General features: G+C 41.9%; 1 protein-coding gene and 6 pseudogenes across 1 annotated transcript; all 7 read right to left on the reverse strand.

Annotated features, from left to right (window-relative positions):
• Nucleotides 1-6,880: 6,880 nt before the first annotated feature.
• LOC148774941 (olfactory receptor 5W2-like) lies at nucleotides 6,881-7,797 on the reverse strand (annotated as a pseudogene).
• Nucleotides 7,798-16,622: 8,825 nt separating this feature from the next.
• LOC148774942 (olfactory receptor 5W2-like) lies at nucleotides 16,623-19,309 on the reverse strand (annotated as a pseudogene).
• Nucleotides 19,310-23,528: 4,219 nt separating this feature from the next.
• On the reverse strand, nucleotides 23,529-24,458 carry LOC148774943 (olfactory receptor 5I1-like; annotated as a pseudogene).
• Nucleotides 24,459-31,472: 7,014 nt separating this feature from the next.
• On the reverse strand, nucleotides 31,473-38,048 carry LOC148774944 (olfactory receptor 10AG1-like; annotated as a pseudogene).
• A 4,800-nt stretch (nucleotides 38,049-42,848) lies between these two features.
• Nucleotides 42,849-51,055, reverse strand: LOC148774945 (olfactory receptor 10AG1-like; annotated as a pseudogene).
• A 5,640-nt stretch (nucleotides 51,056-56,695) lies between these two features.
• LOC148774946 (olfactory receptor 10AG1-like) lies at nucleotides 56,696-71,492 on the reverse strand. The gene is made up of 3 exons (XM_088845557.1): nucleotides 71,476-71,492; nucleotides 60,910-61,720; nucleotides 56,696-56,887 (listed from the first exon to the last, which is right to left on the reverse strand). The coding sequence occupies exons 1-3, from the start codon at nucleotides 71,490-71,492 to the stop codon at nucleotides 56,696-56,698; spliced, it is 1,020 nt and encodes a 339-aa protein (XP_088701683.1).
• A 42,262-nt stretch (nucleotides 71,493-113,754) lies between these two features.
• On the reverse strand, nucleotides 113,755-113,956 carry LOC148774947 (small vasohibin-binding protein pseudogene; annotated as a pseudogene).
• Nucleotides 113,957-144,179: the final 30,223 nt, after the last annotated feature.

Below are 144,179 nucleotides of genomic sequence, written 5' to 3' on the forward strand. Positions count from 1 at the left end.
ATATAATTTAATAGTAATGGGTTGGAAGAAGCACAAGCTGGAATCAAGATTGCTGGGAGAAATATCAATAACCTCAGATATACAGATGACACCACCCTTATGGCAGAAAGTGAAGAGGAACACAAAAGCCTCTTGATGAAAGTGAAAGAGGAGAGTGAAAAGGTTGGCTTGAAGCTCAACATTCAGAAAACGAAGATCATGGCATCTGGTCCCATCACTTCATGGGAAATAGATGGGGAAACAGTGGAAAAAGTGTCAGATTTTATTTTGGGGGGCTCCAAAATCACTGGAGATGCTAACTGAAGCCAGGAAATTAAAAGCCGCTTACTCCTTGGAAGGAAAGTTATGACCAACCTAGACAGTATATTAAAAAGCAGAGTCATTACTTTGCCAAATAAGGTCCGTCTAGTCAAGGCTATGGTTTTTCCCGTGGTCATGTATGGATGTGAGAGTTGGACTGTGAAGAAGGCTGATCGCCGAAGAATTGATGCTTTTGAACTGTGGTGCTGGAGAAGACTCTTGAGAGTCTTTCGGACTGCAAGGAGATCCAACCAGTCCATTCTAAGGGAGATCAATCCTGGGTGTGCATTGGAAGGACTGATGCTAAAGCTGAAACTCCAATACTTTGGCCACCTCATGCAACAAGTTGACTCACTGGAAAAGAGTCTGATGGTAGGAGGGATTGGGGGTGGGAGGAGACGGGGATGAAAGAGAATGAGATGGCTGGATGGCATCACTGACGTGATGGACATGAGTTTGAGTGAACTCCGGGAGTTGGTGATGGACAAGGAGGCCTGGCGTGCTGTGTTTCATGTTGTCGCAACGAGTCGGACACGAGTGAGCGACTGAACTGAACTGAACTGAACTGAATAATGTTTTTCTGTGATATTTCTGCTCATAAGCAGCAATTCCAAAAGCATTTGCATGAATCAATGAAATACATTAGAGATAGACTTTTGAAGTTTTACATCTAAAACAAGAATTTTCTGTAGGTTTTTATTCACCATGCAATCTTTGCCTAGAATTTCGTAATGTCTAACAAAGGCCTACCTGAGTAACAGAGGCTTTTCTTAGACTTTACTTATATCTAGAATGTTTTCACATAAGGATATTTTATAGGGCAGTTTGAAAACCTAAAACATCAGTGGCTTTTAGCTTTATAATTTTAATAGATAATTAAGAATGTCTTTCAGTCTTGTAAGGCTTTTCAAATATATGACCACATCCACACTTTCTAAACAAAAAGATTTAGCTCAAGCCTTCAAGAAACAAAAACAAAAACAGATGAAATAGTCAAATATCAAGAGCTTATAGCTCTTTGTACCTGTATGTGTGTGTGCTTAGTCATGTCCTACAGTTTATGAACCCATGAACTGTAGTCTGCCAGAATACTCTCTGCATGGAATTTTCCAGGTAAGAATACTGGAGTAGGTTGCTATTTCCTCCTCCAGGGAATCTTCCAACCCAGGTATTGAACTTGTCATGTATGGATGTGAGAGTTGGACTATAAAGAAAGCTGAGCACCAAAGAATTGATGCTTTTGAGCTGTGATGTTGGAGAAGACTCTTGAGAGTCCCTTGCACTGCAAGGAGATCCAACCAGTCCATCCTAAAGGGTATCAATCATTGGGAGGATTGATGCTGAAGTGAAGGTCCAATAGTTTGGCCACCCTGCAAAGAACTGACTCATTGGAAAAGACTGTGATGCTGGGAAAGATTAAAGGCAGGGGGAGAAGGGGACTATAGAGGATGAGATGGTTGGATGACATCACTCGATGGACATGAGTTTGAGCAAGCATTGGGAGTTGGTGATGGACAAGGAAGCCTGGTGTGCTGCAGTCCATGGAGTCCTAAAGAGTCAGACAGGATTGAGCAACTGAACCGAACTGAATTTTGGAATAGCGTTTATGTAGCAAAAGATTGGTCTTCCCTGGTGACACAGATGGTAAAGAAATCTCTGCAATGTGGGAGAGCTGGGTCCGATCTCTGGGTCTAAAAATCCCCTGTAGAAGGGAATGGGGAGCTTGGGGGGCTACAGTTATGGGTCACAAAGATTCAGACATGACTGAGGAACTTTCAGTCACTCACAGCAAAAAATATATATAATCAGAAAGAAGTATTTCAAAACCATACATATGACAAAGAACTTGTATCCACAATATATTAATAGCTTTCATCATTGGGGGAAAAAAAAGACTTCAAAAAGAAGATACATAAGCAAGGAGTTAATGCATGAGAGTTTGCTCAGAACCATTAGTTATTAAGGCAATGAGGGTAAAGCCACAACACAATAACATAACACAAATGTCAAATGGACTGAAATTCATATACTGAGCATAACAAATCCCCTAATTCATCAGAAATCTCATTTGGGAATTAGCAGGGACAGGCTTTCTTATCTCTTTGGGTGTTTTTCTTTGTTCATTTGTTTGTTTTTTTACTTTTATCTTCTACAAATCCAGGAAATCATTTAGTTTAAATCCCTATAATTATTTCATATTTAATTTTGGAAATGTGATTAATTTTTCTGGGTTTTTTTGGGAAATGTGATTGTTAATGGCAACTTTTGATACCTTTCTATATGTCATTGTTATTCTTGGTTGTGAGGATCTCAACACTGAAATACCAATTGTATTCCCGTGGAGCTATCAGTGAGGCAAAGTTCAGTTCAGTTCATTTCAGTCTCTCAGTCATGTCCGACTCTTTGCAACCCCATGAATCACAGCACGCCAGGCCTCTCTGTCCATCACCAACTCCCGGAGTTCACTAAAACTCATGTCCATCGAGTCGGTGATGCCATCCAGCCATCTCATTCTCTGTCGTCCCCTTCTCCTCCTGCCCCCAATCCTTCCCAGCATCAGAGTCTTTTCCAGTGAGTCAACTCTTCGCATGAGGTGGCCAAAGTATTGGAGTTTCAGCTTTAGCATCAGTCCTTCCAAAGAACACCCAGGATTGATCTCCTTTAGAATAGACTGGTTGGATCTCCTTGCAGGCCAAGGGACTCTCAAGAGTCTTCTCCAGCAAAGTTCAACCAAAACTAATTGCTAATGTTTTCCCAGGAAAATCAAGAAATTGATTCATTTATGTTTCAGAAGAATTCTACTATCATCCACTCCTCTGTTACATATATAGTGTATGTGAACTGTTCTTGGTCACCTAATTATGGTGGTGAGTCACTCAGTTGTGTCTGACTCTTTGCTACCCTGTAGACTCTATTTGACAGGCTCATCTGTCCATGGGATTCTCCAGGCAAGAATAATGGAGTGGGTTGTCATTCACTTCTCCAGGGGATCTTCCTGACTCAGGGATCAAACCTGGGTCTCCTGTATTACAGGAAAATTCTTTACTGTCTGAGCCACCAAGGAAGCTCTAACTATTTTTCCCTCAGGAATCCCTGTCTTCTGGGATGCAACTATTTGCTGCAACAACTATTTTGTTCAGCCAGAACCCAGCTTAGCTTGGCGGCTCCTCAAACACATGTAGATTAACATCCTTTCAATATTCCCCCACCTAAAAATTTAACTGAGTGTGAGTAACTACATTGTTTTTACAAGCTGGGTAACCTAAGGGGGAAAAAAATCTTCCAATGGGATTTGTGTTTCATTAAAAATGGAGATCTTAAATAACTGTAAAACATCTCTTAAAGAGAAAGTGTATTCCGCACATTAAGCAAGTGAGAGAAAGGATATACATTTAGAGTTTTCTTGGTGCTTCGCAGACACTAAAACAATTTTAGGCAGACACATACTACCCAGACACTCTTCTTCAAAATACTGTTGTCTGTTCTTCAAGCCTATTATGACATGGATTTCATTGTGTGGTATGGTACTGAAGCATTTTATAGCCCCAGGTGCTGTGAAAATGAAGGGAGAGCCAGTGGGTGGATAAAGACAGTGTTGTTCTACAAGCAAGGAGGCACTTTTAGTTAAATAGATTAATAATGTACTGAGATACTCTAGAACGTATGCACTATATCCATTACATAAACATAGAATAAATCCTTTACAAGAAACTTTTAGAATTAAAAATAAAAATTAATAGTTTCTACAATCTCATAGTGAAGGTATTGTGTTTATGGAATGCCATTTTAGATTATAATATACACATAGAAAATTTTAATCTAAATCAGTGCTATTTTTGGAATTCCATTTAATGGGCTTAAAATTCCCTTCTCTTTATATCATTTCCACTAGATCTGATAAAATGAGCCAATATTTACAATGCAATCTTTAGTTGCTGAAATAAATATATATCATAAGCATGAAGAATGATTAATTAATGTGTTCATTAACTCTTAATTAATGGCAATCCATCAACTCCCTATTTTGTTTGATTTTAATATATTCCAGTCAATGTTTTATGCCATGTTTCTCCCCATAAGCAACAATTCAAAAGACATTTGGCTGAACTGATAAAATATACCAGGAGTAGAAAATGTCAACCTTTTATATTATACAGTTATTCTAAGGTGTTTCCACCATGAGAACTCTTTTAAACATGCTATAGTGTTTCACAAATACCACTCTGAATAACAAAGGAATTTTGTAGGCTTTATATTTCCATTCTGAAATATTTTCACATATGGATATTTTACAATGACATCTAAAAAATTTAAGACTATCAGAGGTCTTTTAACCTTACACCTTTAATGGATAACTAAGTGTTCTTCAGTACTTTATGGTATTTCAAATATATGTTTGTATCCTCACTTTCTGTGCTTTAGTCTTCAGGAAACCAGATTCAAGGTATATGAAGCAACAAATATCAAGAATTTATAATTTCTTATATCTAGTGCAATTAATAAATATGTATGTCTTCATAAAAGTCTGTTAACTTTTTGTCCACAACCATTTCTGCACCTTCCCCAAACTGTTGTTATATGCATACAATAGTTATAGTATATTGTGAAATATAGGGCTTCCCTGGGGGCTCAGCTGGTAAAGAATCCACCTGCATATTGTGATATATATCTTTATTTTTTAAGACACTTAGCAAGCTCTCAGTTAATTTTGTGTTTCTGAGATATAAGTAATAGCCAAAAAAGGTTGTCTAGTGTTTTTAGGTTAATATATATTTGCTTATTTTATGCTTCAGGCAACTTTCAGTGCTTTGGTTAACAAGGATGGAATGCTTTGTTCTTTACCAAAGAATGAGCACAAACAGTGTGATATAAAACAATGCTTTAGGTAAGTGGGTGTTTGTGAACCACAAAGAGACAAAAAAGGGGCACTTACGGCTGAAAGTGAGAGAGAAGGAAGGAAAGTCAACTTGGACGAAGTGCAGAAGAATTGATAGTTGATAACAAAAACACAATATTGCATCTTAACAAGTCTCTTTCTATACCTTCCATAGGGCTTTATAATCTAATCTTTAGACTTCTTTCCTTCTCATTTTTAAATGTAGCTACCTCAAATATAATTGATAGATACCACATATAGTTACAAGGTATACAATGTGATGAAGTGGTATATGTATACTTTGTGAAATGATTATCACAATACGGTTAATTAATACATGCATAACCTCACATAGTTACCATTTTGAGTGTGTATATGGTGAGGACAGTTAAAATCTACTCTTTTAGCAAATTTCAGGTTTATAATCCAGTATTGTTAACTGGAGTCATCATGTAGATTAAATCCCCTAAACTTGTTCAATAAATAATAGAAAATTTGTGCACTGTGACCAACATCACCCTTTTCTCCTATCTTTCAGTCCTTAGCAACAACCAATCTACTCTCCACTTCTGTGAAATTTATTTATTTACTTTGGCTGCACCACAATGCTTACAAGGATCTTAGTTCGCTGACCAGGGATCAAACCCAGGCCTGGGCATTGAAAGCACCAAGTCCTATTCACTGGACTGCCAGGGAGATGCTCTGTTTTACCTTTTAGACTCTTATCTATATGTAAGATCATGCAGTACTTATCTTCCTCTCTATGGATTATTTCACTTAGTATGTTGCCTTCACGGTTCTTCTATGTTATAGCAAATATGACTTTTTCTAATAAACATGGGCTTGTATATTTCACAACCTGAATAACTGCCAAATCCTCTATGTACTATCCTTTCACTTCTCAAATTGAGTCTTATTTAGATTTGACTGAATATCTCTATTCAAAGATTATTTTATTTTGGACTATATTTAGATATTTTTGCTTTGGAATTATAGCTCTGTATGTATTATTTCATGATGAATTTGAGGTTATAATGAGATACTTGACCACTTAGTTAATATGTTATTTGTTTTAGCTTATTTTTAGTAGTATTTAAACTGCAGAATGCACTATAGTATATAAAGAATCTACATGCTCAAAGATCACTGAGTAAATGCACAATAAGTCTCAGCATAATTGAAACAATGTTTGAATAAAAACTAAACAAAAATTAGCATAATTGAAAAATCAGAAATGTTTTTCTTTTAAACTAAATGCCATGTACAAATTCTGGAAAGATAATTAAACATGACATGTGAGAGGAACAGTAATAGATTTAAGATTGAGATTAAGTGTAATACTACTTTAAGAAATTGAAAAATTATGTTTGTCATGTATTCTACCATATAATTTTAATAAACCATCTGTCACTTTATCTGTGTGGATGCATGTTTATTCACATACACCTAACATAAATATTTTGGAGAAGGCAATGGCACCCCACTCCAGTACTCTTGCCTGGAAACTCCCATGGATGGGGGAGCCCGGTAGCCTGCAGTCCATGGGGTCGCTAAAGAGTCAAGACACGACTGAGTGACTTCACTTTGACTTTTCACCTTCCTGCATTGGAGAAGGAAATGGCAATCCACTTCAGTGTTCTTGCCTGGAGAATCCCAGGGACGGGGGAGCGCCTGGTGGGCTGCTGTCTATGGGGTCGCACAGAGTCAGACACGACTGAAGCGACTTAGCAGCAGCAGCAGCAGCAGCAACATGGGAATCACAAGGGTGTAAAACAGCGAGGTTATTTTGTCTTGATCTGGAGAACAGGAAGAACTTGGTCTGAAATACATGAAGAGCATAGTTCCCTGGAAAACTGACACAGCAGTTAGGTGGCAGGTGCAGGTAGAGAAAGCTTTGAACCTCCCCTCAGCTGAGTGTATCTTCAAGACTGATCGGATAATATAACAATAAGAGACAAGGACTCCTGAAATAGTATTCAGTTCAATGAAGCCAAAATTCATGAATATCACTAACTCATTCACCTGTGTGTCTGAGCAAGATAGCAATAGGAGAGGAGGAACATCACAAAAAAAGTGGTTAATCTCATTTGACCCACAGAAGCATAAGTGGAATGCCAATGTTGTGTGTATCAGAGCATCTGCCATTCCCACCAGGTAAACCCTGGCCACAAGCAGGGGGAACACCCTGCTGGACATGCTGACCGCATAGAGCAAGGGGCTGCTGACAGCCTTGTACCGATCATAGTCCATCAAGGCCAGCAGGAGACACTCACAGTCTATGAATGTATACAGCACCAAGACTTGCAGAGCACAGCCACAGAAAGAGACTGACTTGTTCTTGGCAAATGGCCCACCAGCATCTTAGGGCCGATGGCTGTGGAATAGCAGAGGTCACGAAAGGAGAGGCGGCTGAGGAAAAGGTACATGGGTGTGTGCAGCTGGGGGTCCATCCTAAACAGGGTTATCATTCCAAGGTTTGCCAGAAGATTGATGAGATAAACAAGGAGAACCATGGTAAATAGGGTCACTTTTTTCACGATGTAATTAGTAATTCCCAAGAAAATGAATTCAGTCCCAGAGGAGCAATTCTCTCCTTCCATTCTTTTTAGATCTTGTATAAACTCTTGAGAAATTGATCAAAAAAATAAATGGCACATTCATGTGTAACGCTTCTGCTGCTGCTGCTAAGTCACTTCAGTCATGTCTGACTCTGTGCAACCCCATAGATGGCAGCCCACTAGGCTCCCCCGTCCCTGGGATTCTCCAGGCAAGAACACTGGAGTGGGTTGCCATTTCCTTCTCCAATGCATGAAAGTGAAAAGTGAAAGTGAAGTCGCTCAGTCGTGTCCAACCCTCAGCGACCCCATGGACTGCAGCCCTCCAGGCTCCTCCGTCCAGGCCAGAGTACTGAAGTGGACTTCCATGCACTTCTATACATCTGTAAAAAATCATAAGGCAGAACATATTTTTTTCTTCTGCAATTGTGTTTTTATATTCAGAAAAAATGCAGTCATGCACACAAATTAAAGAGGCATAGCCCTCTATTCTTCAAGAATAAAATGAATTTGAGAAAAACACTTTTGAAAGCTTGATGTAAATCTAGATGCCATCCACAAGGTTTGTCATTTTCTACCAGCTCTTTCCTGAGTCTTACTTTTTTTTTTTAACCTCAGGGAGTAGATCTGTAGTAACATAACTTTTTTCACCTCTTGAAAACCATATGGAAGAGACTCCAATGATAGAGAGGCTAGTCTCTAACACTTAGGATTAAGTATTTTCGATGCTTGAAAACATTCACTTGGGTAAATTTCTATTTCTAGCCATTAGGTGAAGATTTTAGTGAGTAACCAAGCATAAAATGCTTCAATTACACAGTTTTTTTTCCCTGTTTTAATCAAAAAGTTAAGTCTTTTCTCTTACATTTCTTAAGATAGGATCTAGGAACTTACCTGAAATAAGCAGATTTTGGTTTGCTGAACAATAGGCAGATGGCTTTTCATTTAACCAGATTCATTGGGATTTAAATCCCTGTGCTACTGTCCTTTGGCTTTGATGTTATTCAAACATTTCCTTAACTACATTTCTGCTTCTGTATATCCCCACATGAGTTCAGGAACAAATTAGCAAAGGCTAAGTTTTTTTGCTTCACTATTTTCGGCAAAATGATTCATGGTAGAATGAAAACTGCAAATTTTCTTTGTGGTGTGCTTCACAGTTAGCCTGAAACTATCTCCTTCTCTAGTCAAAGAGGAAACCTAATCAAAAATAAAAAAGTTCTCCCTCCATCATTTCCAGCTCCTTTTGATTGGTCGTTTTGCTTCTGAAACACTATCCTTTACTGTCTCATTTTGGAGTATTATTATACTTTGCATTACCTTTTTTATTAAATTATAAGGCATATAAAATAAAGTTCACTTCTTTAATGTATACTGTTCTTTAGCTTTTAGTGTATTTTCAAGACTGTTCAGTTATCACCTACTTCAGAATATTTTCATCACTCCAATAAGAAACAACAAGCTTATTAGCTGTCATTCCACTTTCTTCCCTCCCTGGGCCCTGGAAACCACTCCTTTCTGATATGGCATGGTTTCCTATTCTTGGCCTTGCATATAAACAGAATCATGTAGTATGTGTTTTTATTCTGTCAGGTTTCTTGAGTATACTGTTTTCAATGTTCATCTATATTCTTGAACATATAAGTTTGTTTCATTAAGTGACACAATAGTAATTCATTTTCAGGCTATAACACATTTTATTGGTCCATTGTTCATTTAGATGATCGTTGGGTTATTTCTATTTAGCTATAAACATTCCTGCCAGTGCTATCTTTTAAGGCAGCCCTCATCACCAAATATCATCTTATTCCCATCCTTGAACCACATATCATCCAGGGATATTTCATTGATTTTTGTGACTCTCTCACATTCTCTAAATTGTGCACTTTTTTTTGAATTATGTTTATTTTGTTCATTTGAGAATGTCTCTACTACAATTAAGGCCTCAGAAATATGATCAATGCTTATTTTGCATTTCCTAAGCTCCCTGGTACAAGAAGATGAAAAGTAGGGCTTTCTAAACAATTATTATTAAGTATTTCTTGTTATCAGTGATATAAAATAAATAAAACATAACTGTTAGGGGAATTTTAATATAGATATGGCTCATATGTCCAAAGAAGACCTATTTAGAAAATTGCACAGGTATGATTACTTTTCTAAATCATCAGAGTTCCATTTTATTCCTAAACTACTGTGTTTCCTGGGAGCTCAGATGGAAAAGAATCTAAAATTTGGTCTCACAACTTGGTATCTCTGATGTGACTGGACTATTTCCCAGCATCCCAGAACTAGTTTTCCTTTCACAATGACCTGAATGACCAAAGGGTCAGTCACTCTCCTTCTATATGTGTGCTGCTTAAGAAGTGCTTCATAAAGGCACTTTGTTTGCATATATGAACAACAAAACTAAGAAGTGACTGCACACTTGCTCACAGATTTAATAACAATAACATAAAAAAACTATTAATAAGCAAATCAGTACTTAGAAATTCCACAGGACTGGAAAAGGTCAGTCTTCATTCCAATCCCAAAGAAACGCAATGCCAAAGAATGCTCAAACTACTGCACAGTTGCACTCATTTCACATGCTAGTACAGTCATGCTCACAATTCTCCAAGCAAGGCTTCAGCAATATGTGAACCGTGAACTTCCAGATGTTCAAGCAGGTTTTAGAAAAGGCAGAGGAACCAGAGATCAAATTGCCAACATCTGCTGGATCATGGAGAAAGCAAGAGACTTCCAGAAAAACATCTGTTTCTGCATCATTGACTATGTCAAAGCCTTTGACTGTGTGGATCACAATAAACTGTGGAAAATTCTGAAAGAGATGGGAATACCAGACCACCTGACCTGCCTCTTGAGAAACCCGTATGCAGATCAGCAGGAAGCAACCGTTAGAACTGGACATGGAAGAGCAGACTGGTTCCAAATAGGAAAAGGAGTATGTTAAGGCTGTATATTGTCACCCTGCTTATTTAGCTTATATGCAGAGTACATCATGAGGAACGCTGGGCTGGAAGAAACACAAGCTGGAATCAAAATTGCTGGGAAAAATATCAATCACTTCAGATATGCAGATGACACCACCCTTATGGCAGAAAGTGAAGAGGAACTAAAGAGACTCTTGATGAAAGAGAAAGAGGAGAGTGAAAAGGTTGGCTTGAAGTTCTGCATTCAGAAAACAAAGATCATGGCATCTGGTGCCATTACTTCATGGGAAATAGATGGGGAAACAATAGAAACAGTGACAGACTTTATTTTTTTGGGCTCCAAAATCACTGCGGATGATGACTGCAGGCAGTAAATTAAAAGACGCTTACTCCTTGGAAAGAAAATTATGACCAACCTAGATAGCATATTAAAAAGCAGAGACATTACTTTGCCAACAAAGGTCTGTCTAGTCAAGGCTATAGTTTTTCCAGTGGTTATGTATGTATGTTAGAGTTCGACTGTGAAGAAAGTTGATCGCCAAAGAATTGATGCTTTTGAACTGTGGTGCTGGAGAAGACTTTTGAGAGTCCCTTGGACTGCAAGGAAATCCAACCAGTCCATTCTAAAGGAGATCAGTCCTGGGGGTTCATTGGAAGGACTGATGCTAAAGCTGAAATTCCAATACTTTGGCCACCTCATGCGACTAGTTGACTCACTGGAAAAGTGTCTGATGCTGGGAGGGATTGGGGGTGGGAGGAGAAGGGGAGGACAGAAAATGAGATGCCTGGATGGCATCACCGACTCGATGGACATGAGTTTGTGTGAACTCCGGGAGCTGGTGATGGACAGGGAGGCCTGGCATGCTGTGATTCATGGTGTTGCAAAGAGTCGGATATGACTGAGCGACTGAACTGAACTGAACTTAGAAGTTAACAAAGTTCTACAATGAGCTCATTGATAGTTTGGGAAGAATAAAGCAAATTGTACACTTTTCACATATTTTCCTTAGATATACAGTACCTTTTTATCTTTCTTTTGAATTTTTGCCATACTTTACCTGCTCTAACGAACAAAAATGGTCAGAAATATTGTAAGTCACTTCTGAGTCTAGCCTTTAAGAAGACAATATCTAAAAGTCATGACCTACAGTAAAGAAAGTCTGACAAATCTTCTGAATAACAGATTTGACAAATTCTGAGATAACATGGACTGGGAAGAGGAGAATTTGTGTCTATCTTGCTAGTCATTTACATCCTGTGCAGTAATGAAAGACCTTGCAGTCTAACCATCTTTCCATGAATATTTCATGTATCCTCAGTTAACATGAGGAAAAAAAAAACAAGATAATGAGTCAGTGGTCATTCTTTTAAGTTATTTAGGTTTGAAATACAGTTTTATGTAGTAAGAGATAACAGGAACCGTGTGGGGAAATAAATCAGAGAAACAAATTTTAAGTGTGCTGTGCTTAGTCACTCAGTCATGTCTGACTCTCTGTGACCTCATGGACTGTAGCCCACCAGGCTCCTCTGTCCATGGAATTCTCCAGGTAAGAATATGGGAGTGGTTAGTCAATCCCTTCTCCAGGGGATCTTCTCACCCAGGAATTGAACCAGGGTCTCCTGCAGTGCAGGCAGATTCTTTACCATCTGAGCTACCAGGGAAATTGCATATATATATATAAAGATTGAAGAAAGTCTTTGAAAACCATCTATTTATCTGACAGAGAGAGAATGCCTTTTGCAGCATGGGTCCACAAATGGATCCAGAGATTTTCATATTGAGAGAAGTAAGTCAGACAGAGAAAGATACATATCATAAGATAGCACTTATATGTGAAATCTAGAATATGGTACAAGCAACATTTTTACAAAACAGAAACAGAGTCACAGATGTTTGTGTTCCTTTTCTGATTGCTTCTTTTATTTGTTTCTTGCTCTCCTCTACATTATTTTCTCTAAAACTACGAAATTCAGCAGGTTAAAGTTCATTTAATAGTCCATTTTTAATTTGGGGGAAAAGATACCTAGTGAAAAATTATGTTGCTTATTTAATTGTTATTCCCATTCTTGGTATAATAATCCCAAATGTTGTTTATTATTTTAGTCATTATGTCATGTCTGAGTCTTTCATGACCCCATGGACTGTAGCTCACCAGGCTCCTCTGTCCTTGGGATTTCTCAAGCTAGAATACTGAAGTGGATTGCCTTTTTCTTCTCCAGGGAATCTTCTCCCAGGGATCAAACCTGTGTCTCATGTATTAGCAGGCAGATTCATTACCACTGAGCCACCAGGGAAGTCAAATCACATCAATACTAAGGTATCAAGTACAGTACTCTATGGAGATATTTTGAAGGCAAAGATCAAGCCACATAACTGTTAATAATTTCTCACTAAAATCAAGAAACTGATGCATTTGTCTTACAAAAGAGTTTTATTATCATTATTTACTTCACTGTCACACATATGGTATATACAGAATTGTTTTAGTCATCTCATTCTACTATGCATTTTAGTTTTCCCCTCAACTACATTCTTATCTTCTGGGAAAAATCCCTTTTGTTGCATTTCATTCATCCAGAACCCAGCTTTAGCTTTTTAACAGTGCTGTTATCAAGACAATGTTGACTACAACTTTTCAATCTACTCTCACCCAACAAATTAAACCCGAGTTTGGGTAGATAAATTATTATTTTAAATTGGGTAACATAAAGTATCTCCCAATGGGATTTGTGTTTCATTAAAAATGGAGATCTTAAATAACTGAAAAACATGTCTTTAGAAGAAAATGTCTTCCTCATATATAAGCAAGTGGGAAAAAAATCTCTAGGATTTTCCTGGTACCCCTGGTAACATTAAGACAAGTTCTCTATTGGCAAATGTGTACTGAGGAGAAAATTACTTTTTTCAGAATGTAGTTTCTGTTCCTCAAACCTGGAGTACTATGACACAGTTCATTGGATGATGTAGTACTAAATACATTATGTTTCACTGCAGCTAAGAGAATGACTGGGAGAGCCAGTGTGTGAATAAAGACAGTGTTTTTCTGTAAGCAAGGCAGCATTTATAATAACATAAAAATGAATACTGCACTGAGATACTCAGTGGAATTATACATTACACTAAAATCACATATGTACACTGAGCATTCATTTTGTACAATAGGCCTTTCGATTAAAAAATACAAATAAGATTTCTTACCATTTCTCATTGCATCTACTTTGCTTAATGAAAATCAGTCTAATATACATATAGAAATTTTCACCTAAAAAAGTACACTGCAAGTACATTTTCAGAAATGAAACTATAATCAGTCCCCCCAAAAATTAATTTGTTGCTTCTTGGCAATTTTACCCACACCCATCACAAATTAATGTTCAATACAATATACCACTTAGCTTGTTTATTTTTGAGGTATATACCAGGGAAATCATATTGCCTTTACACTGCTATGTCTGGCTTCTTTCGCTCAGTATTATGTTTGTGAAATTTCTCCACATGTTGTTGTATGCAGAGGCAGTTCATTCATCTACATTGCAGTCTACTGTTTCAAGATACAAAACTACCATAAAGTTATTTACCTAATCCAGAGCAGGAGTCAGTACATTTTACCTAAGCTGAGACATACCATTTATAAGTGAATACAGATGGTTGCTTTCGGGATATAGCAAAAAAACTGTTTAGGTGTGGCTAAGATTTTATGGCCTACAAACCCTAAAATATACTTTAAAGAAAAGCTTGTCAAGTCCTATACTAATGTACTGGGGAAAAATTTAGTTATTTTCAGTGTTATAGTATTTCAAATACTACTATGGTGAATATTTCTGTACATGTCTTTTAGTGAAGATACTCATTCTTCCCTCCTGGGCATAATTCCAGGCATGGTATTTTTGGTCCTAGGACATTTGTACAGCCAGCATTAGAAGACTCAGCTATGGAGTTTTACCAAGTGCAGCAGCAATTTTCCATCTACTATCAATGTGTGAAGTCCATGGTGCTTCACAACTTCAGGAGTAGTTGATATTTCAATTGCTTATATTCTGCCATTCTGTAGATGATACAGTATAACTTTACTTTTTGTTTCAGTTTTATTTACCTGAGCACTAGTAAGTTTGAATATCTACTTTTATGAGGAATCTATGAGATTCTGAATTTGAATAACAGGCCACACAATTCTTTGTGTGAACATGAAGTGCTGAAGTGACTCATTTTTCTTCCATTTTTCAAGTCTGTTTCAATAATAGGGATGGCTTTACATAGAAATAGAGTCATGTTTTATAGAGGCAGATTGTATCATCTGGAAAGGACCTTACAGGTAATCTGGCTGAAGTCCCCATTTTACACAGGGGGATCCGAGGGATAGAAAGGAAGAGTGATGAGTTCCATTTAGAGTGGCATCGTGAATTGTAGCATGTATATTATCATAAGTGACCAGTCCAGGTTTGACGCATAAATTTTCCTCTGTTCATTTCTTTGCATTTGTGCTTTTTTAATAAAATTCTTTTTTAGAAATAAAAAAAAAAAAATAGAGTGGCATCGCTACCTGGTCCAGAGCATGTTTCTAACTAGGGAGAGAGATTTCCAGTGAGGTTAAACATCACTCCCTCCAGCTTAAACAGAAACCCTCTTATGTATTGGTTTATTGAATATTACTACTGCTCTCTTCCTATCAAATGTGGTTCTACAGCCTATGACCACTATGCATCTCCCTCTTCTCTGTGTTGTATAGGTAACCTAGTCTATCATCATGCCACATTTACCGTTAAGAATTTAAATTCAAGGATGAAGAAAGGGACTATAGAATGGAAACTTGACTATAATATTGTCACATTATCCACTGTCACTGATAATACTGCACTTGAACAAACATATTTTCCATCAAGATCGGTGATACATCAGAAGGAGAAAAGGAAAGATAGTGATGAAGACTGAAGTAGACTGGCTAGAATACATCAGAGCCTTTTAATATGTTGCTCCCTTTTTCTGTAAAATTTCATTATAGGAGAGTCTTTACACACCATGTCCAAACTTCTACTTGAGTTATGAATTCCTTAAAAAAATATTCCCATAATTTCTTCTTTAACCTCTGTAATTCCAGACATGAAAGCCAGATATTATGTAGATGTTGTTTGCTGCAATTCTATTTTTGGCTATCAATTGATGGGCTCAAATTTTCTTTCGTTTTCATATCACTTACATTAGATCCAATAAAATGGACCAATGTGCAAGTCATATCAGTCTTTAGATAATGTAACAAATATCTGTCATATGAATGAAGATGGATTAATTACATAATGTTACATCACAATCCATTGATGCCCTATTTTTTTTAGACTTTAATTTTCAGACAGTGCTTTGATCAAGCTGCTTTTTATAGGCAACAGTTCCAAAAGAGTTTGATAAAATGATAAAATATGCTAGGATTAGAAACCTATAAGTCTTTTATCTAAAATAAGAATTCTTTGCAGTATTTTTCCACCATGAGAATTTTTCCTAATATGCCATACATGTTTGTGAGCTCAGTCATGTTTGACTCTTTGCAACGCTATAGACTATAGCCTGCCAGACTCCTCTTTTCATGGGATTCTCCAAGAAAAAATATTGGAGAGGGTTATGATTTCTTCCTCCGGGGTGGAATTCCTGACCCAAGGATCAAACCCATGTCTCCTGCATCTCCTACATCGGCAGGCAGATTCTTTACAACTGAGACATCTGGGAAGCCCAATATGCCATAAAGTCTCACAAACAACATTTTGAATAACAGAGTAAGTTCTTCGACTTTACTTCCATTCTGAAATACATTCCCATAAGGATATTTTAGAATGGCAACTAGAAAATTTAAGACAATCATTGGCTTTTAGCTTTTAAAATTTTAAAGGATAATCAACAGTCTTTCCGTAGCTTATGGTCCTTCAAATATATGGCCATATCTTCACTTTCTCAACAAACTGATTCAGTGCTTAACCTTCAGGAAACAAGAACAAAGGTAAATGTCAATAACTTATAGCTGTTTATTTCTAATGTAATTATTATGCATGTCTTTATGGATCCATTATTATTGTCCACAACTAATTCACATACATTCCCCCTTGCAAATACTGTTGTATACATGTGTAAACAATATGTATATTCAATTATGCTTTAAATATATATGTGTATGCATGAACGTACATGTATTAACATAGGCTTCCTAGGTGGCACTAGTGGTAAAGAACCCACCTGCCAATGCAGGAAACATGAGACATGGAGTTTGATTACTGGATTGAGAAGATGCCATAGAGGAGGGCATGGCAACCCACTTCAGTATTCTTGCTTGGAGAATCCCATGGACAGAAGAGCCTGGATGTCTACAGTCCACTGTGTTGCAAAGAATCAGACATAAGTGAAACAGAAGTAACAACATACAAACATGCACGCAAATATTAACATACATATATATATATGATTTATGAGCATTCTTTACTAAAGGATTGAGAATCCCATCTCTGTTATCCAAACACTGATTATTGTCTGGTGACATAAAATTGTAAAATAAGCAAATATGTAATAAATCAAAACTAGCAAACAACATTTTAAGTGTTTGTTAGTGCTAATTATATCACAGTTACACAAAATTAACTGAGGGTTTAGTATATACCATATATATTTGTGTATATATATATGCACAACTATATGCATATGGGCTTCCCTGGTATCTCAGCTGGTAAAGAATCTGCCTGCAACGCGGGAGACCCTGGTTTGATTCCTGCGTCAGGAAGTTCCCCTGGAGTGGCGATAGGCTACCCCTCCCCCCCCCACCTGAGTATTCTTGTGCTTCCCTGGAGGCTCAGATGGTACAGAATCTGCCTGCAATGTGGGAAACCTGGGTTTGATCCTAGGTTGGGAAGATTCCCTAGAGGAGGGCATGGCAATCCACTCCAGTATTCTTGACTGGAGAATCCCCATGGGCAGAGGAGCCTGGTGGGCTACAGTCCATGGGGTAGCAAAGAATCAGGCACAACACAGCGCACATGTGTATACACATACATATATATGTGTGTGTGTATATATATATATCTTTTGCAATAGTTCTAGACATTTTGCTTTTGGATTTACAGCCCTCAATTTTTATTTCATGATGATTTTAAGTCTTATTATGAATTACTTGACTTTGTTTCCTTAATGTTTAATATTAACACTAACAACTTTTAGTACAGAATCTACAAGATGTACTATAACATATAAAGGAAATAAGTGTTGAAAATGCTCAGTAAATGCACAATAAGTCTTAGGGAAATTGAAATAACATTTGAATGAAAAAGTGAAACAAAAATTAACTTAATTAGTAAAGTCCAAAGTTTTTTAAAAACAGTGGCACATTTAAATTCTGGACACACACTAAGCAGACTTATGAGGGGAACTGTAATATATTTTAGGATTGAGGTTTAATCTAAATACTTCTTTATTTAGGAATCTGAGAAATTTATGTTTCTCATGTGTTATGTCATATACTTTTTAAATTAAACAAGTACTATATATGTGTGTGGGTGTGTGCACATGCATGTGATATAGATATTTAAAAATGCAAAAAGGACAAAAGGACATTTTGTCTTGATCTAGAGAGTAGGAAGAACTTGGCCTGAAATACATGAAGAGCTGAAATACATTCCAGAGTTCCCTGGAAGATTGCCACAGCAGTTAGGTGAACGGTGCAGGTGGAAAAAGCTTTGAATTTCCCCTCAGCAGAGTGGATCTTCAAGAATGAAAGGATGATATAACAATAAGAGACAAGGACTCCCGAAATGGTACTCAGTTCAGTGAAGCCAAAAACGGTGAATATCACTAATTCATTGATATCTGAACAAGATAGAAATAGGAGAGGAGGAACATCACACAAAAAATGGTTAATCACAATTGACCCACAGAAACATAAGCGGAATGATAATGTCGTGTGTATCAGAGCATCTGCCATTCCCACCAGCTAAACCCCAGCCTTGGAGCACACCCCGCTGGACATGCTGACAGCATACAGCGAGGGGCTGCTGATGGCCTTGTACCGGTCATAGGCCATCACGGCCAGCAGGAGACACTCAGAATCTGCTAAGGTACAGAATACTAAGAATTGCAGATCACAGCCATAGGAGGGAATTACTTTGTTCTTGGAAAATAGGCCCACGATCATCTTGGGGTAAATTGCAGTGGAATAGTAGAGGACACAGAAGGAGAGGTGACCGAGGCAAAAGTACACGGGTGTGTGCAGCTGAGGATCCATCTTAATCAGGAATGTCATCCCAAGATTTGCCAAGTGGCCACTGAGATAAACAATTAGAACCATGGTAAATATGATCACTTTGTCCTTGGTGTTATCAGTAATTCCCAAGAAAATGAATCCAGTCATGGAGGAGCAACTCCATCCATTTTTCTTTGTTCTTGTCTAAGCTTTCAGAAAATGATCAAGAAAAGGACAAAGGGATGTGTAACACTTCTGCACATCTGCAATATATCGTAAGATAGAACACAATTCTACCTGCAATTGTCTTCATATTCAGAAAATTATACATTCATGCACCCACTCTTGAAAAAGGCATAACTGTTATTGCTCAATAAAAACAAATACCTGGTGTAGAACGTTGAGAAACTGAACATCTAAATGTAATTTGTGAGGCATGTTATTTTCTACAATCTTGTCTCTGAACCTTCCTTTCTTTACTTCAGAGAATACATTTGATTAATTTACCTGTCTTCTCCTCTTCAAAGTAATATGGATGAGACTCTAATGTTAGAGATGCCTGGCTGTAAGCATCAGGACTAAGCGTTTTCTATGAATATTCATGTGGATACATGCGGGGAGCCAGACTGAACAAGGCCCCAAATATTGGCCCTGGGAATGCCTTGTAAGTGCTGTTCCCTGTCCCACCACCCCTTAAGAGAGTCATAAAACGTTTACCAGGCCTTATTTGTTATTCCTTGAGAAAAACAGAGCAAATAATCCTTTGCTAGGTTTCTTGTTTATTCCCCCAGATTTATGTAGGTTTGTTTTCCTTATCTCTTAAAATAGATGAAGAACGTACCCCCTAATCTTTATGGCTGCTGACTAGTTTTTCTTATCTCGTGAGCATTAGTCTAAATGCCAAGCTTGTCTTAGAAAGCAAACAAGCCTTTGTAATCTTCTATAGATGCAATAACTAACCTGGTAAATGACTTGGTATTTTTATGTACCCTGTTCCCTGTCTCACTTTGTATAAAAACCCTGGCGCTTTTCAAAAAGGCGCTGATTTGCCTCACGAGCATTCAGTCCTCTCGACCCCATTCTTTACTCCTTAATTATTTTCTCAGGCTTCTATGTCATTGCGGTCCGGACCTGTTCTCTTTGCCGGCTGGCACCGGCAGATACAAACCAAGATAACAATTTTAATATTTCTCAAAACCATGATTGTTTTAAGAGTATCTGTATCAGTTCCAGAAATAATGAGCATATCATGGATTGATCATAATAAAATAATTATGTTTCTGGTTTTGGTTTATGTTATGTTCAGTATTTGGTGAGACATTAAACAAGTATTAATGAACAGTTCTCTAGATGTGTTTTGTCATAATATTAATTACCTTTCTGTGGGAATTGTCTGGTGCCAAAGAAAGAATCTCTTTACTCATGGAAGGGAAACATTTCTATGAACTTATTTAACACATATATTTTTATCTCTTGAGCTACCCTTAGCTCAGCTGGTAAAGAATCAGCCTGCAATACAGGAGACCCTGGTTCGATTCCTATACCAGGAAGATCCGTGAAGAATGGGTAGGCTACCCACTCCAATATTCTTGCACTTCCCTGGTGGCTCATATGGTAAAGAATCTACCTGTAATGTGGGAGATCTGAGTTCAGTCCCTGAGTTGGGAAGACCCCATGGAGAAAAGAACAGCTACCCACTCCTGTGAAATATAAAAAAGACTTTTTCTTTATAAAATGGAAGTGAGATGAGTGATAATAAATGCTGTGGCCTTCCCTCGTAGCTCAGATGGTAAAGAATCTGCCTGCAATGAGGGAGACCTGGGTTTGATCCCTGGGTTGGGAATGATCTCTTGGAGAAGGAACTAGCTATCCACTCCAGTATTCTAGCCTGGAGAATTCCATGGACTGTATAGTTCATGGGATCACAAAGAGTCAGACATGACTGAGTGACTTTCACTTTCAATTGTTTCTGAAATATATAGACTTATCTCCATTATGTTTGCATGCATTTATAATGTGTGTCATGGGGCAGATTCATGTCAATGTATGGCAAAACCAATACAATAATGTGCCTCCAATTAAAAAAAAATATATATGTGTGTCACATGTTTCCATGTGTGTGTGTCTTGGATAATATGTGAAAATTGGAATATGAGTGATATGTATATTTTTTAGACCTAAAAAATATGGCATATTGTTTATATGAAGTTCAGTTTTTCATAGGTTGTTACTTGTAAGATGGAACCTCAACTACTTTTGAAATAAAGCAACCTTCAAACTAATGTTTATACTTGGTTGTTGTTGTTGTTTTGAGACCCCCCCTGGACTGTAGCCCACCAGGCTCCTCTCTCCATAGGATGCTGTATGGTACAATACTATCTGACCATGGTCAGTATGAAGAATAACAGAATACAGCCCAGTTATTTAACCTGTGCCATTCTGAGACAGTGGTTATAGAACAAATGAGAGCTTTAGCAGTGTGAATAGAATATAAGCGGAGGAGAAAATGTGTTGTTGATTATTAATTATTCCCGTTATAATTTTATGAAATCATTTTTAATGTTTTATATTTTTATGTAATGCTATGTATTATTATGTAATATAGATCAATGTTAGATTTATAGATGAAGTGAAGAAAATATTTGCAAAACATTTTTGCAACAAAGAATTTGTAGCTAAACTATACAAAAATGTTTATAAATAATAAAAACACAACCTAATTAAAAATAGGGACAGGATTTGAACAGATACCTCACCAACAGATATATAAATGGCAATTAAATAATGATATAATAAATAATAATGATGAAAATGATAATAAACAGAAAAAACATAAGTTATAGAAATATATTTTGCAATTATACATGTCCTTTTATGTCCAGACTTCAAGTGCATGTTCTCTGTAGTGCTTCCCAAAGTCACGTCAGTTGACTGGCCATTGAAGACACAGGTTATACGCTTAGTAGCTCATTGTGTTTCTGATACCAGAGAAGGATGCTCCATACTTTCAGTAGTACTTTCACACATAAAAATAAAAGATAGGGAGGAAAACAAATACTTTGGTTGCAATTAACCTTTAGTCTACAAGATGTCACTTGGAAAATGTTTTCAAATTAATTTGGATTAGCTTGGGTATAGAAGGTTCTTGACTTGCTATTGGACAGCACTTAAGAAAAGGTATTTGATTTGGTATTATTGCTTTCCTAGCTCCCCTGTCTCATACTATCTGGTTGTACTTTATGTATTTTAATTTATTAAAGAAATAGATGTATTTAAGATCTATCAAGTGTTTAAAATGATTCAGGCATGATTCTCAGTATTTAGTCAAACATGTAGCAGTCATTGATGTAGGTATTATACTCTCCTCATTATACTCTCCTCTCAGACAATTGAGACGAAAAAATAACTTGATCAAACTGCAGTTGGCTAGTTGGGTATAAGAGATAGCACAGAAACCAAAGGAATCTGGCTTCCTCCCTAATCCAGTAATTTCATAAATGCAATCTTGTTAATGAGATATTCTACACATGAGAACACACACAGACACAATCTCTGAAGTTCTTACTATATCTTTTAAGACAACTTAATACAATCTGTTCTAGAATTAACTCCCAGCTCCTAATGATTGGAAGTGACAGACTTTATTTTCTTGGGCTCCAAAATGACTGCAGAAGGTGACTGCAGCCATGAAATTAAAAGACGCTTCCTCCATGGAAGAAAAGGTATGACAAACCTAGACAGCATATTAAAAAGCAGAGACATTACTTTAGCAACAAAGGTCTATCGAGTCAAAGCTATAGTTTTTCCAGTAGTCATGTGTGGATATGAAATATAAACCATAAATAAAGCTGAGTGCCAAAGAATTGATGCTTTTGAACTGTCATGTTGGAGAAGACTCTTGAGAATCCCTTGGCGTGTAAGAAGATCAAACCAGTAAATAATAAAAGAATATTCATTGGAAAGACTGATGCTGAAGCTGAAGCTCCAATACTTTGGTCACCTGATACGAAGAACTGACTCATTGGAAGAGACCCCATAGCTGGGAAAGATTGAAGGCAGGAGAAAGAGACGACAGAGGATGAGATGGTTGAATGGCACCATCAACTCGATGGACATGAGTTTGAACAAGCTCCAGGAGTTGGTGATGGACAGGGAAGCCTGGCATGCTGTAGTCCATGGGGTTGCAAAGAGTCAGGCACAACTGAGTGACTAAACTGAACTGAATAGTTGGAAAGTTTTCCAACTATTAGTTTGCAGCAATTTTGAAACTTTTAAATGTTTCTTTTATCTGGGGGCTATGAAATGTGTTTGGCTCTGTGAAAACAAGTGTTTGATAAAATGCTTGTGTGAAAAATGTGTATGCGCTGGCAAGGTTGTTGCAGGTTCTTAGCTACAGTTTGTCCCAGGCATTGCAGGGGTAAAGAATTCGTCTGTCAATGCAGGATGAGCAAGAGATACAGGTTCCATCTCTCGGTGGGGAAGATTCACTGGAGGAGGAAATGGCAACCCACTCCAGTATTCTTGTCTGGATAATTCCAAGGACAAAAGCACCTGGTGGGCTATAATCCATGGGGTCGCAAAGAGTTGGACACGACTGAGCATACACACAGCTGGACGTTGTAATCAGGGATTTAGATGAATCCTGTAACCTTATATCTCAGGAGGAATTTATCTTTGGTTTTAAGAGTTTTTTAGCAGCGTCTTTTACATCTTTGTTTCTCAAACTATAAATCAAGGGACTCAGCACTGGGATGATGATGGTGTAGAACACTCAGATGATTTTATCAGTGTTGGGAGAATACAGGTAGCTGGGTCGTGAGTAAATGAAGAGCAGATTTTTCTGGTAGATGGCCACGGATGTCAGGAGAGAAGCAGATGTAGAGAAGGTCTTCTTCCTCCCACTGGAAGAATGGATCTTTAAGACTGAGAGGAGAATGTAAAAGTAGGAGATGATGATGATGATGATGAACCTGATCATTTCCACTGAGCTGCCATATGTGGAGAGAAGCCACTCATTAAGTGACGTGTCTTTGCACGATAACTTAAGCAGGGGAGGGAGGTCACAGAAAAAATGATTAATGACATTTTTATCACAGTATTTCAGAATAAACACAAAGGATGTGTGCACCAGGGAACTCATATTTCCTCCAAAGTATGACAAGACGATCAACCATATACAGATGCCCCGAGACATTACACCCATGTACAGTAAAGGGTTACAGATGGCAACATAGTGGTCATATGCCATGGCAGCCAAGATCTGTGAAAGTATAGAAGAAATAAAACTGCAAGGCTCAGCCGTGATAGGAAATTGACTTGTTTTGAGAGAGGAAGTTGACAAGCATTTTGGGAACGATGACTGAATAGCAAAGGTCTACAAAGGATAGGTTACTAAGGAAAAAATACATGGGTGTTTGAAGGTGCGGATCAACCTTGATTAGCATCATCAATCCAATGTTCCCCATTAAAATCATAGAGTACAAAGTCAGAAACAGGAGAACAGGACAATCTGCAGTTCAGGGCAAGCTGGAAACCCTAACAGAATAAACTCAGTCACCAAGGAATAGCTTCCATCTAAGAAGTCCATACTCTGTGCTGTTTTCTTCTTAGGAGAATTCTAACATCCTAAGATGCTATGTTGATACAGCAAAAAATTAGATATAATTATAAGGTTATTTTATTATTTCAACAAACAAACAAGCTATCAAGTCAAGAGTCCCAGACCAAATCTTCCAAATATAAATTCTGAGAAACATATTTCAAAATTTAGTAGCTTTATCTCATGGTTGATAGTTTTATTTTATTTGTTTGATTAATAGCTAGTTCTTCCACTGGACAGATATGTGCAGATAACATCTCATATTTCTTACTTTTTAAATTTTCAAGTACAGTACTATAGCTAATACAGAGGATAAATGAATAATGAAGCAATAAATGAAATGATGATAAGAGGAAAAATATATCTGTTATTAAAAGTGTGATAACTTGAGTATATCTTGCAATTATAACTCTAGAACAATGTACTCCTTCTGTCCAGTATTTAATAGATAGTAGTGTGTTGTACTCTTGACTGTGATCAGTGATGCAATGAAATGTACTTCAGCTATATAAAAATTAAAAACAAAAATGATACTAGTGAAATGAAAGCAAATGTTAATAAACATCAGCTGAGAGCATGTTTTAGACAGGGACAAGTTTAAGTCAAGTCCTTAAATCCTGTCAAGATACTAAATCAAGGAGATTAAAGTCAGTTCAGTTCAGTTCAGTCGCTCAGTCGTGTCCGACTCTCCGCGACCCCATGAATCACAGCACGCCAGGCCTCCCTGTCCATCACCAACTCCCGGAGTACACTCAAACTCATGTCCACAGAGTCGGTGATGCCATCCAGCCATCTCATTCTCCGTCGTCCCCTTCTCCTCCCACCCCCAACCTTTCCCAGCATCAGAGTCTTTTCCAATGAGTCAACTCGTCGCATGAGGTGGCCAAAGTATTGCAGTTTCAGCTTTAGCATCAGTCCCTCCAATGAACATCCAGGACTGATCTCCTTTAGAATGGACTGGTTGGATCTCCTTGCAGTATAAGGGACTCTCAAGAGTCTTCTCCAACACCACAGTTCAAAAGCATCGATTCTTCGGCGATCAGCTTTCTTCACAGTCCAACTCTCACATCCATACATGACCACGGGAAAAACCATTGCCTTGACTAGACGGACCTTGGTCGGCAAAGTAATGTCTCTGCTTTTTAATATACTATCAAGGTTGGTCATAACTTTCCTTCCAAGGAGCAAGCGTCTTTTAATTTCATGGCTGCAATCAGCATCTGCAGTGATTTTGGAGCCCAAAAAAACAAAGTCTGACACTGTTTCCACTGTTTTTCCATCTATTTCCCATGAAGTGATGGGACCAGATGCCGTGATCTTTGTTTTCTGAATGTTGAGCTTCAAGCCAACCTTTTCACTCTCCTCTTTCACTTTCCTCAAGAGGCTTTTGAGTTCCTCTTCACTTTCTGCCATAAGGGTAGTGTCATCTGCATATCTGAGGTTATTGATATTTCTCCCAGCAATCTTGATTCCAGCTTGTGCTTCTTCCAGCCCAGCGTTCCTCATGATGTACTCTGCATATAAGTTAAATAAGCAAGGTGACAATATACAACCTTGACGTACACCTTTTCCTATTTGGAACCAGTCTGTTGTTCCATGACCGGTTCTAACTGTTGCTTCCTGACCTGCATACAGGTTTCTCAAGAGGCAGGTCAGGTGGTCTGGGATTCCCATCTCTTTCAGAATGTTCCACAGTTTATTGTGATCGACACAGTCAAAGGCTTTGGCATAGTCAATGAAGCAGAAATAGATGTTTTTCTGGAACTCTCTTGCTTTCTCCATGATCCAGCGGATGTTGGCAATTTGATCTCTGGTGCCTCTGCCTTTTCTAAAACCTGCTTGAACATCTGGGAGTTCACGGTTTACATACTGCTGAAGCCTGGCTTGGAGAATTTTGAGCATGACTTTACTAGCGTGTGAGATGAGTGCAATTGTGCGGTAGTTTGAGCATTCTTTGGCATTGCCTTTCTTTGGGATTGGAATGAAGACTGACCTCTTCCAGTCCTGTGGCCACTGCTGAGTTTTCCAAATCTGCTGGCATATTGAGTGCAGCACTTTCACAGCATCATCTTTCAAGACTTGAAATAGCTCAACTGGAATTCCATCACCTCCACTAGCTTTGTTCGTAGTGATGCTTTCTAAGGCCCACTTGACTTCACATTCCAAGATGTCTGGCTCTAGGTCAGTGATCACATTATCGTGACTATCTTGGTCGTGAAGATCTTTTTTGTACAGTTCTTCTGTGTATTCCTGCCACCTCTTCTTATTCTTGGCTTCTTTAAGCACAGCATAAATATTAGATGACTGAGTAAAGTGGGCAAAAAATGAGTATTAACTTCTCATCTTTAAAAATCACTCTATATAGCCTCCTCACTAATTATATATGTGAGCAAACACAAATAGCTGCGTTTACTTTTTATCCTAGTATAATTTAGGCTGTTGAGGCTAATAATTTTGTCAATTTTTGTTTCTGTAATTTCAGAAATTTTCTGGAAGCAAGGAGAATTTGAACATGATTTTGAAATATAATTCTTCTTATTGTAACCTTGAAGGATTACTTCAGTTCAGTTCAGTTCAGTTCAGTCGCTCAGTCGTGTATGACTTTTTGCGACCCCATGAATCACAGCAGGCTAGGCCTCCCTGTCCATAACCAACTACCAGAGTTCACTCAAACACATGTCCATCGAGTTGATGATGCCATCCAGCCATCTCATTCTCTGTCATCCTCGTCTCCTCCCGTCCCTAATCCCTCCCAGCATCAGAGTCTTTTCCAGTAAGTCAATTCATCGCATGAGGTGGCCAAAGTATTGGAGTTTCAGCTTTAGCATCAGTCCTTCCAATGAACACCCAGGACTGATCTCCTTTAGAATGGACTGGTTGGATCTCCTTGCAGTCCAAGGGACTCTCAAGACCCTTCTCCAACACCACAGTTCAAAAGCATCAATTCTTCGGCGATCAGCTTTCTTCACAGTCCAACTCTCACATCCATACATGACCACTGGAAAAACCATAGCCTTGAATAGACGGACCTTTGTTGGCAAAGTAATGTCTCTGCTTTTTAATATACTATCTAGGCTGGTCATAACTTTCCTTCCAAGGAGTAAGTGTCTTTTAATTTCATGGCTGCAGTCAGCATCCTCAGTGATTTTGGATCCCAAAAAAATAAAGTCTGTCACTGTTTCCACTGTTTCCCCATCTATTTCCCATGAAGTGATGGGACCAGATGCCATGATTTTTGTTTTCCGAATGTTGAGCTTCAAACCAACCTTTTCATTCTCCTCTTTCAGTTTCATCAAGAGGCTTTTGTGTTCCTCTTCACTTTCTGCCATAAGGGTGGTGTCATCTGTATATCTGAGGTGATTGATATTTCTCCCAGCAATCTTGATTCCAGTTTGTGCTTCTTCCAGCCCAGCATTCCTCATGATGTACTCTCATATAAGTTAAATAAACAGGTTGACAGTATACAACCTTAACGTTCTCCTTTTCCTATTTGGAACCAGTCTGTTTTTCCATGTCCAGTTCTAACTGTTGCTTCCTGACCTGCATACAGGTTTCTCAAGAGGCAGGTCAGGTGGTCTGGTATTCACATCTCTTTCAGAATTTTCCACAGTTCGGTGTGATCCACACAGTTAAAGGCTTTATCATAGTCAATGAAGCAGAAATAGATGTTTTTCTGGAACTGTCTTGCTTTCTCCATGATCCAGTGGATGTTGGCAATTTGATCTCTGGTGCCTCTGCCTTTTCTAAAACCTGCTTGAACATCTGGGAGTTCACGGTTCACATATTGCTGAAGCCTGGCTTGGAGAATTTTGAGCATGACTTTACTAGCGTGTGAGATGAGTGCAATTGTGTGGTAGTTTGAGCATTCTTTGGCATTGCCTTTCTTTGGGATTGGAATGAAGACTGACCTTTTCCAGTTACAGTACATGTTGCCAAAACCTAAAGAATCAGTTTTCTATTGAATGAAGTTTATCGCTCTTAATAGCATCAGAAAAATAATTGAAGCTTCATTGATTGATTTGAGAAATCCTGTAGAACATATTTGTAGTCTGTATGGCATGTAATAAACAAATTACTAAGCATGATAACAGGAAAGATTTCATGCCCATACAAGAGGGAAAGTGCCAAAAGCAAACACACATTGAACCAAAATTGGAGTTGGCCAGCAAGAATTTTAAAATAATTCTAAAAACATCCTAAAGAAAATTGTCCAAAAACAATGAAAATGACAAAAGTTGGGAGACATTCAGCAAATGATTGGAAACCTTAGAAAATAAGTTAGAATTGAAAAATGCATATAAATTAGCAACTTATTGAATGGATTTATTGATGCATTGAATTTTTAAAAGCAAAGAATTGGATGAAAAGTGACAAGGTCAAAAGGGTTTGAATTAAGGATCTTTGGTTTGGAACTTGCAACTAATATGGTAAAGGAGGTCATTAGGAAAATATATGCTCAGTTCAGTTCAGTTCAGTCAGTCAGTCGTGTCCGACTTTTTGTGACCCCATGAATCACAGCACACCAGGCCTCCCTGTCCATCACCAACACCCGGAGTTCACTCAAACTCATGTCCATCGAGTCGATGACACCATCCAGCCATCTCATCCTCTGCCGTCCCCTTCTCCTTCTGCCCCCAATGCCTGCCAGCATCAGAGTCTTTTCCAGTGAGTCAACTTGAAATATATGCGGCTGCTGCTAATTCACTTCAGTCGTGTCCGACTCTGTGCGACCCCATAGACGGAAGCCCACCAGGCTCCCCCGTCCCTGGGATTCTCCAGGCAAGAACACTGGAGTTGGTTGCCATTTCCTTCTCCAATGTGTGAAAGTGAAAAGTGGAAGTGAAGTCGCTCAGTCGTGTCCGACCCTTAGCGACCCCACGGACTACAGCCTACCAGGCTCCTCCATCCATTGGATTTTTAGGCAAGAGTACTGGAGTGGCTTGCCAGTGCCTTCTCTGGAAATATATGCTACTTTCACTCAAATATTTAAATGCTCTCCATGAACCAGCCTTAAGAAAACAGACTTTCCTAGCTAATACTCTTTCACATTGGCACTGCTTGAGAGGAATGAGCTTAAAAAAGTGTTTTCCATGTAGCATAGAACCTAAAATTCTTCCATCTTTCAGACAATAGATGGCACCAGAGACAACTATCTAAACTAGTTAGTATGCCTCTAAGTCAGTCCTGAAAAATAAACTCTCAGTGTTCATAGAGATTTTTGTGTAGTTGAGATTTCCAAGTATGTTAGTACTCTGTTTCTCACTGTGTATATACATTTTCTTTCAGAAATTTAAATTTTCTTTTAAGAAATTCTCCCACTACTTGGTAAATTGATAACACTCCTCTCTGTGCAGGAAACTGTGACTCTCAGGTTCTAGTAAGCCATCATCAAACAAAAAGTCCTGATTCTTCTCATCCTTGGTGTCAATACCCAAATAATCTTGTTGTTTAGTCTCTAAGTCATGTCTGACTCTTTGCAACCCCATGGACTCTAACCCACCAGGCTCCTCTTTCCATAGAATTCTCTAGGCAAGAATACTGGAATGGGTTGCCATTTCCTCCTCCAGGGGATCTTCCTGGCCCAGTGATCAAATCTGGGTCTCCTGTACTGTAGGTAAATTCTTTATCACTGAACCACTGGGGAAGCTCTTGTACTCCAATAGGTTGAATTAATTTTGCAGCAGGTCAGTAAAATACAATTGAATTAAAGTTGAACTCTTTCTAGAATCAGCATCAAACTATGGCTTATAGTCTCACATATAGGGCTTTTCATGGGAAACTGTGAGACAAGTGGATCTCAATACCCACCAGTCAGAAATTCAAATATTTATATAGAGGTCTTAACAAATTTCAAGCATGTACACTGTCCAGGTGGTCTCAACAGCAAGTTGCTCTCTCAAGACCTCTTGTGACTTTGACAATATCTCTCACTGTAGGAATGCTGGACAGAATGTACATTCTAAAGACAAAGGAGAGGTTGAGGAGCACCCAGGTCCAGTTTGCCAGTCAACCAGATGTCACCTTCCCCAGATGACCTCCTCCCATGGTCCTAAATGAATCTGTCAAATTAATCCCTTTATGTGCATGAGTCCTAAGTTGCTTCAGTCCTGTCTGACTCTTTGTGACCTTCTGGACTGCAGCTCACCAGATTCCTCTGTCTATGGGACTCTGTAGGAAAGAACATTGGAGTGGATTGCTATACTCTCTCCCAGGGGATCTTCCTGACCCAGGGACTGAACCGACATCTCTTGCAGCTCAGCAGGCAGACTCTTTACTGCCGAGTCACTAGAGAAGCCTGAATCCATTTATACACAATGTCATATCCATGTTTCCAGAAAGAGTTGAATGCAGTTAATATCTTGAAAAAATTGTATGAGATGGCCGAGCTACTGAGATACCCTATGAGTAGTCAAGTAGAGTATCTTGTGTCCCTTTAGAGGTGAAAGCAAACTTCCTCTGAGAGGCAGTCAAAATAGGCACTGAACAGAGTATATTAGCTAAATCTATGGCTGCAAAACATTTGATACTTGCTAATGGAATGAAGTTGGTAATTTCATTGTTATTGCCTATGGAGCCTTCATAACTGGGGCTATGGCATTAAGGTTGTGATCATATGGTGTCATTCATTATTTTCATTTTATGGACCGGCCTAACTGGGTTGTAAAATGGAGAAATGTTTGGAGGTAATCCCCGCCCCCCCCCCCTTCCTGAATCAACTTGATCTGGAGAAAGGGGATGGATGAAGGTGGAAGACAAAGCAGGGACACAAACCAAGGGCCCCAGGGCATCGTGCGGCTCCTCGCTGCCGGGTGGGTGGATGGGTGGGGGGGGGGGGGATGAGTCCTTTGTCCCTATTCCCTGCAGATTGTTCCCTGGGACTGGGAAGACGGCCTCTGGACCAGCCTATACTCTCTGAGCCCAGACTGCCTGAGCAGAGGCAAAGCAATGGTCCTTCTGCCTTCCTGGGGAGGCCAGGACTGCTAGGGCCCCCATCATCTCCGACTATAGGAGGATCCAGCTTATGGCCATTCTCTCCCAGATGATCCCCAGCTTGAAGCTGGGGCTGTGCAAGGCCAGCCCCCAGGAGGGGGTGTGCAGGGAGCCTGAGGGCGGACAGGTCTGCGCAGGCTCGCCGAGGCCTTGACACCACAAGTTGCCCGGAGAGTCTGCTCCCCAGGGTCGGGCTGCGGAGGCTGGTGCAGATACAGAAGGAAGGGGAAGGCGAGAAGAGGAAGGAGCTTTCTGGCCCCAATTACTTAAAAAAAAAAAAAAAAACAATTCCCCTTCTCTTTCAAATGGTTCTTGTATAATGAGTTTAAGTCTTAGAGGATCCCATTTTATTTTACACTGGGCCATTTCAACTGTTTTAACTGTGTGCTTTAAAAGCTGTCCGCAGTCAAACATCAAATATGGAGTCAGACTCCATGTTACAAGTCTCTTTTCATGAAACATAGCATACATGTGCAGCTGAGCAGTTCTATCAGCTTAATTCCTGCCAGTAAAATATTTGGATAATGGCTTTCTTTCATTTTGTAATCTGTTAATGAATATTGTTGTTGTTGTTTAGTCCCTAAGTCATGTCTGACTCTTTTGCAACCTCATTTGCAACCTCATGGACTATAGCCCACCAGGCTCCTCTGTCCATGGGATTTCCCAGGCAAGAATACTGGAGTGGATGGCCATTTCCTTCTCCAGGGGATCTTTCCCACCCAAGGATTGAACCCTTATATCCTGCTTGGCAGGTGGATTCTTTACCACTGAGCTTTCAAGGAAGCTTGTCAGTGAATATAAACATATATGAATACATATACACTGCATATATACTTTTTATATTTACATATAAATATATAAAAATCTTAAAACTCCGTAATAAAGAAATCAACAGCACAAGTAAAATGTTAGAAAACAATTTGAACAGATAATTCATCAAAGAAGATATAGAGATGACAAATTACACCATGAAAAACTCAGTGTGAAATTACTGAGTTTGATTAGGAAAATCAAAATTAAAAAATGAAGTATCACTAGACACATTATAGTTGAAAAAAATCTAATAAAAACAAAACAACAAAAAACAATGCACAAATAATATTTAATGCTGGTGATGATTTAGAACAAGTGAACTTCTGTGCATTTCTCGTAGGAATGGAAAATTGAGACAGCTTCTCTGAAGGCTGGTGGTTTATTATAAAGTTAATTGCACACTTACAAAATACATTTATCCAGAAGTCCCACTTTATAGAGAAATGGAAACTTGTATTTACACAAAAATCTATTACCAAACATTCAGGGCAGCTATAACAGTGAAGTTCTGGAAACGGCCACGTGTTCTTCACCCAAAGAATGAGTAAACAAACTCTGGTATATTACATCGTGTGAGACACTACAGAGAAATATAAATAAACAAACTATATTGATGCAGGCAGCAATATGCTAAATGCTCTATGCAAAGTGAAAACTCAGACTTAAAAGGCTTTATGATTCCATTTATATGACATTTTCAAAAAGGCATATGGAGAGAGGACTGGTCAGTTCAGTTCAGTTCAGTTCAGTCGTTCAGTCATGTCCGACTCTCTGTGACCCCATGCTGGTAGTAAATTGGTGGAGTATTAACTAGAGAAATAAAAAATGAGAATTTTGGAGATTTATCAAGCTGTTATGTATTTTGACCATGTTTTTGGTAACATAACTCTGGATTTGTCAGACTTCTCAAAAAGTTTACAACAGAAAAGTGCATTTTAATTTGCATGCAAATTTAAAATATTATAGAATATGTTTTTAAATGCTATCAATTAATGAAAACATCTCTGTGGTATTATACATGGCCATTCCCCTGAACCTTTTATCCTCATTTAACAATCAATTACCTTTGACAACTAGACTGCCATGGTCAGCCTATGGGTTGAGAAATAATCTCAGTTAGATGCTGGCAGGAGGTCTTTGTCGTTCCTGAGTCACTGTTTTGTCACAGACACTCTCATACACCTAATTGATACAGTTTGCAGACAGGGACACACAGAGGATGACAGTAAAATTTAATGTTAAAACAAAACATGTCTGTATGTCACTGTTGTTTGAATGATACATGCACAATATTGTTTAAATCGTTGTATATTTCAAATACCAGAAAGTGATTCTTTCCAGACTAGAGAACAACCCATTCTTCCTGAAAGGCTATTTATAAATATTTAACTATTTAATCTTAATGATAAAATTTTAGTCATAGGAACTTATTATCATATTTGGTTGAACATTCAAAGGAAAGATAGATTGAAACATAACCATAGGTCAGTAACAATATAGGTATTGTTAATTAGAAGCATAGCATATCAAGTAAAGGTGGCGAGAATACACAGAAGAACTAAACAAAGAGATTTTCATGACCCAGATAACCACGATGGTGTGATCACTCACCTAGAACCAGACATCCTGGAATGCGAAGTCAAATGGGCCTTAGGAAGCATCACTATGAACAAAGCTAGTGGAGGTGATGGAATTCCAATTGAGCTATTTCAAATGCTAAAAGATGATGCTGTGAAAGTGCTGCACTCAATACGCCAGCAAATTTGGAAAACTCATCAGTGGCCACAGGACTGAAAAAGGTCAGTTTTCATTCTGATCCCAAAGAAAGGCAATGCCAAAGATTGTTCAAATTACCGTACAATTGCACTCATCTAACATGCTAGCAAAGTAATCGTCAACATTCTCCAAGCCAGGCTTCAGGAGTACATGAGCCATAAGCTTCCAGATGTTCAAAACTGGATTTAGAAAAGGCAGAGGAACCAGAGATAAAATTGGTAAAAGTTGGATTATTGAAAAAGTAAGAGAGTTCCAGAAAAAATCAACTTCTGCTTTATTGACTACACCAAAGCCTTTGACTGTGTAGATCAAAACACACTGTGGAACATTCTTAAAGAGATGGGAATACCAGACAACCTGACCTGCCTCCCGAGAAATTTATCCAGGACAAAAAGCAACAGTTAGACCTGGGCATGGAACAACAGACTGGTTCCAAATTGGGAAAGGGGCATGTCAAGCCTATATATTGTTACCATGCTTATTTAATTTATATGCGGAGTACATCATGAGAAATGCTGGGCTGGATGAAGCACAAGCTGGAATCAAGATTGCTGAGAGAAATATCAATAACTTCAGATACTCAGGTGACACCACTCTTATGGCAGAAAGCAAAGAAAAACTGAAGGGCCTCTTGATGAAAATGAAAGAGGAGAGTGAAAAAGTTGGCTTAAAGCTTAAAATTCAGAAAACTAAGATCATGGCATCCAATCCCATCACTTCATGGCAAATAGATGGGGAAACAATAGAAACAGTGACAGACTTTATTTTGAGGGTCTCCAAAATCACTGCAGATGGTGACTGCAGCCATGAAATTAAAAGATGCTTGCTCCTTGGATGAAAAGCTATGACCAACATAGACACCATATTAAAAAGCAGAGACATTACTTTGCCAACAAAGTTCCTTCTAGTCAAGGCTATGGTTTTTCCAGTGGTCATGTATGGATGTGAGAGTTGGACTATAAAGAAAGCTGAACCTCAAAGAATTGATGCTTTTGACCTGTGGTATTGGAGAAGACTCTTGAGAGTCCCTTGGACTGCAAGGAGATCCAACCAGTGAATCCTAAAGGAAATCAGTCCTGAATATTCATTGGAAGAACTGATGCTGAAGGTGAAACTCCAATACTTTGGCCACCTGATGCTAAGAGCTGATTCATTTGAAAAGACCCTGATGCTGGGAAAGATTTAAGGCAGGAGGAGACGAGGATGATAGAGGATGAGATGGTTGGATGGCATCACTGACTTGATGGACCTGAGTTTGAATAAGCTCTGGAGGTTGGTGATGGACAGAGGAGTCTGGCGTGCTGCAGTCCATGGGGTCACAAAGAGTTGGACACAACTGAGCGACTGAACTGAATTGAACTGAATCATAAGCTGTGTAAATAGTTCTCCCAGCTTTGGTTTTATCATGATTTCAAATAATGATGATGCGGTCATATTCTTTGTAAGCCAAATTGTGAATAAAATCTGCAAAGCCTGCATGTTCAACAACGTTTTTTAATGTTAAAATCATATAGGAGTAGCAACAAACTGGATGACAAAATGAAACTTTTTTTTTTAAATAGTAGATATTTGTGCAAAAATGCTGTCAAATATCTAGCTATAGGATTTTTAATTATGAAATCCACACCTACAGAAGCATGCAATTTTTTTTCTTTACAATAAAACCTCTTTAACTGCTCTCACATTGATACCATGAGTATATTAAATTCTTGCAAAGTACTAATGAGATATGTCTGTAGTTACAGTTGATTCTATTCACAGAAGTTCATATAGCAGATGAAGTTGTGTTGAATACATACACAGCAGAGGAAAGCACTGTTTAAACACTGAAGTGCTCAGTCATAACACACACATTAAAATGCCGAAACCTGCACTTCTGAGAAACATTTCCTACCACAAAAGAGCTTCTGCAACAGCTGAAAAGCTACTAAAAAGGTACTATCTACCACCACCAAACACTGTGAAACATGAATGTGTATTTTCTTCTTTAAAATCATATTCAGGCCTGTGTGAAAAAACACGTTTATTCATTTCACACAGCAACACTTCTGGTGGGATGGTATGGCTAGCCACGTGCTTTTAAATAAGCTTCATACTCATTTTAATTTTGTTCTTTAGAAGAATGAAAGGAAAAAATAGTAGCTAAATGACTTGCTCTACATCTGGTAAAGAGAAGATTAAAAACCAGTGATCGAACTCCTGGGACAGCAGTGATGCACAATTTTGTAAAAATTTCTTTACTAAGTAATACATATATATGGAATCTAAAAAAAATGATACTGATGAACCTATTTGTAGGAAAGGAATGGACACACAGATGAAGGGAGTGGACTTACATGGGGGGAGAGAGAGTATGAGATGAATGGAGGAAGCAGCATCAGCATACATACACAATAAGGCGTGAGATGGCTGGCTGGTGGGAAGCTGCTGTGCAGCACAGGGAGCCCAGCCTCAGGTGATGACCCGGAGGGATGGGCAGGGCGGGGAGGGAGGAGACTGAAGGCTGGAGGAGAAGGGGATGACAGAGGAGATGGCTGGATGGCATCATGGACTCAATGGACATGAGTTTGAGCAAACTCCAGGAATTGGTGATGGACAGGGAGTCCTGGCGTGCTGAGGTCCATGGGGTTGCAAAGAGTCAGACATGACTGAGCAACTGAACTGAACTGAAAAATATAGTATAAAAAGAAGTGGTTAACTTCTAAACTGGGAAATGTAGACATCTTTAAAAATTTCTCTGATAACCCTGTGGCCAGCATTTAAAGCATTTTAAAATAAACTCATCACATTACTCTTTTTCAGTAATAATTTTCTCAATGCTGCAATCACATCCTTGATGGAACATTGGAGTCACCATGGTGTAGAACAGAGAGAGGAGTCTGTCAGTTCCTGCAGAATGTCTGGATTTGGGCCTTAAGTAGGTAATAGCAGCAGATCCAAAGAATAAAAGCACAACCAACAGGTGAGAAGAGCATGTGGAGAAGGCTTTGGCTCTTCCTCTGGCTGTTAGAAACCTCAGAATGGTGGAAATGATTTTGCTGCAAGAGGCAAGGATCAGCATAAAACGTACAGTAACAAACAACAGAGCTCCTGCATAGACTGAGAGCTCGTGTGCAAAAGTGTCCCCGCAGGCCAGCGTCAGAATGGGGGAAATGTCACAGAAGAAGAGGTGAATCTTCTTCGAATGACAGAGATGCAGAGAGAAGATCCGGCACATTTGCCCTGTCTACACTGGGATTCCACTGACCCGGGAGCCCACAGCCAGCTGGAGGCACACCTTTGGGGTCATGACCAGGGGATAGTGCAGAGGGTGACAGATGGCCACGCAGCGGTCACAAGCCATCACCGCCAGGAGGAGGCATTCAGTGTCTCTAAGGAGTAGAAAGAAATACATTTGGGCAGCACAGTCCAGCACAGAAATGCTTCTGCCCTTAGTCCAAAGATTCCAGAGTTCTAGGGAGAGTGACAAACACATAACAGATTTCCAAGCAGGAAAAGTTTGCCAAGAAAAAATACATGGGTTTGTGCAGTGCTAGGTCAAGCCTGCTGCTGCTGCTGCTAAGTCACTTCAGTCGTGTCCGACTCTGCGACCCCATAGATAGAAGCCCACCAGGCTCCTCCGTCCCTGGGATTCTTCAGGCAAGAACAGTGGAGTGGGTTGCCATTTCCTTCTCCAATGCATGAAAGTGAAAAGTGAAGTCGCTCAGTAGTGTCCGACTCTCGGCGACCCCATGGCCTGCAGCCTACCAGGCTCCTCCGTCCATGGGGTTTTCCAGGCAAGAGTACTGGAGTGGGTTGCCATTGCCTTCTCCATGGATCAAGCCTAGTTAGCCTAGTTGGTATTAATATGAGACTATTTCCAGTTAAGATAATGATGTAAATGATGGAGAACACCCCAAAGAATAACCCTTAAAGGTTTGGAAGGTCAGAAAACGTCAGGAGTACAAATTCCATCACTTTGGATATGTTGTCTCTTGCTTCCATATCTTAATATTTCATCTGTGGGAATGATCCAATCAGAGGTAGTGTTATTTCATTTTTATTAGCTCTTGTTTTCTTATTTATAAAACAGGATGTTACAACTTTCTATTTTTCAATTTCCTATAAAAACCAAACCTATAACACCAGGTGCTTTAAATGTGTGATAAAGTGTGTTTTTCATCATTATTAAATCTATCTGTAAATTAAAAAAATAACTTTAATATTTTTATTTCTGGTGTATACAATATTTATTTAGTTCTGAAGACACGTGATTGTAATTTTGCTATTCGTCTGAACACTCAAAAATACAAATTCTGAATTTAAGTTCCTTTGTGAAATAACTTGATATTTGCATTTGATGTGTTATTCTTTTCACCTCTCCATTCTGTTTTTCATTATCAATTCAAAATTAATTTTTTTGCTCTTTTAAATGTCTTCATTTCAGCTCAGTCGCTCAGTCGTGTCCGACTCTTTGCGACCCTACAAATCACATCACACCAGGCCTCCCTGTCCATCACCAACTCCCGGAGTTCACTCAAACTCATGTCCATCGAGTCGGTGATGCCATCCAGCCATCTCATTCTCTGTCGTCCCCGTCTCCTCCTGCCTCCAAACCCTCCCAGCAACAGAGTCTTTTCAAGTGAGTCAACTCGTCGCATGAGGTGGCCAAAGATTTGGAGTTTCGGCTTTAGCATCAGTCCTTCCAATGAACACCCAGGACTGATCTCCTTTAGAATGGACTGGTTGGATCTCCTTGCAGGCCAAGGGACTCTCCAGAGTCTTCTCCAGCACCACAGTTCAAAAGCATCAATTCTTCGGCGATCAGCTTTCTTCACAGTCCAACTCTCACATCCATACATAACCATGCAATATAAAATAGTCTTAGGGATACATATAGTTAATTTTTTAAAATGAGATATTTTTCTGTTGTATTTTCAATGTCTTTTTACCTTTGACATTCTGCATATTTAGCTGTTTTATTGTAAAACAAAATTCATCAGCTAACCACTCAATATTTTTGAATGGTATTTAATTTTTAAAAACTGTATATATCAATATAGTGTCTACAAATCCAGCATTCATAATTTTTATTCAGATTTTTCTGCGCAAAGAGTTCTAAGCTGGTCTTCCTGTCCAGGAACTCTCATAAGGGTAAGAGGCAGGTTCATCTAGCATTTATATTCATTAAAGCATTCAAACTAGAAAACTAGAATGTTCACCTGTTACACACTTATTGTAAGAAATACATCCACCACAATAGCTATCTCAGAGACTCCTAAATTGCAAAGGACTTCAATAATTGCAACAATTCTGCTGAATACCTTTAATTAATTGCTTTTTGGTGTTTTTTTTTTTTTTTGCCCCTATGTGAGTGTTAGTTCATGTGTGTGAAAGCTTTAGGTTGAGATTGTCCATCTTTAAGTCATCTTTTTTCTTTGCTATATCTAGATTTTAAGCATTTGATCATCAGTGTATCTTTGTATGAAATGTGTATTATGTTTCTTCCACAAAAAGTGATTTACTAACTTCTTGAATTAATGATTAAAATGAACCAAGTTGCTTACTTTGTCAAAATAGTCCTCAACGTGTAAGCAAGGGTACTTACCCAAAATTCAAACTGGCCACCCTTCCCTCCTGGTCTAGCTCAGCCATGCCTTCTCTGCATATATGTCTGTGTGTGAGTGTGTGTCTATTTAGAAATTGCACTCTTTTCACTTTTGTAAAATATCAAGTTATTTCATTATTTTCAGTATCTCACACATAGCTCTCATGGTATGTGTTAATTAATTTGGATGTCCACGGAAACAGTCACTGCAAAGCAGAGGCACACCTATATCCATATCTAAGTGTTTTAAGTCATAATGAATGATCAACATTTCAGCTACAGAAACGTAGACACACATGGGGCAGAAGCAACAGTCCATCAAAGATGTGGGCTTGCCGAGGAATTCTGTGACTTAGAAAAAGAAAGCTAATAACATTTCTCTATTTAATTCAGTGTAGAGTATATTACTGGAACACTGATTAATTTTTTTTTTAAATTAATTCCCAATCTTTTTAGGCTGACTCCCATCATGCACCTACGTTCAGAAAATCCCACCTGCTTGATTCTCTCTATTGTCTCTGGTCTTTATGTAAGGTCTTCTCTTCTTTGGTCCTGTCTCTCAATTCTTCCTACTATTCAAGTAGGGTAGTACATTTGAAAATAATACTGAATCTAAGGTGCCAAAAAAAAAAAAAGCCAGAAAAATCAAGAATAACAGAATTTGATATTGAGAATGGTGTTCCACATTTACTGAAATCCTTTTTAGCTTTGACTTTTTTTTTTTTTGTCAAATGGAACATTTTGTTAATAATCAATGGAATTATCAATGCAAAATCATTGATAATGTAAGACATATTGCAATTATTCAAGTCCCATCCAAATTATACTTAATCTGAACTCAACCTCATCAAATATGCTTTTCTCAAATCTCATAGCATAGCTGCTGGTTTCTGACTTCTGGAAACCTTTAGATGCTTTTATTTCTACAACTCAGGAAGAAAAATACTAAATGATCCAGCATACATAGCCACTTTTGTACTTGCTCAAATAATTTATGTTTCTTTTTCTGGCCTTTCCACTGAAATGTTTATCTTTGGTGTGAGATTTATTATTAATATATACACCATCTTCAAAATGTATTCAGTTCAGTTCAGTTCAGTCGCTCAGTCGTGTCTTACTCTTTGCGACCCCATGAATTGCAGCACGCCAGGCGTCCCTGTCCATCACCAACTCCCGGAGTTCACTCAAACTCATGTCCATTGAGTCGGAGATGCCATCCAGCCATCTCATCCTCTGTTATCCCCTTCTCCTCCTGCCCCCAATCCCTCCCAGCATTAGAGTATAGGCAAGTTTTAAAAAATCAAATTGGAGACAGGAAATAAAAATCTAGAATTTGTGACTATAATTCAGCATCCTGTATCATTAGGATAAGCATGTAAATATAAAAATGAAAGCATTTCAATGTCTCATTATTATTTTCCATTTCATTTACTATAAAATTTAAATTTAACAAATATAGAGTCTCTTTAATAATACGATGCAAACCCATTTTAGGAAAGTTCATTTATTATTTTTCTCTTTGCTGCTGCTGCTGCTAAGTCACTTCAGTCGTGTCCGACTCTGTGTGACCCCATAGACGGAAGCCCATCAGGCTCCCCCGTCCCTGGGGTTCTCCAGGCAAGAACACTGGAGTGGGTTGCCATTTCCTTCTCCAATGAATGAAAGTGAAAAGTGAAAGTGAAGTCGCTCAGTCGTGTCTGACTCTTAGCTACCCTGTGGACTGCAGCCCACTAGGCTCCTCCATCCGTGGGATTTTCCAGGCAAGAGTAATGGAGTGGGATGCCATTGCCTTCTCTGAAACTAAAACTGGAGAATGGAATAATTTTCAAAAGAATTGTAGCAGAAGTTCTCAGGGACGGCTACACCAAATCATCTCTTAATGTTGCTGAATTTGAGGATGGAATTGGGAAGATGGGCATTAATAATCCTAGTAAAATATGTTCACTTTCCTTGATTATATCAGTCAATGATTTAAAATTTTCAACACTAAAGGAGGGGATAAAGACATGGAAAGTGAGTCCAGACACACTAATGTAATGCAATTGTATGGACTGTGGGTAATTCTGAAAACAACTTCTAAAACTTTTCTTCACCTTTATATCCATATATATTTTCGTTTAAAAATTCAAATTGACATAGATTTAGCAGTTAGAATGCAGTTATGTAATGGATGAAATAATGCAAAGCAAATTATTTTGGATCAAATTTGCTAAGTAGAATATGCAAATATGTCCAAAGTAAACCAGTTAAGATGAGTAGGAAGGTACTGTTTTAACATGCACTTAGGAAGAGAACAAAGTCTATGAATGCTATTTTTTTGGTTTTATGATTGGAGTAATTTCATGTGAGTTTATAGTAGATAAGCAAATGTGCTCCCAATACTATTAGCTCTCTGAAAAATCTAGATATTTTTTGCTAGCAGTAGGATGTTGGCACTAGCAATATTCATTTACCCATTCACTCATTCAATCCCTCCTTCAAACATCCAGTTTTCAACTGCTAGTGGTCATTTTCTGTGCTATAGAATCAAAGAATGCCAACAAATACAAGTGTGGAGATACAGATAATTATTTAGATAAGTAAACATATATTTTCCAGCATATTTAAGCCAAAAAATGTAACTGATTCAATTCTGTTTTAATTTTTTTCAATATGTAAATTACTATGTAATTCATGAGGAAGGATTATTCTTATGCATGGAGGATTGATGACTCATTTGTCTGGTATATATCCAAGCCCAGTAAATTGTGGATTTGTCTTTTAAAGTATTCATAAGTACACCTGAGAAAAGAAGTGGTGAGTCCTTTGGACTGCAAGGAGATCCAACCAGTCCATTCTAAAGGAGATGAGTCTTGGGTGTTCATTGGAAGGACTAATGCTAAAGCTGAAACTCCAATACTTTGGCCACTTCATGCGAAGAGTTGACTCACTGGAAAAGAGTCTGATGCTGGGGGGGATTGGGGGCAGGAGGAGAAGGGGATTACAGAGAATAAGATGGCATCACAGACTCGATGGACGTGAATTTGAGTGAACTCCGGGAGTTGGTGATGGACAGGGAGGCCTGGCATGCTGTGATTCTTGGGGTCTCAAAGAGTCGGACACGACTAAGTGACTGAACTGAACTGAACTCCTTAAAAAGGGAAGATAGAAGCTGAAAATCTTTCTCTGTTAACTGTTTAGCAAGCAAAACATTTATAATTAAAATCACCAAATTATTTTTTGAGCAATAATTTTCTCAGAGCTGTAATCACATCCTTGCTCTGAAGGCTGTGTATCATGTGTTGAACATCGGAGTCACCATAGTGTAGAACAGAGAGAACAGTTCGTCAGTTCCTGCAGAATGACTGGATTTTGGTCTTGAGTAGGTAATGTCAGCAGATCCGAAGAATAAAAGCACAACCATCAGGTGAGAAGAGCATGTGGAGAAGGCTTTAGCCTGTCCTCTGGCTGTTGGTGACCTCAGAATAGTGGAAATGATTTGGCTATAGGAGGCAAGGATCAACATAAAAGGTACAGCAACAAACAACAGAGCTGCTGCATAGACTGAGAGCTCATGTGCAAAAGTGTCTTCGCAAGCCAGCTTTAGAATGGGCGGAATGTCACAGGAGAAGTGGTTAATCTCTTTCGAATGACAGAAACACAGAAAGAAGATCTGGCACATTTGCCCTATCTTCACTGGGATTCCACTGACCCAGGAGCCCACAGCCAGCCGGAGGCATACCTTTGGGGTGATGGCCAGGGGTAGTGCAGAGGGTCACAGATGGCCACACAGCGGTTGTAGGCCATCACCACCAGGAGGAAACGCTCAGTGGCTCCAAGGATAAGGAAGAAGCACATTTGGGCAGCACAGTCCAGCACAGAAATGCTTCTGTCCTGAGTCCAAAGGTTCACCAGAATCCTAGGAGAGTAATGGACACGTAACAGATTTCCAAGGAGGGTAAACTTGCCAGGAAAAATACATGGGTTTGTGCAGTGCAGGGTCAAGCCTAGTTAGTATTATTATAAGACTGTTTCCAATAAAGATTATTATGTAAATAATGGAGAACACCCCAAAGAATAGCCCTTGAAGGTTTGGAAGTTCAGAAAACCCCAGGAGTACAAATTGTATCACTGTGGACATGTTGTCTTCTGCTTCTTCTCTTCATATTTCATCTGTGGTAATGATCCAATCAAAGATACTGTTATTCTGTTATTTCACTTTCTTTGGCTTTTGTTTCCTTATCTATATAAAAGATGGTACAACATTCATTTTTTCCAATTCCATTAGAAAACAAGCCTATAATTTCTAAGTGTCTAACAGTTTGTGAATTACATTTTTCATCATTATTAAATTAATTTGTAAGAAAAGTTATCCATTTAAACTTTATTTTCTGCCATGAATTATCACTTTTTCTGAAGATATGTGATTATAATTTTGCTCTTCATCTGAAAGCTCAAAAATGCAAAAATTTGAGTTAAATTCATTTACATAGTTATTTTGCTCTTTCAGCCTGTGTTTTTCTCTTCACCTCTCAATTCTGTGTTTAATTATTATCAATTGAAAGTTAATTTGATTGCATGGTGAAATACATTGTAAGTGACCTAAAATAGTTTTAGGGATGAATATAGTTCATCTTTAAAGTGTTGGTTTTCCTGTGGTATTTCCAAAGTCTTGTTTGGCACTGGCATTCTACATATTTCATTTTTTTCTTATAAATAAAATTGATGAGCTGACTATATAATATTATGGGATATTGCTAGTTTTCAAACATGTGTATTTCAGTGTAAAGTCCATAAATCAGTAGTGATAAGTTCTATTCAGATTTCTCCATTGAGAAAAAAGGAATTTTAAGCTATTCTTTTGGCCCAGGAACACTCCAGACGTAAGAGGCAAATATATCCAGGTTTATGTCCATGAAAGCAGTGCTAGCTAGAATGTTCACCTGTCACTTACTGACTGCATGAGACACCTTGCACAACTCATCTGTGAGATCTTCCTAAATTACCCACATCCTCAGCAATTCTTGTTTTATTGATGATCCCATTCAACTTATTCATTCTTTCTTTTTTGCATGTGTTTTTGTTAGTCATGTATGTGACTGAGATAGGTTGAGATTTCCCATCTTTTTTGCATTTTTCTTTGTATTTTAACTATATTGCTAGCTTTTTTTGGTGTTTCTGTAGATCTTTTTTGGCAATGCATAATATAATTCTTCCACTAAATGTGATTCATTAACTTCTAGAATACATTAAAGATGAATCAATTTGATTGCTTCTTTGGAATTTCCCCCAAGGTATAAGAACCCAGATACTCAGTCAGTAGAGCATCAGACTTTTAATCTGAGGGTCCAGGGTTCAAGTCCCTGTTCAGGCGGAGGTTATTTTGGGCTTCCCCGATAGCTCAGCTGGTAAAGAATCTCTCTGCAATGCAGGAGACCCCGATTTGATCCTGGTTGGGAAGATGCCCTGGAGAAGGGAAAGGCTACCCACTCCAGTATTCTAGCCTGGAGAATTCCATGGACTGTATAGTCTGTGGGGTCACAAAGAGCCAGACACAACTAGAGACTTTCATTTCACTTCACTTCACTTACAAAGTATAAACATGGATTCCCACTGAAAAGGTAAATCTCTCCTTCCTCTCTTTCCTGTTAGAGATCAAGCATACTTTTCGTGGGGCGTGCATGTGTGTATATTTAGAAATTATACTCTTTTTACTCATTCTTGCAGAAGTAGTAAATTGCTTCATTGTTTTCAGCATGTTATACATGTATTTTTCATATTATGTGCTAACTTATTTAGCCATTCCCCGGTGGCTCAGATGTTAAAGAATCTGCCTACAGTGCAGGAGACCCCAGTTCGATCCCTGGGTTGGGAAGATCCTCTGGAGAAGGAAATGGCTACCCACTCCAGTATTCTGGCCTGGAGAATCCCACAGACAGAGGAGCCTGGTGGACTACAGTCCATGGGGTCACAAAGAGTCAGACACGACTGAGCGATTAACACTTTTGGTTAACTTATGAAAGCCAATAGAAAATAAGTCACTGAAAATAAGATGCACAACTAAATACATATTCTAAGGATATTAAGTGAGGACAAAAGTCAAGATTTCTGCTGCAAGGGGAACACATGTACACCCGGGGCAGATTCATGTCAATGTATGACAAAACCAACAAATATAATATTGTAAAGTAACTAGCCTCCAATTAAATAAATACATAAATAAATAAAAATGTAGACAGACATGGGGTAGAACCAATAGTCCATACAAAAGCAAGAATACTGGGGTGGGTTGCCATTCCCTTCTCAGGGGATTTTCCCTACCCAGATGTCAAACCCAGATCTTCTGCATGGCAGGCAGATTCTTAATCATCTGAGCCATCTGGGAAGCCATACACTATTTATATATGTACTATCTACAATATCTTAAACTACACATTACAGTACTAAAGATATTCAAACTTTTTCCATTATCATACAATTTTGTCAATAAAAATGTCATTGGCAGAAATGCAAAAATGCTATGCTGCTGCTGCTGCTGCTAAGTCGCTTCAGTCGTGTCCGACTCTGTGCGACCCCATAGACGGAAGCCCACCAGGCTCCCCCTTCCCTGGGATTCTCCAGGCAAGAACACTGGAGTGGGTTGCCATTTCCTTCTCCAACGCATGAAAGGAAAAAGTGAAATTGAAGTCGCTCAGTCGTGTCCGACTCTTTGCGACCCCATGGACTGCAGCCTACCAGGCTCCTCCATCCATGGGACTCTCCAGGCAAGAGTACTGGAGTGGGGTGCCATTGCCTTCTCCAAAAAAATGCTATAATGAGTCTTTTAAATTGTCAGAAGCTAGTGGCTGACAGATGCATCATATATGAGTCTATGAAATCATGCCTCCTTTTTTCAATACCTTGTCCCAACACCGTTACCAAATTTTATTCACATACTTAAATCAATGTAGAGTGTAGTATTTGGATACTGATTAAAATTGCTTGCTGAATGAATCATCAGTCTTTTAGCAAGCAGCATGCACCTACATTTGATTGGTGCATCCATTTCCTGCAGAAAGTGCCATTTGTTTTATTCTTTTTATTGTATCTGCTGTTTATGTATGTAAGGTTTTCTCTCATTTTTTAATCCCCTTTGTAAATTATTCCTTGATGTTCAGGTAGGATAGTGCATTTGAAAAGCATACTGAAACTGAGATGCCAAAGAAAAGCCAGAAAAAGTAAGAAAGCAAAACTTAATATCAAGAATGGAGTGTTCCACATTTATTAAAATATTTTTGTCTCAACTTTTTATCTGTCAAATGGAAACTTTTTATGAATAGTAAATAGAATTGTCAGTATAAAACCATTTCTAAAGTAAGAAATATTATAATTATTCAAATTCTATACAAACTGTACTTATATTCTAAACTCAATCTCACGTTCAAAGATTTCCTCAAATCTTGTGACATATTTTTTGGTTTCTCTGACTCCTGAAAACTGTCAATGCTTCTCTTTATACAATTCAAAGAGAAAATCACTATATAATTCATCAAAATAGAGCCACTTTCGTTTTTGTTAAAATAATTCATGTTTATTTTTCTGGTATTTCCACTGAAATGACAATTTTCTTTGATGTAGGGATTATGATAGCATGTAAATCAGGTATATCACAATTCATTTAATACTGTTTAGAGCAAGTTTATGAAACCAATTTGAAATAGGAAATGAAAACCTAAAATTGGTGAATGCAGTCTGAAGCTTGCTTCCTTTAGGATAAAAAAGAAAACAGGCCAATATTACTTTAATATTTTCTCATTCATTTGCATAGAATTTAATTTTAACAAACAAATGATTCCCTTGGTATTGGATGAGAACACATTTTAATAACTCCTTTTACTGTCGTACAACTTAGTTAAATAATTTAAAAAATTTTTGTGATATATCCTGATTTAATACTACATGCAAACTACTTAAACATATGCTTACTATGTAGTAATCACTTAATAAATCTTAATACTTAAGATGACTGATGATAATGATAATAAGGTTGCAATCTTTGATATTTTGGCCAAATATATTACAAGACATTTCCTGGTGGCTCAGTGGTAAAGAATCTGCCTGGAATGTAAGAGATGAGAGATGTGGGTTCAGTCCCTGGGGCAGAAAGATCTCCTACAGAAGGGCATGGCAATCCACTCCAGTACTCTTGCCTGGAGAATCCCAAGGACAGAGGAGACTGGTGGACCACAGTCCATAGGTTCCCAAAGAGTCAGACGACTGAAGCGACTGAGTGCACACATGCATATTACAAAGTACTCTGTGATTTCTCACTCGATAATATAATGATAAGAATCAGAAAAGTAAAAAGATCATTTGAATCAGGGTTTTCTAAATTAATTAGCAGTAAGAAGAAATAACTGAACTGAAGAAGAAAGGATCTATTTTTAATTCTTCTGAAATGAATGCATTTTTTGCTGATTCTAAATCTACATAGATATTTGTAAAGCTAAATTTGCTATTGGAAAAAATGATTCATGCTTACCTGTTTGAACTGAAGCTAAATGCAATGCTTACCTTTATAGATAGAGTTAAAAGAGAAAAAAGTGAGACTTTTTTGTTTTGGCAATTAGGCAATTTATATTTATTTGGAACAGAGGCTAACCACAGTCTATAATATATTCCTTGTCATAAAAATTAGTGCTCTTTAAATAGAAAATATTCTTTACCCTTCAGTTCAGTTCAGTTCAGACGTTCAGTCGTGTCCGACTCTGTGACCTGATGAATCACAGCACGCCAGGCCTCCCTGTCCACTACCAAATCCCAGAGTTCACTCAAACTCATGTCCATCGAGTCGGTGATGCCATCCAGCCATCTCATTCTCTATCGTCCCCTTCTCCTCCTGCCCCCAATTCCTCCCAGCATCAGACTCTTTTCCAGTGAGTCAACTCTTCATATGAGGTGGCCAAAGTATTTCAGTTTCAGCTTTAGCATCAGTCCTTCCAATGAACACCCAGGACGAATCTCCTTTAGAATGGACTGGTTGGATCTCCTTGCAGTCCAAGAGACTCTCAAGAGTCTTCTCCAACACCACATTTCAAAAGCATCAATTCTTCGGCGATCAGCTTTCTTCACAGTCTAACTCTCACATCCACACATGACCACGGGAAAAACCATAGCCTTGACTAGACGGACTTTGTTGGCAAGTAATTTCTCTGCTTTTTAATATGCTGTCTAAAGGAAATGGCAACCCACTCCAGTATTCTTGCCTGGAGAATACCAAGGACAGAGGAGCCTGTTGGGCTGCTGTCTATGGGGTCGCACAGAGTCGGACACGACTGATGCAACTTAGCAGCAGCAGCAGGTTGGTCATAACTTGGGATCAGCTTATTCCCCATGTCACTTCTTAATTAAACTAAACCTTTCTGTCTGACACTGGAGGAGTTTGGTACGACAACCAAAATCATATCTGTCCATATGATTCCTTAAAATTTTCGACCTCTTTTCCTGTATTTTGTGATTATTAAGAAATGGAAGTGTTGTAAAAATCAGAAAATTATTATTACATATTACTGACTCTATAAAATAAAAATAAAGATGTTCTAAAAAAGATTTAAGTGAATAATGTCTTGAAGAGAATTGTCTTTGTCATTAAAAATTCAAAAGTAAGAAATCTATAAGACTTGGGACAATTAGATCATGTTCAACAAGAATTTTCCATCTCCACATTCACACTAAGCAGGTAAATCTCACCGTCTCCTAGACTACAGAAAGGGGAGTAAGGGGAAGGGGACACACACTCATTCCTTTTCAGTGTACATGCTGAAAGCAGGAGCCCAGTGGGCTACAGTCCAGAGTGTCGCACAGACAACTAAGCATGTACACATATAAGCAGGAATAAATAGACTTGTATAAAGAATAATGAAAAGAGAGTTAGAGCAACAAATTTTAGAAATATTTTGTCCAGGATTTGAGAGATATCACTATTGAAGGTTTATATGTTATGTAACTTTTCAAGTATTTGGTGGTCTTCCTCTTATTGATCTACATTTTTACTTAATATAAATGCAACATATCACAATATATGAGATGGAGCCAAAGCAGTAGTTAAATACAATATTATAGTACTGAACACTTAGAATATTAAAATAGCATCTTAAGTCAATAAATTAAATTTTCACCACAATAAATTCTAAAAGTCATAGTAAAATAAATCCAAATCAAACAGAAGGAACAAAAAACAAAAATAATAGAAATCACTCAGTTCAGTGCATTTCAGTCGCTCAGTTTTGTCCAACTCTTTGCGCCTCCATGAATGACAGCACACCAGGCCTCCCTGTTTATCACCGACTCCTGGAGTTCACTCAAACTCATGTCCATCGAGTCGGTGATGCTATCCAGCCATCTCATTCTCTGTCGTCCTCTTCTCTTCCTGCCCCCAATCCCTCCCAGCATCAGAGTCTTTTCCAGTGAGTCAACTCGTCGCATGAGGTGGCCAAAGGATTGGAGTTTTAGCTTTAGCATCAATCCAATGAACACCCAGGAATGATCTCCCTTAGAATGGACAAGTTAGATATCCTTACAGTCAAGGGACTATCAAGAGTCCTCTCCAGCACCACAGTTTTAAAGCATCAATTCTTCGGCCATCAGCTTTCTTCACAGTCCAACTCTCACATCCAAACATGACCACTGGAAAAACCATAGCCTTGACTAGACAGACCTTGGTTGGCAAAGTAATGTCTCTGCTTTTTAATATGCTATCTAGGCTGGTCATAACTTTCCTTCCAAGGAATAAGCGTCTTTCAATTTCATGGCTGCAATCAGCATCCGCAGTGATTTTGGAGCCCCCCCCCCCCAAATAAAGTCTGACACTGTTTCCACTGTTTCCCCGTCTATTTCCTATGAAGTGATGGGACCAGATACCATGATCTTAGTTTTCTGGATGTTGAGCTTTAAGCCAACTTTTTCACTCTCCTCTTTCTCTTTCATCAAGAGGCTTTTTTAAGTTCCTCTTCACTTTCTGCCATAAGGGTGGTGTCATCTGCTTATCTGAGGTTATTGATATTTCTCCCTGCAATCTTGATTTCAGCTTGTGCTTCTTCCAGCCCAGTGTTCCTCATGATGTACTCTGCATATAATATAAATAGGCAGGGTGACAGTATTCATTGTTGACATACTCCTTTTCCAATTTGGAACCAGTCTGTTGATCCATGACCGGTTCTAAGTGTTCCTTCCTGACCTGCATAGAGATATCTCATGAGGCAGGTAAGGTGGTCTGGTATTCCCATCTGTTTCAGAATGTTCCACAGTTTATTGTGATCCACAGAGTCAAAGGATTTGGCATAGTCGATGAAGCAGAAATAGATGTTTTTCTGTAACTCTCTTGCTTTCTCCATGATCCAGCAGATATTGGCAATTTGATTTCTGGTTCCTCTTCCTTTCTAAAACCAGCTTGAACATCTGGAAGTTCATGGTTCATGTATTGCTAAAGCCTGTCTTGGAGAATTTTGAGCATGACTTTACTAGCGTGTGAGATGAGTGCAATTGTGCGGTAGTTTGAGCATTCTTTGGCATTGCCTTCCTTTGGGATGGGGATGAAGACTGACCTTTTCCAGTCCTGTGGCCACTGCTGAGTTTTCCAAATTTGCTTGCATATTGAGTGCAGCACTTTCACAGCATCATCTTTCAGGACTTGAAATAGTTCAACTGGAATTCCATCACCTCCACTAGCTTTGTTCGTCATGACGCTCTCTAAGGCCCACTTGACTTCACATTCCAAGATGTCTGGTTCCAGGTGAGTGATTACGCCATCGTGATTCTCTTCGTCATGAAGATCTTTTTTGTACAGTACTTCTGTGTATTCCTGCCACCTCTTCTTAATATCTTCTGCTTCTGTTAGGTCCATACCATTTCTGTCCTTTATCGAGCCCATCTTTGCATGAAATGTTCCCTTGATATCTCTAATTTTCTTGAAATGATCTCTTGTTTTTCCTATTCTGTTGTTTTCCTCTATTTCTTTGCATTGATCGCTGAGGAAGCCTTTCTTATCTCTCTTTGCTATTCTTTGGAACTCTGCATTCAGATGCTTATATCTTTCCTTTTCTCCTTTGCTTTTCACTTCTCTTCTCTTCACAGCTATTTGTAAGGCCTCCTCAGACAGCCATTTTGCTTTTTTGCATTTCTTTTCCATGGGGATGGTCTTGGTCCCTGTCTCCTGTACAATGTCACGAACCTCCGTCCAGAGTTCATCAGGCACTCTATCTATCAGATCTAGACCCTTAAATCTATTTCTTACTTCCACTGTATAATCATAAGGGATTTGATTTAGGCCATATCTGAATGATCTAGTGGTTTTCCCTACTTTCTTCAATTTATGTCTGAATTTGGCAATAAGGAGTTCATGATCTGAGCCACAGTCAGCTCCTGGCCTTGTTTTTGCTAACTGTAAAGAGCTTCTCCATCTTTGGCTGCAAAGAATACAATCAATCTGATTTCGGTGTTGACCATCTGGTGATGTCCATGTGTAGAGTCTTCCCTTGTGTTGTTGGAAGAGGGTGTTTGCTATGACCAGGGCGTTCTCTTGGCAAAACTCTATTAGCCTTTCCCCTTCATTCTGTGCTCCAAGACCAAGTTTGCCTGTTGCTCCAGGTGTTTCTTGGCTTCCCGCTTTTGCATTCCAGTCCCCTATAACGAAAAGGACATCTTTTTTGGGTGTTAGTTCTAAAAGGTCTTCTACGTCTTCATAGAACCATTCAACTCGGCTTCTTCAGCATTACTGGTTGGGGCACAGGCTTGGATTACTCTAATATTAAATTGTTTGCCTTGGAAACGAACAGAGATCATTCTGCCATTTTTTAGATTGCATCCAAATACTACATTTGGACTCTTTTTTTGACCATGATGGCTACTCCATTTCTTCTAAGGGATTCCTGCTCACAGGAGTAGATATAATGGTCATCTGAATTAAATTCACCCATTCCAGTCCATTTTAGTTCACTGATTCCTAGAATGTCTGCTTTCACTCTTGTCCTAATTCCCCTAGGATATTTATGTGCTTGTGTACTAAGTAGCTTTCAGTTGTGTGTGATTCTTTGTGACCCAGTGGACTGTAGGCCACCAGGTTCCTCTGTCCATGGGTTTCTCCAGGCAAAAATCCTGGAGTCAGTTACCTTGTTATTTAAAGCACTACAGAATAAAGTAATACATCACTGAAAAGAAAAGGTATGGCTAGGGACATTTTTGGTTGCTTTCCAAAATATTTGAATGGCTAGTGTAATGAGCTGGTTCAATTGTACATTGACACGTGAGAGAACTAATTTCCAAGGCCGAAAGAAATCTATTTCTACTTAAAGAGCACTATTTGCTTTGGAGAGAGCAAATGATTTAGAAAGACATGTGCAACACCTAACCTTCAAATTGTTTAAAGTTAAATATCAATAGAACAACATTTAAAATACTCCATATCAAAGAAAGAAATAACTTCATTCCAGTCCAGGAAGATAAGCGTGAACTCTTACATCAAAAGTGTTGTTTACATTTTAGATTGATTTTCTTAGCTAATCATGCCATAAATATCAAAGTTTATTAAGCCAGATTTTTACAGGCTCTTAAGATATTATATTAAATTTGATAAGTTAGACTATATTTCAGGCAATGTCTTCATTATTCTGTTAGAAAATTAGTGAGATAAATGACTAAAAGAATTTTGAAATGTATTGTTAGTTTTAATGTAAAAAGTTATTAGAATAGTTGAGGCAGTTTTGAAGAAAATTTTAAACGTAGGAAAACTTACTGAAGAAAGCAGTAATTGGCTTCTTTTTAAATGTTTTAAAAGTGTTTGCATACTACCATCAATGAAATGTAGTATTATTTCTGAAGAAACACTATTTTGAAAAGTATTAGTTGCTCAGTTGTGTCCAACTCTTTCTCCTCATGGACTGTAGCCCACCAGGCTCCTCTGTCCATGGAATTTTCCCACCAGAATATTGGAGTCTTCAGTAGCTATTCCCTTCTCAAGTGGTTCTACCTAACCCAATGGTCAAACCCAGGTCTCCTGCACTGCAGGCAGACTCTTTACCATCTGAGGCAACAGGAAAGTCCTCTTGAATGGAATCTAACATTTTAAGGCATTAAAAGAAAAATCATTGATGTTATACTTTTCTGATTAAACAAATACTACAAAATCAGACTACAGATATAACTGTCTTTGTCCTCATTCAGAGGGAGTTAGAGCCCTGAGGTCATTAGCTAATTAAAAGAGAAATTGGCCTGTGTCCCTAAGAAAAGAAGCCAACCTAAAGGAAAAACAAACAAACACAAAGCCTCAGTTAAAAGAATCAAGCCTGTTTACTGTTCCCTTGGAAGGACTTCTGCAAAAGAAAAGTTTGAGTAGAATTAATTTTAGAGTAATGACGTGAAACTGCCTTTCTCCATCTACAGTGAAGGGCTATAAGTATACAATCAAATCACAATACTACTTTCATGTCCAGTATTAGGTGTAGATTGAAAACACTGGTGCTGGTTTAGTCACTATCCTGTCTGACTCTTGCGATCCCCATGGACTGCAGCCCAACAGACTCCTCCATCCAAGAGATTTCCCCAGGGGATCTTCCTGACCCAGAGATTGGACCCATGTCTCCTCCATTACAGGTGGATTCTTTATTGCTGAGCCACCAGGGATTCACTAAGGTGAATATTTTGTTATGAAAATACTGAGAATAATTCATAGGTTGTGACATTTCCATATCTTTCTCCCCCTTCTTTCTTTTCCTCCCTCTCTCCTTCCCACCCTTCTTCCTTCTTTCTTTCCTCCTTCCCCATCTCTCCCCCTCTCTTTCTCTCATCCTCTTCTTTCTTTTCTCTATGTTGCTTGAATTTCATCCAGCTCATAATCATTTTATTGCTTAAGTATCATTTGAGAAAATAAAATGTGGAGAGGCTTATAATAGATGTGGTGGATAATAACACCATCTCTGTATTGCATGTGTGAATGCGTGCTCAATTGTGTCTGACTCTTTGCAATCTCCTAGACTTTAGCCCATCAGGCTCCTCTGTTCATGGAATTTTCCAGGCAAGAATGCTGGAGAGGGCTGCTATCTCCTCCTCCAGGCAATCTTCCAGACCCAGGGATCGAACCTGCAACTCTTGCATCTCCTGCACTGGCAGGTGGATTGTTTACCACTAGTGCCATGTGGGAAACATCTCTGTATTGCAGAACACTGTAATTTCAATTAAACTGTTTTGGAAAGTAAACATAAAATCATTTAACAAAAATAGAAACTGTTAATCAAAGTCTGAAATAAATAGTGGACTTGGAATTTGTAGTCACCAACTGTTCGGTTTGTACACTTTTTCTTCGTAACTCCGTTCTTAGTGTTTTAGGTTATTAAAACAGAAATAATGAGTCCAACACAACGTGTGATCAATATATACATCGTTTGCTGTCATAGATGAACACATAATATTTTTCAGTATTATAATAAAACCATGCATGAATGGTATCCCTGACACCACCTGGAAAACATTCCAAATTCATGGAGAAAATCCTCGGTATTTTTATATGAAGGAAAGATTTTATGCTACTATAATATTTAAGGAGGGAATTAGAAATTGGATAGAAATTGCTTAAGAACTTCTCTACATTTCAAAAGGTTTTATGATGCAATTTCTATTTAATATTCATAATACATGTGGAAATTTCAAAAATTACTTATCATTGCATCTTATTAAGAACTTGTCTCAAATCTTAGTTAAGCAAATTAGTACTCAGTTGTAGACTGCTAATTTCCAACTTGTTTTTCAATTGCTATTTTCACTTTTCTCTGATTTGATTTTCCCAAAATACTTAAGAAAAATATGGAAGAAGGTTATTTTTACAGTATTGGAGAAGAATTAAGACAAGACTTCAATGTGCAGAGAGAGAGGTGAACACAAAACACAATGATGAGAATAGTGCATCCCATTGGTAAATCATTAGTGGAGGATATAGTAATCTAATTAACATTGGATACTGTTATCCGTTCATAAATCAAATACTTATTGGGTTATTTATATATGTAAGTTCCCAGGAAGGAGAAGTATATATAAATGATACATTCTATGTTCCCCCGAAATTACCTGTTGCAGTAAAAGTAACTTGGATTTTGAGTTGTACATGCCTAAAATTGTCTTAATAATGCCTTCTGTTTGCTTTGATCTTAGACTATTTATATAGCATTTTTAAGTTGAAATTTATTGAAAGCATGGCTGTCAATTGCAGGAATTACCACTCAAATGCAAAATGAGTATTTGAGATGTGATTAATACCTCTTTGGCTGAGTTCTTTATGACTCTTTCAATTGAAATAAACTGACTATACCAACTATTACAACAGACAAAAAAATCACAAAGGTCATTCCCCAAATCACTTTTTCTGGCTTATTTTTAAATTATAGTTGCATGATGACTCAAAAATATTTGATAGCTGAAATCAAAATATAAATAAATGCAATTCAAAAGAAATAACATGAGAAAGGAGAATTGATGGAAAGGTCTTCTAAATAAAATTGTCAGATTTCTGGCTATAAATTCATCTCACAAAGCTGAATTACAGAATGCAGCATCGATTATTTCATTATCAGTAACGGGAAAATACAGCCATCTATCAGCAGACCTAATTCCTGATACTACTCTTTTCTGATGGATTGTTTTTTGTAAAAGAATGAATTTCTTTAAACTACGGCTTAATATCAAGTTTAGATGCTTTTTTAGAACTCAAATTAGTGAGTTTTGAAAGTGCAGTGTACACATTTTATCACTTGGCAAACTGCAACTCAGAGAGATAGAGGACTTTACATTGATTATATATATATATACTGCAGGTGCTTTCAGGAGACCAAACAGCAGAAGGCAATTTCTCTCTAGTCATGGCATTTGTTCTCCTGGGATTTTTGGATCTTCCGAACCTCCAGGGACGTCTATTTGGAATTTTCTTTCTCATCTACATATTCATCTTAGCAGAATAATCACGACGGTAGACGCTGTGCTCCAGACGCCCCTGTAGTTTTTCCTTGCAAATTTCTCGTCACTCGAAATCGGTTACGTATCTGTCACTCTCCCTAGGATTCTAGTGACCTTTGGACTCAGGACAGAAGTGTTTCTTCGCTGAGCTGTGCCATCTGACGCGCTTCTTCCTTGCTCCAGGAGCCCCGGGGATGCTCCTCCTGGGAGTGAGGTCTGTGCCCTGTGTGTCCATGTGCAGCCTCTGTGCCATCAGAGGCTCCTCTTCCTTGCTCCGGGAGCCCCGGGGGCGCTCCTCCTGGGGGCGAGGCCTGGGCCCTGAGCATCCACGTGCAGCCTCTGCACGCCCTTCCCTCACAACCCACAGGACCGGCCTGCAGTCGGCTGCTGGCGCCTGGGTGCGGGAATTCCAGTCCCGACAGCACAGACATGCCGGGTGTACTTACTGCTGTTCTGTGCTTCACACCAGATCGACCGCTTCTTCTGTGACATTCCCCATTGATCACCGTGGCCTGTGCGGACACGGCGCTTAATGAAATGTGTGTCTCTCGGTTGCTGTGCTGTTTGCCACGATTCCTTTCCTCCCGATACTGGGCTTTGATGTCAAAATCATTTCTGCCGTATGAAAGCTGCGCTCAGCCACAGGCTGGTCCAAAGCCTTCTCCACCTGCTTTTCCCATCTCACCGTTGTGCTTTTATTCTCTGGTTCCTTGACTATTACCTATTTATGCCCCAAATCAAATCATTCCGCAGGAACCGACAAAATGCTGTTTCCTACACTGCTGTGACGCCAGTGTTTAACACCTTGATATACAGTCTTAGGAATAAGGATGTGATTGCAGTTTTGAAAAAACTATTGCTTAAGAAAACACTGCAAAGATGTGAAAGGTCACTTTTCAATATTTGTCTCAGAGGGCTCACAGAAATATAGTTTAATTTCACTCTTCCCATGTTCACTGATAGTGTTCAGTTCAGTTCAGTTCAGTTCAGTCGCTCAGTCGTGTCCGACTCTCCGCGACCCCATGAATCACAGCATGCCAGGCCTCCCTGTCCATCACCAACTCCAGGAGTTCACTCACACTCATGTCCATCGAGTTGCTGATGCCATCCAGCCATCTCATTCTCTGTCGTCCCCTTCTCCTCCCGCCCCCAACCTTTCCTAGCATCAGAGTCTTTTCCAGTGAGTCAACGTGTCACATGAGGTGGCCAAAGTATTGGAGTTTCAGCTTTAGCATCAGTCCTTCCAATGAATACCCAGGACTGATCTCCTTTAGAATAGACTGGTTGGATCTCCTTGCAGTCCAAGGGACTCTCCGGAGTCTTCTCCCGCACCACAGTTCAAAAGCATCAATTCTTCGGCGATCAGCTTTCTTCACAGTCCAACTCTCACATCCATACATGACCACGAGAAAAACCATAGCCTTGACTAGACGGATCTTAGTGTTAAGTATTCCTAATTATTGTGTTGTCATTTACAATTATTACGTAGTTTGGATTTTCTGCCTGAAGTCATTTTGACTATATTTTAAATAAGAAAATTTATTAATTGTGTTTTATTCTTTAAGACAAATCCACTTTTTCATAGCCATTTTAAATTTACCCAACTATAACATTTCAGAAAACTAAGATCATGGCATCTGATCCGATCACTTCATGGGAAATAGATGGGGAAACAGTGGAAACAGTGTCAGACTTTATTTTTGGGGGCTCCAAAATCACTGTGGATGCTGATTGAAGCCATGGAATTAAAAGACGCTTACTCCTTGGAAGGAAAGTTATGACCAACCTAGACAGCATATTAAAAAGCAGAGACATTACTTTGCCAACCAAGATCCGTCTAGTCAAGGCAATGGTTTTTCCCGTGGTCATGTATGGATGTGAGAGTTGGACTGTGAAGAAAGCTGACTGCCGAAAAATTGATGCCTTTGAACTGTGGTGTTGGAGAAGACTCTTGAGAGTCCCTTGGACTGCAAGGAGATCCAACCAGTCCATTCTAAAGATCAATCCTGGGTGTTCATTGGAAGGACTGATGCTAAAGCTGAAACTCCAATACTTTGGCCACGTCATGCAACGAGTTAACGCACTGGAAAAGACTCTGATGCTGGGAGGGATTGGGGGCAGGATGAGAAGGGGACAAGAGAGAATGAGATGGCTGGATGGCATCATCGACTCGATGGAGGTGAGTTTGAGTGAACTCTGGGAGTTGGTGATGGACAGGGAGACCTGGCATGCTGTGATTAATGGGGTAGCAAAGAGTCGGACACAACTGAGCGACTGAACTGAACTCAACACTTTCAGATAAGTAAACCGCTAGAATTTTGCTTAAAATGTGTAGAAAAAATATCCTTTGCTTTGATAACTGGTAAATTATTTACAAATATGCTGGTACTGCCATTTGTATTTGTGACACATTCATTTTTCATGGGAGATATTTTATTAGATATGTGATGAGGAATGAACACAAGACTAAATTAAAAGTCATATATTTATGAACAGTAATTTTAAAATAGAATGAAAACCTTTTATTGCATTCACTTTCTCAGTATAAATTAAGAAAATTGTTCCATGTGTAATCAGAGGGAGCTGTATATCTGGATCTTTTCTTTCCACTTCTTCCAAGAGTGATAAAAATTGAATATCAAACAGTATGACAGCCTGTCAGAAAAATAATTGAAGCTTCATTGATTGATTTGAGAAATCCTGTAGAACATATTTGTAGTCTGTATGGCATGTAATAAACAAATTACTAAGCATGATAACAGGAAAGATTTCATGCCCATACATATGTGTTATGTCATTTTAAATCTCTTATTATAATATCAAACTGATGAAAGTGAAAGAGGAGAGTGAAAAGGTTGGCTTGAAGCTCAACATTCAGAAGACAAAGATCATGGCATCTGGTCCCATCACTTCATGGGAAATAGATGGAAAAACAGTGGAAACAGTGTCAGACTTTGTTTTTTTGGGCTCCAAAATCACTGCAGATGCTGATTGCAGCCATGAAATTAAAAGACGCTTGCTCCTTGGAAGGAAAGTTATGACCAACCTTGATAGTATATTAAAAAGCAGCACCACAGTTCAAAAGCATCGATTCTTCGGCGATCAGCTTTCTTCACAGTCCAAAGCTCACATCCATACATGACCACGGGAAAAACCATTGCCTTGACTAGATGGACCTTGGTCAGCAAACTGAATAAACATATATAAATTTTGTTACAATGTGTTGACTCGAAGTTTTCTTTAATATCATCTATACCTAGTCTTTAATTACTACATTTTTTGACATTTCAAAGTGACTTAGTACCATTATTTATTATTATTTAATTGGAAATTTTATTTAATATATTAAGAAATATATATAAGTGCCAAAAGCAAACACACATTGAACCAAAATTGTCTGTCACTGTTTCCACTGTTTCCCCATCTATTTCCCATGAAGTGATGGGACCAGATGCCATGATTTTTGTTTTCCGAATGTTGAGCTTCAAACCAACCTTTTCATTCTCCTCTTTCAGTTTCATCAAGAGGCTTTTGTGTTCCTCTTCACTTTCTGCCATAAGGGTGGTGTCATCTGTATATCTTGATTCCAGTTTGTGCTTCTTCCAGCCCAGCATTCCTCATGATGTACTCTCATATAAGTTAAATAAACAGGTTGACAGTATACAACCTTAACGTTCTCCTTTTCCTATTTGGAACCAGTCTGTTTTTCCATGTCCAGTTCTAACTGTTGCTTCCTGACCTGCATACAGGTTTCTCAAGAGGCAGGTCAGGTGGTCTGGTATTCACATCTTTAGGTTTTGGCAACATGTACTGTAACTGGAAAAGGTCAGTCTTCATTCCAATGCCAAAGAATGCTCAAACTACCACACAATTGCACTCATCTCACACGCTAGTAAAGTCATGCTCAAAATTCTCCAAGCCAGGCTTCAGCAATATGTGAACCGTGAACTCCCAGATGTTCAAGCAGGTTTTAGAAAAGGCAGAGGCACCAGAGATCAAATTGCCAACATCCTCTGGATGCATTTCTTTCAAAGAACTGGGAAGCTTATCTCTCTTTTCTACACAAAAGTTGGGAGACATTCAGCAAATGATTGGAAACCTTAGAAAACATCCACTGGATCATGGAGAAAGCAAGACAGTTCCAGAAAAACATCTATTTCTGCTTCATTGACTATGATAAAGCCTTTAACTGTGTGGATCACACCGAACTGTGGAAAATAATTATAGTAAGGTTTACTTCTTATTTTAAATTACTAATCTACACACTAAAACGTGTAAATTATAAATTTTAACATGGCAGCAAATGTTTTGGTCGTGTACAGTTTCTTCAAATGGATTTTGTTTGAGCTGTAAACAGGTGGTAGAGGCTGTGACGTAGAATAAGACCACCACTGTGAGGTTAGACGAGCAAGTGGAGAAGGCTTTAGCCCTCCCTCTGGAAGATGGCGATTTCAGAATGTTGGTGATGTTTTTGCCATAGGAGACCACAGTCAACAGAAATGGAACCATGATGAACACCACTGCAACTCCACAGATTGCTGTCTCGTTCGTAAATGCGTCCCCACAAGCAAGCTTGAATACTAGGGAGAGGTCACAGAAAAAATGATTAATTGTGGTAGACACACAAAAAAGCAGAGAGAAAACCTGCCATGTTTGCCCAGTTACAACAGGGACTCCACTGACCCAGGAGGCAATGACCAGCTGGACACAGACCTGGGAGCTCAAGATCAGACCATAGTGAAGAGGGTTACAAATGGCCATGTAGCGGTCATAGACCATCACGGCCAGGAGTAGACACACTAAACCTCGAAACAGAAGGATCAAACATGTTTGTGTAGCACAGGCAATGAAGGAAATGTTCCCTTTCTGTCTCAGGAGGTCCGTGAGCATTCTTGGGATAGTGACAGTCACATAACAGATTTCTACAATGGAAAAGTTGTTGCGGAAAAAGTACATGGGGGTCTGGAGAGTAGGATCAATTCTTTTTATCAGTACAATGACACTATTGCACATCATGATGGTCAGATACAGGACTAAAAATATCCCCAAAAGAATCCATTGGAAATTGGGAATATCAGAAAACCTCAAAAGGATGAATTCCATCATTGTGGTGATATTTGGTTTTTCTGTTCTTACATCTGTGGATATGGTAAATTCAAGACGGTTAATTCATTGATGCTTTTGAGCAATGTTTCCCTTCTGTTAACTGGATCAGATGCATGAACCTATTCACATAATCCTTGCGAGTACTGCTGCCTTTGCTTTGCTCAGTTTCTAAGACATGAGATTTGAAACCTCAGCGATGAACTGACGTGCAGTTAAAGTCAATTTGAGAAATAAAATCTCCATTGTCTCATACTTGGATGTAGTGATACCAGAGGGCTTCCCTGGTATTTCGGCAGTAAAAGAATCGGCCTGAAATGCAGGAGATATGGGAGATATAGGTTTTATCCATGGGTAAGGAAGATCCCTTGGAGGAGGGGATGGCAACCCACCCCAGTATTCTTGCCTAGAGTATTCCATGGACAAGAAGCATGATGGGCTATGGTCCATGGGATCACAAAGAGTCAGACATGACAGAAGTGGCTGAGCAGCAGCAGAACTGATACCAGAAACAATAAGATGTATGCATTTTTATTTAAAGCTGATTGTGCAGCAATAGTGTTAAATTATTTCACCCCTTTTAAAAGTGAAATTATATATGACACAGGCTTGCTATTGTTTTTCTTTGAGTTCATCAATTTCTTTTTCTGTACCTATTTACTTATTCCATTTCCTTTCAATTCAAAGCTTTTCACTTAAAACTTTTGCCTAATTTTTATTCATAACATTTTAAGCCCTCCCATTTCTACTTCAATGAGAACTGACTTTCCTTGTTACTGGGGGAGCAGATACGTGTAATCGTGTTGTTCTCGTCTGTGTACCTCACCCATCGGTTATGCTACACATGGAAAGCATGTTACATCATGGGGTCCAATAACGTTCCCTATTAATACCCACTGTACACTGCATTACAAATACCAATTAACCTTTAACTCAGTCCATAAATATGACCCATTCTTCATGATATTTGGGGTTCCCTGATAGCTCAGTTGGTAAAGAATCCACCTGCAATGCAGGAGATACCGTTTTGATTCCAAGGTCAGGAAGATCCACTGAAGAAGGGATAGGCTACCCACTCCAGTGTTCTCGGTCTTCCCTTGTGCCTCAGTTGGTAAAGAATCTTCATGCAAGGCGGGAGACTGGGTTCGATCCCTGGGTTGGGAAGATCCCCTGGAGAAGGGAAAGGTTGCTCACTCAAGTATTCTTGCCTGGAGAATTCTATGGACTGTCCATGTGGTCATAAGGAGTCAGACATGACTGAATGATTTTCAGTTTCATGATATTTTAATATAGTCTGTTCTTAACCTATGTGATTCTCTGATCCATTGTCACCTACTTCTCTTACAACCAAATAAAATACCTCCTAAAAATTCCTTTGTAATTTTATCTAATAAATGTAACTTTATTTAAACCCTATGATTATTTGTTTTAGGAATGCAAGTGGCAAAAGCATATGAGTGTGACTAACACACACACACACACACACAGAGGCCTGTTACCTTGCTTCACTTCAAATTCATGTAATCAGTTACCATCAGGCAGTCAACACTGTGTGACAATTTTCATAACACTTTATTAATGACTGTTTTCTGTGTTTTCATATTTCATTAAATCTACTATGTCTGTTCCCATCTTCCAGCTCCACAAACTATTGTTTTTGAATTAATACTTTGTTTAAAAAATTGAGTCAACAAATGTTCTCTCTTATTTCTCTCTTTCCACTACAATTAGTTTTCAAAATTATCTTAAGTGAAAGTTTTATTATAAATACTATTATTATTATTGCTATTTCACTTATTTCTAATTTTATCATTAAAAAAATAAAGAAATACATTGGTTAATTTAAGTTAACTAATTTTCAGATAAAGATCTCAGAATTTCAAATTTTTCTGTTTTATCGTTTTTATCTTAAACCTCAAACCAGAACTACGTTTAAATAAAACCATCTAACATCTTACCTTCATGAATTTACATGAAGTTATCTATGAGAATATAGATGTTTTGACCCTGTAAATTTTTACAGTTCTTTTGAATCAGGAAGTCACTGTCATTAGGGAGTCTTCTTCAAAGATCAGCTGCTCTTATGTAGGAAGTAGTCATGCTTACCCTGGGGGACATTTTCTCTTGAGTATCAGTTTAATTTCTAGAAGACTGCTTCTGTTCAGTGATCATCTGGGTTTATGTTTTAAAACTACTTTTTCTGTAGATGATTTGTCCTCTGAAGCTCTTTCTTGACACAAAGGTTCCCCTCTGTGGGGGTGGAAAAAATTTCCAGATGTTCAAACAGGTTTTTGAAAAGGCAGAGGCAACAGAGATCAAATTGCCAACATCCGCTGGATCATGGAGAAAGGAAGAGAGTTCCAGAAAAACATCTATTTCTGCTTCATTGACTATGTCAAAGCCTTTGACTGTGTGGATCACAATAAACTGTGGAACATTCTGAAAGAGATGGGAATCCCAGACCACCTGACCTGCCTCTTGAGAAACCTGTATGCAGGTCAGGAAGCAACATTTAGAACTGTATACGGAACAACAGACTGGTTCCAGATAGGAAAAGGAGTACATCAAGGTTGTATATTGTCACCCTGCTTATTTAACTTCTATACAGAGTACATCATGAGGAAAGCTGGGCTGGAAGAAGCACAGGCTGGAATCAAGATTGCCGGGAGAAATATCAATAACCTCAGATATGCAGATGACACCACCCTTATGGCAGAAAGTGAAGAGGAACTCAAAGGCATCTTGATGAAAGTGAAAGAGGAGAGTGAAAAGGTTGGCTTGAAGCTCAACTTTCAGAAAACGAAGATCATGGCATCTGGTCCCATCACTTCATGGGAAATAGATGGGGAAACAGTGTCAGACTTTTTTTGGGGGGGGCTCCAAAATCACTTCAGATGCTGATTGCAGCCATGAAATTAAAAGACGCTTGCTCCTTGGAAGAAAAGTTATGACCAGCCTAGATAGCATATTATAAACCAGAGACATTACTTTGCCTACAAAGGTCCGTCTAGTCAAGGCTATGGTTTTTCCCATGGTCATATACGGATGTGAGAGTTGGACTGTGAAGAAAGCTGATCGCCGAAGAATTGATGCTTTTGAACTGTGGTGCTGGAGAAGACTCTTGAGAGTCCCTTGGACTGCAAGGAAATCCAACCAGTCCATTCTAAAAGAGATCAATCCTGGGTGTTCATTGGAAGGACTGATGCTAAAACTGAAACTCCAATACTTTGGCCACCTCATGCGACGAGTTGACTCACTGGAAAAGAGTCTGATGTTAGGAGGGATTGGGGGTAGGAGGAGACGGGGACAGCAGAGAATGAGATGGCTGGATGGCATCACCGACTCGATGGACATGAGTTTGAGTGAACTCCGGGAGTTGGTGATGGACAGGGAGGCCTGGCGTGCTGTGGTTCATGGGGTCGCAAAGAGTTGGACACGACTGAGCGACTGAACTGAACTGAACTGAACCAATAATACTTTCTGGAAAAGAAATTAAAACTCAATTTATTGCATTTCAGACCATTAGTAATTGCTATAAGTTTGCCTTCCTTAATTTTATTCCCATAATTCATTCAGATCTTATCTTTCACATCTTTAGAAAAGTGTTTCACTTACTAATACACAAATGTGATATTGTTGTTCTTTCCAATACACTGCGGGGAGGATTAGATCCCTTTTCAGAAGTGGAACACTGTTCCTAGATTAACTTTTGTGGAAATTAAAGCATGTTGTATCTGCTGACAAAAATCTGGGTTGTTTTATTCATGTTATGATATCTAGTTGGTCATCTGCATAGGTATCTAACAGATTCAAAATGAAAGGCACCTTAAAAATAGCCTAGACCCTATTATGGAGAGTGAAGTAAATCAGAAAGAGAAAGAAAGATATCATATATTAACACACACATGCATAAATATAAATATATATACATATATATGTATATATATGTATGTATGTATATGTGTGTGTGTGCTTGAGAAAAATGATATTCAAAAACCTATTTGCAAGGCAGGAATATAGACGTAGACATAGAGAACAGACTTGTGAGGGAAGGAGAGGGTGGGAGAAACTGAAAGATTAACGTTGAGACATATACACCACCACATGTAAAGCAGATGACTAGTGGAAAGTTTCTAAATATATAAAACAGGGAGCTCAACCTGAAGCTCTGTGACAACCTGGGGGCGATGGAGTGGGTGTGGGAGGGAGGTTAAAGGCGGAGGGGATGTATGTACACCTATGACTAATTTACTTTGTTTTACGGCAGAACCAACACAACACTGTAAAGCAATTATTCTCCAATTAATGATTTTTTAAAAACCCATTTAAACCCAATTATTTAAGACAGAAAAAAAAAAAAAAACCTCCTTCAAAATTCTTTTTCTGTTTCAGCTACTTCCAGGCAGGTATGTAGCTAAAATTATCAGGAATGAGGTTACAAGGCCAATATCCACTTCTGCTAATAAGCACATTTTTTCTTTATGTTTAGAGATTCTTTGACAATTTGAAACACTATTCCTGTTTCTAAAATTGCATTTCTACTTTGTATTTTAAATTTCCTTCTCTTTATTACAGCAAGTTCCTCATAAGTTGGACTTATGTACTTTTTTAGGATTGATGTTTTATCCATGTCATTTAGTGTCATATTTATTTACAAATGCGAATTGCACTGATGATTTATTTCAACTAAGTTTTACTTACAGGATGGAAAAAACTGAATGTCCATCACCCATCACCCATGTGAGTAAACTGATGTAATCCTTAAATCTATAGTTAGGATACTGAATTGAATGTTTCCGTGTTCAGTTCAATATCATCATCACCTGAAAACAAATCTACACTCTGAGACAATACCTCAAATATATCAGTGTAACAAAATAAAGAAACAACTTGAAATCATATTACAGCACACATTTGCAGTCAGTGACGAAGAAGCTCTCGTTGTTTCCAGCTAGGAGTCCCACTATTCCTACTTCTTCTTTGTAGTTTCCTACCGGATCTTCAGCATGCAGAAACCTGAGACGCCAGACAGACAGAACATAAGGAAACAAATACACTATTCAGAGCCTCTGTACATAATAAACACATCATTTCTAACCATATGTCATTGTAGAAACTAATCACCTGGTCCAATGTAGTTCTGAGAAGGTTCAGTTCAGTTCAGTTCAGTCACTCAGTCGTGTCCGACTCTTTACGACCCCATGAATCACAGCAAGCCAGGCCTCCCTGTCCATCACCAACTCCCGGAGTTCACTCATACTCATGTCCACAGAGTCGGTGATGCCATCCAGCCATCTCATTCTATGTCTTCCCCGTCTCCTCCCAACCCCATTCCCTCCTAGCATCAGAGTCTTTTCCAGTGAGTCAACTCGTCGCATGAGGTGGCCAAAGTATTGGAGTTTCAGCTTTAGCATCAGTCCTTCCAATGAACACCCAGGATTGGTCTCCTTTAGAATGGACTGGTTGGACCTCCTTGCAGTCAGGGAATGATATTTATTGTATGTCAATAAAGCAGATGTATTTGAAGAGCATAAAGCCAAACTCTGCCACAGTCCTCACTTTGGGTCACTAAAAAAAGGGTGTTATAGTATGCTGCAACATGTATACCTTTAGACAGATGACTTAGAAAGACACATAACAGAATAAGTATTCATGGTACATATTTATGCATATTAATTTGTTTAATAGATATATTTGAGCCTAACAATACAATGTCATTATTATTTTCATTAGGCTTTGATGCTTAAATTGGCAATAGTGGTGAGGCATAATTTACTTAACATAAAGCACGACTTTATAATTCGGTGATTAGTTGAGATATACTTGACTTATAGCATTATATTAACTTTTGCTGAACAACATAAATATATTTTAAATGATCATCACAATGTCTAATGTTAATATCCATCACCATCCAAAGTTATGCATTTTTTTCTTGTGAATTTTTAAAAATTTCTCTAAACAACTTTCAAATATGCACAATTATTTAACTATAGTGGAAGAAAAGCTATAACAAACCTAGAGTGGTAATTAAAAAGCAATGACATCAGTTTGCTGACAAAGCTCCATATAGTTAAAGCTATGGTTTTTCCAGTAGTCATATATGGATATGATAGTTAGAATATAAAGATGGCTGAGTGTAGAAGAATTGCTGCTTTCAAACTGTGATGTTGGAGAAGACTTTTGAGGGTCCCTTTATCAGGAAGGAAATCAAACTGATTAATCCTAAAGGAAATCAACCCTGAATATTCACTGGGGGGGATTGGTGCTGAAGCTGAAGCTTCAATATTTTGGTCACGTCATGCAAAGAGCCAGTTCACTGACAAAGGAGAAGGGGATGATGGATGATGAGATGCCATCATTGACTCAATGGCCATGAGTTTGAACAAACTCCAGGAGATAGTGAAAGACAAGGAAGCCTGACATGCTTCTGTCCATGGGGTTGCAGAGTCAGACGAGACTTAGCCACTGAACATCAACACCATGCTCTACGTTGACTGGATTGCTATACATTTTAATAGCGGTTTTATAAATATGACTAAATTTAAATTTACTGCCTTGATGTTTATATTTTGTTTCTCTTATATATATATTTTCTCCTATACATATGTATTTTCAATGTTTTTTCTTATTATTTCTTGTTATTTTAATATACTTTTAGTATTTATGTATTACTTAGACACATTAAAAAGGAGAGACATTACTTTGCCAACAAAGGTCCGTCTAGCCAAAGCTATGGTTTTTCCTGTAGTCATGTATGGGTGTGAGAACTGGACTATAAAGAAAGCTGAGCACCGAAAAATTAATGCTTTTGAACTGTGGTGTTGTAAAAGACTCTTGAGAGTCCCTTGGACTGCAAGGAGATCCAACTAATCCATCCCAAGGAAGATCAGTCCTGAATATTCATTGGAAGGACTGATGCTGAAGTTGAAACTCTAATATTTTGGCCACCTGATACAAAGAACTGACTAATTTGAAAAGACCCTGATGCTGGGAAAGATTGAAGATGGGAGGAGAAGGGGACGACAGAGGACAAGCTGGTTGAATGGCATCACTGACTCAATGGACATTAGTTTCAGTAAACTCTGGGGGTTGGTGATGGACAGGGAGGCCTGGCGTGCTTCAGTCCATGGGGTCTCAAAGAGTCAGATACAACTGAGCGACTGAAGTGAACCATTTTTTTATCCAGTGTTCCTTATTAATTTTTAGCTGTAACTGTAGAGCTTGCAAAATAAATGTCTGCCTAATACAATCTATCATTAAATAAATTATATACTTTAATATGCAAAATGTTGAGATCCTGAAAAGAAAATACTCCTATTTGCACAATCTTATCTTTTGTTTTGTATTATTCCTTTACACTCACTCTTTTTAAATTAATTTTTATGAGAATACAGTTGATTTCCAGCTTTATATAGCTTCTGCTATACAGCAGAGTGAATCAATGATACATAAGCATACTTTGACTCTTTCTAAGATTCTATTCCTATATAGATTATTTCAGAGTATTGAGTAGGGTTCCTGTTCTATACAGTAGGTTCTTGTTAGTTAGTGAAGTCGCTCAGTTTTGTCCAACTCTTTGCAACCCCATGAACTGTAACCTGCCAGGATCCTCCATCCATGGGATTTTCCAGGCAAGAATACTGGAGTGGATTGCCATTTCCTTCTCCACACAGTAGGTTCTTACTAGCTATCTATTTAGACAGGTTAGATTGCATATTTCAACCCCAGTCTCTTATTTTACTCCTCCCCTTCCACCTTTCCATCTTGGTAACTTTAAGTTTGCTTACAACGTGTGTGATTCTATATCTGCTTTGTTCCAGTTCCAGTTCAGTCGCTGAGTCATGTCCAGCTCTTTGTGACCCCATGAACCACAGCATGCCAGGCCTCCTTGTCCATCACCAATTCGCAGAGTTCACCCAAACCCGTGTCCATTGAGTCGATGGTGTCATCCAACCACCTCATCATCTGTTGTCCCCTTCTCCTCCTGCCTTCAATCTTTCCCAGCATCAGGGCCTTTTCAAATGAATCAGCTCTTCACATCAGGTGGACAAAGTATTGGAGTTTCAGCTTTAGCATCAGTCCTTACAGTGAACACCCAGGACTGATCTCCTTTAGGATGGACTGGTTGGATCTTGTTGCAGACCAAGGGACTCTCAAGAGTCTTCTCCAACACCACAGTTCAAAAGCATCAATTCTTCAGCACTCAGCTTTCTTTATAGTCCAACTCTCACATCCATACATGACCACTGGAAAAACCATAGCCTTGATTAGACGGATATTTCTTGGCAAAATAATGTCTCTGCTTTTTAATATGCTGTCTAGGTTGGTCATACTTTTCTTCCAAGAGTAAGTCTCTTTTAATTTCATGGCTGCAGTCACCATCTTCAGTGATTTTGGAGCCCCCCCCCCCAAAAAAAAAAAGTCTGCCACTGTTTACCCATCTATTTGCCATGAAGTGATGGAACCAGAAGCCATGATCTTAGCTTTCTGAATGTTGAACTTTAAGCCAACATTTTCATTCTCTTCTTTCACTTCCATCAAGAGGCTCTTTAGTTCCTCTTCACTTTCTGCCATAAGGGTGGTGTCATCTGCATATCTGAGGTTAGTGATATTCTTCCCAGCAACCTTAATTCTAGTTTGTGCTTCTTCCAGCCCAGAGTTTCTCATGATGTACTCCGCATATAAGCTAAATAAGCAGGTTGACAATATACAGCCTTGATGTACTCATTTTCCTATTTGGAACCAGTCTGTTGTTCCATGTTCAATTCTAATTGTTGCTTCCTGATCTGTATAGAGATATCTCAAGAGGCAGGTCAGGTGGTCTGGTATACCCATCTCATTCAGAATATTTATTCCACAGTTTGTTGTGATCAACACAGTCAAAGGCTTTGGCATAGTTGATAAATCAAAAACAGATTTTTTTTCTGGAACTCTCTTGCTTTCTTGATGATCCAACGGATGCTGGCATTTTGATTTCTGTTTCCTCTGGCTTTTCTAAAACCAGTTTGAACATCTGGAAGTTCACGGTTCACGTACTATTGAAGCCTGGCTTGGAGAATTTTGATCATTATTTTACTATCGTATGAGATGTGTGAGATGAGTGCAATTGTGCGGTAGTTTGAACATTCTTTGGCATTGCCTTTCTTTGGGATTGGAATGAAAATGACCTTTCCAGTCCTGTGACCACTGAGGAGTTTTCCATATATTTTGGCATATTGAGTGAAGCACTTTCACAGCATCATCTTTTAGGATTTGGAACAGTTCAACTGGAATTCCATCACCTCCCCTATCTTTTTTCGTACTGATGCTTCCTAAGGCCTACTTGACGTCGAATTCCAGGATGTCTGGCTCTAGTTGAGTGATCACACCATCGTGATTATCTGGGTCATGAAGATCTTTTTTGTATAGTTCTGTATATTCTTGCCACTTCTTCTAAATATCTTCTGCTTCTGTTAGGTCCATAATATTTCTGTCCTTTATCGTGCCCATATTTCCATGAAATGTTCCCTTGGTATCTCTAATTTTCTTGAAGATGTCTCTAGTCTTTCCCATTCTACTCTTTTCTTCTATTTCTTCACACTGATCACTGAGGAAGGCTTTCATAAGTCTCCTTGCTATTCTTTGGAACTCTGCATTCAAATGGTTATATCTTTCCTTTTCTCCTTTGGCAACTTTTATTCACAGCTATTTTTAATAGCTCTCCGGACAGACATTTTCCTTTTTGCATTTCTTTTTCTTGGGGATACTCCTGATTCCTGTCTCCTGTACGATGTCATGAACCTTAGTCTGTAGTTCATGAGGCACTGTCTATCAGATCTAGTCGCTTAAATCTATTTCTCACTCCCACTGTATAATCGTAAAGGATTTCATTTAGGTCATATTTAGGTCATACCTGAATGGTCTAGTGGTTTTCCCTACTTTCTTCAATTTAAGTCTGAATTTAGCAATAAGGAGTTCATGATCTGAGCCACAGTAAGCTCCCAGTCTTGTTTATGGTGACTGTATAGAGCTTCTCCATCTTTGGATGCAAAGAATATAATCAATCTGATTTGGTATTGACTATCTGGTGATGTCCATGTGTAGAGTCTTCTCTTGTGTTGTTGGAAGAGGGTGTTTGCTATGACCAGTGCATTCTCTTGGCAAAACTCTATTAGCCTTTGTCCTGCTTCATTCCATACTCCAAGGTCAAATTTGCCTGTTACTCCAGGTGTTTCTTGACTTCCTACTTTTTCATTCCAGTCCCTTATAATGAAAAGGACATCTTTTTTTGGGGTGTTATTTCTAAAAGATCTTGTAGGTCTTCATAGAACCATTCACCTTCAGCTGCTTCAACATTACTGGTTGGGGCATAGACTTGGATTACCATGATATTGTATGGTTTTCCTTGGAAACGAACAGAGATCATGCTGTCATTTTTGAAATTGCATCCAAGTACTGAATTTTGGACTCCATTGTTGACTATGATGGCTACTCCATTTCTTCTAAAGGAATCTTGCCCATGGTAGTAGATATAATGGTCATCTCAGTTAAATTCACCCATTCCAGCCCATTTTAGTTTGCTGATTCTTAAAATGTCTACATTCACTCTTGTCATCTGCTGTTTAACCACTTTCAATTTGACTTGATTCAAGGACCTAACATTTCAGGTTCCTATGCAATATTGCTCTTTACAGCATTGGACTTTACTTCCATCACCAGTCACTTCCATAACTGGGTGTTGTTATTGCTTTGGCTCCATCTCTTCATTCTTTCTGGAGTTATATCTCCACTGATCTCTAGTAGCATATTGGGCATGTACTGACCTAAATCGACGTAAGTCGACCAAAATTGAACTAAGATTATTAAAATAGATACTCATGGCTCTTCATTACTTCCTCGAATTGAGCCACTTTACAGCCCCAGAAACCATTCAATGAAGGGGAGTTTTGGTCTTCTAAAGAAGGACTTGCAACTATAGCCAGAATTTTTATTTGTAATATTTACCCCACCCTCCCAAGAGGAACACAAAAATTTTATCAAGGTAAATACACTTGGGAAAAGGAAATAATCGTAATTTTCTAAAACTACTGGACACTTTATTTGGGGGGCTGCAAGAACTCCGGGAGTTGGTGATGGACAGGGAGGCCTGGCGTGCTGTGATTCACGGGGTCGCGAAGAGTCGGACATGACTGAGCGACTGAACTGAACTGAACTGAACTGAAAATCACTGCAGATGGAGACTGAAGCCTTGAAGTTAAATAATGCTTGTTCCTTGGAAGAAAAGCTATGACCAACCTAAACAGCATTCTAAAAAGCAAAGACATTACTTTGGCAACTAATGTCCATCTTGTCAAAGCTATGGTTTTTCCTTCAGTCAAGTATGGATATGAGAGTTGGACTATAAAGAAACTTGACTGAAAAATTGATGCTTTTGAACTGTGGTGTTGGAGAAGTCTCTGAGAGTCCCTTTGACTGCAAGCAAATCCCACCAGTCCATCCTAAAGGAAATCAGCCCTGACTATTCATTGGAAGCTGAAGCTGAAATTCCAGTACTTTGGTCATCTTGTGTGAAGAGCTGACTCATTGGAAAAGATCCTGATGGTGGGAAAGTTTGAAAGCAGGAGGAGAAGGGGACAACATAGGATGACTTGGTTGGATGGCATCACTGACTCCATGGGCATGAGTTTGAGTAAGCTCTGGGAATTGGTGATGGACAGGGGAGCCTGGTGTGCTTCAGTCCATGAAGTAGCAAAGAGTTGGACACAACTGATCCACTGAACTGAACTGAACAGTGGTTGTGAAATCACATTGATTCCAGGAGAACCAAATTTTCACTGTGGCCATCCAGTCAAAGTAAGACCTTATGGGGGTCAACTTATCAACATAAATTTAGCTCAGATTCACCTCATAGTGAGTCCAGGGAGTTCCTGAGCTCATTCTATAGCTATTTTCCAAGTTCCAGAATGTATAATTAGAATAGTTATTCTTAGCAGTTGGTAGCACCCCAACATAGGTTCCCTAAACTGTAGAGTGAGTGGTGTCATGGTGAGAAAGTCCAAATGGAAACAATTAAAACTGACCATTTCTGAGAAATTTTTACAGTAGTACTACATTCCTGGAGGTACAGAAATGGATGCTCTCAGAGTGCATACATGTGTGCTGAGTCGCTTCATTTGTATCCTACTCTTTGAGACCCTCCTGAACTCGACAGGAGGCCTGACAACCCTGTTACAACTCGAGAGAAAAGTGGAGTTCCATGCCTCAAAATGAGACGAGGCCTGACTCCCCTGTTGAAACTCGATAGGAACCCTGAGATGCCTGTCACAACTGGAGAGGAAGCCTGAGTTTCCCGCCTCAACCCGAGATGAGGCCCTACTCACCTGCAACAACTCGAGAGGAATCCCAAGGTACCCCTCGCATCTTGAAAGGAGGCCTGACTTCCCTGAGGCAACATGAGAGGTTCTCTGAGGTCCGTGTCACAACTGGAGAGGAACCCAAAGCTTCCTGAAGCAACTCAAGAAACACCACGAGATTCCCCCCTCAATGAGAGATGAGATCCGATTCCTCTGCAGTGATTCGAAAAAAATCCCGCGCTTCCCCTTACAACTTGAAATGAGACTTGACTTCCCTGAGGCAACACGAGAGGTTCCCTAGGAGCCCTGTCACAACTCAAGAGGAACCATAAGCTTCCCGCCTCAACTTGAGAAAAACCATGAGATTCCCCCCTCAATGCGAGATGAAGCCTTTTTCCCCAGCTGCACCTTGAGAGCAATCCCGAGTTCCCTCTTGAAACTCAAAATGAGTTTGACTCCCTTTATGCATCTCAAGAGGTTTCATGAGATAAATGTCGCAACTCGAGAGGAAACCCGAATTTCCCACCACAACTCGAGAAGAGACCCATGTTACCCAACTCATCTGGAGATGAGTGTCGATTCCCCTGCTTCAACTCGAGAGGAATAGCGACTTCTCCCTTGAACTTCAGGAGGCGGTCTGTCTCACCTATTGAAACTCGAGGGGAACCCCGTGGTTTGTGCTACAATTACAGAACACTGGATTCCCCCTGAAATCGAGATAAGGCCTGATTCCCCTGCACTGACTCGAATGGAACAATGAGTATCACCTTACAACATGAAAGAAGGTCTGACTTCCCTGTTGCACCTCTATATAAAAAGCCCAAATACCCCGCCTGAACTCGACAGGAGGCCTCAAACCCCTTTAAAAACTTGAGAGAAAAGCGAAGTTCCATACCTCAACACGAGACGAGGACTGACTCCCCTGTTTAAAATAGATAGGAACCTCGAGATCCCTGTTGCAACTGGAAAGGAAACATGAGTTTCCTGCCTCAACTCAACATGAGGCCCTGTTCCCCTGCAGCGCCTTGAGAGGAATCCTGAGGTGCCCATCACAACTGGAAAGGAGATTTGACTTCCCTGAGACACCATGAGAGGTTCCCTGAGGTGCTAATCACAACTTGAAATGAACCCCAATATTCCCCCCACAACACGAGATGAGGCCCGATTCCCCTGCAGTGACTCAAGAGCAATCCCGAACTCCCCCTCACAAATCAAATGGAGATCTGACTCCCCTGAGGCAACACAAGAGGTTCCCTGAGGTCTCCGTCACAACTCGAGAGGAACCCTGAACTTGCCCCGCAACTCGAGAGGAACCCCAAGTTCCCCGCCATGGCTTGAGTGGAACCCTGTGTTCCACACTGTAACTTGAAATTAACCCTGAGACCCCGCCACAACCCCAGAGGAGCTCTGAGTTACCTGCTGCAACTCGACAGAAACCCTGAGTCTCCCGCGGCTACTCGAAAGGAATCCTGCATTCCCAGCCGCAACTCAAGTGGACCCCAAGTCCACTATTTCAACTCAAGAGGAGCCCCGAGTTTCCTGCCACAACTGGAGAGGAAGCCCATATTCCCAGCCACAATTCGAGAGGAGGCCCAACTCCCCTACTGCAACTCGAGAGGAACACCGAGTTCCAGATCGCAACTGGAGATGAGTCCCAAGCCCGCTGATGTAACTTGAGAGGAGTCCCAGTGTCCCCAACGAAACTCAAGGGGAACTGTGAGAATCTGCCCTAATTCAAGAGGAGCCTTATTCCACATCATGTGGGGAGCCCCCAGCAACAAGTCAGAGACACTCCCCCGCCAGAGCTGGAGAGGACCCCCTCACCACAACTGTAAGCTCGCAAAAATGGGCGTCTCAAGCTGTAAGGAAATAACCCAGACACCAAGGGAAAGTAACAGTCTTTATTGGCAGTGCGCTCCCGGGCAGAACCCACTGACCACAAGAATGGCCACGAGGAGTTCTGCCCTGAACAAAGGCAGAGTGCGGTTCTTATGTCTTCGGGGCAGGAAGTGACATCATATAACCTGAACAGGCCTAAATAAGGCAAAGCTCAGGAATGTGAGATTGTGAATGGTCAGCTAGTCGAGGTGGCAAAACCAGGTTGGTCGCTCTGGAGGTCATGAAGGAGGGTAGATCTCGGCAGAGGGTTATTACGTCAGAGATTCCTCAGTGGTTTGGTGGGACTTTTTACTTCCGGCAGGAGATGAAAAAGGGAAGAAGGAGCCAAGATGGCCACCAGGAAGGGGAAGCCAAGAAGACCACCAGGGTCCGACCTTACAACAACTAGAGAGGAGGCCCCAGGACATCTCACCTAAAAAGGAACTGCTGTGCCACAAACAGAGATGACCCACTGAAGTAATTCAAGAGGATCTCTCACAATCACGGAGGAGGAATCACATGAAAGCCTAATGAAGAGAACCCAGTGTCAAAACTACAGAGGACTCCCCACCCACGGAGATAATCCACCACAACTCACTCAAGAGGAGCTATGAATCCCCTACCTCAACTCAAGTGGAGCCTTCCATGGCAACTCGAAACGAACTCTGAATTCCAAGCTGTAATCGAGAGGAACACTAAGTACCTGCTACAGATTGAGTGGAGCCCCGAGTCCATTGCTGCAAATCGAGAGGTGGCACCAAAAGAATTCGAGAGGAGCTCTGATTCCCCTGCCTCAACTCAAGAGGAGCTCTCATGGCAAATCAACATAAGACCTCAGCACAACTAGAGACGAGCATCATACCACCACAAGAGAGGAACCCATGCACACATTACTACAAGAGAGGATAACCCACAGCATAGTTATAGATGTGCAGCTCACCACAGTTAGAGAGGAGCCCACACACCACATCTGGAGAACAGCCCCACCACACAATGCAACTATTGCAGAAAACCTCTGTCCAATGCAACTAGAGGGGAGACCTCCACCACAACAGAGACTTGACCACCCACAAATAGAGAATTACCCAACTGTAACAAGAGACGAGCCTTCTGGATAAAACTAGATTGGAAACTCCACCACAACTAGAGAGCAGCTCCTTCAGTTCAGTTGCTCAGTTGTGTCCGACTCTTTGTGACCCCATGAATCAGAGCACGCGAGGCCTCCCTGTCCATCACCAACTCCCGGAGTTCACTCAAACTCACCTCTATCGAGTCAGTAATACCATCCAGCCATCTGTGTGTTAAATGCAGAGATAATGCTCCCACCTCACTCAACATGGGGGAGCTCAATGAATGGTTTTGCTGCCCACACTAAGGAACAGTTCAGATGCTCACCTAGGTGTGTGAATAAATAAAGTTCAGATGAATCCATGTTAAATGTTACAGTGTAGAGGTATTGCCTTTTATTATTTACTTTGTGGTTCCAGTAACTATTTGCTCCAGGAAAAACATAATTTTGAATAATGAACATTGGGTTTATGATTAGCCATAACTTTTCTGAAATTTACGGTTTCTCTGATGGCTCCATGTGGCTTCTGAAGTGAGTAAATAATGAGCACACCAAGAACAACTTTGACCCTTATTTTAGTAAACAGGAAAAGCTGGTGAAACAAAACAAAACTAAAACAGAACTTTGCATCTCCTGGAAGTTGACTTAAGGGCAGACATAAATGAGGATAGAATCTGAAAAGTCAGCTACATCTATGAAAAACAGGGAGATCTGGAGCCATGCCCTCTTTTCCCTGACACACTCCCTCTCTCCTGCTGAAAACTCAGGTTGACAAGGATTCATTCCAGTTGGGTGTGACTAGGAGGATGGGGATCCTTCTTCTTCCATCTCCAGGCAGGAGACTAGAAGGCATTTTCCTGCACCCCCAGCACCACGATGAAGGGCACAATTCAAGGGTAAGGTTAAAGGTTCCATCTTGTGTCTGTCTCCTTGGAAGCAGGAAATAAATATCTCCTGTGAAAGATACACTTTGGGAGCTGAGGCCAGAGGGTTGAGGGCTCTAGTCATACTGGCTCCTGCAGGTCAATTCGTTCTGGGAACCTTCTGTCATGACTGCTGAGATGTCATTAGCTTTGTGATAACTGAAGCCAACTCTTCTCTCTGCCTATTTCTGAGAAAAGCTGAGTCTGAGCCTCAAGATTCTCTACATTTCTTCACACATAGACTGACCCACACTCTCCCATCCTGCCAGATTCTTTGTACAAATCAGTTCACTCCAGTTCAGTCATTCAGTAGTGTCCGACTCTTTGAGACCCCATGAATCACAGCACACCAGGACTTCCTGTCCATCACCAACTCCCAGAGTTCACTCAAACTCATGTCCATCGAGTCAGTGATGCCATCCAGCCATCTCATCCTCTGTCATCCCCTTCTCCTCCTGCTCCCAATACCTCCCAGCATCAGACTCTTTTCCAGTAAGTCAACTCGTCGCATGAGGTGGCCAAAGTATTGGAGTTTCAGCTTTAGCATCAGTCCTTCCAATGAACACCCAGGACTGATCTCCTTTAGAATGGACTGGTTGGATCTCCTTGCAGTCCAAAGGACTCTCAAGAGTCTTCTCCAACACCACATTTCAAAAGCATCAATTCTTCGGCGATCAGCTTTCTTCACAGTCCAACTCTCACATCCATACACGACCACGGGAAAAACCATAGCCTTGACTAGAAGGACCTTGGTTGGCAAAGTAATGTCTCTGCTTTTTAATATGCTATCTAGGTTGGTCATAACTTTCCTTCCAAGGAGTAAACGTCTTTCAATTTCATGGCTTCAATCAGCATCCACAGTGATTTTTGAGCCCCCAAAAATAAAGTCTGACACTGTTTCCACTGTTTCCCCATCTATTTCCCATGGAGTGATGGGACCAGATGCCATGATCTTTGTTTTCTGAATGTTGAGCTTCAAGTCAACCTTTTCACTCTCCTCTTTCACTTTCATCAGGAGGCTTTTTAGTTCCTCTTCACTTTCTGCCTAAGGGTGGTGTCATCTGCATATCTGAGGTTACTGATATTTCTTTTTTGGGATCAGAGCTCACATTTAGTTTTTATATTTTTACATTATGATTTTTCTTTTTCTTTTTTTTCTCTTTGGTCTGTTTATTTTTTTTCCCAGAGAATGTGTTATTGTTGTTTTACTTTACATTATTGTATTGGTTTTGCCATACATTGACAGGAATCTGCCCCACGTGAAACTGCCCCGCGTGTACATATGTTCCCCATCTTGAACCACCCTCCCACCTCCCTCCCCATCCCATCCCTCTGGTTCATCCCAGTACACTAGCCCCGAGCATCTTGTATCATGCATCAAACTAGGACAGGCAATTCATTTCACATATGATAATATACAGGTTTCAATGCCATTCTCCCAAATAATCCCACCCTCGTCCTCTCCCACAGAGTCCAAAAGACTGTTCTATACATGTTCTTATGCTGTCTCGTGCCGGGAGCCAGCGAGGGAAATCCTACCCGTGGCAAAGGTCAACTGGGGAAGAGGCCTGACGGGCAAAGGCTAATCAGGACTCGAGGAGCCCCCTGGACTTACCTGAGCATCTACCCCAAAGAAAACCGGAATCTGACTGATTTACTATCTTACGCCTCTTACCAAGTCCTCTAATACTTACGGGGGTTTCCCCCCAACCACCTTTCTCTGAAAACATTAATTCAGAGCTGTAGTTTAAAAGTTCTCCTCGGCTTAATAGGAGTATTCCAATCCAAGCCCCTCTGATAACTTTCTAACTTGCATGACAAGTTTGTCCGGGCTCTTACAACTATGAGTGTGACTGTTTATAGCCTCCCAGCCATGCAAGGACAGAAAGCCTAATATTCTAAAATACAGGAATCTGTTGAAGAAGTTAAAATCATTAGAATAGTACTAGAAAAGATTTCATTGTTGAATCAATGCTTGCTGCAGTTTCCTCTATTGTATCCTTGGAAATATATTAATCACATATAGAGAATATAAGTAGTAGCCTTTGATTTAACCACATCAGATCTTAAGTTAATAAATTCCTTTCTTGTAGCTCACTACACCTGTACCTTATAGGAATGTAACCTTGTCATGTGTATAGCACCTGACTTTAGGAAAGTCACCTTAGAAGAAAAGTCTTTTACTTGCTAACTAACCTATTGTCAGGAGAGAGGGCCATAAAACTGTTAGCAGGCCCCCTGGCCAGAAGATGATGTAAATCACCTAAAACTTTTATCACACAAAAATAAGCCCTGATCCTGATAAGGGTCAAGACTGCTGACCCCACGTGATTTTGGTGTGAATCTATACCTCCCTTTCTCTGTTTCTTATGCGCATAACTTAGGGTATAAAAGCAGCACTGGAAAATAAAGTTTTGGGCCTTGCTCACTGAAGCTTGGTCTCCCCGTGTCGTTCTTTCTCTTTTTCCATCCTTTTCTCTATTCTCCTTTTTCTGGTTGAGATCCTTGGAGCACTGGGCCCTCTGAGTTTACTTATCTGCCTGGGCTTCTAAGACCCACTCGAGGGGGTGCCCTGGTGGGGTGCCTCAAGTGATTCGAGAGGGCGCCTGCGGCCTACGTAAACAGAGCAAGCCCCGTGCTGGGGTTTTATTGGTTTCCAGCGTAAACCAAGGAATCATCAGCCCCTGTCTGTCTCTCTCTTTCTCTCTCTCTCTCTGACGCCGACGCCGTTCATCCCGAGGATACCCTGGGTCATATCGGGGCTGGACCCCGATAGTCTCGTATACAGGGTTACCATTATCATCTTTCTAAATTCTGTACATGTGTGTTAATATACTGTATTGGTGTTTTTCTTTCTGGCTTACTTCACTCTGTATAATAGACTCCAGTTTCATCCACCTCATTAGAACTGATTCAAATGTATTCTTTTTAATTGCTGAGTAATACTCCATTATGTAAATATACCAGAGCTTTCTTATCCATTTGTCTATAGGTGGACATCTAGGTTGTTTCTATGTCCTGGCTATTATAAACAGTGCTGCGATGAACATTGGAGTACATGTGTCTCTTTCAGTTCTGGTTTCCTCGGTGTGTATGCCCAGGAGTGCAATTTCTGGGTCATATGGCAGTTCTATTTCCAGTTTTTTAAGGAATCTCCACAATGTTCTCCATAGTGGTTGTACTAGTTTGCATTCCCACCAACAGGGTAAAAGGGTTCCCTTTTCTCCACACCCTCTCTAGCATTTATTGCTTGTAGACTTTTGGATAGCAGCCATTCTGACTGGCGTGAAATGGTACCTCATTGTGGTTTTCATTTGCATTTCTCGGATTATGAGTGATGTTGAGCATCTTTTCATGTGTTTGTTAGCCATCTGTATGTCTTTGGAGAAATGTCTGTTGAGTTCTTTGGCCCATTTTTTGATTGGGTCGTTTATTTTTCTGGAATTGAGCTGCAGGAGTTGCTTGTATGTTTTTGAGATTAATTCTTTGTCAGTTGCTTCATTTGCTATTGTTTTCTCCCATTCTGAAGGCTGTCTTTTCACCTTGCTTATAGTTTCCTTTGCTGTGCAGAAGCTTTTGATTTTAATTAGGTCCCATTTGTTTATTTTTGCTTTTTTTCCAATATTCTGGGAGGTGGCTCATGGAGGATCCTGCTGTAATTTATGTCGGAGAGTGTTTTGCCTATGTTCTCCTCTAGGAGTTTTACAGTTTCTGGTCTTACATTTAGATCTTTAATCCATTTTGAGTTTATTTTTGTGTATGGTGTTAGGGAGTGTTCTAGTTTCATTCTCTTACAAGTGGTTGACCAGTTTTCCCAGCACCACTTGTTAAAAAGATTGTCTTTTTTCCATTGAATATTCTTGCCTCACTTGTCAAAGATAAGGTGTCCATAGGTGCATGGATTTATCTCTGGGCTTTCTATTTTGTTCCATTGATCTATATTTCTGTCTTTATGCCAGTACCATACTGTCTTGATGACTGTGGCTTTTAATAGAGCCTGACGTCCGGCAGGTTGATTCCCCCAGTTCCATTCTTCTTTCTCAAGATTGCTTTCGCTATTCGAGGTTTTTTCTGTTTCCATACAAATTGTGAAATCATTTGTTTTAGCTCTGTGAAAAACACCATTGGCATCTTCATAGGAATTACATGGAACTTATAAATTACTTTGGGTAATATGGTCATTTTCACAATATTTATTCTTCCAATCCATGAACACGGTATACTTCTCCATCTATAATTGTCCTCTCTGATTCCTTTCACTAGTGTTTTATAGTTTTCTATATATAGGTCTTTTGTTTATTTAAATAGATATATTCCTAAGTATTCTTTTCATTACAATGGTGAATGGAATTGTTTCCTTAATTTCTCTATTTTCTCATTATTAAACTGTTGGAATGCAAGGGATTTCTGTGTGTTGATTTTATATCCTGCAACTTTACTGTACTCATTGATTAGCTCTAGTAATTTTCTGGTAGAGTCTTTAGGGTTTTCTGTGTAGAGGATCATGTCATCTGCAAATAGTGAGAGTTTTACTTCTTCTTTTCCGATTAGGATTCCTTTCATGTCTTTTTCTGCTCTTATTACTGTGGCCAAAACTTCCAGAACTATGTTGAATAGTAGTGGTGAGAGTGGGCACCCTTGTCTTGTTCCTGACTTTAGGGCAAATATTTTCAATTTTTCACCATTGAGTATAATGTTTGTTCTGGGTTTATCATATATAGCTTTTATTATGTTGAGGAGTGTTCATTCTATTCCTGTCTTCTGAAGGGTTTTGATCATAAATTGATGTTGAATTTTGTCAAAGGCTTTCTCTGCATCTATTGAGATAATCATATGGTTTTTATTTTTCAGTTTGTTCATGTGGTGTATTACATTGATTGATTTGCAGATATTGAAGAATACTTGCATCCCTGGGATAAAGCCCACTTGGTCATGATATATGATCTTTTTAATGTGTTGTTGGATTCTGATTGCTAGAATTTTGTTAAGGATTTTTGCATCTATGTTCATCAGTGATATTGATCTGTAGTTCTCTTTTTTGTGGTATCTTTGTCATGTTTTGGTATTAGGGTGATGGTGGCCTCATAGAATGAGTTTGGAAGTTTACCTTCCTCTGCAATTTTCTGGAAGAGTTTGAGTAGGATAGGTGTTAGCTCTTCTCTAAATTTTTGGTAGAATTCAGCTGTGAAGCCATCTGGACCTGGGCTTTTGTTTGCTGGAAGATTTCTGATTACAACTTCAATTTCCATGCTTGTGATGTGTCTGTTCAGATTTTCTATTTCTTTCTGGTTCAGTTTTGGAAAGTTGTACTTTTATAAGAATTTGTCAATTTCTTCCAAGTTGTCCATTTTATTGTTATTTAATTGCTGATAGTAGTCTCTTATGATCCTTTGTATTTCTGTGTTGTCTGTTGTGATCTATCCCTTTACATTTCTAACTTTATTGATTTGGTTTTTCTCCCTGTTTCTTGATGAGTCTGGCTACTGGCTTGTCAATTTTATTTATCCTCTTAAAGAGCCAGCTTTTGGCTTTTTTATTTTTGCTATGGTCTCTTTTGTTTCTTTTGCATTTATTTCTGCCCTAATTTTTAAGATTACTTTCCTTCTACTAATCCTGGGGTTCTTCATTTTTTCCTTTTCTAGTTGCTTTAAGTGTAGAGTTAGGTTATTTATTTGACTTTTTGCTTGTTTCTTGAGGTATGCCTGTATTGCTATAAACCTTCCCCTTAGCACTGCTTTTACAGTGTCCCAGAGGTTTTGGGTTGTTGGTTTTCATTTTCATTCATTTCTATGCGTATCTTGATTTCTTTTTTGGTTTGTTCAATGATTTGTTCATTATTCAGCAGCGTGCTGTTCAGCCTCCATATGTTGGCATTTTTAATAGTTTTTCTCCTGTAATTGAGATCTAGTCTTACTGAATTGTGGTCAGAAAAGATGCTTGGAATGATTTCATTTTTTTTTTTAATTTACCAAGCCTAGATTTATGGCCCACTATGTGCTCTATCCTGGAGAAGGTTCCATGTGCACCTGAGAAGAAGGTGAAATTCATTGTTTGTGGGTGAAATGTCCTATAGATATCTATTAGGTCTTACTGGTCTATTGTATCATTTAACATTTGTGTTTCCTTGTTAATTTTCTGTTTAGTTGATCTATCCAGAGGTGGGAGTGGGGTATTAAAGTCTCCCACTATTATTGTGTTATTGTTAATTTCCCCTTTCATACTTGTTAGCATTTGTCTTACAAATTGCGGTGCTCCTATGTTCGGTGCATATATATTTATAATCGTATATCTTCTTCTTGGGTTGATCCTTTGATCATTATATAGTGTCCTTCTTTGTCTCTTTTCACAGCCTTTGTTTTAAAGTCTATTTTATCTGATATGAGTATTGCTACTCCTGCTTTCTTTTGGTCTCTATTTGCGTGGAATATCTTTTTCCAGCCTTTCACTTTCAATCTGTATGTGTCCCGCATTTTGAGATGGGTCTCTTGTAGACAACATATATGGGGGTCTTATTTTTGTATCCATTCAGCCAGTCTTTGTCTTTTGGTTGGGGGCATTCAACCCATTTACATTTAATGTAATTATTGATAAGCATGATCCTGTTGCCATTCACTTTATTGTTTTGGGTTCTAGTTTATACACTCTTTCTCTGTTTCCTGTCTAGACAAGTTCCTTTAGCATTTGTTGGATAGCTGGTTTGGTGATGCTTATTTCTCTCAGCTTTTGCTTGTCTCTAAAGCTTTTGATTTCTCCTTCATTTTTGAATGAGATCCTTGCTAGGTACAGTAATCTGGGCTGTAGGTTATTTTCTTTCAAAACTTTAAGTATGCCCTGCCATTCCCTCCTGGCCTGAAGAATTTCTGTTGAGAGATCAGCTGTTATCTTTATGGGAATCCCCTTGTATGTTATTTGTTGCTTTCCCCTTGCTGCTTTTAATATTTGTTCTTTGTGTTTGATCTTTGTTAATTTGATTATTATGTCTCTTGGAGTATTTCGCCTTGGGTTTATCCTGTTAGTGACTCTCTGGGTTTCTTGGACTTCGGTGATTATTTCCTTCACCATTTTAGGGAAGTTTTCAACTATTATCTCCTCAAATATTCTCTCATGGTCTTTCTTTTTGTCTTCTTCTTCTGGGACTCCTATGATTCAGATATTGGGGCATTTGACATTGTCCCAGATGTCTCTGAGATTGTCCTCATTTCTTTTAATTCGTTTTTCTTTTTTCCTCTCTGCTTCATTTATTTCTACCATTCTATCTTCTAACTCACTTATTCTATCTTCTGTCTCTGTTATTCTACTGTTGATTCCATCCAGAGTGTTTTTGATCTCATCTATTGCATTATTCATTGTATATTGACTCTTTTTTTATTTCTTCTAGACCCTTGTTAAATCTTTCTTGCATTTTCTCAATCCTTGTCTCCAGGTTATTTATCTGTAACTCCAACCTGTTTTCAAAACTTTGGATCAATTTCACTATCATTATTTGGAATTCTTTATCAAATAGCTTCCCTAGCTCTTCCTCTTTTGTTTGAGTTGGTAGGCATTTATCCTGTTTCTTTATTTTCTTAGTATTTCTCTGCCTCTTCATCCTGTTTATATTGCTGTGTTTGGGGTGGCCTTTCCGTCTTCTGGCAGCTTGTGGAGTTCTCTTTATTGTGGAGTTTACTCACTGTGGGTGGGGTTGGATGGGTGGCTTGTCAAGTTTCCCTGGTTATGGAAGCTTGTGTCGGTATTCTGGTGGGTGGAGTTGAATTTCTTCTCTCTGGAGTGCAATGAAGTGTCCAGCAATGTGTTATGAGGTGTCAGTCGGTTTGGAGTGACTTTGGGCAGCCTGTATATTGAAGCTCAGAGCTATTTTCCTGTGTTTCTGGAGAATTTGCGTGGTATATCTTCCTCTGGAACTTGTTGGCCCTTGGGTGGTGAGTGTTTTCAGTGTAGGTATGGAGGCGTTTGATGAGCTCCTATCGATTAATGTTCCCTGGAGTTAAGAATTCTCTGGTGTTCTCAGTATTTGGACTTAAGCCTCTTGCCTCTGGTTTTCAGTCTTATTCTTGCAGTAACCTCTAGACTTCTCTATCTGTCATTTCCAAGGTGCTTCCCTCCTGTTTTAGCTTCTGTTTGCTGGTCTCTTCAGTATCTATTTTCTGCCCTGACACAACGGGGTGGTTGTGGACACTTTTTAAGCCTCACTTGTTCTGTCCTGTTCTGGGAAGGGAGGAAAGCTGCAGACAAATATCTCTGGCATCTGTGGGGAGTGTTCGCAGTGTTTCAGCCCCACTGGGTTTGTCTCCACTCACGGCGTGTGTGCTGTCCCAGTGTACACTGCATAGGCTTTAGGTTGCTCTGCCGGGAACTGTCTGAGGCTGGCGCTGGGTTGCAAGCATATCCCAGGTCTAAGCCACTCAGGTTCAGGTACTCTGGTACTCCACAAAGGCGCAGACTTGGTTGGGCCTGCGTTTTGTGCCCGTCCCCGGTCTGAGCAGCTCAGGTAACCAGTTGTTTGGTGAGCACAGTCGTTGTGACTTATTGCCTCCCCTGGTCCCTCCTGTTTGGTTTACTGGGTGTACAGCAGGCACACCTTCTCAGGTGGATGTTGACTGGCCAGAAACGCAAGAAGTCTTGGTTAGCAAGGAAGCTTTCCTGCAGTTTGGTATCGGATGCCTTTCTGGGGCCGTGATTGCCCCCTCCCTGCTCTGGCTGCTCTCCCCTGCCTATCTCGGCAGGGGATGGGCCGTCCACAGCCGCCTAGCTCTGCTCAGTCCTTTGTTCTGTGAACGGGGCTGGTGGAGTCTTAGGTTAGGGCCTTTTGTCTTTTTGCGGGGTAGTTATCCCACAGTCTGCTTTGCTATCCCCAGTTAGTTCTCTCAGATTGCCCTAGTGGCATTCAGGTCCAGTCCTTTCTCTAAGCAGTGTGGCTGGCTCCTCCCTGACCAGCCCCCGGTTGCTAATGGCAGATGTGGCCATCTGTGCTGCTTCTCTGTTGGGAGTTACTGTTTGGCATGTAATCTGTGGGTTTTAATTATTTCTTTCTTTTTCCTCCCAGTTATGTGGCCCTTTGAGGTTCCAAGGCTGGCCACAGATTCGCCAGTGAGAGTGTTTCCTGGTGTTTGAAAACTTCTCTCTTATTTAAGTCTCCCTTCCCAGGATGGAGCTCCGTCGCTACCTTTCTTGTCTCTCTTTTTATCTTTTATGTTTTTTCCTACCTCCTTTTGAAGACAATGGGCTGCTTTTCTGGGTGCCTAATGTCCTCTGCTGGCATTTAGAAGTTGTTTTGTGGAATTTACTCAGTGTTCAAATGTTCTTTGGATGATTTTGTGGGGGAGAAAGTGATCTCCCCATCCTATTCCTCCACCATCTTGTTCCTTCTCCTCCGGTTATTGATATTTCTCCCAGCAATCTTGATTCCAGCTTGTGCTTTTTCCAGCCCAGTGTTTCTTATGATGTACTCTGCATATAAGCTAAATAAGCAGAGTGACAATATGCAGCCTTGACATACTCCTTTCCCTATTTGGAACCAGTCTGTTATTCCATGTCCAGTTATAACTGTTGCTTCCTGACCTGCATACAGGTTTCTCAAGAGGCAGGTCAGGTGGTCTGGTATTCTCATCTCTTTCAGAATGTTCCACAGTTTATTGTGATCCACACAGTCAAATGCTTTGGCATAGTCAATAAAGCAGAAATAGATGTTTTTCTGAAACTCTCTTGCATTTTTGATAATCCAGTGGATGTTGGGAACTTGATTTCTGTTTCCTCTGCCTTTTCTAAAACCAGTTTGAACATCTGGAAGTTCACGGTTCACATATTGCTGAAGCCTGGCTTGGAGAATTTTGAGCATGACTTTACTAACATGTGAGATGAGTGCAATTGTGCACTAGTTTGAGAATTCTTTGGCGTTGCCTTTCTTTTGGATTGGAATGAAGACTGACCTTCTCCAGTCCTGTGGCCACTGCTGAGCTTTCCAAATTTGCTGGCATATTGAGTGCAACACAGAATCATCTTTCAGGATTTGAAATAGCTCAGTTGGAATTCCATCACCTCCACTAGCTTTGTTAGTAGTGATGCTTTCTAAGGCCCACTTGACTTCACATTCCAAGATGTCTGGTTCCAGGTGAGTGATCACGCCATCGTGACTATCTTGGTCGTGAAGATCTTTTTTATACAGTTCTTCTGTGTTTTCTTGACCCTCTTCTTAATATATTCTGCTTCTGTTAGGTTCATACCATTTCTGTCCTTTATCAAGCCCATCTTTGCATGAAATGTTCCCTTGGTATATCTAACTTTCTTGAAGTGATCTCTAATCTTTCCTATTCTGTCGTTTTCCTCTATTTCTTTGCGTTGATCATTGAGGAAGGCTTTCTTATCTCTCCTTCTATCCTTTGGAACTCTGCATTCAGATGCTTATTTCTTCCCTTTTCTTCTTTGCATTTCCCTTCTCTTCTTTTCACAGCTATTTGTAAGGCATCCCAAGACAGCCATTTTTCTTTTCTGTATTTCTTTTCCATGGGGATGGTTTTGATCCCTGTCTCCTGTACAAGGTCACGAACCTCCATCCATAGTTCATCAGGCACTCTATCTATTAGATCTAGTCCCTGAAATGCATTTCTCACTTCCACTGTATAACCATAAGGGATTTGATTTAGGTCATACCTGAATGATCTAGTGGCTTTCCCTACTTTCTTCAATTTAAGTCTGACTTTTGCAATAAGGAGTCCATGATCTGAGCCACAGTCAGCTCCCAGTCTTGTTTTTGCTAACTGTACAAAGCTTCACTTCAGTATTCTTGCCTTGAGAACCCCATGAACAGTATGAAAAGGCAAAATGATAGGATAATGAAAGAGGAACTCCCCAGGTTGGTAGATGCCCAATATGCTACTGGAGATCAGTGGAGAAATAACTCCAGAAACAATGAAGGTATGGAGCCAAAGCAAAATCAATACCCAGTTGTGAATGTGGCTGGTGACAGAAGCAAGGTCCAGTGCTGTAAAGAGCAATATTGCATAGGAACCTGGAATGTTAGGTCCATGAATCAAGGCGAATTGGAAGTGGTCAAACAGGAGATGGTAAGAGTGAACGTCCACATACTAAGAATCAGTGAACTTAAATGGACTGGAATGGGTGAATTTCACTCAGATGGCCATTATATCTATTACTGTGGGCAGGAATCCCTTAGAAGAAATGGAGTAGCCATCATGGTCAACAAAAGAGTCTGAAATACAATACTTGGATGCAATCTGAAAAATGACAGAATGATCTTTGTTCATTTCCAAGGCAAACAATTCAATATCACAGTAATTCAAGCCTATGCCCCAACCAGTAATGCTGAAGAAGCTGAAGTTGAATAGTTCTATGAAGACCTATGAGACCTTTCAGAATTAACACCCTAAAAATATGTCCTTTTCATTATAGAGGACTGGAATGCAAAAGTAGGAAGTCAAGAAACACCTGGGGTAACAAGCAAATTTGGCCTTAGGGTACAGAATGAAGCAGGGCAAAGGCTAATAGTGTTCTGCCAAGAGAACGCACTGGTCATAGCAAACACCCTCTTCCAACAACACAAGAGAAGACTCTAACCATGGACATCACCAGATGGTCAACACCAAAGTCAGATTGCTTATATTCTTTGTACAAATATCTCCCCTTTTCGAGTTCTTTTTTCTTATCCAGATAATAACACCCAAACTTTTACTCATCAAACAAGCCAACAAATCTCCAGCTGGTCTCTTTCTACCTCAGCCACTTCAGAGTCACTCTCTCGGAAGTACTTCAGCTCAATGACTTATTGTTGCATCCCTTTCTTTGGCATGATGCCATTCCTGCTGAACCCTGTGTCATGTTAGCACAAAAACCTTGCTCAGATGAGCTGGATACAGTGCCCCAAAGTGGCCCGATCGTGGCACCATACCTTCAAAAATGACTGACACCCCAAATTCACCATCAACATGGTGGTCCAGAGACTGGGAATGTGCCTGTGCCTCCATAGAACCTTTGCTCAAGAGACCCAAACACCTATCATCAATCTTCTCCATGTTCTCCTGACCTTTTTTCTTCCTCTTTTCAACTGATATCTTTTAGATTGTTCATGGAGAGATTAGAGCATCCAGCAAGAGCAGAATCATTTCCCCAACACATGAGAAAAGAACAGACACCGGTCTGCACCCACTTTATCCTCCTCTGCCTGCCCGGCCCATCATGGCAACAAAAGGTTTCCCTCCTCCTGTCACAAGAAAACTCCAGGTAAAGGACTTAGATGTAAAGGAAACCAAAATATTGTCTTGAGCTACAAACACTTCGGGACTTCCCATGTAGCTCAGTTGGCAAAATATCTGCCTGCAATACAGGATACCCAGGTTTGATCCCTGGGTCAGGAAGATTCCCTGGAAAAAGGGGTGGCTACCCACCGCAGTGTTCTTGCCTGGAGAATCCCATAAACAGAGAAGCCTGGCAGGCTACAGTCCATGAAGTCACAAAGAGTCAGACACGACTGAGTGACTAACATATACACACAGACACTTTAAAAACAGCGAAAACAAAGCAATCCCGTCAATATAGCAAGTGCAAGAAGGGTTTGCTGAGCATTCCCCTATTTCTTTCTGGAAGCAGAAGAGAACAACTCCACCTCCATTGAATATGTCCTTTATCCACTGGAAGGAGAATGACATTGTGATTGTCAAGGGCAAAGAGTTGAGAAAAAGAGAATTATGTAAAAACAGACCTTATTGACATTAATCTTCATCCTCCTTAGCCTCCCCACATGATGTATTTCCTTTTTCACAATCATCCCTCTTTGTCCAACCCAACAGAAAAGCATTCAGGTTTTGGAGCTTCACTGAACCTTTCATCATTTCCTTAGCAGGGTGCCCTGGGCCATGTAAAACTCATGGGAAACAAATGTGGATGCTTCTCTCCTGTGCATCCATCTCGTATCCACTTGGTTCTCAAATCAACACTCAGAGGGTGGAAGTGTGGTTTTGTCTTGGTGATATCTTTCTTGCTGGCATCATTGAATTCTTCCTCGTTCCTTGGCTTAATTTCTCAGTATGCAGACATGCTGTCAGCTACCATCTTCAGAAATTCCAAAAATGAAACACATTCTTACCATTTGATCCAGCCCTCAAACTCCTTAGTATCAGTGGAACAAAATGAGTCAAATTCTTACAGCTAATCCTTACAGAAATCTCTATAGGACATTTATGGCAGCTTTATTCATAACTGGCAGAATTTGAAAGCAACCAAGATGTCCTTTGGGAGGTGAATGGACACATAGACTTGGCTCCATCCATTCAACAGGATGTTCTTCAGTGCTGAAAAGACATGAGAGATATGGAGTCATCAGGAGACAAGCAGCGGGGCCTTCAGTTCCTATTACTTATTGGAAGAAGCGAATCTGGAAAAGTGGCAAAGCTCAGGATACCAACTACCTAGGACATTCCCCAAAAGGCAAACCATGAAAAGAGTGAAAAGATCACTGCATAGCCAGGAGTTTGTGGCAGGGTTCAGGGGTTGGAGAGTGATAAGTTGGTAAAGCACAGAGAATTTTTAAGACAGGAAATTATACAGTGTGATGCATTCATGGTGAGATAAATTTGTCAAAACCCATAGAAAGTACAACACCAGGAATGATGCCTAATATAGATGCTGGACTCTTGTGACCATGATGTGTTCGTGTAGATTCATCCCTAGTAATTGACACACAGAATATTGATAGGATAGGTGAGGAGCAGGAGGCTTTGGGAGGGTGGGGATGGGAGGATGGGCATGGGAATAACAGAGGCAGGGGACTTACGGTACCTCCCTGTATTCTGCTTAATTTTGCTGTGAACTCAAAATTTCTTTAAAAAAAAAAAAGAATAAAACCTATCTAAACAAACAGTGTCACACATTATTTTGGGGGGCTCCACAATCACTGCAGATGCTGATCGCAGCCATGAAATTGAAAGACGCTTACTCCTTGGAAGGAAAGTTATGACCAACCTAGACAGCATATTAAAAATCAGAGACATTACTTTGCCAACCAAGGTCCGTCTAGTCAAGGCTATGGTTTTTTCAGTGGTCATGTATGGATGTGAGAGTTGGACTGTGAAGAAAGCTGATCGCCGAAGAATTGATGCTTTTGAACTGTGTGTTGGAGAAGACTCTTGAGAGTCCCTTGGGCTGCAAGTAGATCCAACCAGTCCATTCTAAATGCGATCAATCCTGGGTGTTCATTGGAAGGACTGATGCTAAAGCTGAAGCTCCAATACTTTGTCCACCTCATGCGAAGTTTGACTCACTGGAAAAGACTCTGATGCTGGGAGGGATTAGGAGCAGAAGAAGGGGATGACAGAGAATGAGGTGGCTGGATGGCATCACCGACTCAATGGAGGTGAGTTTGTGTGAATTCTGGGAGTTGGTGATGGACAGGGAGGCCTGGTGTGCTGTGATTCATGGGGTTGCAAAGAGTTGGACACAACTGAACGACTGAACTTAACTGAACTGAAACAAACAAACAAACATTCCAGTAGTATGCTACAGCTGTTCCTCTTCAGTACCTCAATTTGTCTGATCCACTTGACAGTCAAACTTCAGAAGATATTGTCCTTTCAGCCTATACCCCTTCCAAGTTTCATGTGACACCTGCTATTTTATCTCACTACACTCTTATTTTTTTAAGATACCATTTTTAAAATTTATTTATTTATTTAATTTTTGGCTTGCAGGATCCAGTTCCTCAAACAGGGATTGAAGCCAGGCCCTCTCAGTGAAAGCAAGTCCTAACCACTGGAGCACCAGAAAATTCCCTTCTTATCCTTTGTGAAAAAATTGATGTATCAATGACAGACAATATTTTATTGGGTTGACCAAAATTTTCCATTTGTTTTTAAGTAAAAAATAAAAGACACAATTTTCATTTTCACCAAGAACTTTTATTCATCGTTTTGTTCCACTATCTTTTGCCATTTTTCAGGCAACTGCATAATTCTGTCTTCCCAAAACTTTTTTTTATCTTTTTGCACAAAGGACTATTCCAGGTGTCCTTTGCAGTCTTCCATGAAATTGAAATTTTTTTCCATTAAGAGAATTTTGTAATGACCAAAATAAATGGAAATCTGAAGGTGTAATGTCTGCTGAATATGGCAGATGAATCAGAACGCTCAGACAAGCTGTAATAGTTTTTGCTGATCATCAAAGAAACATACGGCCTTGGGTTATCCTGATGGAAGATTATGCATTTTCTGGTGGCTAATTTGGGATGATGTGAGTGCTTCTTTCAATTGCTCCAATTGAAAGTACTTATTGGAATGAACCGTTTAGTTTTCTGGAAGGAGTTTATAATAGAAGACTCTCTTCCAGTTCCACAATTTACACATCACCTTCTTTGGATGACCAGCCTTTGGTGTGGTTGGTGGTGGTTCATTTCACTTGCTCCACAATCTCTTCCATTCCCTATTTTTGTGCAGTATCCACTTTTCATCACCCATCACAATTTGTTTTAAAAATGAGATTTTTTTTATGTTTAAGAAGAGAATCACATGTGGAAAAGTGGTCAAGAAGTTTGTTTTTGCTTTTTTTATAAAACTTAACTCATGTGGAACCCAAACATCAAAGTGAGTAATACAACCAAGTTAATGTAAGCAGTTTCCAACACTTCTATTGGATATTCTGAGCATGTCACCTATTTCCCATGGGGTATAATGTTGATTGTTCTCAATTAATGTCTCTATTTGATCATCATCGCCTTCAACATGTCTACCCGACTGTGAAGCATCATCCAGTGAGAAATCTCCAGCAAGAAACTTCACAAACCACTTTGGACACATTGAAAAAGTCACAGAACTTTCTCCATACACTGCACAAAGCTTTATTTGCACTGTTTTTACTTTTCTTGAAATAATGAAGTATAATATGCCTAAATGTTCCTTTTTGCTTCCATCTTCAATATTTAAATTGCTATATAAAATTCAATAATTTTGATGTTTTTAAATTTTTATTTATTTTAATTGGAGGATAAGTACTTTATAGTATTGTGATGGTTTTTGCCATACATTAGTATGAAATGGGCATAGGCATACATGTTTCCCCTCCCTACTGAACCCCCCTCCCACATCCCTCTGCACTCCATCCCTCCAAGTTGTCACAGAGCCCTGGCTTTTTGTGCCCCGTGTCTTACATGAAACTCCCACTGGCTATCTATTTTACATATGGTAGTGCATATGTTTCACTGCTATTCTTTCAAATCAACCCACCATCTCCTTCTCCCACTGAGTCCAAAACTCTGTTCTTTATGCTTTTGTATCCTTTTCTGCCTTGTGTGTAAGATCATTGGTATCATCTTTCTAGATCCCACATATACGCATTCAGTTCAGTTCAGTTCAGTTGCTCAGTCCTGTCCGACTCTCTGCGACCCCATGAATCACAGCACGCCAGGCCTCCCTGTCCATCACCAACTCCCGGAGTTCACTCAAACTCATGTCCATCGAGTTGGTGATGCCATCCAGCCATCTCATTCTCCGTTGTGCCCTTCTCCTCCTACCCACAATCCCTCCCAGCATCAGAGTCTTTTCCAGTGAGTCAACTCTTCGCATTGGAGTTTCAGCTTTAGCATCAGTCCTTCCAATGAACACCCAGGATTGATCTCCTTTAGAATGGACTGGTTGGATCTCCTTGCAGTCCAAGGGACTCTCAAAAGTCTTTTCCAGCACCACAGTTCAAAAACATCAAGTGGTATTTGTCTTTATCTTTCTGACTTCACTCTGTACAATAGGATCTAGTTCATCCAACTGATTAGAACTGACTCAGATGTGTTCCTTTTTATAACTGAGTAATATTCCATTGTGTGTGTACCACAACTTTCTTATCCATTCATCTGCTGATGGACACCTAGGTTGCTTCCATGTCCTAGCTATTGTAAACAGTGCTGCAATTTACACTGGGGTACATGTGTCTTTTTCAATTATGGTTTCCTCAGGGTATATGCCCAGTAGTGGAATTGTTGGATTGTAAGGTAGTTTTGTTCTTAGGTTTTTTAACGAATCTCCTACTGTTCTGTACAGGTTGTATCAGTTTGAATTCCTGCCAGCAGCATAAGAAGGTTCCCTTTTCTCCACACCCTCCCCAGCATTAAAGTAGACTTTTTGATGATGGCCTTTCTGTCTGGTGTAAGATGATACCTCATTGTAGTTTTGATTTGCATTTCTCTAATTATGAGTGAAGTTGAACATCTTTTCATGTGTCTAATATCCATCTCTATGTCTTCTTTGGAGAAATGTCTGCTTAGGTCTTCTGTCTACTCTGTGATTAGGTTGTTTGTTTTCCTGGCATTGAGGTGCATGAGCTGCTTGTATATTTTGGAGATTAATTCTTTGTCAGTGGTCTTCTGTTTGGTATTTTTTCAATTCTGAGGATTTTCTTTTCACCTTGCTTATAGTTTCCTTTATTGTATAAAAGTTTTAGGCCCTATCTGTTTATTTTTGCTTTTGTTTTCATTACTCTAGCAGGTGGGGCATAGAGGATATTGCTGTGATTTTTTTCACTTATTCTTATACATTTATTTGCATTTATTGACCTATAACAAGTTAATGGAATGAACTTTCTCTGAGGAAAAGAATTCAGCATAGGTTAAGGTTTGATGGAGATCAGAAAGACAAGCTACAACAGGAATTCCTGAGGAACTGCTCACCATGGTCTGCCCATCTGTGGCACCTGGGCAGCCATATGACTTTTCACATTTGACCAAAGGAGGCAGATTTGTACCAAAGGGTAGGGAACAAATTTCATTTAGTCATTTGTTAATTAATCTCTGAATACTTCAGTTCAGTTCAGTTCAGTTCAGTCGCTCAGTTGTGTCCGACTCTCCCTGACCCCATGAATCACAGCACGCCAGGCCTCCCTGGCCACCACCAACTCCAGGAGTTCACCCAAACCCATGTCCACAGAGTCAGTGATGCCATCAAGCCAACTCATTCTCCGTCGTCCCCTTCTCCTCCCGCCTCCAACCCTTCCCAGCATCAGAGTCTTTTCCAGTGAGTCAACTCATCGCATGAGGTGGCAAAAGTATTGCAGTTTCAGCCTCAGCATCAGTCCTTCCAATGAACACCCAGGACTGATCTCCTTTAGAACAGACTGGTTGGATCTCCTTGCAGTCCAAGGGACTCTCAAGAGTCTTCTCCAACACCACAGTTCAAAAGCCTTAATTCTTCGGTGATCAGCTTTCTTCACAGTCCAACTCTCACATCCATACATGACCACGGGAAAAACCATACCCTTGACTAGACGGACTTTTGTTGGCAAAGTAATGTCTCTGCTTTTTAATATGCTATCAATGTTGGTCATAAGTTTCCTTCCAAGGAGTAAGCGCCTTCTAACTTCATGGCTGCAATCAGCATCCGCGGTGATCTTGGAGCCCCCCCAAAAAAACAAAGTCTGACACTGTCTCCACTGTTTTTCCATCTATTTCACCTGAAGTGACGGGACCAGATGCCATGATCTTTGTTTTCTATATGTTGAGCTTCAAGCCAAACTCTTCACTCTCCTCTTTCACTTTCATCAAGAGGCGTTTTAGTTCCTCTTCACTTTCTGCCATAAGGGTGGAGTCATCTGCATATCTGAGGTTATTGATATTTCTCCCAGCAATCTTGATTCCAGCTTGTGTTTCTTCCAGCCCAGCATTTCTCATGATGTACTCTGCATATAAGTTAAATAAGCAAGGTGACAATATACAGCCTTGACGTACTCCTTTTCCTATTTGGAACCAGTCTGTTGTTCCATGTACAGTTCTGACTGTTGCTTCCTGACCTGCATACAGATTTCTCAAGAGGCAGGTCAGGTGGTCTGGTATTCCCATCTCTTTCAGAATGTTCCACAGTTTATTGGGATCCACACAGTCAAAGGCTTTGGCATTGTCAATGAAGCAGAAATGGATGTTTTTCTGGAACTCTCTTGCCTTCTCCATGATCCAGTGGATGTGGGCAATTTGATCTCTGGTGCCTCTGCCTTTTCTAAAACCTGCTTGAACATCTGGGAGTTCACGGTTCATATATTGCTGAAGCCTGGCTTGGAGAATTTTGAGCATGACTTTACTAGCGTGGGAGATGAGTGCAATTGTGCGGTAGTTTGAGCATTCTTTGGCATTGCCTTTCTTTGGGATTGGAATGAAGACTGACCTTTTCCTGAATGCCTATTCTATGCTGAGTGCTTTTTGGTGTCCGAGATCCAATGGGAAGAACAAACAGACATGGTCCATCAGAGGGTGAGTGTTTAGCTGATGCATTCTGATAAGACAGTTGTCAAAATACAATTTAAAAATTATTTCAAATAAAGTAAAACTGGAAATAGAACTGCCATATGATCCAGCAATCACACTCCTGGGCATACACAAGGAGGAAACCAGAATTAAAAGAGACACATGTACTCCAATGTTCATTGCAGCACTGTTTATAAGAGCCAGGACATGGAAGCAACCTAGATGTCCATCTGCAGACGAATGGATAAGAAAGCTTTGCTACATATACACAATGGAGTATTATTCAGCCATTAAAAAGAATGCATTTGAATCAGTTCTTTTGAGGTGGATGAAACTGGAGCCTATTATACAGAGTGAAATAAGACAGAAAGAAAACACCATTACAGTTTACTAACGCATATATATGGAATTTAGAAAGATTGAAATGATAACCCTGTATACAAGACAGCAAAAGAGACACAGATGTATAGAACAATCTTTGGGACTCTGTGGGAGAGGGTGAGGGTGGAATGATTTGGGAGAATGGCATTTAAACATGTATTTTGTCATATGTGAAACGAATCACCAGTTCAGGGTCGATGCATGTTACAGGATGCTCGAGGCTGGTGTGCAGGGATGACCCAGAGGGAGGATAAAGGGAAGAAGGAGGTGGGAGGGAGGTTCAGGAGGGAGAACTCATGTACACCCGGGGCAAATTCATGTCAATGTATGGCAAAACCAACCAATATAATATTGTAAAATAATTTGCCTCCAATAAAAGATAAATTAATTAATAAAAAAAAGACAACTAAGTCCTAGTAGAGCCATCTTACTGAAAACATGAACAAAGCTTTTGACCAACCCAATATTAATTTCCAGTTGAAGAAGCTGAAGTTGAATGGTTCTATGAAGACCTACAAGATTTTCTAGAACTAACAACAAAAGTAGAAGTCGTTTTCATTATAGGGGACTGGAATGCAAAGGAAGTCAAGAGATACCTGAAGTAACAGGCAATTTAGCCTTGGAGTACAAAATGGGGCAGGGCAAGAGCTAACAGTGTTTTGCCAACAGAATGCACTCATTATAGCAAACACCCTCTTGCAAAAACACAAAAGAAAGCTCCATATATGGACACCAGATGGTCAATAACAAAATCAGATTGATTATATTCTTTGCAGTCAAAGATAGAGAAGCTCTGTACAATCTGCAAAAACAAGACCTGGCTTTGACTGTGGCTCAGATCATGAACTCCTTATTGGCAAATTCAGGCTGAAATTGAAAAAAAGTAGGGAAAACCACTAGACCATTCAGGTATGATCTAAATCAAATTCCTTACAATTATACAGTGGGAGTGACAAACAGATTCAAGGGATTAGATGTGAAACACAGAGTGCCTGAATAACTACAGATGGAGGTTTGTAACATTGTACAGGAGGCTCTGATCAAGAATTTCCCCAAGAAAAAGAAATGTAAAAAGGCTAAATGGTTGTCTGAGGAGGCCTTACAAATAGCTGAGAAAAGAAGGGAAGCCAAAGGCAAAGGAGAAAAAGAAAGATATATCCAGCTGAATGTAGAGTTCCAAAGACAATCAAGGAGAGATAAGAAAGCCTTCCTCAGTGATCAATGCAAAGACATAAAGGAAAACAATAGAATGGGAAAGACTAGCGATCTCTTCAAGAAAATTAGATATACCAAGGGAATACTTCATGCAAAGATGAGCACAATAAAAGATAAAAATGGAATGGACCTACAAAAGCAGAAGAGATTAAGAAGAGGTGGCAAGAATACACATAAGAGCTGTACAAAAAAAGATCTTAACGACCCAGATAACCACGATGGTGTGATCACTCACTTAGAGCCAGACATCCTGGAATGTGAAGTCCAGTGGGCCTTCGGAAGCATCACTAAAAACAAAGCTAATGGAGGTGATGGAATCCCAGTTGATATATTTCAAATCTGAATGACAATGTTGTGAAAGTACTGCACTCAATATGTCAGCAAATTTGAAAAACTCAACAGTGGCCACAGGACTGGAAAATGTCAGTTTTCATTCCAATCCCAAAGAAAGGCAAAGCCAAAGAATGTCCAAACTACTGCACAACTGTACTCATCTCACACACTAACAAAGTAATGCTCAAAATTCTCCAAGCCAGGCTTCAACAGTACATGAACGGTGAACTTCCAGATGTTCGAGCTGGATTTAGAAAAGGCAGAGGAAACAGAGTTCAAATTACCAACATCTGTTGGATCATCAGAAAAGCAAAAGAGTTCCAGAAAAACATCTACTTCTGCTTTATTGACTACTCCAAAGCCTTTGACTGTGTGGATCACAGGAAAGTGTGAAAAATTCTTCAAGAGATGGGAGTACCAGATTACCTGACCTGCTTCCTGAGAAATCTGTATGCAGGTCAAGAAGGAACAGTTACAATTGGACATGGAACAACAGACTTGTTACAAACTGGGAAAGGAGTACATCAAGAATGTATGTTGTCATCTTGCTTATTTGACTTATATGCAGAGGACATCATGAGAAATATCGGACTGGATGAAGCACAAGCTGGAATTAAGATTTCAGAAAAAACAGCCATAACCTCAGATATACAGATGACACCACCTTTATGGGAGAAAGCAAAGAAGAACTAAAGAGCCTCTTGATGAAAGTGAAAGAGGATATGAAAAAGTTGCTTAAAAATCAACATTCAGAAAATTAAAATCATGGCATCTGGTCCCATCACTTCATGACAACTAGATGGAGAAACAATGGAAAAAGTGAGAGATTTTATTTTGTGGGGCTCCAAAATCACTTCAGATGATGACTGCAGCCATGAAATTAAAACACATTTGCTTCTTGGAAGAAAAGCTGTGCCCGACATAGACAGCATATTAAAAAGCAGAGACATTACTTTGCCAACAAAAGTCCGTCTAGTCAAAGCTATGGTTTTTCCAGTAGTCATGTATGGATATGAGAGTTGGACTATAAAGAAAGCTGAGCTGTGAAGAATTGATGCTTTTGGACTGTGGTGTGGAGAATAGTTTTGAGAGTCCCTTGGACTGCAAGAAGATCCAATGAGTCAATCCTAAAGAAAATCAGTCCTGAATTTTCATTGGATGGACTAACGCTGACACTGAAACTCCAATACTTTGGTCACCTGATGCAAATAACTGACTCATTGGGAAATACCCTGATGCTGGGAAAGGTTGAAGGCACAAGGAGAAGGTGATGACAGAGGACAAGATGGTTGGATGGCATCACTGACTCGATGGACATGTATTTGAGCAAGTTTCAGGAGTTGGTGATGGACAGGGAGGCCTGGCGCACTGCAGTCCAGGGGCTCACAACGAGTTGGACGTGACTGAGCTACTGAACTGAACTGATATTAATTTTCTGGTATGGAATTCCAATTGAGCTAATTCAAATCCTGAAAGATGATGCTGTGAAAGTGCTGAACTCAATATTCCAGCAAATTTGGAAAACTCAGCAGTGGCCACAGGACTGGAGAAGGTCAATCTTCATTCCAATCCCAAAGAAAGGCAATGCCAAAGAATGCTCAAACTACAGCACAATTGCACTCATCTCCCACGCTAGTAAAGTCATGCTCAAAATTCTCCACGCCAGGCTTCAGCAATATGTGAACCGTGAACTTCCAGATGTTCAAACTGGTTTTAGAAAAGGCAGAGGCACCAGAGATCAATTTGCCAACATCCACTGGGTCATGGAGAAAGCAAGAGCGTTCCAGAAAATCATATATTTCTGCTTCATTGACTTTGCCAAAGTCTTTGACTGTGTGGATCCCAATAAACTGTGGAACATTCTGAAAGAGATGGGAATACCAGACCACCTGACCTGCCTCTTGAGAAACCTGTATGCAGGTCAGGAAGCAACAGTTAGAACTGGACATGGAACAACAGACTGGTTCCAAAAAGGAAAAGGTGTGTGTCAAGGTTGTATATTGTCACCCTGCTTATTTAACTTCTATGCAGAGTATATAATGAAGAACGTTGGGCTTGAAGAAGCACAAGCTGGAATCGAGATTGCTGGGAGAAATATCAATAACCTCAGATATGCAGATGACACCACCCTTATGGCAGAAAGTGAAGAGGAGCTAAAAAGCCTCTTGATGAAAGTGAAAGAGGAGAGTGAAAAGGTTGGCTTGAAGCTCAACATTCAGAAAACAAAGATCATGGCATCTGGTCCCATCACTTCATGGGAAATAGATGGAGAATCAGTGGAAACAGTGTCAGACTTTATTTTTGGGGGACTCCAAAATCACTGCGGATGCTGATTGCAGCCATGAAATTAAAAGACGCTTACTCCTTGGAAGGAAAGTTATGACCAACCTAGATAGCATATTAAAATGCAGAGACATTACTTTGCCCACCAAGGCCCGTCTAGTCAAGGCTATGGTTTTACCCGTGGTCATGTGTGGATGTGAGAGTTGGACTGTGACGAAAGCTGATCGCCGAAGAATTGATGCTTTTGAACTGTGGTGTTGGAGAAGACTCTTGAGAGTCCCTTGGAATGCAAGGAGATCCAACCAGTCCATTCTAGGGGCGATTAATCCTGGGTGTTCTTTGGAAGGACTGCGGCTGAAATTCCAATACTTTGGCCACCTCATGCGAAGAATTGACTCACTGGAAAAGACTCTGATGCTGGGAGGGATTGGGGGCGGGAGGAGACGGGGCCAACAGAGAATGAGATGGCTGGATGGCATCACCAACTAGATGGACACGAGTTTGAGTGGACTCCGGGAGTTGGTGATAGACAGGGAGGCCTGGCGTGCTGTGATTCATGGGGTCACAAAGAGTCGGACACGACTGAGTGACTGAACTGAACTGATACAATTTTATACATTACAAAATGATGACCAAGATATGTCTAGTAACCATTCATCACCATCCATGTTATTACAGTATCATGGATTCTATTTCCTAGTCTGTACATTACATCCCCACGACATTTGTTTTACAATTTGAATTCAGTTCCTCTCAATCTTTCTCACACTTTGCACTTATGCCCTCACACCTCCCCTCTCTGGCAACTACCAGTATGTTCTTGGGATCTTTGAGTCCATTTCTGTTATGTATTTTCTTGCTTTATTTTCTAGTTTCTACATACAAGTGATATTATAAGATATTTCTCTTTCATTTCCATATCTCACTTAGCACGGTACCTTTTAGGTCCATTCATGTGGTTGTAAGGCAGCATTTTTTGTGTGTTTTAATCATATACCATTATGTGTGTATGTATGTACATATATATATGTAAACTTCTTATCCACTTGCCAATCAATGGACATGTTGGTGGTTCCCTGTCTTGGCTATTGTCAGCAAAGTGTTTGGTCCCAATTTTTAATTGGGTTTTTGGAGGTTATGTTGTGTGAGTTCTTTGTCTATTTTGGATATAAACCTGTTTTCAGATACACTTTTGCAAATATTTTCTAACATTTAGTAGGCTGCCTTTTCATTTTGTGAGTTGTTTCCTTTGCCATTGGAAAGCTTTTCAGTTGGATAGAGTCCCATTGGTTTGTTCCCCTTGCTTTGGTGGACAGATACAGAAAATATTGCTAAGACTGATGTCAAAGCACGTACTGCCTATGTTTTCTTCTAGGAGTTTAATGGCTTCAGGCCTTACATTGAAGTATTTGATTCATCATGAGGTTGCTTTTGTAGATGGTATGAGAAAGGATTCCAGTGTGATTCTTGTGCATGTGGCTGTGCGGTTTTCCCAACACCATTCCCTGAAGAGGCTCTCTTTTCCCCATTGTGTAGTCCTGTAATAGAACAGGATGAGCACAGCCCCTAGCAAGTGCCATTGCTGGGCCTCATTTCTCTGCACCCTGTTACTGAGCAACAGGTCTTACTCAGCCATTACTGGGTGCTTCAGTGGTCCCCACCCACAACCAACTGTCAATGGGTGACCATTAGTTCTCCTGCTCAGCTATCCATGAGTGCCGCAGTGGGCCCTGCCCACTGGTAACTGTCAGTGAGGGACCATTGGGGAAGTGATGCAGTCAAGGGTTGGTAGTGTGGTGGTCATTAGGAGAGTGAAGTAAGAGGCAGATTCAGGGCTTCTGCTGGAGGCCCTCCAGCTTTCCCAGCCTTGGGCCAGAAGATAAGCTGGAGGGCTCAGATGAGCTGGAGGGAACAGATTGGGGCTTTTAGTAATTTTAGGATTCTTAGGGCATGATCCCGGAGAAGGCAATGGCAAGCCACTCCAGTATTCTTGCCTAGAAAATCCCATGGATGGAGGAGCCTGGTAGGCTGCAGTCCATGGGGTCGCTAAGGGTCGGACACGACTGAGCTACTTCACTTTCACTTTTCACTTTCACACATTGGAGAAGGAAATGGCAACCCACTCCAGTGTTCTTGCCTGGAGAATCCCAGGGACGGGGGAGCATGGTGGGCTTCCGTCTATGGGGTCACACAGAGTTGGACATGATGGAAGCGACTCAGCAGCAGCAGCAAGGCATGAGCCACCCATGTCTTTGTATGAATCTATAATAGACCTTTCTCTGTTCTGTTAATAAGAAGTTAGACATAAACAAAGAAGGGAGGCCTGGCAGAAAGGAATGCAAGCTGATCCAGGAGAGCTAATGGACACGCTAGAAAATAATCACAGAAACTTTTCAATTCCTGCATATCTGCCCTAGGCACAGTGGATACAAAATGACCAGTAACCTCAGGTAGTTAGGCAGTTAGGAATCCATTAAAGGCTCATGAATTTTCTCTAATTATAACAGATGGAATTATGGGAAGACACAAACAAGACAGCTTGCTGTTACGTAACTTTTAATTCTTGATCGACCTTCAGCATATGCCTATTTGCATTCCCTTTCATTGACTGGTGGTGGGTGTAAGCCCTCCTTTGAACCAGGCGTAGACAAAAGGAGGAACATGGAAGTATAGAAGGGGGAAGCCAAGAGCAATCGATAGGACGGTTGAGGAGGTCCAAACTTTTGTTGTGATGAGACAAGAACTGAGGAAGAGAAATAAATCGACTTGACAGTTCCAAATTCTAATGTTTAGTATTGATGGGCCTCACTGTGTGTCAGGCTGTAATAGTTTTGGTAACAGGCTCACCTCCTTTGTCTTGAATTGACTATATATGCATATGCTTATTTCTGGGCTCTTAATTCTGTCCCGTGGATCTATGTGTATATCTTTTATTCTCATATCATATTGTCTTGATTACTCTAGATTTTCAGTGTATTTTTTAAATCAAGGAGTGCTTCCCCGGTGGCTCAGATGGTGAAGAATCTGCCTGAAATGAAGGAGACCTGGGTTTGATTCCTGGGTCAGGAAGATCTGCTGGAGAAGGGAATGGCAACCCACTCCATTATTCCTCCTGCTACACTATGTTGAATAAAATTGGTGAGTATGGTCAGCATTAGTTAGGTGTAAGGTTAACTGGCCCTCTTCCCCTTCCTCCCTCTCCATCTCTTGGAGGCTTCCAGGAAGGACGTGACTAGCCCAAGATTACACATGGCTCAAGGAGTTGAATTGGGCCATTATTTCTCTACTCCCCCAGTCCTGGGCATAGTTTTGTGTACTGTGTACCTTCTTTGACCAGTTGTCCATTTAGCGCTTTCTTAATCTTAACGAGGTTGTGTCAGAGTTCTTTGTATAATTTGAGACAAAACCTTTATTAGATATGTTTGCAAGTTTTTTTTCCCCCCAGTTTTGTGTGTCTGTTGATTTTCACACAGTAAAAGTCTTTAATTTTATAAAATGCACTGAATCCCTTGTATTTCTTTCTGGATTGTTTTTTGTGTGTGTGTGTTGTGTGTTAAAACTACAAAGCTTGTGATCTACTTGACCAAACCCAAGCTCATGTCAATTTTGTGTTATGTTTTTCTCTATAATTTTGAATAATTTTGCATTTGAAATTTGTCTATGAATGTTTTTGAGAGAATTTTGTGTAAGTTATAAACTTTGCGTCTACATTTATTTCATTCCATATGGTTTACAATTCATTATTCTTCACCTGTTTTTAGAAAAGTTATGGGATATTGTCTTCATTTGAGTTTAAATTTCCAGTTTATCAGACTCAGCAGTTCTGACAGCAGGGGCCACTGTGCCCAGTGACCTGTGAGGGAGGCCTGGTTGGCACTTTCCGTATTGACCACAGGGTGGCCCTCTACCCGCATCGCTGACACCCGCAGGCATATTCCCTGCAGCCCCGGCTCAGCCCAGCTGAGGGGAGCTGTGTCTCCTCAGGCAGCGCAGGACTTTGGCTGGGACTCCCAGGTCAGCTTCTCTACTGACTGGAGCTCAGTCTCCTTGGAACTCGATGGGTTTTCAGCTTCAGGAGAACACGGGCCAGCCTCCATACTGATGGGAGCTGGGTTTCCTGATGACCCAGGCGACGTCAAGAAGAAAAAGTGAGAAAAAGTTTGGAGAAGGTTCCTGTGTGCAAATGACTGCTCTTTTCAGACAATCCAGAAGGGCTTGGTATGGAAAGCTGTGGTTTTAATCAGTTTTATGTGCAGTGTAGACGGTGTCCAGGACCCGTCTTTGGATGTGATGTCCAGTTTTCCCAGCACGGTTTATTGCTGGGGCTGTCCTTCACCTTGGTGAGTCCTTGGCCCCTTTTCTATAGATAAGGGACCCATCCGTGTGGGCTGAATGCTGGGCGCTCTGTCCTGTTTCTCTGGGCCATGTGCCTGTTCTTGTGCTAATTTCGCACAGTTGGGTGCCTGTAGCTTCACCAGATGTAGTGTGGAGTCAGGGAGGGAGATGCCTCCAGCCTGCTGTCCTTTCTCAGGGTTGCCTTTGCTTTTGGGGTCCTTTGTGGTTCACACAAATATGAGGAGTATTTGCTCCATTTCTCTGAAAAATAAAGTTGGAATTTTAGGAGCGCTTGCATTCACTGGGTGCCTTGGGTAGAACGGATATTTTAGCAATAGTTATTCTTCTGTTCCATGAGCACAGGTATCTTTCCAGTGATTTATGTCTTCAATTTATTCATCATTGTCATCAAGTTTTCAGTGTACATGTCTTTGACATCCTCTGTTAAATTTATTCTCTGATATTTTGTTCTTTTTGACGTAGCTGTAAGTACAGTTTTTCCTTTCAGATGGTTCATTGTTATTGTTTTTGTTGCTGTTGTTCAGTCGCTCAGTCATGTCTCTGTGACACCATGAACTGCAGCACACCAGGCTTCCCTGTCAATCACCAACTCCCAGAGCTTGCTCAAACTCATGTCCATCAAGTTGGTGATACCATCCAACCATCTTATCCTCCGTTGCCCCCTTCTCCTCCTGCCTTCAATCTTTCCCAGCATCAGGGTCTTTTCCAACAAGTCAGTTCTTCGCATCAGGTGGCCAAAGTATTGGAGCTTCAGCATCAGTTCTTCCAGTGGATATTCAGTGTTGATTTCCTTTAGAATTGACTGGTTTGGTCTCCTTGTCATCTAAAGGAATCTCAAGAGTCTTCTTCAGCACCACATTTCAAAGAAATGCATTTGATTTGTGTGTATTATTGTTTAGAAATGCAATTGATTTGTGTGTATTGATTTTGCATCTTTACTGAATTCATTATTTCTAATAGTTTTTTGGTGAAATGAGGTGGAAAATTAGAATTCAAAATCCCAGTTTCTACCTCATTAAGGTCATCCACAACAGGGAAGAAAGGGAAGTCCTTTATACTGGGAAGCCCTAATACAGTCTTCTCACAATGCCTCTAAAGTCCGTGTGAACTTTGGGTGAACTGCATCTGGGTAAGGCTTGGTCTCTATGTGGAAGTTTGATGTTTTCTCTGTTTTTCTGGCATGGTTTTGACATGATGTTTTGAAAAGTAATTTATTTTCCAATAATTTCAAATGTACAGACAACATTTTACATGAAAGCAAGTCTTGTATCTTGATTAGATATATTCCTAAATATTAATGTCAACATTTAAAAATGGAATTATTTTCACAAGTTCATTTTCAGATTATTTATTGCTGCTGCTGCTCAGTTGCTTCAGTCATGTCAGACTCTGTGCAACCCTATAGACAGCAGCCCACCAGGCTCCCCCATCCCTGGGATTCTCCAGGCAAGAACACTGGAGTGGGTTGCCATTTCCTTCTCCAATGCATGAAAGTGAAAAGTGAAAGTGAAGTCGCTCAGTCATGTCCGACTCTTTGTGACCCCATGCACTGCAGCCTACCACGTTCCTACATCCATGGGATTTTCCAAGCGAGAGTACTGGAGTGGGTTTCCATTGCTTTCTCCGTATTTATTGCTAGTGTATATGTATAAGATAGGTTTTGGTAAATTGCTATTTTGCCCTATAACTTTGCTGACTCAGTTGACTAGTCAAATAATTTTTGTTGTTATAGGAAGTTTTATATGTAAGATGGTGTTGTGATCTGTGTTCTGTGAGTAGACATGGTTGTAATTTTTCCATTCACACATGAATGCCTTTTCTTTCTTTCCTCAGAACTCTGAGTACAACTTCCAGTATCCTACTAAGTAACAGGTGTAAAAGCCAGCTTCCTGGTCTTGTTCCTGATTTCAGAGTAAATCTTAGTTTTTTGCATTGAACATAAAGTTTGCTCTGGCTTTGTATACTACTCTCATACTGAACAAATTTCCTTTAATTCCTACTTTTTTGAGTGTTTGTATCATGAGACAGAGCTGGACTTTGATTATACCTTCTTCAGTAACTGAAATGATCATGTGTTTCTACTTCACAGCTTATAGTGGTTCAATGCATTGCTTGGTTTTAATATGTGGAACAACCTGGCATTTCTGGTGTAGAAATGGTACTTATGGCACCACCCATTCAATGTTCTGTTGGTTTCATGTTGCTCTAATTGTGTGGAGAATTCTTGCATTCATATTTATATGGTATACTGGTATAGTTTTCATTTTTATGTTGTACTTGTGTGATTTGATTAGATTTGGCTTGGTGTTGGTGGTTTGGAGGGTTAATATTAGGGCTGGGACTTATGTGCAGGCTAGGTTATAGGTTATGATTTATGGTTGCTGTTATGTGATGCCCCATGTTGCACACCAGACCACCCACCTCTGCCATCCCCATCCTGCCAGCTTTTGCCTGGCCCTCCAGAGACTACTCACTCCCCAGAGGGCAGGGGTGGTCCCCAATTGGCCTCTCTCCTGCCGCAGCCTATTCATCCACCCTCCTTGGGTCAGGACACTGCTTCCTCCATGAGGCTCCTGGATTCTAGCCTTGGAGGCCCCACCTCCCCCCACGTCCCCATGAGTTGCATCGACCACCAGGATTTGTCATCTCTAGAGGCCCCAGAAAGATAGACTCCCTGGGACTTCAGAATGGGGCTTTGTGTGCAGATGGGCCACCGCAGAGCTGTCCAGGTTGAGATGAGGTCAGTGACTTGTGTGGGGTGGGGGTGAGGGGGTGGGTGCAGTTCTCATGGGGGAGAAGGCAAGGTGAGGGAAGAGACAGAGATGGATAGGTGAGACCTGGAACTGACTGACCACAGAACCAACAGGAGGAGCCGGCCCCCAACACCTGGATCTCGGGCTCCAGGCCTAAGTGTTAGTGTTCCCTGTTACACCTCCCACATGCCCCACACACCCATCTGAGGACAAGGCCACAGGAATCCCAAACCTGGTCTGGGTGGGGCAGGGTACTGTGCTTGGGAAACCCAGGGCCATCACTAACTGCCTTCCCCCTGGATGTCAAACCCCTTCCTGGAGGAGTGACTCGTGATCCAGGACCCCTGGCCCAGTCCTCCCTGTGGTATGGCTACCAATGCCTCCCCCATCCACTGGGCACCTCAGGCCTGAGAAAGATGCCATAGTGATGTAGTGACCACGGCAAGTGCCTGCAGTCCACCCCAATCCCACCTCCTGACCTGAGTGTGGCCATCTGAGAAGTGACTTACGAGCTCCCCAACCCAGGCGCCCCATTTCACAGGGTAGGTCCTTGTGCCTCATTCTTGGAGGAGGGTGTCAACAGAGCAGTGGTGACTGAAGCCTTTGAATCTATGGGCCAGAGAGGCCCTCCATGAGAGCCCAGGCACAGCTGCACCAGGAAGGATCCATCCCTCCCCTCCTGTACCCCACATAGTGAGGATAAAGCCCCAGGGACCCCCAGGAAAAGACGTGACCCACACTGGACTAGATCACCCACAGGCTGGGGACTGAGTGTCCACCTCATTCCCTCAGAGAGAGTGCTGTCTTCACCAGGGCCACCAGACTGGCCTGTGTCCCCAGAAACATCCAGCCTCAGGGAACCATCCAGACAGCAATCCCTTTCCAGGGGCCCCGTGTTTGTAGACCTTGTCTTCAGGAAAGGGGGCTGGCTTGAGAGAGGGTGGACATGCTCCAGTGCCAGGAACTCACTGACTGTCCCCCTGCCCCCCCCATCCCTCACCTGCTCCCCGTGGCCTCACCCCCTCATTTGGAAACCCTCCTCTCTAGGCTCCAAGCACCCACACTTTCCACCTGAACCCCCTCTCTCCAGTTCAGTTTGACCTTTTCTGTCCCAGGTAAAGAAGAGAATGGACACCTCACATCAGTGTTTTCAGCAGTGTGAATGGGCTTCCCTGGTCTTCCTGGCTGGGGTCTAGCTGGACACTGGGTGGTTTCCAGGGATGTGGGGCTCGACACTGCCCAACAGGGACCACCTCCGACACTTGCGCCTCCACACCCCTCATCCAGCCTTAGGGATGACCCAGGACCCTCCCTCGACTCCCCTTCCTGCCCACAGTTGGTCAGTGTCCTCACTCATGTGCTAACAGGTGAGGGTTGCCTCCAAATGCTCCTAAATCCTTCACTCCAACACCCTCCTCGCGGTCAGCCCTGTGTCCTGTTGGGATGCTCCACCCTTACCAGGTCCCTACTGAATGGCAAGGGCAGACGTCAGGCCTTCTGCATGCACTGCTGTGCACCCTGCTGTATACACCGGCATGACCCTGCCCCAGGACTTGGGAAATTCAGCCCCACGGGAGATGTGGGTTGACATGACTGACCACAGGGTCAGTCAGTCAGTCAGTTCAGTTGCTCAGTTGTGTCCGATTCTTTGCAACCCCATGGACTGCAGCACACCAGGCCTCCCTGTCCATCACAAACATCCAGAGTTTACTCAAACTCATGTCCATTGAGTCGATGATGCCTTCCAACCATCTCATCCTCTGAGGTCCCCTTCTTCTCCTGCCTTCAGCCTTTGTCAGCATCAGGGTCTTTTAAATGAGAAATTTCTTCTCATCAGTTGGCCAAAGTATTGGAGCTTCAGCTTCAACATCAGTCCTTCCAATGAATATTCAGGACTTATTTCCTTTAGGATGGACTGGTTAGATCTCCTTGCAGTCCAAGGGACTCTCAAGAGTCTTCTCCAACACCAGAGTTCAAACCATGAATTCTCTGGCGCTCAGATTTCTTTCTTTTTCTTTTTTTTACATTTGATATATGTTTGTTCAACCTTCTCATTTTACTTTTTTAATTTATTTATTTTAATTGGAGGCTAATTACTTTACAGTATTGTATTGGTTTTGCCATACATTGACATGGATCCGCCCCAGGTGTACATGTGTTCCCCATCTTAAACCTCCCTCCCACTTCCCTCCCCATATCATCCCTCTGGGTCATCCCATTGCACCAGGCCCAAGCATCCTGTATCATGCATCAAACCTGGACTGGCGACTCGTTTCACATATGATAATATGTATGTTTCAATGCCATTCTCCCAAATCATCCCACCCTCACCCTATCACATAGAGCCCAAACGACTGTTCTATACATCTGTGTCTCTTTTGCTGTCTTGTATATAGGGTTATCGTTACCATCTTTCTAAATTCCACATATATGTGTTAGTATACTGTATTGGTATTTTTCTTACTCGCTTACTTCACTATGTAAAATAGGCTCCAGTTTCATCCACCTCATTAGAACTGATTCAAATGTATTCTTTTTAATTGCTGAGTAATACTCCATTGTGTATATGTACCACAGCTTTCTTATCCATTCGTCTGCAGATGGACATCTAGGTTGCTTCCATGTCCTGGCTAGTATAAACAGTGCTGCAGTGAACATTGGAGTACATGTGTCTCTTTCAATTCTGGTTTCCTCAGTGTGTATGCCCAGGAGTGCGTTTGCTGGGTCATATGGCAGTTCTATTTCCAGTTTTTTAAAGAATCTCCACACTGTTCTCCATAGTGGTTATACTAGTTTGCATTCCCACCAACAGTGTAAGAGGGTTCCCTTTTCTTCACACCCTTTCTAGCATTTATTACATGTAGATTTTTGGATAGCAGCCATTCTGACTGGTGTGAAATGGTACCTCTTGGTGGTTTTGATTTGCATTTCTCTGATTATGAGTGATGTTGAGCACTTTTCATGTGTTTGTTAGCCATCTGTATGTCTTCTTTGGAGAAATGTCTGTTGAGTTCTTTGGCCCATTTTTTGATTGGGTCATTTACTTTTCTGGAATTGAGCTGCAGGAGTTGCTTATATGTTTTTGAGATTAATTATTTGTCAGTTGCTTCATTTGCTATTATTTTCTCCCATTCTGAAGGCTGTCTTTTCACCTTGCTTATAGTTTCCTTTGCTGTGCAGAAGCTTTTAATTTTAATTAGGTCCCATTAGTTTATTTTTTCTTTTACTTCCAATATTCTGGGAGGTGGGTCCTGGAGAATCCTGCTGTGATTTATGTTGGAGAGCGTTTTGCCTATGTTCTCCTCTAGGAGTTTTATAGTTTCTGGTCTTACATTTAGATCTTTAAACCATTTTGAGTTTATTTTTGTGTATGGTATTAGGGAGTGTTCTAGTTTCATTCTTTTACAAGTGGTTGACTGGTTTTTCCAGCACCACTTGTTAAAGAGATTATAGTCCAACTCTCACATCCATACATGACTAATCGAAAAACCACAGCTTTGACTAGATGGACTTCTGTTGTCAAAGTAATGTCTCTGCTTTTTAATATGAAGTCGAGTTTGGTCATAACTTTTCTTCCAAGGGGCAAGCGTCTTTTAATTTCATGGCTGCGTTCACCATCTACAGTGATGTTGGGCACCAAGAAAATAAAGTCTCTCACTGCTTCCACTGTTTCCCCATCTATTTTCCATGATGTGATGATACCAGATACCATGATCTTATTTTTCTGAATATTGAGCTTTAAGCCAACTTTTTCATGAACTTTTTCATTACGAGGCTCTGTAGTTCCCCTTCGCTTTCTGTCATAAGGGTGGATGTCTGCTATTGGCTCACAGGCAAGGGCAGCCAAGTTCTCACTCCTGGGACCCTTTCTTACCCAGCCTGCCATGACATGGCTTTGTTCCCACCCTGTTGTCCCTCTGTTGGCCTCACTCTGTGAGCAGAGCGAGGCAGTGTAGTCAGCGGTGACAGGCTGAGACACATGGGCACTGGCTGACCCATTTACACCCACGCTGACTACTCAGAATGAGCAATGCACCAGGGCCTTTGTGGTGTGGGGTCACCTACACACCAAGAGGTCAGGCCTCTGTTCCTAGCTCCAGAGGTCACCTTGAGTCTTACAGGAGTGTCCTTTTCCTTGGACCTCGCTCCAGGCTGGTCTGTGCTGATGGCATGGTGCATGGTAGTTTTTCCTGTGTTCCCCACTGGGTCTGGACGCCGAGATCAGGCACGTGGTGGCCCCATGTTGCTGTGACAGAGCCCAGTAAACCCTGCACCCTGGGACTCAGGTGGTCTTCCAGGCTGCCACAGGCGAGGAGACTGGACCCTGCTCCTCACCTCTGTCCTCGCTGATTTTACTCTGCATCCTTCACCATAACTAACCCCAAGTATAATAGCTTCAGGGACTTCTGGGAGCTTCTGAGAAAAGCGCTTGGAGGGAGGGGAGGTCTTGGGGCCCGTCAACCAGAGGGACAAGAGACCTCGGGTGGATGTTAGCTGAGTCTGTACGACCTCCCAGGAATGAAGCATTCTAGCCACAGTGCATCACTAAGAGGCCGACTCCCTCAGTTCCCAGGCCTGGTCCCTGTTCATGAGAAATTCCCTCGGGTAGGTCCTGGTTCCGAGGTGCTAACTGATTTGTTGTTGTTGTTGTTGTTCAGTCGCTCAGTCGTGTCCGACTCTCCGCGACCCCATGAATCACAGCACGCCAGGCCTCCCTGTCCATCACCAACCCCCGGAGTACACTTAAACTCATATCCACAGAGTCGGTGATGCCCTCCAGCCATCTCATTCTCTGTCGTCCCCTTCTCCTCCCGCCCCCAACCTTTCCCAGCATCACAGTCTTTTCCAGTGAGTCAACTCATCGCATGAGGTGGCCAAAGTATTGCAGTTTCAGCTTTAGCATCAGTCCCTCCAATGAACATCCAGGGTTGATCTCCTTTAGAATGGACTGGTTGGATCTCCTTGCAGTATAAGGGACTCTCAAGAGTCTTCTCCAACACCACAGTTCAAAAGCATCGATTCTTCGGCGATCAGCCTTCTTCACAGTCCAACTCTCACATCCATACATGACCACGGGAAAAACCATAGCCTTGACTAGACGGACCTTCGTTGGCAAAGTAATGTCTCTGCTTTTTAATATACTATCAAGGTTGATCATAACTTTCCTTCCAAGGAGAAAGCGTCTTTTAATTTCATAACATAAACGCCTTCTTGTCTAGTTGTGTAAAGCTCCAAATGGGACGTCTTAACTCGAGACTGGTTACACATTCAAAAACCAAGCCTCCAGGGCCCCATGTGCTCTGGACACAGGGCTGGCTCACTCTCCAGGAGGCTGTATCTGTTCACAGAAGCCACCAAGCTGCTCCCGAGACACCCCAGTCCTGTCACAGCTCTTGAGGGCACAGACCCCTGCTGTTTGTCTGCCTCTGCTCCTGCTGGGCTGACTTCTGCTTGGTCTCCTCCACTCTGCTGGTAGGCTCTTTAACTCTGGGTTTTTCTTTACATGCAGGTGGATCCATGACTTGTCTTCTGTAGACTTCTTAGTGAGCACTGACCTGGATAGGACAGAAGCAGGTTGATCTGCAGGCCTGGAGTCCAGGCTTGCCACTGCCCTGTCCTCTTCATGCCCAAGTTCTCACCCCTACCAGCAAGTTTCTTCAGGGCCAATGGGATGGGGGGTCTCCATGGCAGGCACAGGGGTCCACGACTGGATGAGGGTTTCCACAGCAGGACTGGAGGGTCTGTGGGGGGTGTGTGTGAAGGGGCAGGCTGGAGGCCACAGGGCAGGCAGGAAGGCTCCCAGCATTCAGGCAGGTCCACACATCTTGGCCATAGGCCCACACACCACGTTCCATGATATCCGAGAAGGTGCAGTGGTGCAAGGACCAGTCCAACCCGTGCAGGTACCTGACCACTGAGTGGTCAGTGTAGAGTATGCACAGGGAGCCCTAGCCATGCTCCCACATATAGTGTGGCCACTAGAATGACCAGGATGTCAACCAGCAGGGCCCCCCACTCAACCCTACTAAGTTACAGTTACAAATGAAAGATGCCTCCATGCAGAAAGACAGAACATCACCAACCTGAGTGCTGTCCTGAGGAAGGCAGGCTGGCATCTGGGAACTGGGTGCTAGAGTGGGGTAAATGGGGGGGGTGCTCCAAAACACTATGCCCATGTCATGAGCCCAGGATCTGTGACTGGAACCTTATTTGAAAGTAGGTCTTTACAAGTATAATTGGTTACGAATCTGGGGATTAGGTCATCCTGGATCAGGGTGGCCCTAAATTGATGACAGCATCCTTCTGAGAGACACAGATGCAAAGGAGACACAAGGTCAAGACAGAGGCAGAGATGGGAGAGATTTGGTCATGAGCCCAGGGACACCTGGAGCCCCAGAAGTGGAAAGATGAAGGAAGGACACTTCCCTGGAGCTTCTGGAGGAAGTGTGGCATTGGTCTCCAAGACTGAGAGAGGATAGACTTCTGTTGTTTGCAGCCTCTGTGTGTAGTCATTTGCCACTGCTGCCCCAGGAAGCTTATGCAGCTGGTGGGAAGCTCTCTACCCTGATGTAAAGCCTCCCTCCCATTGGCGCAGCCCTCTGAACCTATGCTGTTTGTACCAGCCATGAGGTTCACGCTGAGTCCTGGCTCCCCTTCGGGGCACTGGCATTTTAGAGGGTGAGGGAAGACACCAACACGTGACCAGACCCAAGTCAAGTGCCAAGTCTCTAGTGAGCTTCCCTGGGGGGACGGGGGTGGGGGTGAATGTCAGGGTTCTGCCCTTTGTCACTAGGGGAAGAGACACCCTGGACACCCTTGAGTGAGGAGGGCATGCAGGGTCATGAGTGACCAACTCAGAGCCCCTCCCACCCATGCCTCTCCACTGCACCCTGTGACCTGTCTCAGCTGTGAACAAACCAGCCTATGCTGAGCCCTGGAGCCTCCCATCAGGTGCCTATGTGAGGTGGCCTTGCAGACCCCACACCTTCCTTTATTTCTGGTAGGTGGGCCACCCCTTCTCATTGCCACACCAGGAGTGATTCTGAAGCTGATCAGTGAGCTCAGTTCAGTCGCTCAGTTGTGTCTGACTCTACGACCCCATGGACTGCAGCACGCCAGGCTTTCCTGTTCATCACCAGCTCCCAAAGCTTGCTCAATTTCATGTCGATTGAGTAGGTGAAGTCATCCAACCATCTCATCCTCTGACATCCCCTTCTCCTCCTGCCTTCAATCTTTCCCATCATCAGGGTCTTTCCCGATGAGTCAGTTCGTCACATCAGGTGGCCAAAGTATTGGAACTTAAGCTTCAGCATCATTCCTTCCAATGACTAGTCAGGACCGATTTCCTTAGGATTGACTGGATTGATCTCCTTGCAGTCCAAGAGACTCTCAAGAGTCTTCTCCAACACCACAGTTCAAAAGCACGAATTCTTCTACATTCAGCTTTCTTTATAGTCAAACTTTCACATCCATACATGACTACTGGAAAAACCAGAGCTGTAACTAGGTGTTCCTTTGGTGGCAAAGTAATGTCTCTGCTTTTTAATATGGTGTCTATATTGGTCATCATTTTTCTTCCAAGGAACAAGCATCTTTTAATTTCATGGCTGCAGTCACCATCTGCAGTGATTTTTGGAGCCCCGAAAAATAATATGTCGCTGTTTCCACTGTTTCCCCATCTATTTGCCATGAAGTGATGGGACTGGATGCCACGATCTTAGTTTTCTGAATGTTGAGTTTTAAGCAAACTTTTTTCACTCTCCTCTTTCACTTTGATCAAGAGGCTCTTTAGTTCTTTTTCACTTTCTGCCGTAAGGGTGGTGTCATCTGTGTATCTGAGGTTATTGGTATTTCTCCTGGCAAACTTGATTCCAGCTTGTCCTTCATCCAGACTGGCATTTCACATGATGTACTCTGCATATAAGTTAAATAAGCAGGGTGACATACTCCTTTCCTGACTTGGAACAAGTCTATTGTTCCCAGACTATTACCCAGAAAAGATGTCCTTTTCATTATAGGGGACTGGAATGCAAAAGTAGGAAGTCAAGAGATACCTGGAGTAACAGGCAAATTTACCCTTGGAGTACAAAATGAAACAGGGCAAAGGCTAATAGAGTTTTGCCAAGAGAACGCACTGGTCACAGCAAACACCCTCTTCCAACAACACAAGAGAAGACTCTACACATGGACATTACCAGATGGTCAATACCGAAATCAGATTGATTATATTCTTTGCAGCCAAAGATGGAGAAACTCTATAAAGTCAGCAAGAACCTGAACTGGGAACTGACTGTGGCTCAGATACTAAACTCCTTATTGCAAAATTCAGACTTAAATTGAAGAAAGTAGGGAAAATCACTAGACCATTCAGGTATGACCTAAATCAAATAGATTCAAGGGATTAGATGTGATAGACAGAGTGCCTGAATAACTATGGATGGAGGTTTGTGACATTGTACAGGAGGCAGTGATCTGTGAGTGGTTCTGGGGTTTTTCAGGCAGAGCCCCTGTTGCTGTCGCCCCGCTTCCCCACAAAAGCATCCAGAGCAAGTCTGCCCTGTTGCCTGAATCCCCTGCCCCCACCCAGTATCCTCAGGAAAGGTCAGGAGTTCTGTAACAGTGTCTACAGACAGTCTGCACCTGGACCCACGTTCACACCTTCCCTGTAAACAGTGAGAACCTTCCCTGGCCACAGGCCCCCTGCTCACCACCTCCCTATTTGGCCATAGGCTCAGTGCAGGTGTCCAACCAACTGCCCATCTCAGTCTCCTCATTGTGTTGTCCGAGCTGCTCCAGACCCTTGGTCAAAACCCATTACCCTACCCTGAATAGGGATTGATGCCAAAATTCTTGTCTCTCTGTGAACCCATGCCAAACAGAAATGGAGACAGAGTTTTAGAAGAATAAAAGTGGTTTTTATTCTTTGACATGCGAAGGGGAAAACAGAGCCTGCTAGTACCTTAAGAACTGTATCCTCTGCCCTGGGAGTCAGAGGGGCCCTTATAGTTTGAGTTCCCTGTCCAGGGCATGTGATTAAGATCAAAGTAGTGAAGGTCATATAGTCTTCTTCTTGCATTATTTCAAAACAGTCACAGTGGGTGTCAGCCAGACTGATAATTGGGTCTAGCTGTCTGGTAATTGGGTCCATTTGTCTCTGAGTTATTGAAATGCTACAGGGGAGTGTGGGGCGGGGAAGGGGAGGTTGGTATGTACACCAGGGGCAGGATGTAATTCACGCAGAGTTAGAGGTGATAGATGCAGGAGGTAATTTACCTAGTGTCAGGGAGTGACAGGTTAGCTTTGTGAAGGACAGATCTGATTACAGACACTATAGATTAGTAACAGTTAAAACTAGGAGTGGTTAAGTCTTTCAGGTCAGTTTGTTTCTTCTCTAGCCTGTTCACTTTATTCTCCTTGTTATCCAGAGAGGAAAAAGCCTCGTTTCTATTTTTGTTGCAACAGTGTCCTTGCACACAACCCTCCAACCCCCACCTTTAGCACGAATTAACATGAGTCTCAAAGTGACAGAGATAAGAAAGGAAGCTACAAACAAACAAAAAAACAGATGGAACCAGCTGAGACCAAGATGGCAATGAATCTGACGTCCAAAAGACCCACTCTCATTGTATGTTAATTTAGCTGTATTATCACATGTACTTGTGCCCTGACTGGACATCATGGCCCCAAAAAATGATGAAAAGGAGGTGACATCCCCTCCCTCGGAAAAGTCCTGCCCCTTCCCCAGTGGACAAATGTACATGCCTCCCCAGCGTTAGCCTCACTCCTCCTCCCTTTGTCTTTACTCTTTAAAACTGAACCAGTCTGTCTAGGTAGGTGATAAGTTGATCTGTGAACTTAGTTCCCACTTCTCCGTTCTTCGGCCTCTGAACAAAGCTTGTGCTGTGTCTGTTTTGGTTTTGTTATTTGCCTGCTTGAACCAGAATGGAGAACAGAAACCTTCCCCATTGAGGCAGAGTGCCCCAGCCAGGCTAGGGCCCAAACAGTGCCCATGGGACTTAATTTGGTAATGATATGAGGGGACAATTGTCTCTTCCCTGTGTGGTGGGTACAGTGCACCTACAGCCACAGCACCAGCTCTGTGGACAGCACGGCCCCTCCCCCTCGTGGTCTGGACCCTGTGCTCTCATCCCCCGCTTCCCTGACACCACCGAAGGTTACGACTCAGTGATACTGACTGCTGGGTGTCCAGTAGCGAAGGACACAGAAGCAGCACTTGGAGTCAGATCAGACATGCATTTTAACGGGCTGTGGACATACTGCATATTAGCACTTTGCTTTGTCTCTAGAAAACAAATGGAGCCACTAGAAGCTGATGTGTGCTGTGGACTTGAAACCCAAGTGTAGGGCATGAGCTCCACTGGACCTTCGCTCGGAAGCTTCTGCACAGGTGATGACCACACCAGTGATTCCTCACCAAGTCCTCTGGGACTCCCTTGTGGGCACAGTTGGACCCATACTCCACAGGCTCCCCGACCCAGAGCCTGAAGGGCCAGTGCTGACAGGGCCTGGGGCCGAGAATGGCCACTCCACCAACGCTGCTCTGTTCCTCCTCCCCAGGGACCAGGAGAGGGAATGCCAGCGGAGTACAAGGCCCAGCACAGGCTAAGCTTGATTCACCCCCTCCTAGGGACCCCCAGCCCCACCCTGCTTCCTCAGGTCCACCTCCTGCCCCTCTGCTTGCCTGCATCTCACCAGCCCACATTCCATGTGTGGATGACGCTGTACATAAGCTTCCCTGTGTGCTCTTCTCACCCACACCTGTTTCTCTGTACTGACAGCCTGCACCTTGCATGTTATGAGCAGGAAGAGAGTCAAGGGGGAAACTGGCCTGGTCCATGTGCCTCCCAGGTGCCCAGACACTAGACTCAGGGGATGCTGGGCCTTGAGGTCCACATGCTTCCACTGCCTGCTAGAGCATGCTCCCTCTGAGATTCAGGAAACAGGAAGACCCACCAAACCGAGCCCATCCCTGGGCTCTGCTGCACATTGGCTTGTATTTGCTCTTTGGATCTTGAAGACAGACCGTGGGAAACAAGCTGCAAGTCCCATACTGACAGTGTCCTGTGCAATTTCCATGAGACCCCTTTCTACCAGGACCTGAGCAAATTACTAGTCAGTCCATGCCACCATCACCCCACAACCAGCCCAAGAGGCTGAGGTTCCAAGAAGCAAAGTAACCCACCCAGAAGTACAGATGTGGGGCCACAGAGTGAGGTCTGTGCCCACTGCCCACCCAGGGTAACTGCCCATTCACAGCAGGTCCCACATCTGTCCCTTTCACCCCCTCCCAGGGCCAGCTCACAGAGCCTCCTCTTAGCAGGATTCACTCACCTTCTTTTATCAGGACTTTTCTCGCAGTCCTGTGTAGGGAAAGAACAAATTAGCCAAGATGGCAGTGGTCAGACTCTCTCAACTTATGATCTCTCACACTCAACCCGCATTTTGTAAATATATGGTTATGTAGCAGCTGAGATCACTTACAGCACCGCACATGTTTGTCATGCTTGGCCATGGGCCACTTTTGTTCTGTAAACCTGTATAAGCTCCATCTGAAAATCCCTCGCAGCCACATTATGGTTGTGTTACTACTGTGTCGACCACAAGAGAAGTGAACAGTGTCTGCTGCTGCACCATTAGGAAAGAATAAACAAGTCTGGATTTTCTACAGTTCCTAGAGTTTTCTTCCAGCTTCCTCGCTCACACCTTGCCTGCCATGGGTGCAATAAACAGTGTAAACAGCAAGAGAGTTCTGTTTCTGGGATCATCTGGAAGGCTCATCACTCTGAAGCAGGGTCAGTCTCATGTCACCAAGGCCACTTGCCCAAATTGCATTCACTATCTGCTTGTCCACTCCCAGCTCAGACCAGAAAGGCCCCCTTGGTCCCAAGCCCCATGACTCTGTCTGGGTGCCCACACCCATTCTGCCTGGTCCTTCCCTCTCACATCCCCTGGAAGGTTGCCAGTGTTGTAGCCATGCGTTCCGGGAAACAAACTCACTCAGAAGGACAATGCAGATAGTGAAGTGCAGTTTATTACACTGGCGGGCTCAAGGCAAAGTCTCCTCTTAGCCAAAGACCCCAACCAACATTTGTGAAAATCTTTTATACCCCATGTGTACGTGTCTGAACCCATCATTCCAAATTCCTTGAGACTTACATAAACCAAGAAAAATACAATCCCAATAACCCCATCATTCACGTGCTATGTGCTTATGTGCTCAAACAGTTAGCCAATAATCAATAAGCCCGAGGTTACACTCCGATAGATACAGAAAAATTTATGGCCTGTCTGGAGGAAGGGGTGATCAGTGTATGTTTTCTCTTAGGCGATGAGTAACCTAGATATGATTTTTAAGGTTCCCCTGTCTGGAGGGGGTCTTATCTCTGTTATCGGTTTTATAGGCACTAAACAAAAAGTTCAAAGTCCATAGGAAAGGTGGCCGAGCATGATCAGCATGAACAGGCCTAAGATGGAGTCCAGGCCCTATGAATTCCTTCTTCACCAGGAGCTCCAGCTGCCTGGGCCAGGCCGTCTGCTTTTTCCCGGGCCTCCGTGGTGCCAAGTAGAAGAAACAAGAGGTACCCTTGGGACCTCCCTCACACAGCGCAGTGGCCAGCACCTGCCTACTGACCTCTTCACTCTGGATGGGCCCAGGCAGGGGTTCAGGAGCCCCCAGCATGTCCTGGTTCCCATCTCATCCCAGCACTGCCCACAGGGGAGTCACAAAGCTACTCTGTGCCAGCTTCACAGAGAGAACACTTATTCACACATCCCTCCCAGGAGGATGGGGTTCTCATGGGCAGGTATCCCACAGTCCATGGGTCTCACATGAGCAGGTCTCTCCCAGGGCATGGGGCCCATCTGGGCTGGCACCTCACAGGACTTAGCACCCAGGAACTGTGCCCAGAGCCCTCATTGCAGAGCACCCTCTAGTCCACTTCTTAAAGCTGATCCTGAGTGCCTTAGAGCAGGACCTGAACTAACAAGCAGCAGCTCCTGGATAGATTTGTGACCCTGGGTTTCACTCTGTGTGGTCTCCTTCCAGCAGGTTTTTTAAAGGCTTCCACAGCACCTGGGCACTGGGCCTCAGTCTCCACCCACCCCCTCCTCTCCCCTGACCCATGTATTCCTCTCAAGCCGAAAGGGTCTTCTTGAAATTATCCCCCACTCATGGGCCAGATAAAATTATTAGAAAACAAGCCAGAGCTCCAGCCACATGTCCATTCTGACCCTCATGACCCACACCTGTTCCTTGGACCCAGATGGCACAGCAAGTTTTATGAAACCACAAGCCTCTGATGGACAACAAGTGACTGACCTAGGTAGCCTGATCCAGCCACCCAGCCCTTCCCAGGTGTGACTGGTTTGAAGTCTTCATAAATACCCCCTCGAGGCAGTGAGGGTGACTGCAGCTTTACCTGATGCCATCTTCTCTGCTTTCAGAGGCTGCAGTGACAGGGAGTGAGGGGCCATGGTGTTGTGAGTGGTTTGGTCTGCCTGGGGCTCTGCTGGACCTTCTGCAGGATTGCCAGGCTGCCACTTGCTAAGGAAGAGGATGTGTTACCCATACCTGCTTTTTGAAGTTTTCCCAGGCAGAGGTGAGGACGCAAGATAAAAGGCAGCCAGAGGAGGACAGGAGTGGTAACTCAGGTAGGGAAATGGAAAGCTTCCAGTAGAGCCCGCTGGATCAGGACCTGAAAGGTTGTTACTGAACCACGAAAGATGTCAGGTTTCTTGGCCTCTGGAGGAGAATTTAATCTAGGAGCCAGTGACAAGGCTTGATCGCTCAGAGTTTTGTGTAATAAAGTTTTATTAAAGTATAAAAGAGATAGAGAAAGCTTCTGACATAGACATCAGAAGGGGGGAGAAAGAGTACCCTGCTGCTAGTCTTTAACCGATGTTATATAGCTACTGCTGCTGCTGCTGCTAAGTCACTTTAGTCGTGTCCAACTCTGTGTGACCCCATAGACGGCAGCCCACCAGGCTCCCCCGTCCCTGGGATTCTCCAGGCAAGAACACTGGAGTGGGTTGCCATTTTCTTCTCCATATATAGCTACTGCTGCTAAGTCACTTCAGTCATGTCCGACTCTGTGTGACCCCATAGACGGAAGCCCATCAGGCTCCCCCTTCCCTGGGATTCTCCAGGCAAGAACACTGGAGTGGGTTGCCATTTCCTTCTCCAATGTGTGAAAGTGAAAAGTGAACGTGAAGTCGCTCAGTCGTGTCCAACCCTTAGCGACCCCACGGACTGCAGCCTACCAGGCTCCTCCATCCATGGGATTTTCTAGGCAAGAGTACTGGAGTGGCTTGCCATTACTAGCAGTCTGCTAATTAAAGAAAGGAAATGTCTCAAAACTCAGAGAATGGCACCAGGCACCTCACCCATAACTTGCATTTTGAGATGATGGTGGCACCAGGTGAATCGTCCTGGGCCATAAAACAATTGACATGAATCCTGAAGAAAGGCAGATTTCCATACAAATATATAGTTTTATTAACATAGATTAGGAGAACAATGTATGAATATAATATACTGGTTTGTCAAGTCGATTCTGAGACTTTAGGCAGATCTGACTTGAAGACAGAGTCTAGGGTAAATACATAGCACATTAACACAGCTTAAGACAAACATTTCCATAAGAAAAATGAATCGGTTAGCTCAAGGTTTGAGAAAAGTTAAGTTCAGGTGAAACCAGGTGTTATGGCCACACAGAATTTTAAGAGAAACCACTTTTTAAGTTTATATAGAGAAGGGGAAAAAATATAACACTAGTTTCCTCCTGCCACATAAGACAGAGATAAAAATTTCTGACACTTGCAGCCTATTTCCTCCATTTGGAGACCCCTGGCCTTTTCAGACCATCCCTCCTGGCCTGTGGGAGCCAACTCGGCAAGCGTGCTGTCACTGGGTTGACTCCAAGCCCTTTCCTCCAGCCTGTGAGGTCTTTGCACAAATTCAGGTGTTTTCCTGGGAAGGGTGGAGGAGGTTCAGGAGCATTTGGCCTGCGGGTCAGCCAGCGTTTATTTAGAGTTGCCTCCACATGGTCTCCCAGATTTCCACTGAGGACACTCCTTGGGCAGGGGGTGGAGGAGTAGGTGGGGAGACGGTGGGAGGGCTGCTGGCTGCACTTAAGTCCCCACCTCTGACTATCTTCAGAATTGTTCATCCTGGTAGTAAGTATCCTAACCGAATTTTCACCTGTGTAACTAGTGTGTTCTTAATTAGTGGTGTAAACAGTGACATTAAATGTCCTCAGTCAGGACAGAGGTACTTACTGCACCATGTGTACAGCTGTAAGAACCTGGGGAGGCATGTGCAGTTGGGATCCTAGGGACAGTCTTCAGATTTGACCCCTCAACATTCTGATGTCCAGCTACTGAATTAGCGTTTCTGAGGATCCAGTGCTGACTCTAAGGTTCTGTAATCCAGGCTCCATCTGCCTTTACTGAGACCCACACATCTAGGATCCTACAGATCAGGGTCTGTGTGACTGCTCTGTAGCTTCTCTAACAAATAATCACAAGCTCTGTGGGTTAAAACAAGAGGAGTTCATCCTCCCCAAGTCCTGGAGACAAGACACCTGACATCAAGGTTGTGCAGGGCTGAGGTCCCTCCAGAGGTTCCAGAATAGGGTCCTCCCTGCCTTTTCCAGGTTCGGGGGCTCCAGGGGCCCCTTGGCTTGTGGTTCCCTCCATCCCATCTCAGCCTCCACCTTTAGGAGGCTTCTCCTCCGTGTCCTCTTTCATCTCTTTTAAGCACTCTGTCAGTGGGATTCAAGGTCACCCGAACCCTAGATGACTTTACCTTGAGTTCCTAACTACATCTACAAAGGCCCTTTCCCCAGATATGGCCCTGTTCCTGTGTTCTGGGGGGACACATCTTTTGAGGCCACCATTCACCCCATCTCTGTGTATAAAATAACCCTCATTTTAGGAGATCACCACAGGCCCATATAGACTGGCATAGACAGTGGCCATGTGAGTGGGATCTGGAGAGAATGAGAACCTTGGAATCACATGGAATGGATCAAGGCCTGGATTCATCAAGTGAGGGGAATCACACAGAGGAGAGAGTCACACTCTTGTTTCGGCTTCAGAAAGACCACTTTGGGGTGGGATGTGAGATGCACCGTGGGGGCAGGGAGCTTCATCAGGGCCTGATGGAGGGGTTAGGCTTGGGCTGGGGCTGTGGGTATCCAGGGTAATTAGTGTAGGTAATGGCCATTGGCTCTGGAGGAGAAGCTCACAGTCACTGGGCACAAGGAAGTGGGAGCCTGGGAGGCCCCCGAGCTACTGAAATAAACTTGGGTCCACATTCCCGAATGCAGTAAAGCCAGTTTCTGAAACCAGTTACGATGAAGGAAATGCTTTTACATTAACTGTAAAAGCTTTTACATTAACTGTAATGCTTTTACATTAACTGTAAAAGCACCAGCACATGGAGGACAGGTGGCTTGTGCTCTAAACCCTGAACTCTGAAGGGTCTCAGCAAAGCAATCGTACAGGACACATGAGGGAGAGGGTCACAGGGCATGTGATTATCTGGTGCACAGCTCTCTGCTTGATGAGGTAACAGGTGGCTAAACTCAAGAATTTCCAGGCACTAGGAGCTCTGGGGTCTTTGTGTTCATTCTCATCGAGTAGTTAACTTCTTCCATTGGGTTGGGGTTTGCTGCTGCTCCTGCTAAGTCACTTCAGTCGTGTCCGACTCTGTGTGAACCCATAGACGGAAGCCCACCAGGCTCCCCTGTCCCTGGGATTCTCCAGGCAAGAACACTGGAGTGGGTTGCCATTTCCTTCTCCAATGTGTGAAAGTGAAGTCGCTCAGAAGTGTCCGACCCTTAACGACCCCACGGACTGCAGCCTACCAGGCTCCTCCATCCATGGGATTTTCCAGGCAAGAGTACTGGAGTGGCTTGTCATTGCCTTCTCCGGACTTCAGAGAGGAGCTACAGCAGAGGACAGGGGGTGGGGTCTGTCCTGGGACGACCCCATAGGCTTCTGCTGGTTACACCATTTGTCTGGGTTCAGCAGCCAGGGAAGGTGGGGCTGCTTCCTGGGCGTGAGGAGCAGCAGGATCGCAATCCTCTAAAGTGCCTATTAGCTCCCAAGTGAGATGGGGAGGCAGTTGATGGACCGATGCATCTGGCCTGGGGGAGGGATCCAAGCTGGAAATGTCACTGGAATCATCACTGGGAGGAAGAGGAAAGTCCAGGTGGTAGTGGGGACTGGTTGGTCACAGCACCTACATGCAGGTGACTGTAATCCTGACAGGAGCAACTTGGAGCCAGAAGGTGTGGTTGTTCAGGGCTCAGCTTCATTCTCTAGTTCTTTGCTTATCTGTAACTTCCCACTCCTAAAGCAAGGAGCCTGGCTCCCACCATCTACCATTTATCAGTTCATTTCTTCTCTTCAGATTACATGCACAGTGGTTTCAGAATTGTACCTCACCCTGGAAAGAACTCCATAAAATAGTCTGCTTATGTACAGTCTATTTCATCTATTTCCAAAGTTAACTTAGGTCATCATATTTTGCCCCATCTCCTAGAGTGAGCTTTTTTTCCCCATGCATTTCTAATATGGTTAGATTCTGTCACATTGTGTATTCCATCTTGCGACACTCCTACACTCTAAATAACTAAGCTTGATTAGATGATGTTTGATCCCTTGGGCTATACAAATTGATGAGCGTAGATAGATGGATAGTGACAGTATCACATCCTAAAGTATCACAGAATATTTCACCCCCCTTCAGCAGATGATCTGCTTAACATCCATGTAGCTTTGCTTTCCCTAGAATGTCTTAAATGGGGTGATACTGTGTGCTGCCTTTTCAGACTGGATTCTTTCACTTAGCAATACGCATGTGAAATTTAAACATATATATCAAGGTTTGATGGTTTACTTCTTTCTACTGTTGACTAATATTCCATTGCATGCATATGAGAGGAAAGACAATTTTAATCTGCCTTTCTAGGTTTTTGGCCCCCCTGACCCTCTTTAATAAAAGACAGATTGCCAGGAGAAAAACAGAAGCTTAGTAACATGTATGCCCCCTCTATTCTTCCCTGGTGGCTTAGTGGTAAAGAATCCGCCTGCCATGCAGGAGACATAAGAAGGGGACATGACATACATGAAGTAACTCGAGTGAGTTACTGAAGTCCCCCTCGCAACTCGAGAAGTACCCACTGCTTCCTGCCGCAACTCGAGAAACACCACAAAATTATCCCTCAATGCGAGATGAGGTAATTTTGCGCTGCAGAATCTCAAGAGAAATCCCACATTCCCGCTTGAAAGGCAAAAGGGTACTTGAAACACTTTGCTACTCAGAATGTTCCCTAACATCCGTCCTCAGTGGAGAGGAGAACACACTTTATGGACTCAAATTGAGAAGAAGCTATAGTCCGATTTAATGGCTCAAGAGTAATCCGGAAGTTCCCCTTCCAGCACAAAAGGGGACCTGACTTCCCTGAAGTAACTTGAGAGAGTTCCTGAGATCCCCGTCACAACTCGAGGAGTACCCCCAGCTTCCCGCCGCAATTATAGAAACACCATAAAATCATCCCCTCAATGCGAGCTGAGGAAATTTTGTGCTGCAGAATCTCAGGAGAAATCCCACATTCCCGCTTGAAAGGCAAAAGGGTACTTGACTCCCTTTATGCGGCTCAGAATGTTCCCTAACATCCGTCCTCAGTGGAGAGCAGAACAAACTTTCTGGACTCAAATCGAGAAAAGGCCCTGTCCCCATTAAAGGGCTCCAGAGTAATCCGGAAATTCCCCGTCCAGCAAAAAAGTGAACCTGACTTCCCTGAAGCAACCCGAGTGAGTTCCTGAGGTCCCATTCGAAGCTCTAGAAGTACCACCAGCTTCCCGACGCAACTCGAGAAACACCACAAAATTATCCCTTCAATGCACGATGAGGAAATTTTAACTGCATAATCTCAAGAGTAATCCCACATACCCTCTTGAAAGGCAAAAGGGTACTTGACACCCTTTATGCGACTCAGAAAGTTCCCTTACACAGCCGTCCCCACTGGAGAGGAGAACACATTTTATGGACTCAATTCGAGATGAGGCTCTATTCCCATTTAATGGCTCACGGGTAAATCGGAAGTTCCCTTTCAAACACAAAAGGGGACCTGACTTCTCTGAAGCAACGTGAGTGAGTTGCTGAGGTCCCCATCGCAACTCGAGAATTTCCCCAGCTTCCCACCACAAATCGAGAAACACCACAAAACTATTCCCTCAATGCGAGATGAGGAAATTTTGCGCTGCAGAATCTCAAGAGAAATCCCACATTCCCTCTTCAAAGGAAACAGGGTACTTGACACACATTATGCGACTCAGAAAGTTCCCTAACACAGCAGGCCCACTGGAGAGGAGAACACACTTTATGGACTCAATTCGAGATGAGGCCCTATTCCCATTTAACGGCTCGAGGGTAAACTGGAAGTTCCCCTACCATCACAAAAGGGGACCTGACTTCCCTGAAGCAACCCGAATGAGTTCCTGAGGTCCCCGTCGCAACTGGAGAAGTACCCCCAGCTTCAGGCCGCAACACGAGATAAACCACAAAATTATCCCCTCAATGCGAGATGAGGAATTTTGAGCTGCAGAATCTCCAGAAAAATACCACCTTCCATATTAAAAGTCAAAAGGGTACTTGACACCCTTTATGCAACTCAGAAATTTCACTAACATCAGTCCAGATTGGAGAGGAGAACACACTTTTTGGACTCAATTCGAGACGAGGCCCTATTCCCATTTAACGGCTCAAGAGTAAACCGAAAGTTCCCCTTCGAACACAAAAGGGGACCTGACTTCCTAGTAGCAACCCAAGGGAGTTCCTGAGGTCCCCGTCGCAACTTAAGAAGTACGCCAGATTCCAACCGCAACTCGAGAAACACCACAAAATTATCCACTCAATGCGAGATGAGGAAATTTTGCGCTGCATAATCTCAAGAGTAATCCCACATTCCCTCTTGAAGGCAAAAAGGTATTTAACAACCTTTATGCGACTCAGAAAGTTCCCTTGCACAGCCGTCCCTATTGGAGAGGAGAACACACTTTATTGACTCAGTTCGTGATGAGGCCCTATTCCCATTTAACGGCTCGAGAGTAAATCGGAAGTTCCCCTTCCAACACAAAAGGGGACCTGACTTCCCAGTAGCAACCCGAGCGAGTTCCTGAGGTCCCCGTCGCAACTTAAGAAGTACGCCAGATTCCAACCGCAACTCGAGAAACAACACAAAATTATCCCCTCAATGCGAGATGAGGAAATTTTCGCTGCATCATCTCAAGAGTAATCCCACTTTCCTGCTTGAAAGGCAAAAGGGTTTTTGACACCCTTTATGCGACTCACAAATTTCCCTCACACAGCCGTCCCCATTGGAGAGGAGAACACACTATATGGACTCAATTCGAGATGAGGCCCTATTCCCATTTAACGGCTCGAGAGTAAACCGGAAGTTCCCCTTCCAATAAAAAAGGGGACCTGACTTCCCTGAAGCAACCCCGAGCGAGATCCTGAGGTCCCCGTCACAACTCGAGAAGTACCCCCAGCTTCCCGCCAGAACTCGAGAAACACCACAAAATTATCCCCTCAATGCGAGATGAGGTAATTTTGCGCTGCAGAATCTCAAGAGAAATCCCACATTCCCACTTGAAAGGCAAAAGGGTACTTGACACACTTGTGCCACTCAGAAAGTTCCCTAACATCTGTCCCCATCGGAGAGAAGAACACAATTTATGGACTCAACTTTAGATGAGGCTGTATTCCCATTCCACGCCTCGAGAGTAATTCCGATGTTCCCTTACCAAAACGAAAGGAAATTTGACTTCCCAGGGACTACCCAAGCGAGTTTCTGAGGTCCCTATCGCATGTCGAGATGGACCCCAATCTTCCCGCCGCAACGCGAGAAAAACAAGAAGATTCTGCATTCAAAGAGAGATGAGGAAAATTTCACCTGCAGAGTCTCAAGAGATATCCCACATTCCCGCTTGAAATGGGAATGGGTACTTGACACCCTTGATGCGACTCAAGACATTCACTGACGTAGCTGTCCCCACTTGATGGGAGAACACAATTTATGGACTCAACTTTAGATGTGGCCCTATTCAAATTCTACGTCTCAAGAATAAACCCGATGTTCCCCTACCGAAATGAAAGGAGACCTGACTTCCCAGGGACTACACGAGAGAGTCACTGATGTCCATGTCGCAAATCGAGAAGGACACCAATCTTCCCGCCGCAACTCGAGAAAAACCACAAGATTCTGCACTAAAGGTGAGATGAGTCAAGTTTCCCCTGCAGAGTTTCAAGAGAAATCCCAAATTGCCGCTTGACATGTGAACGGGTTCTTGACACCCTTTTTGTGACTCAGGACATACCCTGACTAAGCTGTGCCAACTTGACTGGAGAACACAGTTTATGGACTCAACTTTAGATGAGGCCCTATTCCCATTCCACGCCTCGAGAGTAATCCTGATGTTCCCCTTCCAAAACGAAAGGAGATTTGACTTCCCAGGAGATTTGACATGAGCGAGTAAATGAGGTCTGTGTCGCAACTCGAGTAGGACCCTAAGCTTCCCGCTGCAACTAGAGAAAAACCACAAAATTCTGCACTCAAGTAGAGATGAGGAAAATTTTTCTCAAGAGAAATCCCACACCCTGCTTGAAACGCGAACGGGTACTTGACACATTTGATGCGACTCAAGACATTCCCTGACATAGCTGTCCCCACTTAAGGGGAGAACACAATTTATGGACTCAACTTTATATGAGGTCCTATTCTCATTCCATGCCTCGAGAGTAATCCCGATGTTCCCCTACCAAATCGAAAGATAATTTGACTTCCCAGGGACTACCCAAGCGAGTTCCTGAGGTCCCTATTGCATGTCGAGATGGACCCCAACCTTCCCGCTGCAACACGAGAAAAACAAGAGGATTCTGCAGTCAATGAGAAATGAGGAAAATTTCACCTGCAGAGTCTCAAGAGATATCCCACATTCCCGCTTGAAATGGGAATGGGTACTTGACACCCTTGATGCGACTCAAGACATTCACTGACTTAGCTGTCACCACTTGAGAGGAGAACACAATTTATTGACTCAACTTTAGATGAGGCCCTATTCCCATTCCACGCCTCGAGAGTAATCACGATGTTCCCCTACAAAAAACAAAAGGAGACCTGATTTCGCAGGGACTACACGAGCGAGTTCCTGAGGTCCCTGTGGAAATTAGAGAAGGATCCCAAGCTTCCTGCCGCAACTCGATAAAACCACAAGATTCTGCACTTAAAGTAAGATGAGGAAAATTTCCCCTGCAGAGTCACAAGAGAAATCCCACATTCCCGCTTGAAACGGGAATGGGTACTTGTCACCCTTGACGCTACTCAAGACATTCGTGACGTAGCTGTCCCCACTTGAGAGGAGAACACAACTTATGGATTCTACTTTAGATGAGGCCTATTCCCATTCTACGCCTTGACAGTAATCCTGGTGTTCCCCTACCAAAACAAAAGTAGACCTGACTTCCCAGGGACTACACGAGCGAGTTCCTGAGATTCCTGTTGCAACTCAAGAAGGAAACCAAGCTTCTCAGCCCAAATCGAGAAAAACCACAACATTCTGCACTCAAGTTGGGAGGAGAAAAATTTCCCCTGCAGATTCTCCAGAGAAATCCCACATTCACGCTTGAAACGCGAACGGGAATTTGACACAGTTGATGCGACTCAAGACATTCCCTGACATAGCTGTCCCCACTTGAGGGGAGAACACAATTTATGGACACAATTTTAGATGAGACCCTATTCCCATTCCACACCTTGAGAGTAATCCAAATGTTCCCATACCAAAATGAAAGGAGACCTGATTTCACAGGGACTACACGAGCTAGTTCCTGAGGTCCATGTCGCATCTCGAGCAGGACCCCAAGCTTCCTGCCCCAACTCGAGAAATACCACAAGATTGTGCACTCAAGGAGAGATGAGGAAAATTTCTCCTGCAGAGTCTCAAGAGAAATCCCACATTCCCTCTTGAAAGGCGAAGGTGTACTTGACACCCTTGAGCGACTCAAGACATTCCCTACATACCTGTCCCCACTTGAGAGGAGAACACAATTTATGGACTCAACTTCAGATGAGGCCCTATTCCCATTCCATGCCTCAAGAGAAATCCCGATGTTCCCCTACCAAAACGAAAGGAGACCTGACTTCCCAGGGAATATAGGAGCGAGTTTCTGAGGTCTCTGTCACACCTCGAGAAGGACTCCAAGCTTCCAGCCTCAACTCGAGATAAACCACAAATTTTCCAATCAAGATTAGATGAGGAAAATTTCCCCTGCAGAGTCTCAAGAGAAATCACATATTCCCGCTCTAAACGCGAAATGGTACTTGACAACCTTGATGTTATTAAAGACATTCACTTATTCAGCTGTCCCCACTTGAGAGGAGATCACAGTTTATGGAATCAACTTTAGTTGAGGCCGTTTTCCCATTCCTCGCCTCGAGAGTAATCCTGATGCTCCCCTACCAAAACAAAAGGAGATCTGACTTCCCAGGGACTACACGAGCGAGTTCCTGAGGTCCCTGTCGCAACTCGAGAAGGACCCCAAGCTTCCCGCCGCAACTCGAGAAAAACCACATTATTCTGCACTCAAGGTGAGATGAGGAAAATTTCTCCTGCAGAGTCTCAAAAGAAATCCCACATTCCCACTTGAAACGTGAGGGGCTATTGACAGATTTGATGCGACTCAATGTATTCCCTGACGTAGCTGTCCCCACTTGAGGGGAGAACACAATTTATGGACTCAACTTTAAATGAGGCCTTATTCCCATTCCACGCCTCGAGAGAAATCCCAATGTTCCCCTACCAAACGAAAGTAGACCTGACTTCCCAGGGACTACATGAGAGAATTTTTGAGGTCCCTGACGCAACTCGAGAAGGACCATAAGCTTTCCGCGCAACTCGATAAAAACCACAAGATTCTGCACTCCAAGTGAGATGAAAAATATTTCCCCTGCAGAATCTCAAGAGAAATCCCACATACCCTCTTGAAACACGAACGGGTAATTGACACATTGATGAGACACAAGACATTCCCTGTTATAGCTGACCCCACTTGAGAGGAGAACACAGTTTATGTACTCAACTTTAGATGAGGACCTATTCCCAATCCACTCCTCGAGAGTAATCCCGATGATCCCCTAGGAAAAAGAAAGGGGAGACCTGACTTCCCAGGGACTACACGAGCGAGTTCCTGAGTTCCCTGTAGAAACTTGAGAAGGACCCCAAGCTTCCTGTCGCAACTCGAGAAAAACTACAAGATTCTGCACTCAAGGTGAGATGAGGAAATTTTCCCTGCAGAGTCTCAAGAGAAATCCCACATTCCCTCTTGAAATGCGAACGGGTACTTCAAACCCTTGATGCAACTCAAGACATTCCCTGACGTAGCTGTCGCCATTTGAGAGGAGCACACAATTTATGGACTCAAATTTAGATGAGGCCCTATTCCCATTCCATGCCTCGAGAGTAATCCCGATGTTCCCCTAGCAAAAAGAAAGGAGACCTGACTTACTAGGGACTACAGGAGTGCGTGTCTGAGGTCCCTGTCACAACTCAAGAAGGACCCCAAGCTTTGCGCCACCACTCGAGAAAAACCACAATATTCTTCACTCAAGGTGAGATGAGGAAATTTTCCCCTGCAGAGTCTCAAGAGAAATACCACATTCCCGCTGGAAACGCGAACGTGTACTTGAGAGCCTTTATGTGGCTCAAGACATACCCTGACATAGCTGTCCCGACTTGAGAGGAGAATACTATTTAAGGACTCAACTTTTGATGAGGGCCTGTTCCCATTCCACGCCTCGAGAGTAATCCCTATATTCCCCTACAAAAACGAAAGGAGACCTGACTTCGCAAGGACTACATGAGTGAGTTCCTGAGGTCCCTGTGGAAATTAGAGAAGGATCCCAAGCTTCTCGCCACAACTCGATAAAACCACAAGATTCTGCACTTAAAGTGAGATGAGGAAAATTTCCTCTGCAGAGTTTCAAAAGAAATCCCACATTCCCGCTTGAAACGCGAACGGGTATTGACACCCTTGATGCGACTCAAGACATTCCCTGAAATAGCTGTCCCGACTTGAGAGGAGAACAGAATTAATGGACTCAAGTTTAGATGAGGCCCTGTTCCCATTCCATGCCTCGAGAGTAATCCCGATGATCCCGTAGCGTAAAGAAAGGAGACCTGATTTCCCAGGGACTACACGAGCGAGTTCCTGTCGTTCCTGTCGCAAAGAAAGAAGGACTCCAAGCTTCTCAGCCCAAATAGTGAAAAACCACATTTTGTACTCAAGGTGAGAGGAGGAAAATTTCCCTTGCAGAGTATCAAGGGAAATCCCACATTCCCGCTTCAAACTCGAACGGGTACTTGACACCCTTGATGCGACTCAATACATTCCCTGACAAAACTGTCACACTTGAGTGGAAAACATAATTTATGGACTCAACTTTAGATGAGGAACTATTCCCATTCCGTGCCTCGAGAGTAATCCCGATGTTCCCCTTCCAAAACGAAAGTAGACTTGAGGTCCCAGCGTCTACACGAGCGAGTTAATGAGGTCTCTGTCGCACTCGAGAAGGACACCAAGTTTCCCGCCGCAAACCGAGAAAAACCACAAGATTCTGCACTCAAGGTGAGATGAGGGAAATTTAACCTGCAGAGTCTCCAGAGAAATCCCACATTCGCGCTTGAAACACGAATGTGTACTTGACACCCTTTATGCAACTCAGGACATTCCCTGACATAGCTATCCCCACTTGAGAGGAGAACACAATTTACGGACTCAACTTTAGATGAGGTCCTTTTCCCATTCCACGCCTCGAGTGTAATCCCGATATTCCCCTACCAAAAAGAAAGGAGAACTGACTTTTCAGGGACTACATGATCGAGTTCCTGAGGTCCCTGTCGCAACTCGAAAGGACCCAAGCTTCCTGAAGCAACTTGAGAAATACCACAAGATTCTGCACTCAAGTAGAGATGAGGAAAACTTCCCCTGCAGTGTCTCCAGAGAAGTCGCACATTCCCGCTTGAAACTCAAAAGGGCACTTGACATCTTTTATGCGACTCAAGACATTCCCTAACATAGCTGTCCCCACATGAGTGGAGAACACAATTTATGGACTCAACTTTAGATGACGCCCTATACCCATTCTACGCCTCGAGAGTAATCCCGATGTTCCCCTACCAAAAGCAAAAGGAGACCTAACTTCCCATGAACTACACGAACGAGTTCCTGAGATCCTGTCGCTACTCGAGAAGGACCCCAAGCTTCCCGCCGCAACTCGAGAAAAACCACAAGATTGTGCACTCTAGGTGAAATGAGGAAAATTTCCCCTGCAGAATCTCAAGAGAAATCCCACCTTCCCGCTTGAAACTTGAATGGGTACTTGACACACTTTATGTTACTCACGACATTCCCTGACATAGCTGTCACCACTTGAGAGGAGAACACAATCTATGGACTCAACTTTAGATGAGGCCCTATTCCCATTCCACGCCTCGAGAGTAATCATGATGTTCCCCTACAAAAAACAAAAGGAGACCTGATTTCGCAGGGACTACACGAGCGAGTTCCTGAGGTCCCTGTGGAAATTAGAGAAGGATCCCAAGCTTCCTGCCGCAACTCGATAAAACCACAAGATTCTGCACTTAATGTAAGATGAGGAAAATTTCCCCTGCAGAGTCACAAGAGAAATCCCACATTCCCGCTTGAAACGGGAATGGGTACTTGTCACCCTTGACGCTACTCATGACATTCGTGACGTAGCTGTCCCCACTTGAGAGAACACAACTTATGGATTCTACTTTAGATGAGGCCTATTCCCATTCTACGCCTTGACAGTAATCCTGGTGTTCCCCTACCAAAACAAAAGTAGACCTGACTTCCCAGGGACTACACGAGCGAGTTCCTGAGATTCCTGTTGCAACTCAAGAAGGAAACCAAGCTTCTCAGCCCAAATCGAGAAAAACCACAACATTCTGCACTCAAGTTGGGAGGAGAAAAATTTCCCCTGCAGATTCTCCAGAGAAATCCCACATTCCCGCTTGAAACGCAAACGGGAATTTGACATATTTGATGCGACTCAAGACATTCCCTGACATAGCTGTCCCCACTTGAGGGGAGAACACAATTTATGGACTCAACTTTAGATGAGACCCTATTCCCATTCCACACCTCGAGAGTTATCCAAATGTTCCCATACCAAAATGAAAGGAGACCTGATTTCGCAGGGACTACACGAGATAGTTCCTGAGGTCCATGTCGCATCTCGAGCAGGACCCCAAGCTTCCCGCCCCAACTCGAGAAATACCACAAGATTGTGCACTCAAGGAGAGATGAGGAAAATTTCTCCTGCAGAGTCTCAAGAGAAATCCCACATTCCCTCTTGAAAGGCGAAGGTGTACTTGACACCCTTGAGCAACTCAAGACATTCCCTGACATGCCTGTCCCCACTTGAGAGGAGAACACAATTTATGGACTCAACTTCAGATGAGGCCCTATTCCCATTCCACCCCTCAAAAGTAATCCTGATGTTCCCCTACCAAAATGAAAGGAGACCTGACTTCGCAGGGACTATACGAGAGAGTTCCTGAGGTCCCTGTGGAAATTAGAGAAGGATCCCAAGCTTTCTGCCACAGCGTGATAAAACCGCAAGATTCTGCACTTAAAGTGAGATGAGGAAAATTTCCCCTGCAGACTTTCAAGAGAAATCCCACATTCCCACTTGAAACGCGATCGGGTACTTGACACACTTGATGTGACTCAAGACATTCCCTGACATAGCTGTCCCCACTTGAGAGGTGAACACAATTTATTGACTCAAATTTAGATGAGGCCCTATTCCCATTCCACGCCTCAAGAGAAATCCCGATGTTCCCCTACCAAAACGAAACGAGACCTGTCTTCCCAGGGACTATAGGAGCGAGTTCCTGAAGTCTCTGTCGCACCTAGAGAAGGACTCCAAGCTTCCAGCCTCAACTCGAGAAAAACCACAAATTCTCCAATCAAGGTTAGATGAGGAAATTTTCCCCTGCAGAGTCTCAAGAGAAATACCACATTCCTGCTTGAAACGCGAACGGGTACTTGAGAACCTTGATGTGACTCAAGACATACCCTGACATATCTGACCCGACTTGAGAGGAGAATACTATTTAAGGACTCAGCTTTTGATGAGGGTTTGTTCCCATTCCACGCCTCGAGAGTAATCCCTATATTCCCCTACAAAAACGAAAGGAGACCTGACTTCGCAGGGACTACACAAGCGAGTTCCTGAGGTCCCTGTGGAAATTAGAAAAGGATCCCAAGCTTCCCGCCACCACTCGATAAAACCACAAGATTCTGCATTTAAAATGAGATGAGGAAAATTTCCCCTGCAGAGTTTCAAGAGAAATCCCACATTCCCGCTTGAAACGCGAACGGGTATTGACACCCTTGATGCGACTCAAGACATTCCCTGACATAGCTGTCCCGACTTGAGAGGAGAACAGAATTAGTGGACTCAACTATAGATGAGGCCGTGTTCCCTTTCCACGCCTCGAGAGTAATCCCAATGATCCCCTCACATAAAGAAAGGAGACCTGACTTCCCAGGGACTACACGAGCGAGTTCCTGATGTCCTTGTGGAAATTAGAGAAGAACCCCAAGCTTTCCGCCAAAACTCGATAAAACCACAAGATTCTGCACTTAAAGTGAGATGAGGAAAATTTCCCCTGTAGAGTTTCAAGAGAAATCCCAATTCCCTTTCGAAACGCGAATGGGTACTTGACAGCCTTCATGAGACTAAAGAGATTCCCTGACATAGCTCTCCGTACTTGAGAGGAGAACACAGTTTTTGGACTCAACTTTAGATAAGGCCCTAATCCCATTCCATGCCTCGAAAGTAATCCCGATGTTCCCCTAGCAAAAATAAAGGAGACCTGACACCCAAGGGACTACACGATGGAGTTCCTGAGTTCCCCGTCGCAACTCGAGAAGGACCCCAAGCGTCCCACGGCAACTCGAGAAATACCAGAAGATTCTGCACTCAAGGTGAGATGAGGAAAATTTCCCCTGCAGAGTCTCAAGAGAAATCCCACATTCCCACTAGAAACACCAACGGGTACTTGACACCCTTGATGTGACTCAATACATTCCCTGACATAGCTATACCCACTTGAGGGTAGAACACAATTTATGGACTGAACTTTAGATGAGGCACTATTCGCATTCCACGCCTCGAGAGTAATGCCGATTTTCCCCTACCATAATGAACGGAGACTTGACTTCGCAAGGAGTATAAGAGCGAGTTCCTGAGGTCCCTGTGAAAATTCGGAAAGGATCCCAAGCTTCCCGCCGCAACTCGATAAAACCACATAATTCTGCACTTAAAGTGAGATGAGGAAAATTTCCCTTTCAGAGGTTCAAGAGAAATCCCACATTCCCGCTTGAAATGTGAACGGGTACTTGACACCCTTGATGCGACTCAATATATTCCCTGACATAGCTGTCTCCACTTGAGAGGAGAACAGAATTTATGGACTCAACTTTAGATGAGGCCCTGTTCCCATTCCACACCTGGAGAGTAATCCCGATGTTCCCTTACCAAAGCGAAAGGAGAACTGACTTGCAAGGGAGTACACGAGTGAGTTCCTGAGGTACCCGTCGCAAATCGAGAAGAACTCCAAGCTTCCGACGCAACTGGATAAAACCACAGATTCTGCACTTAAAGTGAAATGAGGATAATTTCCCTGCAGAGTCTCAAGAGAAATCCCACATTACCCCTTGAAACGCGAAAGTGTACTTCACACCCTTGATGCGATTCAAGACATTCCCTGATATCTCTGTCCCAACTTGAGAAGAGAACACAATTTATAGACTCAACTTTAGATGAGGCCTTATTCCCATTCCACGCCTCGAGAGTAATCCCGATGTTCCCCTTCCAAAACGAAAGGAGACCTGACTTCTCAGGGAATACTAAAACGAGTTCATGAGGTCCCTGTCGCAACTCAAGAAGGACCCCAAGCTTCCCACCGTAAATCGAGAAAAAAGACAAGATTCTGCACTCAAGGTGAGATGAGGAAAATTTCCCCTGGAGAGTCTCAGGAGAAATCCCACATTACCGCTTGAAACGAGAAAGGGTACTTGACACCCTTGATGCGACTCAATACATTCCCTGACATAGCTGTCCCCACTTGAGAGGAGAACAAAATTTATGGACTCAACTTTAGATAAGGCACTATTCCCATTCCGTGCCTCGAGAGCAATCCCGATGTACCCCTACCAAAACGAAAGGAAACTTGACTTTCCAGGGACTACACGACCGAGTTCCTGAATTTCCTGTCGCAACTCGATAAGGATCCAAAGCTTCCCACCACAACTCGAGAAAAACGACAAAATTCTGCACTCAAAGTGAGATGAGGAAAATTTCCCCTGCAGATTCTCAAGAGAAATCCCACATTCCCGCTTGAAACGCGAACGGGTACTTGACACCCTTTATGCGACTCAAGACATTCACTGACATAACTGTCCAAACTTGAGAAGAGAACACAATTTATGGACTCAACTTTAGATGAGGCCCTATTCCCAATCCACCCCTCGAAGGTAATCCCTTTGTTCCCCTACCAAAAGGAAAGGAGACCTGACTTCCCAGGGACTACACGAGCGAGTTCCTGACGTCCCTGTCGCAACTCGTGAAGGATCCCAAGCTTCCCGCCTCAACTCGAGAAAAACGACATGATTCTGCACTCAAGGTGAGATGAGGAAAATTTCCCCTGCAGAGTCTCAAGAGAAATCACACATTCCCCCTTGAAACGCGAACGGGTACTTGACACCCTTTATGCGACTCAAGACATTCCCTGACATACCTATCCACACTAAGAGGAGAACACAATTAATGGACTCAAATTAGATAAGAACCGATTCCCATTCCACACCTGGAAGGTAATCGCGATGTTCACCAACCAAAAGGAAAGGAGATGTGACTTCCCAGGCATTACACGAGCGAGTTCCTGAGGTCCCTGTTGCAACTCGAGAAGGACCCCAAGCTTCCCGCCGCAACTCGAGGAAAACCACAAGATTGTGCACTCAAGGTGAAAGGAGGAAAATTTCTCCTGCAGAGTCTCAAAAGATATCCCACATTTCCACATGAGACGCGAACATGTTCATGACAACCTTTATGCGACTCAAGACATTCACTGACAAACCTGTCCCCACTTAAGAGGCGAAAACAATTTATGGACTCAAGTTTAGATGAGGCCCTATTCCCATTCCACGCCTTGAGAGTAATACCAATATTCCCCTACCAAAATGAAACGAGACCTGATTTCCCAGGGAATACTAGAGCGAGTTCCTGAGGTCCCTGTCGCAACTCGAGAAGGACCCCAAGCTTCACGCCGCAACTCCAGAAATAACACAAGATTTTGCACTCCAGGTGAGATGAGGAAAATTTCCCCTGCAGAGTCTCAAGAGAAATCCCACATTCCCGCTTGAAACGCTACGGGTATTTGACACCCTTTATGCGAATCAAGACATTCCCTGACAAAGTTGTCCCAACTTGAGAGGTGAACACACTTTATGGACTCAACTTTAGATGAGGACCTATTCCCATTCCACACCTCGAGAGTAATCCCGATGTTCCCCTACCAAAATGAAAGGAGACCTGATTTCCCTGGGACAACACGAGCGAGTTCCTGAGGTCCCTGTCGCAACTCATGAAGGACCCCAAGCTTCCCGCAGCATCCTGAGAAAAACCACAAGATTTTGCACTCCAGATGTGATGAGGAAGATTTCCCCTGCAGAGGCTCAATAGAAATCCCACATTCTCGTTTGAACACGAACGGGTACTTGACAACCTTTATGCGACTCAAGACATTCCCTGACATAACTATCCCCACTAAGAGCAGAACAAAATTTATGGACTCAACTTTAGATGAGGCCCTATTCCCATTCCCGGCCTCGAGAGTAATCCCTATGTTGGCCTAACAAAACGAAAGGAGACCTGACTTCCCAGAGAGTACACGAGCGAGTTCCTGAGGTCCCTGTAGCAACTCAAGAAGGACCCCAAGCTTCCAGCTGCAACTGGGGAGAAATCACAAGATTCTTCACTCAAGGTGTAATGAGGAAGTTTTCCCTGCAGAGTCTCAAGAGAAATCCCACATTCCTGCTTGAAACGCGAACAGGTCCTTATCACCCTTTATGCGACTCAAGACATTCCCTGACATAGCTGTCCCCATGTGAGAGGAGAATACAGTTTCTGGACTCAACTTTAGATGAGGCCCTATTCCCATTCCACGCCTCGAGAGTAATTAAGATGTTCCCCTAAAAAAACGAAAGGAGACCTGACTTCCCAGGGACTACACGTGCGAGTTCCTGATATCCCTGTCACAACTAGAGAAGGACCCCAGCTTCCCACAGCAACTCGAGATAAACCACAAGATTCTGCACTCAAGGTGAGATGAGGACAATTTTCCCTGCAGAGTCTCAAGAGAAATCCCACCTTCCTGCTTGAAACTGGAACGCGTACTTGACATCCTTTATGGGACTCAAGACATTCCCTGACATAACTATCCCCACTTGAGAGGAGAAAACAATTGATGGACTCAACTTTAGATGAGGCCCTAATCCCATTCCATGCCTCAAAGGTAATCCCGATGTTCCCTACCAAAACGAAAGGAAACCTGACTTCCCAGGGACTACACAAACGAGTTCCTGAGGTTCCTGTAGCAATTCCAGAAAGACCCCGAGCTTCCCGCCGCAACTCGAGGAAAACCACAAAATTCTGCACTGAAGGAGAGATGAGGAAAATTTCCCCTGCAGAGGCTCAAGAGAAATCCCACATTCCCGATTGAACGCGAACGGGTACTTGTCACACTTTATGCGACTCAAGACATTCCCTGAGATAACTATCCCCACTAAGAGGAGAACAAAATTTATAGACTGAACTTTAGATGAGAACCGATTCGCATTCCATGCCTCAAAGGTGATACCAATGTTCCCATACAAAAACGAAAGTAGACCTGACTCCCAGGGACTACACGACCGAGTTCCTGAAGTCCTTGTCGCAACTTGAGAAGGACCTCAAGCTTCCCGCCCCAATTCGAGAAAAACCACAAGATTCTGCACTCGACTTGAGATGAGGAAAATTTCCCCTCAGAGTCTCAATAGAAATCCCACATTCCCGCTTGAAATGCAAACGTGTACTTGATACCATTTATGCAAAGCAAGACATTCCCTGACACAGCTGTCCCCACTAGAGAGGAGAACACAGTTTATCTACTCAACATTAGATGAGGCCCTATTCCCATTCCACGCCTCGAGAGTAATCCCGATGTTGCCCTACCAAAACGAAAGGAGACCTGATTTTCCAGGGACTACACGAGCGAGTTCCTGAGGTCCCTGTCGCAACTCGAGGAGGACCCCAAGCTTCCTGCCGCAACTCGAGAAAATCCATAATATTTTGCTCTCAAGGTGAGATGAGGAATATTTCCCCTGCAGAGTCTCAAGAGAAATCCCACATTCCCGCTTGAAACGCGAATGGTTACTTGACACCCTTGATGCGAATCAAGACATTCCCTGACATAGCTGTCCCCACTGACAGAAGTACACAATTTATGGACTCAATTTTAGTGAGGCCCTATTTCCATTCCACGCCTCAAGAGTAATCCCGATGTTCCCCAGAAAAACTAAATGAGACCTGACTTCCCAGGGACTACACGCGCAAGTTCCTGAGGTCCCTGTCACAACTCGAGGAGGACCACAAGCTTCCCGCCGCAAATCGAAAAAAACCACAAGATTCTGCACTCAAATTGAGATGAGGAAAATTTTCCCTGCAGAGTCACAAGAGAAATCCCACATTCCCACTTGAAAGGCGAACGGTTACTTGACACCCTTGATGCGAATCAAGACATTCCCTGACATAGCTGTCCCCATTGACAGAAGTACACAATTTATGGACTCAATTTTAGTGAGGCCCTATTTCCATTCCACACCTCGAGAGTAATCCCGATGTTCCCCTAATAAAACGAAATGAGACCTGACTTCCCAGGGATTACACGTGCAAGTTCCTGAGGTCCCTGTCACAACTCGAGGAGGACCACAAGCTTCCCGCCGCAAATCGAAAAAAACCACAAGATTCTGCACTCAAATTGAGATGAGAAAAATTTCCCCTGCAGAGTCACAAGAGAAATCCCACATTCCCGCTTGAAAAACAAACAGGTACCTGACACCCTTTATGCGACTCAAGACATTCACTGACATAACTGTCCCCACTTGAGAGGAGAACACAATTTATGGACTCAAATTTAGATGAGGCCCTATTCCCATTCCAAGCCTCGAGTGTAATCCCGATGTTCCCATACCATAACGAAAGGATACGTGACTTCTAATGGACTTCACGACTGAGTTCCTGAGGTCCCTCACGCAACTCGAGAAGGACCCCAAGCTTCCCACGGCAACTCGAGAAAAACCAAAAGTTTCTGCAGTCAAGGTGAGATGAGGAACATTTCCCCTGCATAGTCTCAAGAGAAATACCACTCAGTCCCTCACGACTGAGTTCCTGAGGTCCCTGTTGCAAGCCGAGAAGGACCACAAGCTTCCCGCCCCAACTCGAGAAAAACCTCAAGATTCTGCATTTAAGGTGAGATGACGAAATTTTCCCCTGCAGAGTCTCAAGAGAAATCCCACATTCCCGCCTGAACCGCTACCGGGTACTTGACACCCTTTATACGAATCAAGACATTCTCTGACATTGTTGTCCCCACTTGAGAGGAGAACACAATTTATTGACTCAACTTTAGATGAGCCCCTATTCCTTTCCACGCCTCGAGAGTAATCCCAATGTTTTCCATCCAAAACAAAAGAAGACCTGACCTCCCAGGGACTACAAGAACGAGTTCCTGAGGTCCTATCACATGTTGAGAAGGACCCCAAGCTTCGCGCCCCATCCTGAGAAAAACCAGAAGATTCTGCACTCAAGGTGAGATGAGGAAAATTTCCCCTGCAGTGGTGCAAGAGAAATCCCACATTCCCTCTTGAAACCCAAACGGGTACTTGACACCCTTTATGCGATTCAAGACATTCCCTGACATAGCTGTCCCCACTTGAGAGGAGAACACAATTTATGGACTCAACTTTAGATGAGGCCCTATTCCCATTCCACGCCTCGAGAGTAATTAAGATGTTCCCCTAAAAAAACGAAAGGAGACCTGACTTCCCAGGAACTACACGTGCGAGTTCCTGATATCCCTGTCACAACTAGAGAAGGACCCCAGCTTCCCACAGCAACTCGAGATAAACCACAAGATTCTGCACTCAAGGTGAGATGAGGACAATTTTCCTTGCAGAGTCTCAAGAGAAATCCCACCTTCCTGCTTGAAACTGGAACGCGTACTTGACATCCTTTATGGGACTCAAGACATTCCCTGACATAACTATCCCCACTTGAGAGGAGAAAACAATTGATGGACTCAACTTTAGATGAGGCCCTAATCCCATTCCAGGCCTCGAGAGTAATCCCGATGTTCCCCTAACCAACCGAAATGAGACCTGACTTCCCAGGGACTACACGAGCGAGTCCCTGAGGTCCCTGTCACAATTCGAGAAGGAACACAAGCTTCCCGCCGCAAATTGAAAAAAACCACAGGATTCTGCACTCAAATTGAGATGAGGTAAATTTCCCCTGA

The sequence above is a fragment of the Moschus berezovskii genome, chromosome 18, assembly GCF_049115385.1.
Source record: "Moschus berezovskii isolate FMDL1 chromosome 18, NW_MosBer_1.0, whole genome shotgun sequence".
Lineage (NCBI taxonomy): Eukaryota > Metazoa > Chordata > Mammalia > Artiodactyla > Moschidae > Moschus > Moschus berezovskii.

Excerpts from the sequence above, each read along its gene's own strand:
- LOC148774946 (XM_088845557.1), bottom strand. Across the intron at positions 56,888-60,909 it reads AAAATCCATTTGAAGAAACT|GAGGAGCGCCCCCGGGGCTC; the intron begins GTACACGACCAA and ends CCTCGCCCCCAG.